This window comes from Ictidomys tridecemlineatus, chromosome 3 (assembly GCF_052094955.1).
Source record: "Ictidomys tridecemlineatus isolate mIctTri1 chromosome 3, mIctTri1.hap1, whole genome shotgun sequence".
Taxonomy (NCBI): Eukaryota; Metazoa; Chordata; class Mammalia; order Rodentia; family Sciuridae; genus Ictidomys; species Ictidomys tridecemlineatus.
The window spans coordinates 25290024-25431547 of record NC_135479.1 but is presented as its reverse complement, the minus strand read 5'-3'; the positions used below and the strand labels follow the sequence as shown (position 1 = coordinate 25431547).

The window sequence follows — 141524 nt, the reverse complement described above, 5'->3', positions numbered from 1 at the left end:
CCCACCCTTCCATCTACTCTTCCTTTCTTATGCCCATCCATCCACCCTCCCTCCACCTGTCAATCTATTCATTCACCCATTCAATCACGTATCCACCCATCCATCCGTGGACCACACACTCCCCGTCCACACACCCCACCCGCTTACTTACCCATCCATCCACTCACCAACCCACCCCAGGAGCTTGCTCCCCCCGCTCACCTACCTGTCCAGCACCTGCTTCTACATTTTTACCCACCTATTCACCCCTGTCTATTTTTATCTCTTTTATCCCAGACACTGACCCAGATCCTAACCCCCGTGGCCTCTCAGTTATTAGGAAATCCCAGCCTCCTCGGCAGCACACTCCCCTAAAGGACTAAGGCTGGCACCTCACCACCTCCACAGAAGGCCAAACAGACCTCGTCTGCAGCATGCGTGTGTGTGTGTGTGTGTGTGTGTGCACAAACACACATGAGTGTGCGTTTATCATGCACTGACATTTTGATAGAAGAGAAGAATATGGAGGGGTCTAAAGAACAAAAGAGACTCCAACCCACTAGGCAGGAAGAAGATTTCCATCAATATCCCCAAAGCATGAACGGGTGGCAAGAACTGTCCACAGAATGGGCCCCTGATTGCTTAAGGATCGGGTGTGACTCAGGGATGGGCCAGCCATCTCACCCAGCTCCCACTGGCCTGTTTCCATTCCAGTTTCTCAAAACAGCAGACTCAGGGGTGGAAGGAACAGGGCACGGAGCAGGCAAAGGCCAGGCAACAAGAATTAGGAGCGTCTTCTTGACACTTCAGAGAGCAAGACCCTGGGCTCCAGCACGCCTCTGTTGCTCACCAGTTGTGGGACTGGGAATAAATCTTGAGCTCCTCGAGGCCTTGGTTTAAACCCCCGTGAAATGGGAAAAGCAGCAATCCCTGCCTGATCTTGCAGAATCTGATGAGTGCCTATGAAAGGACTTGGAGAACCATTTCTAGTTTTGCACAATACAAAGAAAGTGCTCGACGTAAGGTCTCCAAGTCAGGGGGCAGTTACTCTAAACCATTCTAGTCACCCTCCAGATACAGGTGAAGCCACATGGAGCTCTCCAGAAACACAACGAAAAACCCAGACTCAATGTCATTGCCAATTCCCCTCATGGAACGCCATCCCTCCAGAACCCAAGTTGACACAGCCTTGTCTCTCTGGGATGCAGAGCCCTCCCTAGAGGGGAGCCCACTCCCTTCTCTCTCTGCTCAGAGCTTTCTGGCAGGATTATGACCTCCCTCAAGAATGCAGAGGAAAGAACGGGAGGTCTGAGCTATGGCCACAGGAGGGGGGGCTTGGGTAGACTCAGACATCAGGGTGCCACCAAGGCATTGGCCTGCACCCCTGCTTCCACAGCAGTGCTGGGCAGGGGACACACACAGACTCCCTGCTGGAGAGGCTGCGGTGAGGGGTGAGGGCACCGCCCAGGGCTCCAGGTGTTGGTGCCAGCCGGGTGGGCTGGCACGAGGTGGGGAGAGGGCGGCGCAGGGAGCTAATCCCCCCAGCGTCTCCCAGACGCCCACAGAGACCAGGGTGAGCTCTTTGTCTGCATGCGGAGACGACAGAGGGCGGCGGGCAGGCGGGCAGGCAGCCGGCTCCTCTTTCTCTCCCCTGCCTCCGCCCCGGGGCAGGTAGGAGCCTGCCTTCAGTGGGGACGGGTCGGAGGGAGTGGGGGTGAAAGGATTAGGGGAGAGACAGGCGCTTGCAACTCCTAGGGTTCCCTCCCTTAGGCCCAGGGGCCCTGTGGCTTTGGGGTGGGGGGTCCCCGGAAGGGCAACGGGGCATGAACCTCAGCGGGGAACAGGCCTTGTTTGCAGTGGGAAGCCGAGATGCAGCCGCACATCCACAGGCCCAGTCACACTCAGAATCACACACACACAGTCCCAAAATGCTTCCATACATGTGTTTACTAACAGTCTCACACACAGAGGCCAGCCTCCAGGGGATAATTACACAGCCCCACAAGATCACAGCGGTGCAGTTTAAAACAGCCCTCATCCTCCTCTGCTCCTCTGCTCACCGGCTGCCCCCCAGGAACACCAGGATGGAGTCCCTGCTATCCTAGCTGCCATCAGCGGGCAATGCCACAGTCACTGTGGGCCGCCTCATACCCACACAGCACCAGAACCCAGCAATGCAACCCCCACTTCCCCAGGGCCCCCGTGTCCCAGCTCCCTGCCGCCATGTTCAGATCCACAAGGCCACAGTGCAGGGTGCAGATCAAATGCTGTGGCCTTTCACAGACACCAACACACTTGATGTGTCATGGCTGCGCTGGGTGACTTCTTTTCCCCTGCACCCATATGCCTGCCCCCAACCCTCTAACATTCGCCAAACATAAATGCCCAAGGTCAGTCAGTCTTTCTTCTTGGAAAGCAAAAAAAACCCACTCCCTTCCTGTTGTCTGAACTCTGCCCTCTGCCCACCTCACCTAAGGAAGAACCCTGGATTCTCCGGTTGAAGCTAAACGCCAGAGAATATGTCCCAAGTCAGGGATGTGCTAGGTCTAGGCTGGGTCTGGGTACAGGAAGCAGGTGCTGGCATTGTCTCTGATACCTGCAGGACCTTGGAGCTTTGAGGACATATTTTTACCATGGCCATGAAGACGTCGTTGCCCCGACTGGCGTCAACTTGCCAACCCGCAACCCAGCTCCAGGGGTGGGCAGGATCACTTGTGCCCTTCTTCCTCCCTGACCCTGCTCCCTGCCTGCAGCCTGGCTGCCCTGCAGCCCAGGAGCCTGGCGTTGGCAAGCTGAGGCCCACTGTGGCCGGCGCCTCCAAGGATGAAAGACCTCTGGCTCCTCCAGAAACCAGGGCTAAATATACCCCTCGCCTGCTTTCTTGTGCCTAACTGGAACCAGCTGGGCAAGACCCACCCTTCCGCCTGCAGGACAGGCCCTGGACCAGCACTTGATGGACAGGCAGGCCATCTGCAGACGGCTGCCTGAAAGCCATGCCTGACAGCGCCGGACCCAAGAAACAGCTCAGAAACCGACCAGAGAAGCCCACATCTCAGCACCCCTTTCCTCCAAGACCCCTTTAAGGACCAGGGTGCTCCTTCAAAGCAGGTCACCTGAGACCAAGCCTGGCATGTGACAATGAAGTACCTCTGAGCCTCAGTTTTCCTAAACTATACAATAGGAATAAAATAACCCAGACCTCAGAGTGCCTTAAACGTGAGTGAATACAGGCACCTGGCACACAGTGAGCACATGCTGGTCATTGCTGTAAGATTCTGAGAATCTCTCCTGGGGCTGACACTGTCCTGAAGCTGCTGGTTGCCCAATCTTAGACACCCAGAGATGCGGGTCCAGGGCTCACATCAGCAGGAGTGTCCCCACCACACACACACACACACACACACACACAGGCACACACAAACACAGGGATGGGCCAGGGTAGAGCACACCAGTGAGAGACCCAGGGAGGGGTCCATGAGCCAAGACACACCCCCACCCCCAGCCCTGGCCTGGCCACGTCCTGGCTCCCCTCCCCCGCTAGGACTCCTCCCCGGCCTGTGGTCTGTCCTGTGGCTGCAGCTCCCACGCCTCGGCCCAGTTTAGCGGCTCCAGCCCTCGGCCCCAGGACAGCCCACTCTCTGGCCCAGTCCAGAGGCCTGAAATAGGAAGGAAGAGGGGCCTAAAAATAGTCCTAATTACAGAGGGGCCCAAGGGGGTGGGGGGTGGCGGCTCCTCTCTGGCTCCTGGGCACTGCCACAGCCTGCTCGGGATCCTGCTCAGGCCCTAGGGAAGGGACCCCACCCTGGTGCCCCTGGCCCCAGTCCACAGCCAGCCTCCCAGTGGAACAGGAGCAAGGGGGAGGAGATGGGACAGTAGGGGAGCTTAGCCCACGTTAGGGCCCACGCAGTGCCCTGCCCTGACTCCAGGACTGTGACAGCCCCACCCCTTTTGCCCCCCATACATGAGGGTCATTGAGCAACTCCTGGCCTCAGAGGGCCACTGAGGGTGCGCCCTCACTACCACCTTCCCCTCCTCCCTCCAGTCCCCGGGCTCCTCCAGTACTCTCCCTAGCTCACGCTGGCACCGACAGGGGGCCCTCCCAGAAGGCTGCACCTCCGTCCTCACCATCCAGCTGGCCTGCCAGCCTGGGGTTCCCTGACAAAGCACAGGGGCTGCCCCCTCTACTTTTCAGCCTCATTAGCATCAGGGTACATAGAGAGACCAAAGAGCACAAGAAAAGCTGGTTCGTGGAGAGATGTCTACATCCTGGAAGATTTAAGGTCTAAGGATCTAAGGTCCCTGGACTCAGGAGCATCGTGGGACAGGTTTAAAGAAAACAACCCCAGAGACAGAAAGATGGTGTCAGGGACTGAGCGTGGTGGACTGTGACCTGCTCTGGAGACCTTTGCACTCCCCGACCCCTATCCAGGAATCCCCAGGGTTTGGCACCTGCAAATCCTGGACTTGAGGTCCCTCCTGCTATACAGTTGCTGTCCCACCTTCAGCAAGTGACTCCATCTCTGTTTGATTCCCTTTGTATGCAAGTGGGGACAAGAACCATACCTCACAGGGCTGTGAGGAGTTAAATGCTGTGACACTGTTGGCAGGTGTCACCTGAAGGGGACAGGGGGCTCTTGTCTCCACCCTTGACTTGCAGGAACTCTGCTGTTTGTCCTCCTCTATGTGTTGAGTCCCGGTGGGGGTGGGCACTGGCAAGGTGCAGACGTGGAGAGGGGAAAGGATGGATGGATCGTGGGCATGGGTGTGTGTGGTTGGGTGAGCACCCCCAGCAAGGAGGGGACACATGGTGCGCTGGTGCCATCTGGTGGCTATAAATAGCATTGAGCACTCCCTGGGGAGAGTGGGAGGAGGAAGAAATGGAGGAGAGGGTGTGAAAGGAAAGGAGGAAGACAGAGAAAGCCCTGAAGGAGAGAAGGAGGGGGGACAGGGAAGGAGGGAGGTCCAGAGGCCTCGGCATGAGGGGAGATGAAGAAGGCTGAGCCCTCAGAATTTGCCGTGGGCCAGGCAGGCGACAGCCATGTACCAGAATGTTTCTCTGTGGTGTTTCAGGGGCTCCCAGAGGCCATGGGGGACCTGTAGCATGTGGCTGTGAGCCAGGAGGCATTAAGGGCAGGATGGGGGGACGCAGCAGGTAAAATCAGGTGTCGCTCCATGGGGACCTCAGACTCATGACCCCCAGACAGCAGGGATGGGGTAAAATCATTCCCATGGCCCAGGCCATCCCCATGAGCTTAGTCCCTGGAGAGACTGGCTAAAGGCTCCGGCATGGAGCACATTCTATGCATTTCACCCACAAGCAGGAGCCCACAGCACATGCCACCAGCCCCCGGGGAACCCAAGATATGCACCTGTGTTGTGCAGATGGCCGGGAAGTGCTCATGGGATCCACCTCACCCTGTGCTCTGCTCCCTCACAGGGGTGGGAAGCGCAGGGTGAACTTGTTTACCACTTCTGCTCCGGGCAGTGGTGATGAGCTCAGACTGGCCCCATGCCCTCCACGGGCAGGGCCAGGCCTGAGTCATGGGGGTCAGATGACTGCAGAGGTTAAATAGGTCCCATCCTGCAGCCCCCCAGGAGCTGCTGGACACCCCACCCTTACCCCAAGAGTGGGCCACCCTTCCAAAGGGGTCAGGCACTCCTAGGCCAAAGAGAGGGTGGAGAGGGTTCAAAGTTCAGGCCACCACTGCTGGCCCCTCCCCTGACCAGAGGACGACTGGGCTGATCCCCAACCAGGCCCGCTCCCCTGAGCACCCATCCCAGGGCCATTCACTGCCCTCTGGGACATCCTAGCTCAGGTCACCACCCTCTTAGAATGTCACACACTCCTTTAGTCACATGCAAGTCTCGAAACACATGTCAGAAATAAATGAAATGTTGACATTATGTGACTTCTCCCTGGGCCTCAGTCTGCTCTGTGGTAATACAAGGAGGGGGCCTGACCTTCTCCAGGGTCATGACCAGGGTGACTTCTGCCCTTGACCAGTAGTGCTATGGTTGATGAAAGCCAAAAGGAGGTCTTCACCTGTCCCCCAACAGACCGAGGCCCTCCGGGTTATTTGCTGGTTATAGAGCGAGACCCTGGCTCTCTTCAGACAGCCTGAGTAATCAAGGTCAGCCTTAGACACAGCCACAATCTCTCCTTTGTAATATATCTTTGTCTTCTGAAGTTTTTCTGGTATAGTACTGAGGGAGTTTGATTTCCATTGGAAAGTGCCTCTTAGTGCAGTTGTAAGGCCACTGTTGCTGCAGCCCCTGGGGACCCCAGGTTCTAGCTCACAGGCTCTGCCCCAGGACATCTCCCAGTGCTGCTCCTGACTGCGGCCTGGGTTGGGGTGTGGGGGGTCCTCACCTCCCTCCCCAACAGGACTCGTGGCTCCTGGTGGTCAAGGCCAGAGCCCTCACTCTGGACCTGCCTCACCCTGCCCCAGCCCTCCAACAGCCAGGTGTGGGTATAGACCTGGTGGCTCGGTGGGTCCAGTGCAGCCCCTGTCACTAGGCTCGCTGGTTGGCTTTGCACGACTCAGTCCCCACCTCTGGGCATGACTGCCCCATGTGTACAGAGGCGACTGGAAAACTGGACCCCCAGGGCCCCCTAAGTCAAGGGACTCTAGAATTTTACAGTTGGCAGCAGAGGCAGCTGTGCATGTTCCAAAACAGCTACAGAGGAGACCTGGGGAGAAAGCAAGTGCCAGGCCTCCTTCCTCCTGCCCCCTGCCCCCAGCCCCGAGCTGGCACTGACTCTTTCTCACTGCTCCTCTGGCAACGCCTGCTTCCTCCAGCACCCCCCGCCCCCCACTTCACTGATCCCCCACACTCCACCCCAGGCAGCCTCCTGCTTCAAGCCCCAACAGTGCCCTGCCCCCATCCGCTCCTCTGATCTCCTGCCCTGGCGGCCCTCTCCCCAGCTTGGCACTGCATCTTTCAGCCTGCTGTCTGCCAAGCCTGGCCATCACCCACTCTCCATGCCAGGGCACCGGGGTTTGGCTTTGGCCTCCCCAAATCTTCAAGCCTCAACACTGTCCTCGCCCACCCATCCCCGGGCTCTGGAGACTCACTGGCTCCTGCAAAAGTCGGACCGGTCATCTGCCTGCCTACACCCACCTCTGGCAGCCGTGGCTGGGAGGGCCACTGTCATGCCCTCAGGTCCCTAGGGAGTCTCTCATAGGGTGACAACAGGGTGGAGACAGAGGAGGACAACTCGTCTGCATCTCTGTCAACAACTTCCAGCTTGGTTCCAGCTTGGTGCTTCCCAGCACTGGGAAACCCCCAAGGTTGGCTAATGGTGGCATTTCAGGGCCCCCTAGTCAGGAGGAAGACTTCAAGTATATCTCCGCCTGAGGCCCAGTCCCCTGGTAGCCCTGCTACTCCAGGGTAGCCCAGAGCCTGCCCACCCCACTAGCTCACTGAGAGACCTTCTTCCTCATTCCACACTGCTGACCTCCTTCATTTTGGGGGGTAGGGGTGGGGAGTGTACCAGGGATTGAACTCAGTGGCACTCAGCTACTGAGCCACATCCCCAGCCCTATTTTGTATTTTGTTTAGAGACAGGGTCTCACTGAATTGCTTAGCACATGACTTTTGCCTAAGGCTGGCTTTGAACTTGTGATCCTCCTGCCTTAGCCTCCCAAACTGCTGGGATTATAAGCACATGCCATCTCACCCGGCCTACCTTCATTCTTAAAACCCTCTGCTCATGGTTTCCCATAGATCTCTTCTAGTCTTCTTTTTCCAAGTGGGTAAGGCACATCAAAAAGTATAGATAACAAACTGGGCGTGGTGGCAGATACCTGGAATCACATTTACTCCGGAGGCTGAGGCAGGAGGATTCCAAGTTGGAGGCAAGCCTCAGCGACTAAGAGAGATCTCAAAATAAAATAATAAAAAGGGTTGGGGATGTAGCTCAGTGGTAAAGCACCCCTGGGTTCAATCCCCATTACTGCAAATGATGACAACAACAATAATAAATAAATTGTTACGGAGAAAATGGAAAACCCCTGTGTCTCCTCCATCTTCCTTCCCTCTTTCCTTCCCCAGAAGTAAGATCCTTCTTGAATTTATCCACTATTCCCAGGAGTTTTTTATACTTTTGTGACATATGTATGTATCCATTTTAAATACATATAATGTTTTTTCATATTTTCAAATTCTACCTAGAATTTCAAATTGAACCCAGTACTTCAAGCATGCTAGGCCAGTGCTCCACCACTGCACTGTACCCCCAACTGCAGTTCCTTGTATTGTTTGCTCAACATCTTGTGAGTTGTATCCATGTTGGTTGCAAGTACTCTAACTCATTCGTTTTCACGATAGTACTCCACGGTCACAATGACCTACCTGTTCCCCTATTAATGGACATCTTAATGGACAGCTTTCTCCTCCTCCTCTTCCTCCTTCTTCTTTTTTTCCTTGTGTGTGTATGTGTGTGCGTGTGTGTGTGTGGTGCTTGATCCTGAATGCAGGGTGCTTGCTAAGCCACATTTCGTTGACTTCTCTTTGGTTTTAATTGTGCTGGTAACACATGCTAATATTCTCATTGTAAAATATTCAAATAAGGGCTGGGGTGGAGCTCAGCAGCAGAAGTCTTGCCTACTGAGTGCGAGGCTCTGGGTTCGATCCTCAGCACCTCATAAAAATAAATAAAATAAAGGTATTGTGTCCATCTACAATGAAAAAAATTTTAAAATATATTCAAATAATACAGGATGTAGAGTAGATGATGGACGCTTCCCTGGACCTACCGCTCATCTCGGAAGGAACCACAGTGAACTGCTCTAGAGCCTCCTTCCAGTCCTCATTCCAGAGCTTCCCTATATATGTCTGTTCTCACATTTATGCACCCTCCACCACGTCTCTCTCTCTGATCGCTGCACCCCACCGCTCTCCTGATGCACCCTCTTTCTCACGTCTCCTTCTCAGTCTTCCTCAGTCCACCCCTATCCATAGCCTGCCTAGGTCTCCAGATTCAGCCTGTTGAGTCTCAATTTCCTTTGGTTTTCTTGGTCTCCCCAGAATTCACCAGCCTGGTACCCTGATCTCCTTAAACTCCACAGCCTTGCCACCCATGGTCCCCTGATGGCACCCGAAGCCTCGCCATCTTCCCTGCACAGGGCCCAGTAGCCTCCCTGAATCAGCTCCCCTGTGAACAGAGCCCTGTCTCCAGCCTCTGTGCCTCTGTTTGTGCCATCCCCACCGCCTAGGCCACCCACCCCGTCCGTGCTGCTCTGTGTCCACTAGTCCACATCTCCTCTGAGGACTCTTCCTGACCCTCCCAGCAAAATCCCCCCCTCTGTGCATCCACCATGCACAGTACAAAGTTCTACTGAAGACCAAAGGGCTCAGGTTGACCAGAAACCTCTCATGACAAAGGTCCCTTTTTATGAGCCCCAATGCCTCTTATACTGCCACATGCTGTGTTCTGACAGACGGTCAAAGTGCTTCATCTCAGCCACATGCTTCTCTCCCCAGACTCATGGGAGTTTCCGAGGGAGTGTGACACATCTTATTTTTACCTGACATTCTGTGCCTGGCACAGGCACTTCAATGCCTTCTTGGGGACAAGGAGTGCTCTGAGGTATATATTTCACCATCCTCTTTGGTTTTACCCAGGCATGTGTTAGCGCATAGGCATCTCTGTGAGAACTAGAGAAAGCTTTTCCAGGGGTGCAGTCAAGCCCAAGTGGTTGGTTTGGTGCCTGAGCAGGGACCAAATTTCAGCTACTATCTTCGGCCTCAGCAAAGTATCCTTGTGCACAGAGACACAAAGTATCCTTGTACTCAACCTGCACCACTGCATAGGGCAGCCCTGCCTCTGATGGTTTACTTCACCATCAAGGCAGAACTCAGCCGACTCCTCTCATGCCCTAACTGCATGCATCCTCACTCACCATCCCACACTGCCCATACTCCAATGGCATCTCCATCCACCTCACTTAGAATCTCAGATCTTTCCATTCAACAAACTTGTCTGTTTTCCAGGTGATCCCAGAGCAAAGGCTCTTCCCCAGGGTCACTCAGAGCAGAAGGAGAAACAGACATCAGAGAGTGGACAGGGAGGAGTCTGGAGACAGAGGAGGGTGCTTGCTGAGATGGAGAGATGGGACAGTTCCTAATGGCAAGTTCCTTAATTGCCACCTCTAGTGCCAAGCATAGATCACGAGTGCCCTAACACCTTGCTCTTTTGTCTGCAGGATCAGAGTGCAGGAACAGGGAGCAGGCCCAGCCAGGAGGAGCAGAGCCGAGGGCCCCGGCTCCAGTCCTGGGCTCTTCCTGGGATCACACTGGCCCAGAGGACTCAGAATATTTTTTGGGGGGAGCAGGTACCAGGGTACTCAGGGGCACTCAACCACTGAGCCCCATCCCCAGCCCTATTTTGTATTTTATTGGAGACAGGGTCTCACTGAGTTGCTTAGCACCTCTATTTTGCTGAAGCTGGCTTTGAACACATGATCCTCCTGCCTCAGCCTCCTGAGCCACTGGAATTACAGGCGTGGGCCACTGCACCTGACAGAACTCAGAATCTTTACCTTGCCCTCTATATGCATCTCTACTCCCTGTTCCAGGGCTCATACATCAGACCAAAAGGGGACTGAAGTTCTTCCTTCCCTATCCCTAGACCGACCCCTATACTACCCAGACTACAGGTGAGCTTGGGTACCTCCAGGGAGGGGAAAGAAGGGCATGGGCAGCACCTCATCCTCCACAGTTGCCCTCCCCGGCCAGTTCTGTCAGATCAGGTATTCCAGACAGTGGTCAGAAGAGCAGAGCAGAGGATCAACCCCGAATGGGCAGCTCAAGCCCCTCACGCGCCGCCAACCAGCCCAGTTCCCCGCCCACCGGCACTGTCTCCACGTGGCTGTCTCAGGAGTCCTCCCCGACAGGAGAAACAAACTGTTCTGCAGACAGTGGGGTCTGGAGGCTCCACTTGGTAGACAAAAGACAGTGCATTATAATTATATTTTCAATTAGCCCTTCACTTTTCTCCTGCACTCACTAACCAAGATCCAGGAAGAAAAGGCTGATTTTAATCATGAGTTTCTCTGCATTCATTAATGGGGTCAGAGTCAGGTGCCATTATTGCATGCAGACTCGGGGAGAAGAAAGCACCCCGGCCCCAGGGAGACTTCTTCAGCGCCACATTCGAGGCAAGGGGCAGGACTGGGACCCACTCCCAAAAGGGGGCTGCACCAGCCTCCCTCAGCCTCAGCCCAAGGCTTCTAAATCCACTGCTAAGGTCTGGTACATCAGACCTTGTCTACAGAAAAGACCAGCCACAGGGAGCTCCTAATCTGATGGGAGACACCTAGTTCCTGTCCTTAGGAAACTTGGCCTGATGGCAAAATATCAGGGAATACCTAAAACGACTTTCCTCAATCTGGGCTTTCCCATGGAACACGGATGGATATTATCATTTAATTATATTATTAACAGCAATAATAATTATGTCATTTATTAAGTGCTTATAATGTGCCAGATGCTGCATGAAGTTCTTTTATACATTATCTTATTTAATCCCCAACAACCCTTTGACATGAGCACTGTATATTTATTAATTTTTTTCAACGAAAATGTATTGTTTTGGTGGGGGGTATTGGGGATTAAATTCAGGGACACTCAGCCACCGAGCCACATCCCCAGCCCTAGTTTTTATTTTATTTAGAGACAGGGTCTCACTGAGTCTTAGTACCTTGCCATTGCTAAGGCTGGCTTTGAACTTGAGATTCTTCTGTTTCAGCCTCCGAAGCCCCTGGGATTACAGGCACAAACCACCATCCCGGAAAAAAATGTACTTTTTGATGACATTTTAAGTTTATATGTAAAATAAGATTTTATGTTTTCTTTTAAAATATTCTACTTTTGGGCTGGGGATGTGGCTCAAGCAGTAGCGCACTCGCCTGGCATGCGTGCTGCCCGGGTTCGATCCTCAGCACCACATACAAAAAAAAAAAAAAAAGATGTTGTGTCCGCTGAAAACTAAAAAAAAAGAATAAATAAAAATTCTCTCTCTCTCTCTCTCTCTCTCTCTCTTTCTCTCTCTCCCCCTCCCTCTCTCTCTTAAAAAAATTCTACTTTTACTATTTTCAATCTGACAACTTTATGAAATGAACAATAAGAATTAAAACTTAATATATGCCCTTACCCTGTCATTTTTTAATTTTTTCATTTACTTTTTGGTATATAATAGTGGGTTTCGTTATGCCATATTCATCCACGCACATAATTTCATCAGCCTCTTTCCCTGTACCTCCCCTTCCTCTCTTCCTCCTCTGATCCACTTGCTCTGATCTGTATATAATTTTTCCCTTTGTATGAATAAGGTGAAGGAGCTTAGGGAGTTCATAATGGTTAAATAACTTGCCCAAGGTCAAGGATGGTGAGTGGTGGGGGCAGAATTCCAATCTAATCCCCCCCCACACCGCCCCAGTGTTAGGGATTGAACTCTGGGCCTCCCGCCTGCTAGGTAAGTGCTGTATCACTGAGCTACAATCTCCAGCCTCCAATCCAGAATATTCTTAACCACTCTGCTCTGCTTCACTTCTCTTGACTTAAAACCTTCGTGTGGACAAGTAATTCCACTGGTCATGTTTGTTTTTCCTTATGGAACCTGATTGCTAAAGATGTGGGTGAGTGTGGGCCTTTCAGAGGAAGTCGATAGAGAAAGAAGGAGCCAGGGTGAGCAACCCCAGGTCCCTGCACTCCTGGGCCAGCTGTGCATGTGATGGCAGGGCAGGGCCTGGTAATAAGATAGGGATAAGGACTGTTAACTCTGATCAGCTAGCAGTGACAATCTATTTCTGAAATTGGGTGATGCCTTCAGACCCTTCCTATGGGCATAGCTGAGGAGCTAGAAATGCCCAGAAGCAAGGCAGGCTGGCCACCAATGTGGGCAGAGAAGTCTGCCCCCACAATCTCTGGGCCTAAGGGACAAGGGTTAGATCCATCTATGCGATGGGCTTACAGTTCTACTTCTAAACCCCAAGTGGGTTTAGAAGGACCAGCGGGCACGTGTCCTGCATCAGGAATGCATTAAAGTCTCCTGGGGATTCTTGCTCCTCCCTGGAGCTGTCTGCGTGGCACTCTCCACACTGTGTTAAAACTGTCTTGTGTGTCCCCTTCCTTCATCTCAGTTCTCTGACAACTCTCATCTTACCTGTGCTCAATAAATCCATAATCAAGGACTGGGAGCCCCAATGTAACCCCAAAGAGATCCCCAAAAGCCATGACAGCTGAAAAGGCCCAAGCACAGGGTACAGAGTATTCTCCCAGCCCTGGGCTCTGGTGTGTTTACCCACTACCTGGCTAATAGTAGGACTGCATGTCCCGCCCCAGGGGACCCTCCCAAGGCCTGTCTCTGGCAGCCCAATCCCTCATTTACCTCCTGTCCCTCTATACAAGGGACAGGCCATGGGAGGGAGCCCAGGACCCAGCTCTTGCACCTCCAGGAGTTCTAGGAAAGCGGAAGAGGCAGCCAGACAGAACCTTCCACACGGGGGTGCTGGAAGAGCGCAGGAGAGAGGAAAGCAGCGCTCAGAGGCTCAGTCACCCGGGTGGCAGAACCAGATTGTTAGCTAACAGCTCCCTGTCCCCTGAGGGTCCCCAAGAGGCAGCCAAGACCCCCTCACCCTTCTGCTTCTCCTCTATTGCTCTTTGGGGCTCCCAGTCAACGTGGAAAAGCACGCAAGCGGCAGATGATCAGGATTGGAATCCCGCCTCTGCTAGTCAACAGGTGGGGACCTTACTCACGGCTCTCCACCTCCCCAAGTGACCTGTAAAATGGGCCAATGACCCCACCTCCTCTGGCTGGGGCGGGCGCTTGGATGTGGGTCTCCCGCGCATCCCGCCCTCAGCTCGTGTTTCCTTCTCCGTCCCCCTCCGCTCCTTTTTCTTCTTCTTTTTTTTTTCTTTTTTCTGTCCCTCCCTCCTGCGCCCTTTTTCTTCTCAGCTCTGCAGTCCTAGCCAAACCGCAGCCTTTAGCAATCCTGCGCGCCCACCCGGCGCCCAGGGAGCCTCCGGGCGGCCGCCACCCGCCCGCGGCCACACCGCCCCCCACCCCGCCCTCGCGCCACCCCAGGCGGGTCCCCGGGACGCAGCCTGCCAGACTGCCCGCTGGCCGGGTCGCCCGAACCCGAACCTGCCCCGGCCCGCCTTACCGGAGGTCGCGCCCCACCTCAACCTACCCTGTCCACCCGGGGTCACACCCAAACCCGACATCCCGCGTCCTGCCCTCCTCCCTGTCCTCGTCCTCCCGGCTGGCAGCGGCGCCCAGTCCCAGCTGCCGCCCGGGCCGCGAGGACGAGGCGAAGCGGGACGCAGCGGCCAAGGCCGTGCCCGGGTGGCCGAGGGCACCGGGCGGGGCGGCGGGCTCGGCCGCCAGGACTGAAAGCCCCAGCCTGACCGCAGCCCGAGGGCGACGCTGCAAATAGCCGCGGTTTCCAGCCGGTGCCCTGCCTGCCTCCCGGCCTTCCGGACCTTTGGGGTTTTCTCTCCCTGCTTTCCGCCGCCCTCTCGGCTCGGCCAGATGCCTCTTGCCTCGTCCCCGCTGGGCGCCCACCACATCCTGCCCCCCGCGGGTTGGTTCCTGCGCCCCGCGAGGACAGGAGCTGGCACCGGAGCCAGGAGACCTGCATCAAGGTCCAGAGCTCCTGAGGTCTAATAGTCACAATTAAGTTAGAGTTTATTAAATACGGTGCAGAGCACTTTCTTAGCAGGACTTCATGAAATGTTTACCTTGCCCTATGAGGGGCAGCTTCAAATATTTTGCAAATGGTGAAATGAGACTACCTTATTCTTTAGGGGCTAAGGTCACCCCCTTTACATCTGCAAATGGAAGGCCATCTCTTCTGTCCAAAGGCCCATGCTGGGTCTGCCTGCACCCTTCTTCCCAATCAGGCCCCAGGGAAGATGGGAAGTCACTGACTGGGAAGCTGGTCTGCCACTACTTCTCAGTGTCATCTAGAGCAAGCCCAGACTGCCTCAGTTTCCGTATCTGTAATAAAATGAAGAGGATGAAAAGCAAAACTCCATCAGTTTTTTTAATTGTGGTACTGGGGATTGAACCCAGGGCCTTGTGCGTGCAAGGAAAGTACTCTACCAACTGAGCTATATCCCCAGCCCAGTAAAACCCCATTTGTATGAAAGAACTTGATAACAACAGTGGAAAGCCCAAAAGAGAATGTGAGGCATTAAGCATCCTGCCCTTAGACTTAAGAGTCAACAAGATACCTCTCTGGAGTGCTGAGAAGGACCACAGGCCAGCCCAGGCTTGGGAGAAATAGGCTGAACCAGAGAACTGTAGCAAATTCTGGGATTCTGAAGCCATCCTGGCTGGGACCCACCAAAGAGATTCCTGGATGAGGGGAGTCCCCTCCAAATACTCGATGCTAGCCCTTATTTAGCTCTGTCTTAGCTGGCCTGGACTCAGAGTGAATGCACAGTTATTAAGGACCATTTGCATGCCAAGTACTGTCTTTCACAGCCCCCTTCTCAAAGAGCTCACAGCACAATCAACTACCACATAGCCAACTAGCAGGGCTGCCCTGTGCCCAGCTGGCCCATTTGGGAGAACTGGAGCCAACCTCCTTCTTCCAGGGTGTGCAGCCTCCCTCAAGGATCTGTTGCTTAGTGATCAAAACAGGCTGAGGGGCTGGGGATGTGGCTCAAGTGGTAGCACGCTCGCCTGGCATGCGTGCGGCCCGGGTTCGATCCTCAGCACCACATACAAAGATGCTGTGTCCGCCAAATACTGAAAAATAAATATTAAAGTTCTCTCTCTCCCCCTCTCTTTCTCACTCTTTCTTTAAAAAAAATAATAAATAAATTGATTAAAAAAAAAAAACAGGCTGAGTTCCACTCTCCCCTCAAGCGCTACCCTTGTTCAGTACACAACCTGCACAGCCTCTCACAGCAGTCTTTGGAGAACCATAAGAGATGTATTGGAAAAGAGGCCAATTAATTCTTGCTAGAGACAGGATTAGAGTCAGAAAAACCCTAATAAGGGGGTGCACAGCAAGTGGGACCAAACTTGAAGGATGATTGGGAGTTTACCAGTGGAAAGGAACATCCAGGCAGAGGCAATGACAGGCTAAACCATGAGGGTGGGAAGTCTCATCCTGTCCTGGGAGCAGGTGGTGGGTTGGAGTCTCAGGCAGGGCAAGAGAGGCTGGCACATGCCAAACAGAATTTAGCCTATCTGCCACCAATAATAGTAAACAGGCATTACATATTTACCATCAAGCACTGTGCTAAGTGTTCCGCATGCGTTATCTCATTACACCAAATTTTGGAAAGAGTGCTATCTTTAATTCTGTTTTACATGAGGGTTATAAGGTCTCACAGTCATTCAGAGAGGAAGCTAGAATTGGAATTCAGGTCTCTGAACAAGTCCTGGTTCTAGACTTCTGATGGGTGGACAGACAGATAGATGAATGGATGCCTCGGTGAAAGAGGGAGGAACTGAACAGGGAAGGTTTGTGATATAGCTCAGTTGGTAGAGTGCTTGCCTTGCATGAACAAGACCCCTGGGTTCAATCCTCATCAGAAGGGGAGCTAGATGATGGGGTACTAAGTTCTGGGAGGAAGACTCTCTGTACAGGGGAGCAGGCATCAAAGGAGGAGGAGCCATAGGGAGGAGCCACCTGCCTGTTTCTTCCTCTTTCCAACATGAGGTCCCCTGGGGGTTGTGGGCCTGGAGCTGGACGCTGCACTCCCAACACACTATGCCATTGTGCACTGCCCCTGGAGGGAGACAGTCAGAGGTGAGGCTGATGTTGCATCAGAGTGCTAAGCCCTGGATCAAATGTTGGGGGCACAGCAGGGAGAGGTCTGATCCCTCCTCCTGAGCAGCTCGGCCCATCATTGGCCTTCCCAGACCAGAGGCGGCACAGGAAATGTTTCGGGGTCAAATAAGCTGAGAAAGGAAAGCAGAACAGCTGGAAGGACCAGAGGACAGGGGAATTTCCCCCTCCTACACTCAAGCAGCCAAAAGGCAGCCACTGGAGACGGTATCTTCAGGCTGAGAAGGGCTCCCAGAGGGTCCTCAGTCAGAGCACGCGCACCATGCTGCCCTGCCTCACCCTGCTTCTCCTGATAGGGCCGTCCGCATGCAACACAACAGGTGACAGTGGAGAGGAACTGGCACTCAGCGCCGAAGCAGGGCCCTGGGTGACTCTGATCCTAGAGGTAACTTTGGGGAGAGGCTCTGTGCAGGGCAGAGGGTGACCCATGGTGGAGGGGCGGAAGATCCTTTCCACACCTGCTTGGAGAGCTGGCAGTACACTGCAAGGCAGGTCAGCTGACTCCCCTCTGTGACTAGCTTCAAGGCCATGACCAAAGAGGTCACGGCTCACACGACTGAGAGCATTAGCTGTGTGTGTGTGTGTGTGTAATGTATGTGTGTAAACACTTATTTAACACATATTGTATTCCTAGTACTGACTAAATGCGTTATAAACACTAAACACATTTAATCTGTATTTCAACCTCATGGGGAGAGTACCATTATCATCCCTATTTCACAGATAAGGAAGCAGAGACAGCGAGGTCAAGTAGTTTGTCCAAAGTTGCATAGCTTCAAAAGCACAACTGCGCACTTTGTCCAAGACCTTATTTTGTGTATCTCTGTATCAGAAATTTTCTAGAATATCCTTTTGAGGGGATCAACTTTGGGCAAGGTCACTGTTTTGTCACACATGTAGAAACACTTTTATTTCCTGACCAGTACTGATATGATAGCAGTCTTGTCTACTCCCCTGAGCACGGTCACTAGGGAGAAATCTAAAAAATGGAGACCCAACATTGCTACCACCCCAACCACAACCAAAATCTGATCTGATCTGATTCAGAAGACAAAGACCTTTGATCTTGGAGCTCCCAATTCAACCAGGGAGAGGGGCTAATAGACCAGAGACAAACAGGTAAATAAGAGACTAGTGCTTAGAGCTAGGTATGGTGAAGCACAGCATGGTCCGGGGCCATGCTGAGGTCCTTGGAAGCTCTTAGAAAATGGGGCCAAAGGAAGAAAGACTTGTGACATGGCAATCATAGTGATGGTTTCCTTTCTGGTTTAAACATGGAACTGTGGATAGCAAGAGGGCAGCGGGCCTGGGAGACGTGGGCTCAAGTCAGCTTCTCCACCGGCGCCTGCTTCTCTCTAGACCTGTTTCTTTACTTGCAAAGTGGGGAGTAGGCATGATACCCAAGATCTTCCTTGAGCTTTGACCGCTTTAGGGAATCTATGCCAAATGGTGGGGAACCCGACGATATGGGAAGCCCGGCTATGTGAGGGGGCACTCTGGATGGAGCCATGTGGGGACAGTTGTCAAAAACTCCAGCAAGTTCTGCGGGCTTTCTGCCCACCCACAACTCATCCTGCAGCCGTTCTCATCCTTAGTCTCCTTTCACTTTCCTCTGCCTCCCAAGATGCAGGACTTGGAGTACAGGTGGAGAGACCCAGTTAAAAAGCTAGAGAAACTTCCAAACACTGTGGGTTGCTAAGCATTACTAAAGGAGGCTGGCGCTTGGAGACACCTTCCCAATGATCTGCTCACTTCCCAGTTCAGGGCTCCCTGCCTGCTGTCTTCTCTGGAGCTGGGGATTTGGGTTAAACAGTATGGAGGGCTCCTCTGAGGGAAAGATCTTCCTGAGTGAGAAGGAATGGATGCCTTCTAATGTCCCTCCAGAAACCCAGCGGCTAGGAAAAGGGTCAGTCCTATTTAAACTTTAAAGGGCCATTCTCTCCCACTTGCATTTGAAGGCTGCCTTTTACCAAGGCAAAGTGGTTTTCATGAGCTTCTCAGAAATGGGTCCAAATCTCCAAAGAGACTTCTCTGGTTTCTGGCCAGGCTGGGCGACTCCAGCCTGAGACAGCTGCTCCAGCCACTGACGACCCAGGGAGGAGACAGATGGGAAGTGAATGAATTAGTCTACAGCTTAGAAAACAATCCACTCTTGATCCCAAAAGTTGGGACAAAAAAGACTGTGAAAGGCCTGTGGGTTCCCATTGCCCCCAGACAGGTCCATGCTGGTCCTGCTAGAGTGGGGGCTCCAGCACTGCCCTGAAGGAAAAAAAGGATGGAAGAAAGAGCCCCTGATCTGACCTCAGCTCCCAGTCTCTGGGAAGGTGCCTGCATTACTCTGGGCCCTTTCTGCCTGTCTTCCTGGAAAAGGAGGTCCCATCCCTTTCCCTGTTCCCAGAAGGATCCTATTCTGGGTTATAGAAAGGACCACCACTTCTGAGGCTCAGGCTAAGGGAGAGAGAAAGTGCTTTAGCCAAGGTCACGGAGGTAAAAAAGGAGGGAGAACTTAAATCCACAGACTTGGGTCAAGATGTTTGTCCTGTCAGCTCAAGGATTAAAATGACTGCCCAGGGTAACAGCCTCCGCCCCTGACCACATGCTGCTGAAGGCACAGACCCCAGGGTAGGTAAAACTGGGACAATAGGGGAAGTGCCCAGGGCAAGGAAGAGAGCCAGAATTAGAGTAGAAGCAGTCCCACCCTGTCTCCTTGGTGCCAATGGGGGTCCCTTCCTTGCCTATGTTGGGGATGTTTTCCAGAGCAGAATTCTGGGAGTCAGACTTTTGAATTCTGATTCAGCCACTTGTGTGACCTTGGACAAGTCACTTACTCACCTTACATCTTAGATGGCCTGGGTTCATCTCTCACTTTCTAGCTGGGTGATTTTGGACATATTTAATCTCTCTCTACCTCTGTGTTTCCATTTGTAAAATGATAACAGTAGAAGTACTGGGTAGTGTTTTCATAGGGGTTTGGTGAGCATTAAATTAGTTGGTACATTAAAACCCTCAGAACAGTGTCAGTAACTTAGTAGGTAACATGTTAGCTGGTAAATATTATAATGCACAATAGGATGGAAATATGCAAATGAGCTCAGTGCCAGCACACAGCAAGTATCCTGTGACTGAGCTGCTGTTATTGAGATTGTTACTGCTGAGGATTTCCTCCTCGACAGCACCCCCACCCTACTGTTAACTCTGCTTCTTCAGGAGGTTGCTGTCCCCAGCATTCAGCTCCAGCTGCAGGAGGGGAAGAGGAGCAAGGCAAACCAGTTCTTTGGGCTGATGGGGAAGCAGGTGGAAGGTGAGTGACAGTCGCATGCAGGAGCCCAGCAAAGTGTGGTTCTGAGTAGGTCTGAGAAGGGGCCCTAGGTTAAAGCAGTGAAGCTTGGATCAGTTACTCCAGTCCAGAAGGGGTCACTCCTGAGATGAGGTGGGGTAGACCATTCATGTAAATTACCATCCTTGGGGAGTGTTAACAATGACAACAGGCAACAGATGTAAATAGAGACTTTCCTGGCATATGGGGAGCACAGACACCTTAATGGTGGGGCAAACACCTTGCACTCTATCTGGTGTCCCTGGCTTCCATTCCTGGGTGACTTTGGGGAGTAGCAGTAAAGCTAGAGGCCAAAGTCAATACACGAGCAAAGCAACCAGCCAAGCTTTTTAGTTGTTTCTTTGGCTCAAATAGAATTACTAAAATAAACCTCTGTCTCCCAAGGGCACTGCCAACGTGGGAGTCCTGCCTAGGGGGGAAAGGAGGTTGCAAGCGGTTTTCTCCTTGCTTATTGTCAACATCCTATTGGGGGGAATGAGGGGGTACCAGAGATTAAACTCAGGGGCACTCGACCACTGAGCACCATCCCCAGCCCTTTTTATATTTTATTTAGAGACAGGATCTCACTGAGTTGCTTAGTGCCTTGCTGTTGCTGAAGCTGGCTTTGAACTTGCAATCCTCCTGCCTCAGCCTCTGTAGTTGATGGATTACAGGTGTGCATCCTGTTTCTTAAGTGGTCATGCTCAGTGTTGGTGAGGACATGAGGAAACTGGCATTTTTATTCACTGTCTATATCCATCAAAATAGAAAATGTGCATGCCACTGATCAAAGTATTCTTTTTAACTCTTTTGTAATAGGGAGAATTTGGAAATAACATAAAGACCATCATGGGGGAAAGACTGAAATATATTAGGCACATACGTAACCTCAAAGACATTTAAAAAGATGAAGCAGCCGAGCACAATAGTGCATGCCTGTAATCCCAGGATCTTGGGAGGCTGAGGAAGGAGGATTGCAAGTTCAAAGCCAGCCTCAGCAACTTAGCAAAGTCCTGAGCAACTTAGTGAGAACCTGTCTCTAAATTAAAAAACATAAAAAGGGCTGGTGATGTGTCTCAGTGTCCCCTGGGTTCAATCTCCAGTTCAAAAAAAAAGAGGCAGATTTGTGGGCAGATATGGAAAGAGCTCTAAGATATATGGTTAAAAGGAAAAAGCAAGTTACAGAACAAATATACATGATAAAAGCCTACTTGTTTAAAAAAATTACATACTTACACATATATGCAAACTCAGGAAAAGTTCTAGAAGGATGAACATCAAACTGTAAGTAGTGGTTGTATCAAGGACAGGAAGTAGAGAATGAGGGGGATAGAATGAAGAGGAACTTCAATTTTTACTGTACAAACCTTTACATGGCTTGGGTTTTAAAACAGTGGGCGAGTATTCAAGGACTACTTCTGCAGTTAAAAAAAAAAGTATGCATATAAAAATAGAGAAAACCAACTTGTGACCACTTTTGGCCTTAGTTTCCTCTTTTACAAAATGAGTTTGGGAATAGGCCATTTCAAAGTTCTCTTCCCAATCCAACAGCCCAGGAAGAGCAGGGGATGGAAAAGAAAGATTTCCTGAGTATGACAGTTTAATCTCCTTATCACCAGTGGGGACTCAGCTTCCAGTGGGGGAAGTCCCTTCCCCAAGGATGCCCACCCAGCAGGTGCCAGGCACCAATGAGGCCAAAGTGTGTATATCACATTACTCCTCACTGCCTCCTGCCCGGAACACTCCTGCTGTCACTTGAGGACACCAGGGGAATGACTATAGCTCCAGTGAAGACCCCCCCGCCCTACCTCCCCAAGCCCCCAAAAGGGGTGGCACAGTCTTCATTCCTTCTTTTTCCTTCCCCCAGGAATACCTCCCATCCAGCCAGAGAGAGCAGGTAAGTGTTGCCTAGACCTTCTCTCCGCATGCTGTCTGGGGATGGGCAGGCTGTCCCAGCCACTAGCAAATCAGAAATGCAAGGCTGGCATTGCAGTGTAGAGGGTGGGGCCAGTGTGGTTTGGCCAAGTGCTGGGCTTTCTGGTTGTTTCCATAGAGGGTGGTCCATGCATGCCTCGGGAATGCTTGCAGGGCTGGGAGGAGACAGGGGTGTCTAGTTCTGCCAAATTTCAAAATCACTTTGGATCTAAATCCTAGAGTTGGAAAAGTGAATCAAAGATCAGAAGTGCTCAAAGCTTCAATCCCCTGCATACTGCAGGATCTTAAAAGTGAAAATCTGATTAGCCATTACCCTGCTAAAACCTTTCAGCTGAAAGGGAAAAACAAAATCAAAAGAAAGCAAACCAGCATGTACCCATGACCCCTGAGTGCTCTTGGGATCAAGCCCAACCCCAGCATACTTTTTGGGCCTCACTAACTTGACTCTGGCCCATCCCTGGCTGCTGTCCTCCCTGACCACCTGCCCTGCCCAGCCAGTGTGGTCTCCTCAGCCTGGGCACTAGATTCTCCTTGGCATAGTACGCTGTGCTGTCCTGCCAGGTCACACAGCTGGTGTTCCCAGCCCTCCAGTGCACAGGCTCCAGATCTGCCATCCCTCGGTATCCCAGATACACAGTCTGGTTTCTTCCAAAAGAAGCACCCACTATTGGGCTGGGGATATAACTCAGTTGGTAGAGCACTTGCCTTGTATGCACAAGGCACTGGGTTTGATCCCCAACATCCCCCCCGACACACCCCACACTAGGTGCTAGGAAAAACAGATGGGAGAATGGAAGAAAAAGAAGAAATCAGGGTTGAGGCTGTAGCTTAGTGGCAGAGCTGCTTGCCTAGCATGCATGAGGCACTGGGTTCAATCCTCAGCACCACATAAAAATAAATAAATAAAATAAAGGCATGCTGTCCATCTAAAACTACAAAAAAATAAAATAAAAAAAGAAGAAATCATGAATGAAGACATGAAAGAATGAAACAATCCAGGGTATCCCTCAACTCCAAGATGATTGAGAAATTACTCCATTTTCAAGGTCCCAGCTTTGGCTCCGGTCCTGCCCTTCACTGGTATCCACGACAGTGGTTCTCTGTTGCCTCTCTCTTCTCTCCCTCATCTTTCTCCCTCACCAGGGTATAAGCTGGGACAAATGGTCCAGGCCCTCCTGGGCAGGAGGGGATCATCCATGGAAGGTAAGCAAAAGCCCCTGGTGGGCCACAGGGACATCATAAGAAAGTGGCCTTGCATTTTGCTGCCAATCAGACAGAACAGGCTTCCACAAGCCACTAGCAGTAGCCCCTTGGGAGAGGGTAGGGGTGTAGGGAGGTGACCCCTGATGATTCAGAACAGAAATAACATGGCTCTGAAACTGTGCCCTCCCCACCCCAACATGCCCCAGCACACTCTGCTCTGTCCCCTGGGGCCAGCTGAACCCACAGTGATGTGTAGTTCTCCATCCTGAAACATGCCCTTACTCCCTCACTGTCCATAAAGTCCTAGTCCTTCCTATTGAGAGGGTGGTGTCTTTCAGTCTTAAGAGATTCACTGCCTTCATCAAATGTCATTAAGTGCACATCATTCTGAGATGGGTACTATCCTAAACAGTTACTAGTTTATACCTCTGGCAGGCGTCGGGCATGGAGGCTGGTAAGTGAATTGGGCAGGGAAGTCACAGGTCTGGAGAGCCCACACAAGAAGTGAGTCAATGGGTGCCCCAGAAGTCAAAGATACTTATGAACCTGAGCTCTAGGCTGCCTTCCCTAGTGCCTAACCTCTTCCTCTGAGCTGCAGACTTTGGGGTCCCTCCCTTACTCCCCAAATAGAACATCTGCTTGGGAAAGGTCTCTATTTTCTCCTGAGATTTTCTTGACATGTTTGAACCACTCCATTTAAAAGACCCTGGAAGTCACCCCAACACCAAATAGAAACGAGGGCCACAGGCATGCTGTGCACAGGAAGCTCAGAAGCTGTTGTTTTTTGGAGATGGAAAGCAATTTGTTCCAAGTCACAAGTAAGCTAATAACAGAGCCAGGACTAAAAGCTATGTCTCCAGTTTCCTGATCCATGGCACCTCCCATGTCCCCAGGCAGGCCTTTGGGACTTTTGAATGCCGCTTCCTCTTCTTTAGAGTAAATAACTAAGGATTGGCTCCATCCCTGTTCTGGAGGCACTTATGATTGAATAATGGAAGATATGGCAGCAGGTCTGTAATTCTGCCACCCTAGATAGCTACGGACAGAAGAAACATGAGAGGGAAATGGAGGGCCCTGGGCAGTGACTAGGGAAGGCCTTTCAAAGTAGGGGAGACGTAAGAGTCCCCTAACCACCATCTGTGTACAAAACTCTCCCCAGGCACAGAGGATGAGGACCCAGGTTCAGAGTGAGAGCCCCCAGAGGATGCAAGACCTCTTCCCTGGATCTCACTGCTGACTCTCTCCTCCCGGGTCTTCAGTCCTGCATGCTGGCAATCTACACCAGCCCTGCACTGAACTCACTGGGCTTCTTCCAGGACTCTCAGTGACAAGCTGTGGTACACAGATGCACTGTGGTCACCCTGATGAGCAGGAGTGGCCCTGCCCTCCCCCACATGTTGTGCATCACCAGAGCTAGCTTCACAGCACACAAGCAGGGACTCAATAAATAAATGAATGACCACTGAATGGCTTCCTCTGTGGTGTGTGTTGGGGTCGGGGGTGGGGGTAGAGGGCAGGATGTCAGCAGGCCACCAGGCTTTTATCAGAATTGCAAAGGAAGCCTACTCAGCCCAGGTCCTGTTCTCAGATGGGAAAACAGGCTTGGGACACAGGTAATGAGGTCCTACATAGAGAAACAGGGAAGAGACCTCAGGGTGAGGAGATGGCAGCAGGTATTTTGGAGTGGGAGGGACTGAGGGCAAGGGAGACTTTTCCCTTTAGGCTTCTCATCTTCTCTACCCCAACCATGACCTCAAGGGTTCAAACCCACACATCTCCTGATTTGGAGAACTGGGTCCCAGGTCACTCATCAATTCCTTTGTATAAGGTGGCCCCTTTGCCTTTAAGACACAGTGATCCCATTTCTGAGTCTTGGAAAGAGCACTAGGGGAACAGAACAGCTTCCAGCCTCAGGAGGTCCCCAGTGTGTTGGGGGGACCCTTGTCCCTGCCCTTGTAGTTTGAGGCAAGTGGGACACAGAGGAACCCAGAATGCCTAGAAAGAAGCCTATTAGCCAGAACGAAGCCCCAGGGGAAACCTAAGCAACGAGAGGTTCTGAACCAGAAGTGAGTTGGGAATTATGTGGGGAGGTTCAGCTGTAAAGGAGATCCATTCATTCACCAGGCCACAAGACGTTAAGCTTCTGTCACTCAAAAAAAAAAAAAAAAAAAAAAAAGTTTTTCTGGACATTTGAGTCTTGTCAGGGAATGTGGGTGGGAGTAGGTTATATTTAAAAGGAGGGGAAAGCAGGCCTTGATGGAGGGCAGGACCTTCATCTAGGTGCCAGGGAAGTGACAGGAAGGCTGATAAGGGGAAGCCAAATGGTGCCAGCATACCCTGTGGCTCCTTCCATCTGACCTGTAGTGACTCTGTCCTAAGACTGCCTGCTCATTGTAAACCCAGAACACACCCTGAGCCTTTTTTTTTTTTTTTTTGCAGGAGCTGGTACAGGGGCACTCCACCACTGAGCCACACCCCCAGCCCTATTTTGTATTTTATTTAGACAAGGTCACATAGTCACTTAGTACCTCGATAAGTTGCTGAGGCTGGCTTTGAACTCAAGATCCTCCTGTCTCAGTCTCCCAAACTGCTGGGATTACAGGTGTGCATCACCATGCCCGGCTCCTGAACCTCTGTTTTATCTCATACCTGTCATGTCCAATGATGCATATGGGAGCAGGGGACAGTGCAGGCGTCCTAGGAGTCTTACACTGCCGAACTCCCCCGTCAAGGAGTTTCCTAGCCTCCCCAATGCCCATTTCGCCCTAGCCCCCCTATCCAATGGTTGGTCCCAAGGGATGGGTTGCTTCAATAACCCAACTGAAGAAGCAGCAAAGGGGTTTATGACTTTATCCATGTGTTTGAAGTTTGGGAGGTTTAGAAAAAACCTCAATACGCTAGCCCTTCCCTGGAACCTCAGATAGGACTGGGAATATGAAAGAAGTGAGATAGGAATTTGCTCTAATGACCTAGGGTCCTTATAAGAGAACCAAGATGCACTCACTCTGGAAAGCCCACAGCCTTCTTGCCAATCATCTCTTTGGAACCCACCATGTTCCCTCAAGCTCCAGTTCCAGCACATGCCATTCCCTTTCCATTTTGTGGGTTCTTATTCACAGGTCAATTTCTCCATAAAGCTTAACCCTTGGGAAACTACCCATTTATTGCCTGCTCAGTGTTCCCAAAGCACTTTACACACTTTCTTCCATTCACACTCAATAGAAAATGTGTTGCTCTAATTAGTTTGCCTCAAGGTCAGGAACCTCACCTTAATTATCTTTATACCCTCAGCTCAAACAGAAGTGCTTGATGCATAAGTGGTCCTCGGGGAGTGGGTTGGAGGGCTCACGTTTCCTGTCCACAAGGAGTCTGTCTCGAGGGAGCCAAAGTTAATGCAAGTAACTGAAGTAAATAAATAACAGCAGCCACTGCTTAGTGAACACGGTGGGTAGTCCTTGAACTCTGCATGTCCGACAATGAACTTCTGATCTGCATCGCTACACATTAGTATACCCAGATGCCAAAGAAAGCTGGGAGTTACTCTTCACCTCTGATGCATCCTCTAGCTGTGGAGGATGTCAAATTCTTCCACTTCTGGCCTATCTCCGCTAGCTCTATTAACATAAGTCACCCTTGGCCCTTCTTGAAAGGGAGTGGCCTCCCAACAGTCTCTGCTTTCATCTTGCTGCCATCCACTACATTTTTGGGTGTGTATGTGGTGCTGGGGATTGAACCCAGGGTCTTACGCATGCAAGGCAAGCGCTCTACCAACTGAGCTATATCCCCATTCTTCCCCATGCCTTTTAAAAAAGGAAAATGGATTGTATCCATCCCTGACCAGTTCAGTGCTGCCCTGAGATAAGCACAACAATCTTGTCAACGCCTCCAAGGTCCTGTGCTCTCTGTTCTCTCTCTCAATCCTCAAGCTCATTACCAGGTTCTCAGGCTTCCCCAACGGCATACTGCCCCAGTTACTCTACTTCTCTCCTGGGTTATCTTTCAGGTTCTAGGATAAAGGCCCTTTTAAAGACAGGGCTTCTTAGTTCAAGTTCAACCAATTCTCTTTTGCTATGCTTTTTTTTTTTTTTTTTTTTGGTCCCATTCCTGTTACACTGATCACAATTGAAAATAATTTGCCTCATCCAGGAGATTGCTAGTCACTCATGTAGCACTAAATCTCCTGTCCCAAGGCCTAATGACACTTATAAATATTTGGGAACTTAATAAATGTCAGGCACTTTGCAAGACAATTCACCTTCACAACCATGATTCCTGGTCTGCAGATGAGTATAAGCCACTTTCTTGAAGTTACACAGGAAATGGCAGAGCCGAGATTTGAGTCAAGGCAGCTTCACTCCACATGCTCAAACCTGACGCTTATAAGCCTCAGGTGAAATTATAAGTGGGGCCTCAAAGGAATCCCTTTTTAACTGGACCTATTTGGGTAGGGGAAAAAAAAATTCCCAATATGTCTGACCCCAGCATACCAGAATCTCAAGAAGCTCCATCCAGATCAAATCATTTCAGAAATGTTACGTTCTCCCTCCTCTTTGGAAAATTCTAGTATGCATTAGCTTACTGGAGGTTTTGAGAAGTCCAGAAGTCAAGACATATACTGGTACTTAGTGTTTTACCACAGCACTCTTTGTTCATACTTTTGTATTTAATGGAAGACTTCTGGGGAATGTTGAAGTGGAGGCTTTCCCAGTAAACACAGTGAAGGGGATAATGGGCTAATTCAACTGCATGCTGAGGCTACGTGGAAGGGAATGATGAAGGCTATGAGGGCTGAGTCAGCTTATGGAAAAACTTGAAAGCCAGGATAAATACGAACTTAATCCAAGGAGCACAGGAGGTCACATGAATTCTTGAACAGGGAAGTGACAGGCTGTGTGTCAGTTGTAGAAGCACATTAATCCACTTCTAAGGAAGTGGGTGAGAATTCTAAAGCCAGTCAGGGGCCTCAGAAACAATTTGAGAGTTGGGATGTGCTAAATGACCACACTGGGGCTGAACTGACTGAGGGTGCCATTCACATAAGAGTTGCCCAAGATGGGGATCCTCCCCTGTGCACCTTCCAATTACAAGAAGGAAATAAATGGAAACTATAGGATCAAACTGAATTCTAGCCCTTCAGAAATCCTTTTTTTTATTCTGCTCCCAATACTGGGAATGGAACCAAGAGCCTTACACATGCTAGGCAAGTGCTTTTACCACTAAGCTATACCCCCAGCCCTCATTAAGTCCTGTCTCGCTTACCCTTCACTGTGTCAAACAATTCCAAAACATGGCTTAGAAGAATATTTCTCTGGGGTGGTGGGACTTAAAGCTGGATGTTTCGTTAGCTTCCTATGGTGACAGCAGGGACCATTCACAAAGCTGCAGTGAGGAGTTTGTCTGAAATTGAAACTTTCAAGAAATCCAAGTGTGGACTTGTGTAGCTACCAGCTAAAGTAACCCAGTTGTCCTACACATGGTCTCTTACTTGGTCTCCCTTTCCCTGGTAGTTTAGCCCAAGCTTCTAGCTTGAAAACATGTCAGCACATGTCCAACAGCAAAGGTGGAAGCTACCAGAAGCACTTCCATATCATTTTACCAGTCAGTCAAAATGAGTCATAGGTAAAAGTGGACCACTGATAGGAAGGAGCAGCACATACTTACGGGGATGGGAGCAATTGTTGGTAGCCATCTTTGAAGATATCCAAGAGTATAAGTTTCTGGTAACTTTGGAATAAATTTTTATAAAGCAAGATGTTTCCAGAAACAAATACCAATTAAGAACAAAGACTGGCTTCTTAGAATGAACGTGACTTGGTTAAGAAAAAAGGTGTTTCTCTCTACATGGAACACTTGGCAGGTACCATGAAGCTAGAGTTGTACAACAGCACAGGTTATTCTCTCCACTCTTGGGCACAAGTAAACAAACTTCTAAGCCCCTAAATGGCGATGGCAGGACCTGTGTCTAAAGGTATTGCACAAGAGTGAAGAGGCAGTCTGATATTTTGGCACCAGGGGCATTTTTCACCACCAGGCAATCCTTTTGTTTCTTTCTTAGTGACATTTATTGGCATTGTTGAAGACATCACAAAGGAAGTGAGCAATTACACTGCCCCCATCAGCAGGAGATAGTCTGGAAGAAGCAGTCTTACATGTCTGTGGCAAAAAGTGCTGGAGCAAAACCAGTTGAGGTCCAATTCTAGAATTTCATGATCCTGATGAACAGCAAAGGGTCATTTCTGAATTCAACACGTGCTATTACTTAACAAAGAGGTTTTCATATTTTATTCTTATGACATGTGCAATTCTATACATTTTGTACGTATACATACCTGTGAGTCTCACAGGGAAGAGGGAAGCCAATGTTGAGAGAAAGTAAGGCATGCCTTTGCCATCCCATTTCGCTACACTAGATGGAATTAGTTGTGGAGTCCACTCACACTCAAGAACCAGCTTAGGGCCTTGGGCTAAGAGTGAAGGCAGGCCGAGAGCAAGACTCCTATTCTCACTGAGGCTTCTCAAACCAGGCTTTCTTAACCCCAAGTCCAGATATGGCCTTCAAGGTGATTTCCTGAGCTGTAGATAAGTGTGTACAGATCTGTACAGGTGCATTAAGAAAAAAAAAAAATTAAATCCAGTGCTTTGATCAGATTTCGAAAGGTCAGAAGAAAACAAAGGGGAGTAAAGATGCAGCTAAGAACTCTGCTGCTTGATCCTCCACCTCATGAAACCACTGTTTTAGTGCCATTTGACACTGATTGCTCATCAAAGGAGGAAAAGGCAGGGAGGTCAAGGACTGCCCTTGGAAAGTTACTAATACACATCCAGAAAAGACTGGTTTTCATTTGCTTCATGCTCCAGAAGGAATGTGTACTGTAAGCAAGCTGTGGCTTTTTATATACTCGTTTTAGATGTTAGGTAGCCCCCACCTTTATCTCAACTAACTGGCTTGACATGGTCAACTAGATTCCAGGCCCCTCCTAACCTGTCCAGAACTATAGGGAAACAGGGCTGGGGTTGTGGCTCAGTGGTAGAGTGCTCACCTAGCATGTGTGAGGCACTGGGTTCGATCCTCAGCACCACATAAAAATAAACAAACAAATTAAAGACATTGTGTCAACCTAAAAAAAAAAAAAAAAAAGAAAGAAAGAAAAAAATGGGAAAACAATAGAGGCATCAGGTCACCAGACCGCAGGACAGCATTATCAAAATATAAGATTTGGAACTAGAGGAGCAAGGCTCTCATTCTGTTGCTATTAGCTGCCAAGAACTCTCTGAACATCAAAACTTCTCTTCTGGAAAAAGCATCTAAAACCCATCTTCCAGTGCTGTAAGGGCACTGTGCAGGCAAAGGGGCAGTTTGTCCCTATTTCATCAGCAGTCCCAAGTGAGGCATATCTTCTGCTTCCCTGGTTTCCCACTCTGGCCCAACTTGCTACCTCTACAATCAACCAAAATCAACTCTTGTCTCAAAGTATTTACTAGCTTCCTTAATATTCTTGTAATGGAAGCTTTAGAAACATGGGTGCCTGTAGCCAGGGCATCTAGCTAGCAGGGAGAGGATGATTAATCATTAAGGAATCAAAAAAGCTAGAAGAAAGGTGTGGGACTTCACTGCTTCTGGTGTCACCATGGGTTCCAGGTTTCCCTGCAAAACCAATGTGAACATCAGCTGCATGGGGCTATTGCGAGGCAGCAATGCCACCAAGCATATGGGAAGTACATGCTAGAGGTTACTTCCTCCCAAAATGTTGTAGGTGACTCCACTGGATGTCAGGAGTTAGATCCAGGACTGTCAACTTCTAATGAAGGAGCAGCTGAGCTTCTTTTATGCACAGGGGTTAGAGAACTTCAAAGGGGATAGCAAGTCCCACTCAATGTTGTGCAGGAAAATAAACACTCTATTCCCATAGTTGTAAAAGGTTCAAACCAGAAAAGTCTTCCTTTTACTAAAAGGGGTAGAAACCAGTTTAGAGGACTAGGACCAGGACTGTGCACAAAACTCCAAGCACAATTTCCTCTGAGCATTTCATTCCCATAGTTTATATTACCTAATTCAATTCTTTTTTCAAAATGTGAAGAAAAGCAAAATTTCCCTTTGAGGCAAATATTTACAACAGGGAGACTCTAGCATGCATCATTCTAAGAAAAGATGAGATAAGTCTTTTTATAAAAAACTTCAGCTTCTCTTCACCCCACGCTTACCCTAATAAGTGGCACCCAAGGACTCTAGCCTTGCAAAGGACTCTTGGTGTGCCCAGAGGTATAGGGTCTCAACACTCCCAGCCACAGTAAACAAAACCATCTCAGCAACACAACAATTCCCACCCTCCTCCCTTTCTACCAGACAGATGGAAAGTGCCCAGCTTCCTTTCCTGCCACTGGATAAAAGCTGCAGACAATCTGGAAGAGAAGGAATGATTAGAGGTGACACAATGCACTACTGGCAAATGTGCTTAGAGATAGATGAGACATCTGTTTCTGATCCCAGTGGATCCAGAGGCTAAGACAGGAGGATCGTGAGTTCAAAGCCAGCCTCAGCAACAATGAGGCACTAAGCAACTCAGTTGACACCTTGTCTTTAAATAAAATAGAAAATGGAGCTGGGGATGTGGCTCAGTGGTCGAGTGCCCCTGAATTCAATCCCTGGTTACCACCTGCCGCCCCACAAAAAGGTATCCATCATATGCTACCTATACTCACTTCCCACTGATTCCTTTGCCCCTAAAACCAGACAAAAATGAACTCAATAAAAAAGTATGTGTAATACCAAGTAGCCACTGCTGGCACCAAAAAGAAGGCAGTTTGAATTCATCCCAACTACACAAGTTCAGACTCAGCACTCCCTCTATGGCTAGCACCACAGGGAAAAACATTCCATAGCCACAAACCACATCCCTCAACAGTCTACTGCTAGAAAAAACAAGTCCCCACGCACTTACTATTAGAGCAGGTCAGCTTCGTCATTTTCATACACAAATGAAAGCCCCAGATAAAACGGACTTGAGCAGAGAACATGCTTTATTGAGGAGTAGATATAGAAGAGCACATTCTACCACATGTGGGGAAGGGTTTAGCATCTGTAAAAGGCCTTTACCCCTTAAGAAAACCCCCAGTGAAGTTGCTTTTGGATAAATTTTAACAGTGACACTGAAACTGGAGGGGAGCCGCCACTGAACATGCTTAAAATCAGCTCCCCCCAACCCACAGTGAATATAAGTAGTGTACAGAGATGACAAGAGAAAGGCACAAATGACCAGAGTCGGGAGTGTGGTAAGGGTGCCACATGAAGACAGCAGTGTTGTAGGAGACCAAGTTGGGAAGGGTGACATGTCAGACATCAAAAGCTGCCCCAAGATAGCAGGTTATAACGGGCTAGGGAGAAATTAGAGGGAACAACTCTTCCTTCACTTGAACAACACCAAAAATAGGAGACCAGAGGATATAGGATGGTGTCAAATCCCAAAAAGGAAATGGAGGAGGAGTTCTTGGAAGGGCAGAAGCACTTTAGTCCTAGAAGAGGGTGAGTAACTGTTGAAGAGAGAAGCAAACCTTGGCAGGTGGCCACTCTGCCTTGCTGAAAGCCATGGGCTGAGACAGAAAGTCATTTTCAATCACTTTCAACTTCTCCCAAGATGCTCTGGACAAAATCAGTGTAACTTATGTGGAAGTACAGGGGTCCTATTAAAACTGGTATGAGGGAAAAGGTTTTGCAGTACTATTAAACTAGTTAACATGAAGCATGAAAGGGAGAACTGGAAATTATTTTGGCACCTGTGAATGTAAAAGGGGCAGGGAGTAAAGAGAGAAGAAAACATTTACTGCTGGGCACTTTGTGGTGAGGCAAAAGAATTATCCATTCCCTTCCACAATGCCCACTGCCCACTGCCCACAGGTGAACTCAAACCAAAATACAAAATCACCACGTCTTATTGCTCTCGCCATATCATTTGGATGGATTATTGTACTGTTACCAAAACTAATCTCTGGGAAACTCTTAAGAAGTATTTGGATCTGGGCAGCCCAATACTGAACAAAAACAAGTCTTCCAATAAAAATGGAGGAAGAAAGGTTAAATAAAGCAAGATGAAATCTCATGTGAATGGACCCCTCCCAGTACACATACACACCCTCAAAAGTGCTGCCTCTTCCCTGCCCCTCCACAAAAACACTTGTAAAGAGTAACTGGAAAGGTCTCGGTAGTGGCAACCATATTTGGAGGTCTGGTGACCAGGCGGCAAGAAGCACTAGTACAAAGTTCAGAGGACAAGACACACCTCATGGGGCAAGAGAACATGAGGAGGGAACCAGTGACTGGACAGGTACAGTACCATAACAGAACTCCTTGGGTCAGTGCTATGAGGGATCTGCACTTGAGTCTAATACAGATCTCATCCAGGCAACCTCACTGAGGCCGAAACAACAGTTCCTCAGAACCAGCGTCTGCAGTGTAAATGAAGGTCGGAGCCAGGACAGTCCTGAGGGGGATGGCCTTCCCAAAGGATACTGTACTTGCCAATCACAAGAGCAACAGAAATGACAGACAGATCCCTAGGGTACGGATTCCTACTGCTGGGGTTCGCTGGCTCGGAATGACAGGTCACTTTAAGTGCCCTTGGGAGGGGTCCATTTTAAGCAGCTTGGATCCATGGTTTTATTGGAGTTGGACCTTTTGGCCTCTTTGGCTATCCACTCATCAATCAGGTCCTGGGAAGAACAATGGGAACAACTGTTAGACTCGTTCAATCAGCATGCCTTGACATACAGATTTTAAAATAACTATTAGCCAAGAAGAAATCACCAAAAGGTTAACAATTTATTAAGGTTTAAGAAAATATCCTTTGATTTGCAAACGGCTTTCCTACCTAATAAATTACTTCCAATTTTGCCCATAGTAAGAACGGGAATCATTATTCACCTATCTTTATTATACATATGAGTCAACTAAAAAAATTAAAAGTGGGCATTAGTTGAGATGGCATTTAAAACCATTCTGAAAGCCCTGGAGTCTGTGAAGATTCCCCTCTACAGCTGGGCCATTCTTCCTAATCTAAGAAAATCATTAAATGATAAAAGTGCTATGCAACATAAAGCTGCTTAACTGGTGTCATCCAACTTTGAGATAGGAGTTTAACAAAAGCTCCAATAAGGACAAGGTAGGAAATAAGCTTAATACCAAAGATCACTCGGGCTTCACACTGCCAGTTAAAGAAATGAAGGCATAATATTTGAGCTCCTCTGTGAAAGGATGGGTGGTAAGACCCCTACTGGGCTCTGCTCAAGAGGCAGTCAGCAAGGAGCAAGCAGCTGATTAAAAACCTCACCTGTCTCTTTAAAACTAGGTGTTTGCCTTTCCAATACTTGAGCATCTGAAGGGCTTGCAGAGTGCTGACAATGTCCACGGGATTCACAGCGGTCTCCTGACTAATTTCTGAAACAGAAGAGTCACTGAGAACCTGGTCAAAGCACAGACCCCCACCCTTTTTGAGGTTTCCTTTCTCTTAGGAGAAATTCAAAGGGCTAGAATCTCTGATTCAACCCTACCTGTTCGGAAAATGTATACAAAGAATTTGACCAGTCCATATAAGAGTGAAAAAGGATATTATAGTAAGAAGCTACTCTTGGTTAATTAGAGATATCAAGGTCAAACAGATCAAAATGAATCCTACCTTTGCATAAAAGGGATATCTTAAAAGCTCAAAATATTTGTTTTTCTTCTTCATTTTTAAGAAACCAGTTCATAGCCATTCCCAGGGGTCAACCGCTCTAGAATCCCTAGGCACTCTAGTGAGGCTCTCTGTAATGGTCCATATCAGTGGTCTTCATATTTAGAAGAAAGACAGAATGAGGCACAGCTTTGCAGGTGACAAAAAGCATGAACAGGGGTCAAGTGGAAAAGGTAGGACATCTAGTGGAACTAACAATGAAACATTAAAGAATTAAAAACCAACCTTTGATAGAAATCTCTTTGCCTTGAAAATTATGCAGGTAACGGAGAAGCACTTCTTTCCAGTAACTACGATAGCTTATGAGCCCCAGATCTGAGAGTGGACGTTCTGGAGAGCCAACTTTTTCTTCCACTTTGGAAAGTAAATAACCTGCCAGGGAACAAATACAGACTTTTTCTTTTTTTTAATTTTTAAGTAGCTGGTAGACCTTTATCTATCTATTTATTAATTGTGCCAATATTTACTTATTTATGTGTGGTGCTGAGAATTTAATCCAGTACCTCACACATGCCAGGCAAGTGTGCTACTGCTGAGCCACAGCCACAGCCACAGCCCCAGCCCCAGCCCAAATACAGACTTTTTCTACCAACACTATATTTCATCCTAATAGCAAAGAATAGTGCTAAGGAAGAAAGTTTAAGAAGTACAATTTGCTCTGCAGTATCAATTAGGGATCAGCCATTCAATGGAATATGTACGGTGTAGCTGTTAAATATAACATGCTGCCTTTGTATAAACAAAAGGGGAAGAAGGTGTATTTACAGTTACTTATAATGACACCAAAAACAAACAAACAAACAAACAAACAAAACCTCTGGAAGCCTTTACTAGAATTTTAAAAACAATGACTCTATGTTGTGATATGTTCCAAACAGGTTAAGAACACAGAGGAGAAGCCATTTCATTATATGGCTTTTTATATTTTTCAAAATTTTGAACAGATTATCTCAGTACCACCCATGTAGTAGTAGAGAGTGGGAAAGTGCAAATGAAGATACCTCCAGTTTTAACGTCTAACATTCAATTTATACAAAATATACATGAGAATGTGGACTGCAAAATACATAATATGGGAAACTCTACTAGACAACTAATCTTTTGTCACCAAAAGAAACAGCAGGGAGCAAAAAAAAAGACATGGAGCAAGCACTTTTAGATTCAAAGTGAATTACAGGCCAGGCCAGGCGGCACATGCCTATAATCTCAGTGACTCAGAATATTGAGGCAGCTGGATCACAAATTCAAGGCCAGTCTGAGCAGCTCAATGAGACCTCAGCACAGAGAGACCCTGTCTCAAAATAAAAATAAAATTAGAACACCCCTGGGTTCAATCCCCAGTACCACATTTTTTAAAAAGGTAAATACCCTGTTTAATATATGCTGTTGAATCAAAGACATTTTGTCCCAACCAACAGCACTGTAACTCATCTCATCCCTGCAGATCCATCAGTCTTCCTGTATTTAGTAACAGCACTGAGCACACTTCGCGGCCATTAAAAATTATCAACAAAAAGCACAAAAATGTGGAAAAGTGGCACTAACAGACCGACAATGACACTTGTTCACGGTATGAGAGCTAAACAGGGCGACTTATTTGAATGTGGCTAAGTATGTGGGTATCCAATGACCCTTAATTTTTCCTGCACTGGGCATGTCCATGGATGACCACAAAGGTGCCAAGATGTTAGGGTTTCAAGTAAATTTTAGTGAGCAGACAATTCCATAAAGGTAGAATCCAAGATTAATGAGAACAGAGTGTAATACTCAAAGTCTGTATCAGGTATAAGGATTACCTCTAGACAAGTCCTTGAAAAATGAAATCCCAAACATCAAAGAAACAGATTTTAAGCCTTATGCATGTGTGTGTTCTGTTTAAGTCTCAAACTAGGATAATCCTGAAGAGCTTAATTTTTTATTCTCCTAATTAAGTACCAACTCAAGAGTCCTGTATTCATTGAGTGTTAACTGAGTTATCAGTAGACTGACAGCGTTTAGGATTTCTCCACTTGTTCATTCATTCACTAAGAAGCAGTATACTTCTACTACATCCCAGGAATTGCAGAGACCACAGGACAGATAGAGACGATAGTCACAGGGTCCCTGCCTTGTGAAGCTGACAACTTTAGCAGTCCTACTTACTGAAATCAATAAGCATCTTGCCATAGCCCTGTCTCATGTACTGAGGCATGGTAAGGATACAGGATACGTTGTAGTTCAGGAATGAATTCTTTTCCTAAAAAGAGCAAACAAATGAGGAGGTCATTAAGAGTTTGAGACCAAGGTTTTCACACTCCTACAGATATAAAATAAAGCTGCCTACAAAATATGACTAACTAGTCCTGGGAGTGGCTATCAGGCTCAGTTATTATACCCATAACCTTTATGATGCCCAAAGTCATTAATCCCAGGGTTTTAAGCTGAGACCTCCAGTTCATTTTAAGGGGGCTAACTCTGGGTTCTTTACAGCCAGAGTATAGGTCAAGAAGGTTAAGACTCCTGAGTGGCTCTACAGCATTCTCCCTTAAAAAATATTTTTTTTAAATTTATTTCTGTGTGGTGCTGAGAATCGAATCCAGTACCTCACATATGCTTGGCGAGTGTTCTACCACTGAGCCATAGCCCCAGCCCTATAGCACCCTCTTTAAAAGCAATTTTTTCAAATGGAGACTATATACTGGAAGAGAAGAAAAGAAAATTAACATAAATACTCATTCTGGAAGGGGATCAATAAACGATCAAATCGCATATAATACAGTTTCCATTAGGCAAGCACTCTACCCCATTCCTGAATTGTACACTTCAAGTGGGTTAACTGCTTGGCTTGTGAATGTATATAAATTTTATTTCAATTTTAGTTGCTATACTAAAAAGTCATAAGCCAAATCCAGCCTTTGTCAGTGAAGACCCAGAGGCATTAATAGGACTATGCTAGAAGGAGCCCAGCTAACCCCAGGCAACTGGAATATATTCCTGGTTTTAAGCTAATAACACTGAGGAGCGCGAAGCCAAAGAGTCGGCTTGGCTGCAAAATGCGTGCTCTTGGATTACTAGGGAGGCCAAGGCCACTAATTAATAGGCAGCTCCAGCCTGCAAGTTCAGAAATGAATAAACCAGAACTTTTAATAAACAATTGTATATTTTCATTAAACTACCTTTGATACATGCATTTGTCTTTAATTTTCTTAAAGGAAGGACTTTCATCATTGCCAGGGGTATGGTCTCTTCCCCATCAGGGATTTGAGCCCCAAGATGCCAACATCCATCACCCCTGCTCTGACCGTTAGCTGCTGCTTTTTTTTTTTTTTTTTTTTTTTTTTTTGGTGCTGGGAACTAAACCCAGGGCCTTGTACATGCAAGGCAAGCACTCTATCAACTGAGCTATATTCCCAGCCTCAGCCATTAGCTTCTTAATCCCCAGATCCCACTGACCTTGGAAAAATATCCAATTAGGTGACAGCCAGTGTTGTCTGCTTCAGTCATAACATAGAACAGGAAGGGTTCCACATCATAATATAATGTCTTGTGGTCCAGAAAAAGCTTGGCCAGCAGGCACAGATTTTGGCAGTAAATCTGGAAGAGAGGAAGAGATTCCATGAAAGGGCCAGTGAATTCAAAACTTATCAGATAAAGGTCTAAAAATATGATCATATCATTAATGTGCATGCAAAATGTTGATCTTCTTTACAAGGTGTGGTTAAAAAAAAAAAAACTCCTTCAGAAATCTATGAACACATATTCCCACCACTCTATCTTACTTGCCACTTTTTACCTTATTTTTCTTGCCATCTACTTCAAACACAGAGATTGAGCCTTTGCGATATATCTCATCACCAGGGGGGTGTTTCCACACACACTTGGCCTGCAAGAGAATGAATTCCCATCAGGGATAAAGAGCTCCCTATGGAAAAGGGTCCCCAAAGGGAAAAAAGCATCACGGATCAAATCTGGTTAACTGAACTGAGGGAAAGTTGGATACACATATTACAGATTTTTTTTTTTTCCAGTAAAACAAATAAAGTCTTCTAAAGTCATTGTAGTACATTTGTGGAATTTTTATAACCATTTGGAACAAGTTTTTTTAGATTGTATTCTGGCAGTGTCTTGGTCCAGGAGATTAAAATCTTCTACTACGTAAAAGCCAGATAAATAAGAATATCCTTGCTTAGTATAAAATGCCTCATGCTAACAGGAAACTCTTAAGCAGCTTATTTGCAGGAGATTAGAGTTGCTAAGTACTTCACTCTCACCTTTACCAGTAACTTCTCATTACCACTTAACCATTACCATCTTTTCCCAGATTAGAAAAATGACCCACAGTGATCAAAACCAAATGAACCACTATCTGCACCAGCTCCAGGCAAATGCATTCTCTTTGTTATGTAAGGATATAAGAGAAAGTCTTTCTGTGGCTTAAAAAACAGGAAAGGCACCATGGCTGAGTTGCAGGATACTGGGGGGCACTTGGCCACAAGAGGGCACAAGGCATTTTCTTTTCTCACTCTCAATTGCCAGTATATTTGTTGCTGTTTTTCTTTTGAGGTGCTAGGGATGGAATCCAGGGCCTTGGGCATGCGAGGCAAGTGTTTTACAACTGAGCTACACCTCAGCCCTGCCAATAGCTTTAATGTAACCCATCACTCGTCTAAACAGGTTAATTCTGGAAAGGTTTCTGGTAAAAACATTTTTAAATGTTGTTTTAAAAAACTGTACATATGTGGAATATTTTTTGTGTTTTTTTAAGTTTTTAGTTGTAGTTGGACACAATATCTTTATTTTATTTATTCATTTTTTAATGTGGTGCTGAGGATCAAACCCAGGGCCCTGCACATGCTAGGCAAGTGCTCCACCACTGAGCCACAACTCCAACCCCTATGTGTTTTGTTTTTGTAGTGCCAGGGATTGAACCCAGGGCCTTAAACATGCTAAGTGAGGGCTCTACCATGGAGGCACATCCCCAGCCTAGGAACATTTTATATTAAACAATTTTATTTTGGCTTCCTGTCAACTCAAGAATCCTGTTCCTCTCAGCAGCTTGGGAGGTTGACACAGGAAGATGTAGCTCAGTGGTTGAGCGCCCCTGGGTTCAATTCCCTAGTACCAAAAAAAAAAAAAAAAAGAATCATGTTTTGTTACATGTAAATCCAAATATTATTAACTGGAATTGCTTCAGAGCTCCACCTATAGTTTGCTCCCATCTCCACCCTTTTGCTCAAGCCAACAATAACTAACACAACAATAATTTCTTTTACAACAAAAGCCAAGTCAAAGAAAGACCACTTCAGTTTACATGGTATTCAGAATAGTCATGGAGTAAAACACGTTTATAATTCCTCAAATTTGATTTTTATAACTCATACAGTAGGCCCCAAAATATGCAGAATATTTATTTGATCCCTGAATTTATTTAGACCCTTTGTTTCCTCTATTTCTTGTCTTGTCCTTTTGGCTACCTTTTTTGGTGAATGTTACTAAATAACCAGGAAGAAAAAGGTAGAAATGTAAATAGTTCATATCATTAAAAATACCAGTTTTACTTACCTCCATGATCTACAATCTGTGTCAGTATTCAGTCCCCTGACACCATTACTGTCTATGCCAGTCTTTACCCATTACCAGCCCTCCATTATTATATACCCACCTCAGGCAAAGCAAGGGTGATAAGAGTCTGGAGGGTTTAATTCATCACTGCAGGACTGGACCACAAAGCTACATGTGCTCCAGAGCTGGGAACACAAAACAGTACCACCAAACTAGGGAGCAGTACATGACAGGAATCACAGTAATCCTGGATTGTAGATGATGGGGAAGAAAAGAGTTTTACCCAAAGGCTTTAGAGCCAAAGTATGTTGTGACTATAGAAACAAAAATATTTCATAACTCTCTACCCCTTCCCCTTTCTCTATTCTTGCTCCATGGCAGAAATTCCCTTTAAGACCAGGCTTTTTGTTCCATAACTAGGGAAGGAAAAATGGCTTAAAGCTGAAGAAAATCTAGTAAGCACATTTGTTAACAACAAAACCAGATTCAAGTTCTTATTCCCATTTTAAAATGAAGAATGTTCAGAAGCCAGAAAATACTAAAACAACTTGAGGATGAGGCACCCAGGACACAGTCTGTTAATTGAAATTATCTGTCAGTCTTGCCTTCTTTATATATATTTTCATTCAACATACATTTCCTGAATACTCACTGCCCAAAAGGTGAGCTACTCTATCTCTACTCTGTCTAATGAAGTCCATGCATTTTCATCTAGTTTAAGACACACAAAAAAACCCTGGGCAGAGGTAATTCATATTCTGAGGAACAAGTAGAGAAGAGTAGGAAGCAAGAAAAATAGACAAAGCAAGGCCTATGACAGAATGTGGTTAAGGGCCTTCAGCAGTTCTGAGTAGAACCAGCATCAGCTAGGCCACAGGCTATATGCCTCACCCTGAAACGTGACTTTCGATTCCCTATGCCTTTGTACCATTAAGATTGCTAGGACTGATGTCATCTCTAGGGCAAAAATCTTGTAACACTGTTATGATAGTCAAGGCAGAGGAACCCAAGACAACTCACCATGTGGCGGCGGAGTATAGTTTGGCTCTTCATATATTTTAAACAGAATTCACACATGTAGAGACGTCCCAGCCGTGCATATTCTTCAGGATAGGGAGAATGGTACCAAGTGTCAAGCTCATAGCGACCAAATGCAATTGTTTTAATCATGTTGCTCCCTTCTGTGATTTGGCCTTGCAGCCTTAATTTCTCCTATTGCCAAGAAGAAATCAAAAGTCAAAAGAAGATTAGAATTTACTGTCTTTGTTTTCAAAACCTGTAGTAGTAAGCTTGTGTGCAGGCCACCATGCTAGGCTATGGAAAAAAAAAAAAAAGACTTTACTTCTATGTATGAGATACTCATACTAGAAAGGGCCACATGGGCATGGAAAAATCAGGCAGATGATTATTTACTGTGTGGGGCTAGAGATGTAGTTCAGTAGAAGAGCACTTGCCTGGCATGCATGAGGCCCTAAGTTTGATCCCTGATACTGCCAAAAAAAGAGAAAAAAAAAAAAAAAAGAAGAAGAAGAAGAAGAAGAAGAAACAAGACCCATATACCTATATTGCTCAGAGCACAGGTTTTAATAAAACTGCTTCGCTACTCCCTGCAACATTCTGGGTCTCATCAGAATGAGTCCTTGGAGAGGATGGGACTGTGGGTCAGGGTCTGTAGAGCGCTTTCCTAGCATGCATGGGGCACTGGATTCAATCCTTAGCACCACATAAAAATTAAAAAAAAAAAAAAAAAAAAAGAGTCCTTGGATACGTTTTTATCAGTCAAAACCAAACAGAGGGCTGGGGATGTGGCTCAAGCGGTAACGTGCTCACTTGTCATGTGCGAAGCACTGGGTTCGATCCTCAGCACCACATAAAAATAAAATAAAGATGTTGTGTCCACCGAAAACTAAAAAATAAATATTAAAAAAATTCTCTTTAAAAAACAAAAACAAAAAACAGAATTATAATCTACCACAATTCAAACTCCCTACTCTTCCAAAGTATTCTAAACCTAAATAAATAAGAAACTAAACAAGTAAGATTATTTAGACTATCTCCTTTATTATGCAAAAGTTGTTTTTTTACAAAACCATATAAATCTCAGTGATATATATTCACAATATTCAATTTTAAAAATAATAGCCCTTAAAAATTTTTTTTCTTTGGGCTGGGGATGTGGCTCAAGCAGTAGCACGCTCGCCTAGCATGCGTGCGGCCCGGGTTCGATCCTCAGCACCACATACAAACTAAGATGTTGTGTCCGCCAAATACTAAAAAAATAAATATTAAAATTCTCTCTCCCTCTCTCTCACTTTCTTAAAAAAAAAAAAATTTTTTTTCTTGGGGGGAGCACTAGGGATTGAATCCAGGGGTGCTTTACCACTGACCTATATCTCTAGTACTTCATATCTTTTATTTTGAGACAGGTCTAAATGCTCTGGCTGGCCTGGAACTTGTAATCCTCCTGCCTCGGCTTCCTGAGTCCTGGGACTACAGGTGTATGCCAATGTGCACAGCCTTAAAAAGTATGTGGACAACAATTTAATTCTGCAGTCTAAGCAAGTAGAAAATAGTTCTGGATCCCTAGCTTCCTTCAGTGCCGTGAACTAACTACAGAAGTAGTCTGTTGGGCTGGGGCTGTAGCTCAGTGGTAGAACGCTTGCCTAGCACATGTGAGGCACTGGGTTCGATCCCCAGCACCACATAAAAATAAACAAATAAAATAAAGGCATTCTGTCTACCTTACAACTTCAATAACCAGATGGAAAGCTGTGAAAGGTAGGACTAGGTAATGCTTTTCCAGAACAGGAAAGAATAGCAGCAACACTGATGGCAGCCTATCGCAGCACAGAGTCTTTAAACTTCCTTCAAGTTTTCTATCAATCTAATTTTTAAAATATCTTTATTTTGTTTACTTATTTTTATGTGGTGCTGAGTATCAAACCTGGATCTCACACGTGAGGCGAGTGCTCTACCGCTGAGCCACAACCCAAGCCCCCTCTAATTTTGATATAATAAGAGTCAAGAGTGGAGATGAGATTCCTTTTACAAGCTTTTCCTGAACATACTTATCTGTTAAATCAATTCCCAAAATTTTTTGATCTATATTTGTTTAAAATTCTGCTACAGGCATCAAACCTAACTATAAACTAATTGTACATATAAATCAAAAGGAAACCATCTTATATATAAAACTTGGCTGTGTCAAAGCTTAATTCTAAAACATCTGACAAAAGTGGTGGGTGAAGGGCATGCACCTGTAGTTCCAGCACTGGGAAAGCTGAGGTGAGGAGGATCATTTGAACCCAGAGTTTAAGACCAGCCTGAGCAACATAATAAGACTTCTGTCTCAAAAAAATAAATAAATAAATAAAAAGGGTTGGGGTTGTGGCTCAGTGGTAGAGCGGTTGCCTAGCATGTGTGAGGCATTGGGTTTGAGTAAATAAATAAATAAAGGTCCATCAACAACTAATAAAAATATTTTAAAAATAAATAAATAATTTGACAGCAGCCCTCCCCCTTAACTTCCCTTTCACTTTTATTTCCTTGCTTTCAGAATAACTATACAAGTGCAGTGAAGAAACCTTTCAAATGGACAGGTCCCTGCTAGAGCTAGAGATGGGCATGGGCTAGTATGCACACTGTCTCTAGGTTCTCAGAATTGCAAATTATCCAACTGAGACAAAGGAACACCTACTCAAAGTGCCTCACCACCTCAAGTCAAACTAGAACTTGGTGGGGTGGGGGGTGGAAAGTAGGGAAATAATATAAGGAATAGGGAAGAGAGGAGGAGAAGTGGTTTATTTATTTATTTTTAATACCTTTATTTAATTTATTTCTATGTGGTACTGAGGATTGAACCCAGGGTCTCGCACATGCTAGGCAAGGAGCACATGCTAGGCAAGCGGTGAGTGCTCTACTGGATGGTTTGTTTTAAATAAGAATGGGAAGGGCAGTCACAAAAGAAGGACAGCTACGGGAGGAGAAGAGACTTGAGCAGCAAAGCAGTATCATGGCCATCAGACTGAGGCTAATCATTTTTCCTGGCAGTTCTAAATGCCTTTCACAAGGGTCCTCAGCTTGGAGGTTTTAACTCTCACCAAATCCTCTGAAGCCCGGGCTTGTGCTCTTCGGAAAAGATCTAAGTCATACTCGCTTGTCAGGTTTTCCAAGAGAGGTTCCCGAGTGTTCCCATAGGTCTGTCTGTGTTCCTAAGAAAAGAAACAGAATGGAATACTCTCTGCTGCTAAGAAGTTAGTTCACTTCATTCCAATAGATGTCGACCACAGCCATAAACTGTCTACTCAGCACCTACATACTAGGTGCTAGGGACTAAGCACAGACTCCTTAGTAGGAGCACACTCACTACCCATTCTAAAGAATCTGGAGATGCTTCTACAGCTCCAGGATGGAGTGCTGTTTATCTATACATGAGCAACCCCAAGATTGGAACTCTGCCTCCATTTCTTCATGAGAAAACATGTAGCACAGTGCAAAATATGAAGTACAGCAAACACAGAGGCACTACAAATCCTGGAGCCCTGAGATCCAAAAGATTTTCCCTGATTTAAAAACAAACAAAAAGATTCTCCAAGCCCTAGTGTTTTATGTTTTAACACATTAGACTAAAAGAAACTCTGCAAGTAAAGAGGGTGGCCAGGTTACTAAGCAGTCCTTTATAAATTCTTGGCCTTGAATTGCTGTAGCCACCATTGCCATTGTCCACCGACAATGTAAGCTCCCACTTTAAAACTTCAGCCCAAAAATGCAAGGAAAAAAAACAGGCTAGCCTCTTTAAAAAGTCTCATTAAAATTAAGAAAGATTAAAAGAAAAATCACACAGAATTAAAAGCACACAATTTGGTTCTAGACAACTTTCGTATCTTACCATGGTTCTTGCTACAAATACGTTTCTCTGGAGAGAAATCAGACAATGGAAATGTCTCTTTTAAATCTCTGATTTAGTCCTTCCCTCTGGGCTCTAGATTCCACCTCTCCCCCCACAGGAGAGGAGACAATGGTAGTTAAATTAAGTGGATGGCTCATCCCAGGAAGAACATTCCTGATTTTCCACATACATTAGCATCTGAAGAAACCATTCACCTGTACCTTTACCCCTTTAAAATTTTCTTCTGGAAGCTGGGGATGTAGCTCAGTAGCAAAATGCTGAGGCCCTGGAATCCAAGCTCCTGCATGCACTCACAAGGGGATACAAATACTGAACAGGACAGAGGCAGGCATGCAATCTGGTACCCTACAGCCCACTATTAAAGCTTTCCCTAGGCTACAAACCCAACAATCTGGTACATCAGGTGTTCAGCTACAACTTCACCTAACAACCCACCATCCATCAACACTCCAGATGTTTGGGGGCCTATAGTAAGTTTTGAGTGCCAGAGAGGAGTCACTTAGTATTCACTCAGCCTTCACTGGGTATTAAATTGACAGAATATCAAAGAGCAAACCTGACAAAGCTTAGAAAGCAAAAGGAAATCAAATGCCACAACAGGAGTTCATGCTAATTAAGTACTGAACTTTTCCTTACCATGTATTTCTCTTTCTGTTCCTTGCTCAGTCCAGAATTTCTTTTCTTCCTGAGTTCGGCCACCTTTTCCTTGTATCGCAGCTGCCTTTCTGATGGTGCCTAAAAGGAAGAAGGAGAAAACTGAGAAGCTAGCTAGAAAATTCATCATGAAGTAAATCTTCAAAGCATCGTATTTTTAAAAAAATTAAAGAAAAATACTGCTAGAAACAATTATAACCACACTAAATAATATGACAATTTTGTAATTCCAAATTAGGTTTTTTTCCATTACCCAAACCACTACCATAACTGCCAGTTAAATATGGATTCAGGGATGCAAATTTATTTTAATAAAAATTAAAAATGGAAGTCTCCATCAAAGCAACAGAAATAAGATAAAGATCATTTCAACTCAGTATTTATTGAATACTTACTGTTTTGTTTTTGTTTTCCTTTTGATACTAGCAATTGATACCCAGGGCCTTGCACATGCTAAACATGTACCACTAATCTATATCCCAAGGTTGCTTACAATTTTTGAAGTAATGCTTACTGATCTGATCGAAAGTGATATAAAAATAAATAAAAACAATAACTGAGTAAAACTAGAACCTAAGACAGATGATGACAAAGAATGTGGCTACCATTTACGAGTGCCTTCACCTGCCAAGCACTGGGGATAGGTACTTTATATACATAATTTAGCTCTACTCTGACAGGTGGGCATTGTTTACTCCTTTTATTAAAAGAGAAATAAAGTTTAGGGAGATTGGCTGAACTTCCTAAGACAACACAATTAAACAATCACAGTATTCAGATTCAGATCTGTTTGGCAAAGCGAAATTTCTTCCTCACCACACCATGTCTCCTTTGCTATCCACCTACAATGTAACTACAAAAACAAACCCAGATGATGACCTATGTATAATGTGAGACAAAGGCTGACATTTTGAGAACATAACATGGAAATACATAAGGAAGAGAGTCACTACTGGTCAGAAGGATTTGAAAAGAATTCCTACAACAGCTAAGAGCTACACAAAGCCTTGAAGGAAAATATCAACTCCTCTTCTTGGTACACATAGAGTTTCAAGCAGGAAACCAGCAAGAGTAAAGATCAAAGACATTTAGGAAGAACAAGGAATTTAGGGCAATCAATGTGGCTTCAATGTTCACAGAGGCAGGAGGACTAGGACAAAGCCAGGATGCTTCCTGGATATCATAGGAAGAGGAAAATGACTTGGTCAACAAGTGGCAAATGCTGAGGAAAAGTGGATGATGATCTTGCAAATGTTCTAGCAAAGTGGAGGGGATCTGAAGAAAAACTATAATGAGATAAAAAAAAAAAAAGGAATGCAAAATAAGGAACTGGAACACCAAGTATAATCTTTTCAAATAATCAGAATACCTGTTAATATTAACTACTATTATTATAAAGTACTTGATTACTCCTTATGAGGTAAAAGTTTTGCTTGATGAAAATTTACTATTTGAGAAAGAAACACGATTCTCAGTTTAATACCTGAAAGAGCAGTTATTTAGACATATCATGGGAAACAAGAGGCATGGATATGACTATAAAGACAGTTATGGGGCAAAGGAGATCCAAGACATGGATCTCAAGCTGTGAACGGCCAGAGCTTTTACAAGGCCCGTACCTGGTGCCTGGTTGCATGCCTGTTGTTGTCATCTTGCCTGTGGGACAGCATCCTTTCTTCTATCTGCTTATCCCGGCTCTGTGCTCTCACCTGCAACCATCAACAACGTCAATAAGTCCACCTGATTCTAAGACTACGTTCACTTAAAGTATAAAAATACAATAATAATCCCTTGAATTTATGTTGTACTTTGAAAGTAAAGTACAACTTATTATCACAATCTCTGTAAGAAAGAGATAAGGCAAGCTTCATATTTTGCTTTCTCAGCCATTAACTGAGAACCAGAGAAGTGAAATGATTGCAGCTAAATGATGATAAAACTAAGATTTTAATTAAGTCTGATGACTCAAGAGCTTGGACTCTTTCCACTGTGCCATGAATAAGAAACTGTGAGAAGTGCAAGAGACTGAGGAAGGACAAAGAAAGTTGGGTTCAAGTCCACAGGAAAACTGAACTCTGTAGTTATGTGATCTCAAGCAAATTATATCAGCTCTCAATAGTTTCAGTTTCATCACTTGGGAACTGAGACCTCATTTCCAACTGCCTATCTCAAATTCACCATTAAAACTTAGCAAAGTCAAAAGAGAAAAACTAGCATTCCTCACAATCTACTCCATCCCAAATGTTCCCAATAAATGGCAACACCATCTCAATAACTGATCAGACCAAAAGTCGGATGTCCTTAATTCTTCTTTCTCACAACTCACATTGAACCCATCAGTAAATCTAGTAGCTTGCTTCCCTCCAAAATACAACCTGAATCCAACCTATTAAGAAGACTCTCCACTGATGCCACACTAGGATAGGCATCTAGTATCATTAATGCCAGGAATTCTAAGCAGTCTTTCAATTGCTCTATCCTCTGTGAACTCTCCCCTAACAGTCCATTCTCCACATTACCAAGTTGTCATTTAAACAAAACATCCATGAAATTGTATCAAATGTTTGTTCAGATCCTTCAAATGCTTCCTGCTGCCATCAGAATAAAAACATAACTCCTTGTGCCAAGACCCACAAGGCCTTCAAGATACGAATCCTGCTTTCTCATTTCCCTTGATGGTCCAGCCACACTGCCTATTTTCAATTCCTCAAAACCAACGATTTATCCCCACGTCCTGGTCTTTGTGCTTGTTATTCCTTCTACTTAACTATTTCTATTACTATTTCTTCTCCTAAAGCTTCACACAATTGTCTCTGTGCCATCATCCCTGTCCAAGATCAAATGCCAACTTCTCAGGAATGTATTCCTTGATGCCCCCACCTTGCAAAAGCAATACATTATCCTTACCCCCCAAATAGTCACTCTCTTTAGTCCTTGTTCCTCATAGTACTTATCTCTACGTGAAATTTTTACTTACTTATCAATTTATAGGTTTGTATTGCCTCCTCCCATGACAGTGTATCCTCCTTGAACGCAATTATTCACTGAATCCTATAATATCTGTAACAGTGTTTACCACATGCAGCCACAGAAACATGACTGAATCAAAATGGTAATATTGCTGACTACAAAGGTTTACTGAGAAACTCCTGAGTCATGATGTATATGCAGGCAATTTTTAAACTCTAGAACTTGTGCTGGGCTGGTGTGTAGACCTGTAGTGGAGTGCTTGCCTAGCATTCCCAAGGTCCTGAGTTTGATCACCAGTTCTGAACAAAACAAAACAAAACCTCACACAAAAACAACATAAAAGATTCTATCATTTCTTGAAAATGTTCATGAAGTACCAGTTTAAACTCTCCACTTGGTATTCCAAGAGGAATAAAGATTTTTTTTTTTAGAAATTCTCTTGATCTTCTAAGCAACATGGTCCAGAAGTAAAGATGGATTATGTATGCTAAGCCTCCTTCTCCTTATAAAGGACAGGAGACAAAGATGAAAAAATCAGAACATAAATGTTTTCTTTTTTTTCAGAATTTTATTCCCCAGAATGAATTTTTTCTTTTCCTAAAAGAGGTTGCTTAAGGTAACATGCAGATACTGCTATGAACCAACATTTTTTAAAGTTATGCCTTAAAAAGATTTTGATGTAAAACCAACCACATTATCAGATCATTATATTTAAAGGCAAGCAGTAGACAATTCACATAACACCGAGATCAGATGTTTTCAGAGCAAGAAGTACCCAATGACTTGTCATCTTCTGATTAGAAGTTGGAAGAGCTATTCAGCCAAAGATGTGTCAGCCCAAGAGAATGGGATGACAGCAGGAAGAACCTATGCAAGAGAAGAAGCAGCCTTGCTTACAAAAAGATTCGGAACGAGGGCTGGGGTTGTGGCTCAGTGGTAAAGCACTTGCCTAGCAAGTGTGAGGCAATTCAGTTTGATCCTCAGCACCACATAAAACTAAATAAATAGGATCAACGTATTGTGTATATCTACCAAAAAAAAAAAAAAAAAAGATTTAGAACAAAGAAAAATAAAATAAGAGCAGGGTTCTTGACCTTAAAAATCCATACAAGCATTGGAAGTATACTACTTTGCTGAAAGACAAAACACACCAAGAAACTTTTGCCTGTATGGCTTACTGGTAAATAAGAAAACAAATTCCTGAATCAAGGAGAACTAATGTTGGTTAGGAAACCTAATTTTTCTAAAAAAGAAACCTGTTCAAGCAAGCATAAACCTGATTCAGGTCTTGACAGCAAATAACAAAACAAACAAACAAACAAACAAAAACTAACACTTTGATTTAACTGAGTATTTAGTTTAAAAAACTTGTCCAATGATATTTGAACGATCTATTTAACTTGCTTCTTTTTTATTAATTCTATCCATGGTAGCAGCAATCTATGCAGGAACATACAGAGTAGGACCTTAGGTTCTACTCTCAAATATTTTCTCAAAATTCCAAAGGTCATTTAGAAGCTATATTTTTTCAAAAAATTTAAAAGACGAATTAGCCAAAAGTAGGTGTTATTGAGAGTAACAAAAAGGAAAGTATTCTGCAGAAATAAAGAAAGGACAAGAATTGTGAAAAAAACTTTAAAAGCAAGACAATGTCATAGATTCATAAGAGAATCTCATGCATAAACAGAGATCACAAATTTTTGCAAATTATGCCATAGAAGAGATATGTCCCTAACAGTTTTTGAAGTGAGTTCACAATGGAAAATATCAAGGCATTCTATTACTATCCTATAGGCAATTTCCTTGCTAATTACTTCCAAAGCACTCACTACATATTGAAATTCTTTTATCTGTTTAAGTGGTACTTTATTTTATTTTGTGGTACTGGGGATAGAACACAGGGGAACTTTAACCTGGGCTATATCCCCAGATTTTTTTTTTTTAAAGCTAAGTTGCTGAGGCTGGCCTCAAACTTGGAATCCTCCTGCCTCAACCTCCCAAGTAGCTGGGATTACAGGCTTGCCCAACCATACCTGGCATAAATACTTTTTTTTTTTTAAAAGAATTGTTTTTACTGTTTCTTCCACTAGAAAGAACAGGACCTTGCCCATCATGTTCACAGACATATCCCCAGTGTTTAGCAAAGTGCCACACAAACAGCAAGCACTCAATAAGTTTATGCTGAATAAATGAGAATACAATTACCTTGCATTCATCGGCTGAGAGGTTATGATAGAGCGGGCATCCTGAGATGGAGAAATGTCTCTCGTGTTTTCCTGTAAGGTGCCCTGTTAAAGGATGGAAAACTTTATCTCCAGAAAGAAGACTTAAGCTTAGAAAGTGAGACTATTCTCCACAACAAAGCTGTTTTCTTGGTAAATATAAAACATATATTTTTATCAAATATATGTCACTCAGATGGAATCCACCAAAGGTAAGTGATGTTGGGGTTATAGCTTACACCCACCATAAACTTTTTCCTACAGAATGCATCTGTCAACCTTTGAACATACTTGTTCTGTTTAATATAAACTACAGCTCCTTTTGTTCTGATACAAATATTATTAAATCCCCAAATGTCATAAAGTCAAACATTTATAATAAGACACAAAATTAGAAACAAGAACACTTTCCTTTGGTGGAATTTAACTCACGTTAAATTAATGAAGTCATATAAATGAATAAGTGTATTATTCTTTCTTTCTATAATGCAATGCTATCCAATCTGAATTTAACTCCCTTCAATAATCAAAAGAATCTTAAAAACAAAGAAAATGCCCTTTTCTAACATATAAATAAACATTTTGATAATTTTGAATAGGATTAAGTATACCACTGCTTGGAGGAATGACTGGTTTTGTTTGAAGATTTAAGCTTCTATAATTAAATCTTGAAATTGGCAGTACAATGCCTTCTTTAAGAGCTTAAACATTGGGAATAGTAACACGGAAAGTTTGTTTTTATCTAAAAGAGTGACTCTTATTCTTCTATTTTTCATGTGGTTTTTTGAAAACACACAGAGAAACTGAACATTATTTCCTTGTTATACATCTCTTTAATAAGAAGCTTATAAAACACCAGAGAGTGAAAGAACTGAAACATTGTTAATGAAGTAAAAAGATAAGTTACCTAAGCTGAATTTCTACAAAAATCTCCACCTTTCATGGAAAAAAAATTTTTTTTAGTTATTGATAGACCTTCATTTTATTATTTGTATGTGGTGCTGAGAATTGAACCCAGTGCCTCACACATGCCAGGCAAGTGCACTACCACTGAGCCACAAGCCCCAGCCCCAGAGAGTACATTTCAAAGGACAAAAGTAGTTCAAAATGGTGGGAGTGGTATTCTATGACATTTGGACTACCAGATCCTTGGAACTGTATTATTAAAAATGTAATTGTGGAGAGCCAGACACTTAGGTCATACACTGCAAAACAATTTTTCAGTCAACAATGGACCATATATATGATAGTAATCCCATAATATTATAATGGAGCCAAAAAATTCCTATCACCTAGTGACATCATAGTATTGTCACATGGTAGTAAGACCCATTACTCATGTGTTTCTGATAATGCTGATGCAAATAAACCTACTGCATTGCCAGTCATAGAAAAAGCATTGCCCATAAAATTATGTAGAGTACATAATACTTGAAAATGATAAAATAAACAACTGTTACTGGTTTGTGAATTTACTATAATATGGCTTTCATGTTAAGAATGTAGTCCTTCTATTTATTTAAAAATGTTTATTGAAGCTCCATGTGGTGACTTAGGAGACTGAGACGGAAGAATAACAAGTTCAAACCTTCAAGGCCACCCTTAGCAACTCAGCAAGACTCTGTCTCAAATTAAAAATAAAAAGGGTTGGGAATACAGCTCAGTAGTCTAGTGCCCCTGGGTTCAATCCCCAATACTGAAGGGGGAGAAAAAGTTTTCTGTAAAACAGTGTGCCATATGACATGGGCAACAGCCTCACACACCTTGAGTTTATCACATCTCTCCACAGCACCATTTTCACTTATGTTTGATTTAATCTCGTTTTGTTCATCAGTGCCCTAGGAGCAACTGGCTGTTTTTTAAACACACACACCCCATATAGATTGGAAGTATAGTAAACTATACCCTCTACATTTGTATAAACATACTCTCTCAGAATGCACCCCCGACATTAAGCAACTTATGACTATTTCCTGGACACACAAAAGACTACCTTCAAGTGGTCAAACACCATATATAAAAATGTATCATCACTGCTACACAAGCATGCTTTCAGATACAGGCATTATTTCATTTTACTGTGCTTGGCAGATACTGGCTTGTGGCAACTCTGCATCAAATAAGACTACTGGCATCATTTTTTTTTTTTCAATAATGCATAGGAACATTAGCTTTCTTTTAACAATACAGTATTCTTCTTTTTTTTTGGCCGTATCTGGGACTAAACCCAGAGCCTTGTACATATTAGGCAAGCACTCTTTTTAACTAAGGTATGTACTTTTTTAAACCCTAATGCTACTGTACTAGGTAGCTATACCTAGATTCTATGACATAACTGTTATATGCACTGGGAAGTCTCAAAAAATTTGTTGTGAAAGGCACCTTATCTCCCAAGTGATGTGTTCCAACTTTACACAAAAGCTTAACCCACAATATTTGTACCTCAGCTCACCTGAGTAGCATAAATGGGCTTCAAATCATTTAAGAATCTAAGAATCCCTAGTTATAGAATAAGAATTAAGTCTTAAGAAAAAATGAGATTTATGTGAAAAGAAATACTTTATCATGTTTATATATATTAAGTACACAAGCCACAAGATTTAAAACTACTGAAGTCACAAAAGGCCAGGGTCTCACATGTATTTATTAATTTCACAGCCTATTCGTAAGAAATCTGTTTTTCTCATTTCCTTAACAACCACAGCCATGCAACCAATATTCTCCACTAGCTTATGATCTATCAGTCCTCCTCAATGTGAACTGTGTGCTATATAATAAGAAAATTGGAGATAGCTGGTTATCATTTTTTGTTTATTTATTGTTTTGGTACCAGGGATTAAACTCAGGGGCACTTGACCACTGAGCCACATCCCACCCTATTTTGTATTTTATTTAGAGACAGGGTCTCCCTAAGTTGCTTAGCACTTCACTTTTGCTAAGGCTGGCTTTGAACTTGTGATCATCCTTCCTCAGCCTCTGGAGTCGCTGGGATTATAGACGTACACCACCACGCCCAGCTCTGTTTTATTTGTGATGTGAAAAGAAGGGAATTTTTCACTTGGAAAAGTTCTTGATAAAGTAAGTAGTTCATCATAGTTAATTTCCTTGCATTAGATCTGCTGTTATGGACAGCAGGCTAAGAAGCAGAAATGCTTTCATTCAAGTGAGCAACACACTGTTACTCTCAACATCTAACCACTGAAAAATCTAAGAAGCTAGATCACAACAGAACACAATATATTTCTGGCTGATCCTAATTCCTCAGAAAGACAAAACCAAAGAACAAAGAAGTAGTGAAGCCAGGGCACACCAACCTAGAGAGTTACAGCCTGGTGTAGGACACTTCATATTGAAATTATAGCTTTCATGGAAGCGACGGCGCTTGGGGCGATGAGAGAGATCGCTGCCAGAGTCCTTCAGGGACATGTCCTTGGCAATGCTCTCATCATGAGACACGTTGGGGCTGGAGATGTCTATGTCAGACTCAGAAGAAGGTGCATTTCCAGTTGGAGTTCGAGGTGGTGATTCATCATGATCAGCTGCATTTTTAGTTTCTAAAGCAAAAGTAATTGGTAGAACTTATGAATGGGATTCATTCATTTAGAAGTTTACTATTCAGAAGAATTTATGGGCTTCTCATAAAGTCTCTATGACTTTACCAGTAACTCTTAGTTATGTATTTGCTATAAGATATTGACAAAATTCCTTTTGTGAAACTTTAAATTCTGATTAAAATTAAACTTGGGCTTTACCTAATACATTTCACTTCTCTTATGTTTCTCCTAAGTTGACAGTCATGGGTAATCAAAACTCGACGGAAATAATTTTTTAAAAAATAACGATCACACTTTCTTTCTAGAAGAAACACAAAATGAAAATGGTTCTTTCTGGATGACATTGAATAATGTGGTATGAATATGACAAGACTTAAAACTCTTTGAGTTAGCTTACAGACAGTCTAGCAATCTAATCTTGAAATTCCAGACTCAAAATCAGGAATTGTAAATCAAATGCTTACAGGGGAAAGGCAAGATCACACAGAGAGATCACTGAAAAGGAGAAAGCTACCATTCAGCTCCAGCCAATTATTACTATGGGTAAATGGCTATCAGTGTTCCCAGATCTTCCTATTTTCTTAATGAACTAATAATCTAGGTTTTTATAGGAAATCTTTATATTTCAAAATACTAGCAACAGATTTTTAAAAATTTAAACACAGTGCAAGCAAACCAGCCAACCATGTTGATAAGCTACCAGAAGCTCAGCATCTTCCAAGCTCTACTCTCAGGCCTCTTGTTCTAAAGCCTTTGGGCTGGTGAATCATAACCTCAAAAGTCCTATGAAGGTCAATACTACTCAGAAATTCAGAGATAAACAGACTGGCAGGCAAGCATAATTACAGGAAAATCTGTGTCAGGCCATCTTCATCTATGGTTGAGAAGGCCCGACTCCCTGGTTCCTATTACAGGTTCTAATATGTACTCCAGCTACTCTGGACCAAGGAGATTTGAGGTACCAAACTGTTCTCAGCAAGATAAAAGAAAAGAATCAAGTAAGCAGAGTTCATTTGGCTGATTTTTTTTCAGTGTTAGGTATCTATCTACAATGCCCAAGCCCTCCTTAAAAGCCAACTGCCCAGATTCTGTGTAATATGTACAAGTGACATCATACCTACTCACCTCTATCTGAAAAATCAACCACTTGCTCAGTTTCTGAGCCAGATGAACGAGTCTGCCGAAGTGGATACTTTTTTGGAGTCACTGGGGTGGGTTGCTGCTGACTACGGGTCACTCTCCTGGTAGAATAGGCAGGCTCCTCAGTGCCAAAAGACTGCAAATTTCGAACAGGGCTGGAATCTGATCCCAATTTTAAAAGACCATAAAATAAAGAAAAAAGAAGGGAACAAATAATTTATTAAAATGTTAGTTTCCTTTTCTTCCTATTTTACAAAATTCAACAAAACTTTAAAAATACCCATTTTACTAAAAAACTTAAGCAAAACAGTTTAGCTCAGATATATATATACAACATAGTATAATATTAATTGCTTAGGTTCTGGAATCAAGACTGAACTTGATTCAATTCCACTCTACTATGGCAACTAGCTATGGCATTTTGGTCAAGCTAATCCCTCCAAACCTGTTTACTGACCTATAAAAAAAGAAAATACTGGTAACACATTCCTCATAGCTTGTGGTAAGGAGTAAGTGAAAAAATGCATAGAGAGCACTTAATGTAGTGCCTGGTATGAAGAAAGTGCTCTACATATATTGGTCTCATCCTCTCTTTCCTTCCATACTCTAACCTACCATAAAATAGACATTCTACTACTAATTATAATATTATTATATATTATAGTATCCTATACTACTGTTATAGTACCATTCTATTACTAAGTATATTTTCCCCTTCAATAGGAGGGGCTTGTTTTTTTCTTTCTAATTACCCATACTTTTTTTTTTGTATAGGGGACTAAACACACTGAGCTATCCACAGTTCACAATGCTTTTAATTTTTTTAATTTTGAGACAGGGCCTCACCAAGTTGCTGAGGCTGACCTTGAACTTGTGATCCTCCTGCCTCAGCCTCCTGAGTCAATGGAATCACAAGCATGCCTCACCACTGGCATGCCAGTTACTCTCAGACTCTTATGCAACATCATATTAGACCCGAAAGACAAAAACACAAAGAAAAATAGCTTCTTAAGTTCTTTTGGATGGCAAAACCTATTCTGAAGCACTCAGCAGCCCTTTTACATCTCTAACCTGATGATACTTATGGGAAATAAAAGAAATTCAAAGCTGAAATTAAATCATATTCTAAACAACAAAATAAATCCTAGAATAATGTATAAATTGTAAAGATTCCTCAAGGACAACTGGGCACAGTGGCCCGAAACTTTAATCCCAGTGTTTCAGAAGGCTGAGGCAGGAGGATCACGAATTCAAAGTTAGTCTCAGCAACTTGAGAGGTCCTGAGCAACTCAGAGAGACCCTGTCTCTAAATACAACACAAAAATGCACTGAGGATGTGACTCCTCTGCTCACAAGGTAGTCTACATTTCACTTTAAAGAGAATGGGCTCACATACAGTACAATGTGAATGATGCTCCCAGGAGTTGTGCAATCTTTTTTGGTGCTGGGGATTGAACCCAGGGCCTCACAGATGCTAAACAAGCCCTCTTCAACCTAGCTACATCCGCAGCCCAAACTGTGGAACTTTGTGGTCATGAAGTAAAATAACTAGAAAAAGATCCAGAGCTCATGCATTTCCTGTTTTTTTTTTTTTTTTTAGTTGTAGATGTACATGATATCTTTATTTATTTATTTTTATGTGGTGCTGAGGATCAAACCCAGTGCCTAACACATTCGAGGCAAGTAATCTACCACCAAGCTACTGCTCCAGCCCCTCCAAGCTTTTCTGAATATTTACAATCTTCAAGTATCTGAGGCATGGCAAATTATGCTTCTTAAAAGCATATGCCCTGTTCTTTGCATATACTGTTCCCTCTTCCTATAATAACATTTTACCATCTTTCAACTTATAAATTCCTACAGATCCCATGAGAAGTCATTCTGAAAGACCTGTCTTCAGTTGGCTGCCTCACATCTGGGCTTCTATAATATGGGCAAATCTCGGGGTTGGGACTTATTTGCTTAGTGGCAAAGTGCTTCTTAGCATGTGTGAGGCACTGAGTTCAATCCTCAGCACCACATAAAAATAAACAAATACAAGCATTCTGTCCACTTACAACTAAAAAAAAAATTAAAAAACAAAAACAAAAAACACCTTTCTCACAGCCCTGTCCATATTATATTATTACCATTACATTTCAGCTATCTATATCTCACAATAAACTAAGCCCCTTGAAGGCAGGGACTGTGATTCTTCTATTACAGTATCCCAGTATACTGGTTTGTAGCCCAGTATATAACAGAGTGCCTAAATTAAGAATCATTTATCAAAAGCCCCGCTGTTGTTTAAAAAAAAGAAAAAAGCTTGCCTTACAAGCACAAGGCCCTGGGTTCAACCCCCAGCACCACAAAAAAAAAAAAAAGATTGAGGAATTTCAGGGCCAGTAAAGCACACCTATAATCTCAGCTGAGGCAGGAGAATTTAAAATTCAAGGCCAGTCTAGGGCAACTTAGCAAGACCCTGCCTCAAAAAAATAAAAGGACTGGTATGTAGCTGAGTGGGAGGGCATCCTAGAATTAACAATAGTGGGAACAGTTCTTGAGAGAATATTCCTACCTTTTTACTTAAAAAACTCATGGTTTTTTTTCTCATTTTGTAACATGCTCATGTAGCAGCAATCAAATCAACACTAGTCAAGTACTCAAGGCAGATTGATCAGAAGCTTTCTGTATTAACTATAACTTGCTTTCATTTCTAGGCAATCTCTGAGCAGAATCATGAGGGGTTAGGCATATCTTCCAAACCTAAGCCCAGATGGGTAAATATACTAGAGAACCTTCAAACTATCTTCCAACTTTGAGATTCTTGTTTTTTTACTACTAAAGCAATATTCTGAGTATTTAAACAATATTTGGGTACAACTAGTTATATCCATCAAATGTGTATCTAACTACATTCCAGAATTAAACATGCTTTTAGAAGCACTGGACCTCATACAATAACAACTTCAAGAGACTCTTTTAAGCCCCTAAGCTCTTCTAACAGAGTGAAGAGACAACATTCCCACTTAATTGATGCTAATGCCATAGTCTAAAAAAAAAAAAAATGACTCAAAGCAAACATATTGCATCCATGATACCTGCTTTGGGCACTAAGCCCAACAGAAGCATTTTTTAGTTGTAGTTGGACACAATACCTTTATTTTATTTATTTTTAGGTGGTGCTGAGGATCGAACCCAGGGCCTTGCACATGCTAGGCAAGCACTCTACTGCTGAGCCACAACCCCAGCCCCAACAGAAGCATTTTTAAAGGCCTAATACTTCTGTATTTGTCTTACATTTTACCAGATTCTGTCATCTACAAGCCATGAGTCTAGTTTCCACATTAACTAGCACAATAATATGATGACCAGTGAGTCCACTGGTCAGGAAGAACAAAGATTTTTACCTTGAGAACTCTGGCTTAGCCTGGCTGAGGAGCGGGTGACTCGGGCAGATCGGCGGGATGTGCCATCACTCTCTGAACTGTCTGTGTGCTCGAGATCTGTAGAAAAATCGGAATCTTCGGTTCCATCTGAACTACTGCCTGCATTCCTCTGTAATACCATAGATCCAGACATTAGCACAGAAGCATTTACTCTGTGGGTTTGTATAAGTACTGGAAATAAAATGAACCACGATGCTGGAAATACAAAGTTCAGACCAAGAAAGGACTCCACAAGTATTTCTCCTCCCTGCCCCAGAGCCAGCTTCCCTTTGTTTAGGACATTTAAATGGAGCAACTTACAAATAAGATACCTTTGCTGAATAAGTAAAAGAATTCTAACTGAATTATCACTAATTCTGAACCAAGTCCATTTGGAGATGAGTATCACAAACTGAAAATAAAAGTACCCACTCATAATGGTCTGGCTGACATACCACACCAAAACAAACAAATCGTAGTAGTGTGAAAAATGTTGCTGCTATGTTCCACTTAACTTTCGGGTAATTTTGTTTGTTTGTTTGTTTATTTATTTATTTATTTATGTGGTGCTGAGGATTGAACCCAGGGGCTCACAGTGCTAGGCGAGCCCTCTACCATTGAGCCACAACCCCAGCCCCTTAGTATCGCATTTTTAAAAAGCCATACATCATTTCAAAATATCATAGCCTATAACTCTGATCCCAATAGAACTTAAGCAGAAAGAGAGAAAACTTCTTCTATCTTATGCCATGTGTCACTGAAGTTTCTCTACATGACTACAAAAGTGCTGAAAAAGATATCCTTGTACTGAAAATTCAAAGATATTCAGAACCAGGATTTAAAAAATAAAATAAAATCACATTTCAGTTAAGAATTATTTGTCATTTGTCAGTTAGCCTCCTAAAGGGTAATTAGGGATAAAGATTTCATTTATCAATTGTGCATTATCCCTATCCATTTTACTAAGCCAGAAAGAGAAGAATATTTGCCAAAAGTGCCATCTAGCTTCAAACTATAATTCCCAGTGTTTGGGTTGGGTTTTTTTTTTTGTTTGTTTGTTTCTTTTTTTTTCCTTTGGTGCTGGGAATTAAACCAGAGCTTCAAGCATGCTAAGCACTCACTCACATTGAAATGTACCCCAAATCCTAATGCTCTATTCAAAGAATAAGCCCCTTGGGACCAAGTATTTGGAATTCATAATTTCTCACACATTTAGAAAAGAAATACTTCACATATACCTTGGGGAAAAAAAAACATAATCAAACACATTAGCATTCCTACAGAAAAATATGTAAACAGTCACATCAAAGGGTATACACACAAAAACCATAAGTAGCCTCAGGACAATTTAGGACAGATTTGCCAAACTAGTTACTCAAAAAAAAAAAATAATAATAATTGCATTTTAGAGAACTCATCGCATTGGGGCATTGCAGAAAGACTGTGGATTTATTCCAAAGTACTGACAGTATTCCTGCATAAATACCATCTACCAACTTAGATCATTTTAGGAGACATTAAATGTGTAAACATTTAACCTGGTAAGCCTCTGTGGGAAGAGAGATTTCTCCAGAAATAAGCAGAATACCACCCACCCAGCTTTCCAAATATTTCATGGGTAACCTGCCCAGATATCAACAAAGGCATCAGAATGGGTCACAGAAAATCACTAGGATGAAAGGAAATCTTAAAGGTCACCTAGTTCAATGACCCAGATATGTGAATCCCTGACCTCTGACTTGCTCCTCCTGGCTTGACCGTAGATAGAACTCAACTCTTCTTTTTGGTTTTCACCAATTTACTTTCCAACTAACTCCAGAGCAGACTTAATTGCTCCTCATTTCCCTTCTCTTAACACTGTGTTTATATTCCCAAGTAAATAACTTACTACATCTTTCTATGTTTACTTGTATGTCTGTTTTACCCATCAGATTTATATCTTTAAGTCAGGGATTAAGTCTTATTGAATTTTTCACTCCCCAGCAACCAGTCAATGAAAATCTGTTGAACTGCACTGCATTTGTTTTGTAGTTGTGGCTCTGCTAATGCCTGATGAGTAGCTTTGAGACATTCCAGTAAGCTTCTGTGTGCTCAGTTGAAAAGAGAGAAGCGGGTGTTCCTGTGTGATCTCATAAGACCATTCCAATTACAGCCAAGTTTTTATTCAACCTACGAACAGCATTTGTGTCAAACTAAGCAAATACAGGAAGATGATAGCTTAGACGCTACAAGCCTGAAAGGGATCCCTCGGGAGTGGGCGCTGGTTTTCCACCACCTTGGTCCTCGGCTTTGTTGTGCCCCCCACCTGGGAAGGAGAACCTCACAACAAACCACGCCTCCGCAACTACCAGCTTCCACACCCGGAAGGGCGGGGACTCGGGTCACCCAATCCAGGCCCTACTAAACCGCGCCCCCACGGAACAGACTGCCAAGCTTATCCAATCGAGAGAGGAGGGATCGTTCACCACAACCAGTGGCAGAACGCTGGGGCCTGGCCCAGACACCGCCCCCGCACGCGGGGAGGTGACCGTTGGGCCCAAATAGGCGGCGTCACCAGCCAATCAATGTGCTCCGAGACGTTTCAGAGACCAATTAACAATAAGAACGCCTCGGATCCGGGCAAGTAGAGGGCGGGAATAGTTGCAAGCATAGGCCGAGGCCAGGGTCGGGCCCACATTTTTCTGTTGGGTACCGACTGAAGAGAGGGTGGCTGAGCTAGGTTTGGGGGAGCGGGAAGTTGGAACCCGACCACTTCAAGGCGTGGCCAACTGCGTCACGTTGCTTCATCGACTGTCCTTAAAAACCCGCCATCCCTCCTCTCCCATTTCTCACCTTCCTTCGTGGCATTGCCGGCGGCTGCGGCCCGACGGTTCCGATTCGGGCAGCGGCGGCAGCAGCAGCAGGAACGGTGGCTCCGGCGGGCTCCGTGGCGGCCTCTGTAGCAGTCCCAATCCAGCGGACGATCCCAAGTGCCTCCTGCCTCTCAGCGTCTAGAGCTTTCTGCGCAGGCGCGGCGGGCTGAAGCGCTTTTTCCTTCACTTCCGGCTGGAGCTCGCGTCACCTGACGTTATGAGCAGAGAGGGTGCTGGGAGGTTCTCTTCTTTTGGTGAGGCTAGTGATCGCCATTTTGGATTTGGGCTGGAAGTGGTACCGGTAGTGGACCTTTCGGCCAGCCATTTTTAGTTAGGGAAGTGGCATCCTTCGTGGTCGTGGGCAGCCATTCTTCTTTGGGGCAGAAGCCTGACGTTTGAAGTTAACAGTTTTCATCTTTACCTTGGGCAAAATTTCTCTTCCCGGTCGTTTTAATTTCTGGACTCGAAAAAGGAAATCCCCAGAATCCATCAGGTTGTCGAAATTTAACCCATTCGTTGCCTAACTGCGTAAAAGACGATTCCATTTATCACATAAACTCAAGTTGGGAAGGGATAATTTTGCACAAGAAACTTGTGTTTTTTAGGAGTCAATTTGTGTCCCAAAAGGGTGGGAATAGGGATTCAAAAAAGGAACCAAAGAGTGGCGTCTGTCCTGAGGAAGTTTCACCGTGTGGTAGAGGAGACATTGTCCTTGCCCTAAGCGAACAGCAATAAGTTTGTCGTTCACGTTACAGGAGAAGGCAAAGCTATTCTCCAAAAGCTGTAGCTCCAAAGAATTCTCAGTTTAGCTCTGTGGTGAGCACCCACCTCCTTCCCCCACTGTTTGGGTCTGAGAGCAGTGTGGCCAGGATGGGAAACATTTCTTGAGTGTAGGAGAAACGTTGAACCCCATTTAACCCAAATGGACTTTGGAATCCCGATGTATTGAGTCAAGAGTGCTTGTGGGGGAAGGAGGAAGAGGAAGGAATATTTTTAATAAAGCTGGAGTCCAAAAAAGAATGGGTATTTAATAATGAGAAATATCCTTGACCATTTTCTTCTTCTAGGAAGAAAATGGTCAAGGATATTAGGTTGAAAGAAGAGCTATAAGGTTAGAAAGTGGAGATCAGGCTTCAAGATTTAACCTCCCTGAAGGAATGAGAGGAATGAGGTTTGGCTGAGAGTGGCTTGGTGGAATCCAAGCAAGCTCAGGCACTAAGTTAGGGTATTGGACCCCAGTTTCAACCAGCTGAGATAACTTACCCCAGGCACAGAACTTAGAACAAAGCAACCTGTCTGAAATGCTAAACAGAGGACTCTGAAGAGTTAAAATGCCAGACATTTAGCCCACAGGCACTATTCTTGAGGATATACTGGGCTATTATTGACACAGGCAGATTTACTGTTTAGTATTTAGCTTTTATTGCTTAGTATAAGTATATTAGAATAACTACCTGGGTTGAACTTATTTGAAGATGTCTCATATTTCTTTTTTATGCCCCTTCTTTCTGTCCCTTTATGCATTTAATTTTACATTATCACTCTGTTATTTTATATTAACTGCTGTTCTCCTGAGGTCACTCATGGATGTTCTGGATCCCTGATTAGTGGTAAGAACCTCATATTAAGAACATATCTCAGTTTATACCATACTTTCTAATAGTGCCCAATCGTGTTTTTACCTGCAGTATATGCTTGCTAGTCAATCAGAATATCATTATCGTTTTTAGCATTACAGATATTCAACATTAGGTACCAATCTCTTATACTGGGTTCTCTAACATTGCAGCTGACACTGAAGAGTTTACAATTTCATTTAGACATGTTTCTTACTTTAGAAAGTACATGCTCTGTTGGAAAGATGAAAAAGATAATACCACCAGGATAGAAATATGATTATAAGGAAAACAACAGTAGATCAGCTAGGTGTATTTAGAACAGAGAGAGGGGAACCTTTTTTTTTTTTTTTTTTTTTTTGGTGGGTGCTGGGGATTGAACCCAGGGCCTTGTGCATGCTAGGCAAGAACTCTACAAACTGAGCTACATCCCTAGCCCCTCAGAGAGAGGGGAATCTTAAAAACTGTTTTATTTAATTTATTTTATTTTTATTTTTCTCCTTAACTGCATGTAATCTTTTAGAGTCATTTTTATCATGACACAGTTATAAGCAGGAGCTATTGATTTCAAAGCCCCTGCCATCCTCACCCACCAAACTTCACATAGGCACTTTCCACATTTCTCCCTGCCTTTATGCTTCTTCACAGGCTCTTCTTACCACCTGGATGTATCTCCCAACACTCTTGAAATTTTTCTTTCTTCCGAGAGACTTTCCTCATTTATTCTTTATGTGTGTGTGTGTGTGTGTGTGTTTAGTTGTAGATGGACACAATATCTTTATTTTTATTTAATTATTTTTTTATGTGGTGCTGAGGATCGAACCCAGGGCCTCACGCGTGCAAGGCAAGCGCTCTGCCACTGAGCTACAATCCCAGCCCTCCTCGTTTATTCAAGTATTAGAGCTTAGTGATATATTATTTTTCATTGACTGCTATATTTATAATTGTACAATTGGTAGATGATATTCCCCACCCCATTTCTCAAATAGACAGAAGTAACACAAATCTTGTTTTATTCATCAGCTCTACCAATGTCCAGTGTGGGGCCTTGATGTGAGCTCTAGCTCTGCCACTTTCTATCTGCTCTTGGACATGTTTTAAAGTTTATCTGTGCCTTAGTTCCCTCATCTGTGAAATAGGAACACTAATGGCCACTTCTCAAGTTATTGTAAGGAATGAAGGAAATGAGTCTTGTAAAGCACTCATCACAGTTGCTGAAATAGAGCAAGTGCTCAATAAATGGCTGTTGTTATTTATATTTCCAGCCACCCTAGTCATGGCTATAACATCCTAATGTTTGTGACTGTATCTTTACATAGTCTCAATGATTGATGCTTTTGTCTGTTCAACCTCACTTCAACTCAAGAAACACAGAGTGATTACCCAGGTGTTATAAGGCAGACACTGAGTCACACCAAGATGGACAAAGCACTATCTTTCTACTGAAGGAGCTTTGAGTCCAGTAAGGAAGACAGACCAGTGCCTTACTTTTCAGTAAGCTCAGAGTTTCAAAATGCTGTGGAGTATTACATGGCAAAACAAAAGGATAAACAAGGTCCAGAAGTGGAACAGAGGAAAGAGCGAAGTGTTTGATTTGTAGGTTTACACAGAAGAAGTGAAGCCAGTGGAATTTGATGAATGAGGTGCAAAGGAAACAGCATTTGCAGAAATAGATGTGTGGAACAGCATTTGCAGAAATAGATGTGTGGAACAGCATTGTGTCTGGGGGTGACTGCCTTGGCATGGTAGGGATGAGGTGTTTGCCAAAAAAGCAGGACTGATGTTGAGAACCAGTTCATGCAGGACCTTCAGGGCCCTGCTAAGGAGACTGGACTGGAGGTGGTGGACAGTTTCTAAAGAACTTTAAGCTAAGGAGTCCTGTGATCAGACTTGCATTTTAGAGACTTCATTCTGGCAGCTGTTAGGAGAATGATCAGAGTGTCAGGGAGACCAAGGCAGGAAATCATACTTCTGAGTCTTGTCTAGTAAACTCCCTTAAAGATCCTTCAATTTCCTTTGAGATGATCCCTTACCAGGGAATTGATAGGTATCATATTTCAAATTCAAGTGTAGTTGTTTATTGTTTCCTCAAAGGCCTAGGAGCTCCTAAAGATTGGAATCCTTGCCTGGCTGGTCACAATGTCTCCAGCTTCTCCCTTGCTTCCTGACTCCTAAAAAGGCTCAGTCATTAGGGTGGCACTATATTGAATAGTCCTGACACCACTGCCAGGTGTTGACAGTTAGGAAAGACTTGCCTGGACTAGCTATCCTCTCTCCTCTACGCCTCTCTGTGACCATTTTTGTGCTCAGCGGGGTCAGGGATTGGCATTTCCTCTGTGCAAATGACTGTCTTATAAGGTGGGAGAACCATGCTGGGGCCTTTTTAAGATGACGCTAGGTAGGGGAGCCAGGTTCAGCTTTTAACTTTTGAATAAAAGTATTGGCTTACTCTACCCCTTTGGGAGAATCTCAAAGGTTGCTGATATGATCATAACTCATATTAAAATCTTTTCATTTACAGATGCCTTAAAAATAGAGTCAGCATAGTCCTAATGCACCCTTCTTTCCTTCTCTTGCTGGAGGTGGCCTGGAGCTCCTCATGTCTTCTGGCCACTTGTTAATTTGGTTCTTGTATCACTCTTAGCATTCCCCCCAGCCCACCCTGGGGGAACTTATTGGATAGATCCCAGCAGGCTCAGACACAGCTCCCCGCCTCTGCAGCTGGGGTTATAAATAACTACCAAAGCTAAACACTCAAATAACCACATTTTGAAAATTGCTTTAAAAAACCCACTCTATTCTGTTTCAATAGGAATTCTTCTCCCGTCCCTACCCTTCATCTCCCCCTTCCTCCACTTATCTACCTCCCTTCCATGATCCAAGCCCCCTAGGGAAGTCAGTCTGAACACAAAGCTGTCTTATGATAAAGACATCTTTTTCCATATTTGACGGGGCCAAAGCCCTTCAGGGCTGTAGTTATAGTTACATGATGTTGTTATGGCAGCAGAGGCCTCAGGGCAACATATGTTCCTCGGTATAATTGGGTTTGCTTTAACAGAAGGTCTCTCCCTGGGTTTTCCATGCCCAAATTCACTTACCAAGAAGACCAGGGAATTGCGATTATGGATGGGCCTTTGTTTTTTGATTCCACCAAAACCAAATACCTCGTTATTCCCCAGGATGCAATGTACCCTGTAACCATGGATTGAGACTTTTTAGATTATAGTCATTTTCATTATTTATTTGAACAAATATTTACTGAGCATCTGATATGTGTTAGGCATTGGGCCGGCAGCTGAGTGTGCACCATGAATAAGCCAACACCTTCCTTTCCCTGTCAAGTTGAGACAAGTGTGTATAGAAGGGATAAGACTTTCACCTGCCCTCAGCGCCCTCCAACTTTTCAAAAATTATCAGTCCATTGTAATAATAGTAAATTTTTTAGGAGAATAAGACATCCTTAATCTTACTGCTACCACAAAGCTCTTTTTATTGTTTTACATAGCTGCCCAATTTTACTCCACCTGCACATATTTTATTATTTATGCACATTTTTATGTATTGTTTACATGAGATTTCATATTTTTGGCATACTCTTAACATTTTCTACTGTAATCTTCACGATTGTAACTGTAATAGCTTTGTGACTTTGGCCATAGTACTGTGATATAAAGTGCTCTCATTCCCGTTGTGGGCTTGTGGGTCTTTCATGTCAGATAATGCTGCAGTCAGTATCTGCAGGCATCTATAGCTCTCTTCTATCTTTATTTCTGCCCTTGATCTATTGCTTTATTTCTCCCCCCCCAAAAAAAAAAAAAACCTTGAACAAATTTACATCATCACTAGTGCAAAACTGCTAACTTAAGACATTGTTTCCAGAACTAAATATTAGCTACTTTTGAAATTTCTGCAGTTTTTATTGAAAATGAAAACTGCCCTCACTTGTGCTTCTGGTTTTATTTCTAGTGAGGATATACCCCAGTCTTCTGTGTGTGTATTTTCTTTTCTTTTCTGTGAACATCTACACATTACTAATTTCTCTGATGGAGTCTTGATGATTTTCTTTTAAGTTTGAGAAAGAGAGATGCTTTATCTGAGCCATATTCAGTTACAGAGTCAGTTATTAAGAACTCAGAAGCCTATCAAGGTGGTGCACATCTGTAATCCCAGCAACTCAGGAGGCTGAGGCCGGAGAACCATGAGTTGGGGGCCAGCCACAGCAAATTAGTGAGGCCCTATCTCAAAATAAAAAATAAATAAAGGGCTGGGGATGTGGCTTAGTGGTAAAGCGCCCCTAGGTTCAATCCATGGTATCAAAAAATAAATAAGTAAATAAAAAGTACTTGGGCTGTAGCTTAGTGGCAGAGCACTTGCCTAGCCTGTGCAAGGCCTTGGTACTGTATGGGTGAGAAAACATGCTATTGAAGAAGAGTGAAATTTTGAACATACTGTATAGATGACATTGATAAAAACAGGAGGCAGTTTATGCCCTACCCCAGAAAGTATTGAGGGACCACTTTAAAAGCCATAGTCACTCTTAACCACCATAAGAACCATGAAGATGGTTCTATAGACACCATTTTTCTGTAAGAAACTAAAAAATTTCCCAAACTAATCAACTTCAGGAGGATGAAAAGTGACCTTGCATTCTGCCATTTGTAAAATATGAGTTTTTTTAATTGTTGAAAGATGCTTTCCTAGGAATGGGTTTCCCTGAGTCATTTATACATGTTTACCCAAACTCTCTTGTGACTAACTATACCCAAATGTGAATCAACTGGCCAACATGAGAGGTGCAAGCTACAACCAGGAAAAAACATTTTCTCTGCTCAGTGCAGACTAGCTCATACATGGTTGATATCCACAATCTTGGATTCCTCAGCCTTTCTCTAACTGAAGTTGCTGAGCCCAACTCAATCTCAGGGGTTAACAAAGATATTTTTGTTGGTCTGGAAAAAACATGAGAATGAGTAGGCATCTGGTCATTTTATCACCTGCCCAGTCTTGCCAGCAGATGTCACTGCACCAAGCCACATTCTCCAAATAATATCTGGGATGAAAGGAAGGGCTTCAGAAAGGCCTGGTCTGACCATTCCAGCCCTCTTTTCCCATGGTTTCCATTAATACCTCTGGAAAACTATTAAGGCTATGTATGCATACATGCTTCCCAATAGTACTGAGGCTTCAACTTACCAGGTCAAGATCCAAGCCTCGGCAGAGTCAGAGTTCTTATCCAAAAACCTTCTCCAGATTGGGTGGAGAGCACAGCTACTGTAGGAGGGGAGGTAGGGCAAGCAGACCATGTAAGAGGGGGGTGCATATGATAGAGTTATCTAGGAACAAGGCCTATAGTGTTGGGGTTGTTCCAAACATCACTGTGGAGCTGATACAGAGAACTCCACCCTGCCCCTATGTCCACATTGGCAGAGCACATACCTTGCCTGAAGACTGTAGGCTGGTTTTTATCCATCAGTTTGGGGGCCTCCTCAGTGCCAATCAGGCATAGCAACACCATGCAGGACACTGGGAAAGTTCCTAGCAGTTCAGACCATCAGTATTGTTCCTTCAATACAAGTGTGAACTACATTAGTAATCTGGGGAAAAGTCATCATGGGCTGACTTTCTTTTTATATGCCTATCCACGGTGGGATAAAGACTGAAGACCTTCTTGGTCAATCTTCTGACTAACCTTCCAGGCGGGCCTGACTCATGTGACCCTCTGCCTCATTCTCTATGATGCAGTCTCACTTTACCTCCTGCAGTTCTTAGGGATGCTCTGGTTTCTTCTATCTCAGGACCTTTGCACATACCCTTTACTCTGCCTTAAGTGTTTTTCCCCATACTCATCTTTACCTATTTCAACAATTCTTTCAGATCTCGGCTTAAATGCCATTTCCTTGGAAACCCTTCCCTGAGCCTCCCAGATTAGATAGGAGTTCCCTTTTGCACACTCTTATAGCACTCTGTACTTTTCTTCTTAGCACTTGTCCCAGTTTATAGTTTTATATTTATTTGTGGTATATGGATTCTTTGCCTTCTGTTTCCTCCCATATGTACCCCAGACTGTAGGCTCAAGGAGAGCAGTGTCCATTTTACCTATATTGCATTCCTAAACCCTAGTAGAGTGCATGACACTTAGTAGGCATGTAATAACTATTGGGTGTATGAATGAATGGCAAGTGGATAAAGAAAGCTAACACAGTGGTACACACATTCATATGATACTTGCATATGAAATATAGTGTCTAATTCTTGTTATTATACCTAAGGAAGACACATCAGAGTCCAGGAAAAGTCAATCCAAAATAATCAAAGTGCATATTACCACATGAGCACATTTTAAAGGAATGTGAAAGATGGAGCCTGAGGTCATGATCCAGGTGTATAACATAGAAAGGAGATAGGCCCCGATTTGTTTTCCAAAGGTCATTGCTAAGGAAATTTTTTTGAAAACCAGACTGTATGCTGTCCAGAGAGGGGACCATGTGCCATTCATCTGCATATCCCCGAAACCTAGCATGATGTCTGGCATATAGTAGGAACTTAAGAAATATGTGTTGGATTTTTTGTTGTTGAATCTTAAAGAAGATAGTCTTAGATCTAGGGATAAGGTAGTATGCAATTATTTGCTTGAGAAACCCCAGAGGCAAAAAGAGAGAGAGAGAGAGAGAAAAGAAAGTATGAATAGGGTCAAGAAGAGTTCCTTTACATGTATAGACAATAGCTACACAATGGACTGTTTCAGGGACATTAGGGCTATTCAAGGCCCATCCCTTGACCTTTTGAGATCATCCTCATGAGGGGCAATTACCAGAGGTTCTCACAAAATGCATCTTCTTTCCACCAGCAGGGACCAAATTCTAAACAGTATAAATCACTAACTGGTCTCACCCTACCCCAATGTCTCAGTGTTCTCTCCTTCCCTGCCCTCTGCACTCTTGGGCACAGAATCTGTTGGACCCTTGGGTATATTCTACTGTTTCCCACAACAGAAGGGAAAATCCCAGAAGGTGGTGCCCTTCAATCAGAAGTAAAAATGGCTGCATCTCTCAGGGCAACCAGTGCCTGGGCCTGGTATTCCTGAGCCCACAGCAGGGAGGCCATTAGCCTCGGTCCCAAGCATCCCTGCAACCAGCATCCCTGGCATTTAGCCTTCCATCCCTGGCACTTAACCCCCTGGCCCCATAAGAAAGGACATTTCAAACAGTTTTTCTTGGAGCCATGGAGGGTTCAAAAGAATTCTTGTGTACAAGAATTTTTTTAATGCATTAAAAAAAATAAATCCTCCAAAAACAGTAGCTATGGAACTGCTCAACCTCACTTATTTCTTCCCTCTCCTAGTAATCTGGAGCTTAAAGAAAAGGTTAAGGATTTGGACATGTGTTCATTAACCTTATTCCAGCCAGTTCCACTGGTCTGATACAAAATAGTACCAGAATCTTGGGCCCTGGGAACGGTGAAGTCTGTACTCAGTCTGAAAGCTGAGGCACAGGCATCAAGGAAATAGGTACCTCAACTCTTGTCAATGAGGTGCTGGTGCTTCATGGAAACTAGTCTTGGGCCTTCCTCTTTCTGGCTTTCCACTCTGCCCTTTCCAGCACCCATAAATCACTGAGTATTAAATACCATCTGGAGGACTCTGCTCCCCAACCCGCTACTCTGAGGCTCCCTGCCAGGTAGAGGCTGCAAACTAAAAGCAGGGAGAAAAGAGAATGGGTAGCAGACAGGGGTGCCCATGACTTATCAACCAAGCATTGTGGCCAGGCACTCTTCCCAACAGCATTCTGGTGGGCTGGGCAAGTGATACAGCCAGTATCCTGGCGCTGAGGCAAAGTCCGGCAGAGCTCCCCTGGCTTGGCTGCCCCACTCCAGTGGGAGGGGAGACTGTCAAGGATGAGTCTTTTGTTTGTTTGTTTGTAGCTTCAGAATTAAAACACACCTCCAGTCCTTGATAGATTCTTACCTCTTCTCCCACCCTTTTCTGTCAGGTTTCCCCTAGGGCCTCCTCTAGTGGCTTTTCTTTTACCCTACAAAGAACTTTCTCATTTGCCCTGGCACACTACTACTGGCTATTTCTTAAGAATCCTGGCTTCCTAGCTCTTGCAGGCTTTTTCAAAGGGCAGCACCACCTCTTTTTGTCTTTTTTCTGATTTCTCCCCATTCCCCTGCACCCCTCCCCCATCCTTCTCTTATTCCACAAGGTTGGAAGCTCAAGGTAGGTGTGTATTTGGTCCTAGGCTAGCCATGGGAGGCAGACACAATAATGTTTCCACAGATTTCAACTCCTATGCCAGAGGCAGCTAGATGCCCCCAACCCACCTCCATAATTTGAGCAGTATAAACAAAATCAGAGTTTTAGGAAGTTTAAGGCTGAGGGAGATAGGGGAAATGGGGTTATGGTGTGACTGGTCTGGTCTGTATTCCTAACTCTGACCTTCAACCTTTGGATTCAGAAAGGGACCTCTAGGTCTGGATCCCTCTGACCCAGGACCTGAGACCTCTAGTAGCAATTATGTACATATCCTTTACAAAAAAAAAAATAGAGAACTCTTCACAAATTGGCATGTCATCCTTGCATAGGGACCATGCTAATCTTCTCTTATAAGTCTAATTTTAGGATATGTACTGCCAAAGTGAGTGTTGCACATAGGCTTTGAAAGCAGGCGGACCTGTCACTTCCAGCTGTCACTTTCAACACATTTCCTAACTTCTTTTGTGTCTCAGGTTCCTCACCTGTATAAAGTAGTCATGAAAATAGGAGGGTAGTTAAATGAGATAATGTATGCAAATTGCTTAGCCTATAGTAAGAGCCCAGTAAGTGGAAGCTTTCTAATAAGCTATGCAGTATGGGCACATGGCCTGTAATATTGTGGTTAGGTTGCTTTTTTCTTGGAATCCTGGTGTTACTTACTATCTCCACAGGTGATGAAGGCCTCTTGGGCTTTCTGAGGAATGCAGACACACCACCGGTTAAGGAATCCCAGGATTTCTCATCTCTTTGGGAAGAATTCTGAACTGGGTGTTTAAGGTCAAGAAACTGCCATTTGGTATGGCAGCCCTGACTCGACATTCTACACCAACTCTCAGGAGGCCAGAGAGCTGGATGGAGCTTTTGAGTGGGACTTCCAGGGAAGGTGCCTACTTGTATGATATTATCAGAGTAGCATAGAAGAAGCAAGGCCATGCTGTTTCCTATCCCAGCAGAATACCAGCTACTCTGTAGACTATGCCGCTTTTGCCAAAACTGAATGGAAACAGGAGCCACAGAGGTCACTGGTAGAATGTACTGGAACATTCCAAGCCCTTTTGTGGCACAACACAACCTTTAGGCATTGAGCCATTAGGGGCTTCCAGAATTGGGTACAATTTCCTCACCCTGCACCGTGAGCAGCAAGAGAACCCACCTGCTCTAAAAGGAGCACTATTCTAAGGGCCACCAAGTTTCTAAGTGGGAGGAATGTCAATCCAGCCCTTTGGGACTTTTTCCTTAGATAGAGAGACTTGGTTGTCAAGGCCATTTTGTTAAACCAGAGCCATCTTGTGGAATAGATGTGTTGGATACAGGAAATTCACAGGAAAAGCCAGGAATAGACACCTAATTCAGTAAGGGCTGGAGAGTTGGCCAGGATATAACCAGGCTTCACTGTCTCAGCCAGAAGCTGATTTAAAAGAAGCTAATGAAATGCAGAGTCAGAACCCCTCACCTTCACAGACCTCTTCCAGGGTCCTGTATCTAATTGTATGTTTATAATTTGCTTACTCTTTTACTCAAAGAGGAACTCCAAGATGATTGATTGATTATTTATTTATTTAATTAATTATTTTTAAAGAAGAAAGGCAGGAGGTGTAGCCCAAAGGCAGAGCACTTGCCTAGCATGAGCAACACCCTGGGTTCAGTTCCCAGCAACACACACACATGAAAAAAGGAAGAGGAAAAAGCAGCAGCATCAGGCCTCACAAAACCTGGAGCCTTTCCTCCTTTCAGTTTACAAGGTTTTTAGCCTCAAATTCCAAGAGTGATCAGAAATACTAATCAGAGAAACCATCAAATACTTAACCAAATGACATCAAGTCAGCCTTGCTGGATTCAGTGCTTATACTAGTTGCTGACAAGTGATACCAGAACTTATAGGTCCTGAGCTGGAGAGAAAGGACAAACATATATAAAATGGTTTAGGAGGGGGCTGGGGATGTGGCTCAAGTGGTAGTGTGCTCGCCTGGTATGCGTGAGGCACTGGGTTCTATTCTTAGCACCACATAAAAATAAAGATATTGTGTCCTCCTAAAACTAAAAAAATAAATATTTTAAAAAATGGTTTAGGAGGAATTATAAATGTCTTTACAAGTTAATATAAAACAATGGGCTATGAGTCTTGAGAGAGTCATCTAGTATCTTACTGGGTGGTTGGGGAACTTTGGAGAAAGCAAAACACAACTTAAAGCTACTAGGGTGAAGAAGATGGAGTTATAGGGAGGGGGAAAATTTCTTTACCAAGGCACACATGCACACAATTGAATAAGAAATCTGTAGTGGCACTTTGTAGGTATCTATTTAAAAAAAAAAACCTTTACATAGATAATATAAATATAAGCTGAATATAAGCTCTGGAATATAAGCTCTGGAGCCTTGTGTCCTGTGTCTAAAGCAAATCAGAGGGCAGGCCAACTTTCAAATTACTTGTCCTTCTGTTATAACATCTTTGAATTAGATTTCCATGATACTTGATGCCTGGCTTGGTGCATGGTGTGGGGAAGAGAGGGGGACTGGATGTGAACTTAGATGGAGAATGTCAAAGGTATTGTAGCTGATTTTCCCCAGGGGCAAATATTTTTAAGGCAGATGTAAAGGAGTTAAGAGGGAACAATAGGGACTGGGGCTGTGGCTCATCGGCAGAGCGCTCTCCTTGCATGTGTGAGGCCCTGGGTTCCATCCTCAGCACCACATAAAAATAAGTAAATAAAATAAAAGTATTTTAAATTAAAAAAAAGAGAACAATAGTAGAGAAGTGAGAAATCTAAAGAGGGAATGAAGCAAACAGGTCTTTTGGTTTGTATGCAGTCTGATGGGAATGTGGTAAATCAATATCTCTCCAAAGACTTTCATCTCTGGAGTAGAGGAGGGTACCTGGTAAAATCAGATGTAGGGGGTACAGAGTGTTTCCCCAAAGGCACTGCTCTAGAAACCAGCTGGCTCCCCAAGGTACACAGACAACATGGCACAATGGACTCGAGTGTATTTTAATTCATTTTTCTGTGAAACACCATCTGTATGCTAGTTACAGTACTAGCTTGTGGAGTGATGACCCGGACACACCTTCTCTTTAGGAAGCTTATCTATTTTTAAAAATGAGAACTGCTAACTTAGGTATTCCATAGTCCAAAAAGCCACATCTTCCATCTCTCACAGTGACCTTTTAGCAATATCAAAGGGGCAGGTGTACTTGTTTCCTGGAATTCCTGGGATATTTCCCTAAAAAGATTAGCAAGGTCTCCCACATATGGATCTCTCATCCATAATTTTTTTTTTCAGTACCAGGGCAACATTCTACCACTGAGCTACATCTCTAGCCCTATTTTTTTTTTTTTTTTGAGACAGGGTTTTGCTGTATTGCCCAGACTGGCCTCAAACTTGAAATCCTCCTGCCTTAGCCTCCCAAGTAGCTGGGGTTATAGGTGTGCCCCACTGCACACAGCTTTTCATCCACAAGTTTATATAAATCCTTTTTTAAAAACAGTTTGGTGGAAGTATAACTCACATATCATAAAATTCACACATTATACTTATGTGATTCTATTTTTGTTTGTTTTGAAATTAACAGAATTGTTCACAATTCACCATTTTGCAAATTAAGACCATTTCACCACCCCAGAAATTTCCATTTGGTCTATTTGCAGGTAATTCCTGTTTCCATCCCCAACCCTAGACAATCACTGATCTGCTTTCTGTCTCTGTAAATATGCCTTTTCTGGACATTGTCTATATACAGAATGGTACAATATGTGGTCTTTTGTGAATGGCTTCTTTTACTTAGCATAATGTTTTCAAGTTCCCTCCATGTTGTAGCATGTTTCAGTAATCTATCCAGCTTATTGATAATAGTATTCCATTTAAATTCTTTTAGAAGTTATTTATGTTTTGAAGCAACACTGAATGGAATGCAGGAGTTCTGGTCCCTTATCCTGCCTCTGACTTGCTAAATGACCCATAAGTCCTTCCCATGTCTCAGCATCTCAACTGAATGGGAGAGGCTGAATCAGATATAGTCTCTACCAATTTTTTTTTAAATCTACTTTGTATTTTTCATGGAGTGCCACTAGGCCCAATATTCTAAAATTTCAGTGTATTGGATCCCCACATTTACTTTTTGCCCATTTGAAAATTTCCATCCATCCTATGATTTACTGTTACGAATGAGGGGCTCAGTGGTAGAGCGCTTACCTCAAGTGTGCGAGGCACTGGGTTTGAGTCTCAGCTCTGCATATGAATAAATTAAAGATCCATCAACAACTAAAATAATTTTTTTAAAAAATATTTTTAAAAAAGAATGAGGAGTCTTCAGTTTTAAAAGGCTGCAGTTTAATAAGAAAGTTAGATTCTTACTGAGAGCAAAAGGAGAGTTAAGGAGTGAATCTCCTCCAATCCAAATGAAGAACTAATGAAAGAACTAAAGAAAAAAAATGTTGTGGGCTACAGCAAGGGACAAAATGTGTCACAGAAAGCATGGAAGGTCAAAATTCAGGCCATCTGGTCACCCTGGGAGTAAAAGTGAAGGGGTACCCGAAGAGGGAGGCTACTAGAATGGGAAAAAGTGCTGAAGGATAGGACCCCTCCCTACTCTGTTCCTGTGACCTCATTCGTTCCCTCAGCCCTCCTTCCCAATCCCTCTCTGGCTGCTCTGCTCCTTCAGTTCTGACCCCATTTCCTCAGGATTTTGTTCCCTGAGGAGCTGGGCCTGACATTTCAGACAGAGGCTGAGTAAAGGAGGTAGGTCAGAAAGAGACACTGTGTCTGCGTCATCTTAATTTCTGTTTGATTATTTTGGTACTAGGGGGCTAAAGACGTAAGCATGTAGAAATTTACCAGGAAGTTCAGAAAGAGTCCCCCCAGGGACCAAGGAATATCAAAATTTCTCAAGTCTCCTCTGAGCAACTGCTTCTGGTTGTCATATTTCAAAGGGTAAAAAATTAGAGCTTTCATTCTTGTGGGTTATTGTGGCATAAAAGATGCACAGGGCAGATTCAAGGTGCCCCAGTGTAAGGGCTAGAGAGCCTTCAGAACTGAAAACTTCTCTCAGCTATGACAACCCTGGCCTTTCTGGATTCAGTGGCCAGAAGGAGAAGAAGGCCTTCCTGCTGACTGAACTACCTCAATTCCCTGAGACTTTTGACCTTGTTAGTCCCTCAGGGTCCTGCAAGTTAAAAAAAGAATTTTTTTTTTATTTGTAGACGGACACAATCTTTGTCTTATTTATTTATTTTTGTATGTGGTGCTGAGGATCGAACCCAGTGCCTCACGAATGTGAGGTGAGCAGGTCAGCCACTGAGTTATAGCCCCAGCCCGGGTCCTGCAATTTTTAAGGCACCAAGCCTTATAGGGACTGCTGGGGGAGTGGCTGTACTTCTGACCCACACTTATAGGGAAAATCATTCCTTGAGTCCTCGTTTATTTGTGATGGTTATAGACATCCCAGGAGCAGACAGGGACCAAGGGTCTAGCACATTTGCTATTGGAACCCCATAAATCAAATAAGGGTTCTGTAGATAAAAAAAAACATTGATATATTTGGTGTATGAAATCCTCCACTTTTGATGTTTTTGAGGGCCTTCCTCTGACCCAAAGTCTCTGAAAGCAGAAACCAGGTCACATCGCTTAATTGGATAGCATCTAGCCCAGTTCCACTTCCACATACAAGCTTCTAGACCTACCGGGCTGTTAACTTCAAGTTGAGGAGCATGTCTGGAACATTATTATCATTCCTTAGTGCTTAGCTCAATGTCTGGCACATAGTGGTCATTTCAGTAAATTTGTCATAAGGGAATTAAAAAATGACAATCATGTTGATAAGAATGATAGTGGGGATGGTAAGAAAGATTTTCTTGAAAGCAAGAAGATGCTTTGTAACGTATGACATCTCCCCTCAGCCGCACGCAGTTTCCTGAAAGTCATGGCTATGCCTTCTTTCATTAAAGGAGAATGGAAGCTGATCTTTAGATGAGGTCCTTATCCTTCTCCTTCCATCATGCCCACACCAGAAGCTATCAGGAATAAAGAAGGGAACAAGAGACATCTGGTTGGGCATGATACCTAGTGAAGAGATACAGAGTTCTCTGCATGCCTGCCTTCAACTGTTGCAGCTAGGGTCAACTTCAATGTCTTTTGCCAACAACTTATCAGGAAAGACCATGACTTTCTGGACTCAGAAGATTCAATTTTTCAGCTGTGCCACCACCAATGGCTCTTGTCCACTGTCCAGGTCCTCAACTCCTGGTACAGAGGCTTTGGAATAAAGTTTAACCCCTATATCCTCAGTACCAACCATATTTCTCCTCTCTCCAAAGCAAGAATACATCTGTACAATAACGTGTCATTTTATCTGTAGAACAAGTCTATGAGATTGATGGAGAAGGATTGATTCTGGCACAGAGAAAGGAAACCACCTGCCCAAAATATTTCAAGATTCCTCATCCCAGGGCTTTCCCCTCTGACACACATCATAAGGCTCATCCAATAAAAAGCACTCTTCATCTCCTAAGATCATCTAAAATTCTACAAGTTGAGAGATCCTAAAATGGTAAAAGCTGTCAAGTAAGAACAGATTTCAATAGACCATCAAATTCACCCTTTTGTTTTCAGAAGTTCTAATGTCTAGAAATTGAGTGTTTACTGGGAAAGAACTTGAATCTGGAGTAAAAAGACCTAGACAGTAAGTCCTAAATCTACCACTAAGTGGACAATCTTGGGTAAGTCATCTAACCTCTGTGATTTAATCTATAGAATGAAGACAAGAATATTTATAATATTTACATTTTTCTACTTTACACATTTATTGTGAGGATTCAATGAGATGCTGTACATGAAAACTGTAAAATACTAGACAAATGTTAATTTTAACATAGCCAGATTTGCATCTTTGGAGGCTGTTTATATAATATAAATAGTAATCCTTCTGTTTCATGAGAAAGTTTTACAAGCATAGAGATTAGGAACTCAGTTCTAGAGTTAGGCTGCCTAGGTAGCCTTGGGCATGCTACTTCTCTCTGAAGTCTCAGTGAAGAGGAACTAGTAACCCATCTTATAGGTCTGGCATTATTAAATTAGATAATGTATAGACAGTCCTTAAGATGTACCTAGTATGGAGAAAGGAATTCAGTGAATCTTAGTTACTATCATTACTGATTTTATTAATGAAGATGTGAGGCAGGGTGGTTCAATAAGACCAGTGAGTGATACTAGAGATTTGAGATAGGAATCAAAAGGACCTGTTTCCCTACTTACACTACAGTAAGAATTTTTTTTCTCTTCCAGATCATCATGAGGATTTTTTAAGTGTATAAAAACTTTGAACTAGATTATTGAGAAACAATATGAATGCAGGCTATTTTTAAAACTGAGCTAAGTTTATGAAGACAGAGTTCTTGTAAGTTCAGCAGTTTTTGCACATAAAATCTTTGATAAGTCTGTCCTCTTTATAGAAGTACAGAATTTCTTCAGTCACTGAAAAATGAATTTGTATGTCAGATCTTGAAGCAAATCCTTCAAACCCATGAGATTACTGACTTTGCAAAGAAAGCCTTTCTACAGAATGTTTTATTGCTTGATTTGTTCTGTGTATGTAGGCTGATTTTAATATTCAACCAACTCTTGAATTTCCACTTTGAGTATTATCTGCTTTCAGTATTTAATCCCAAAATGACCTCTCCTTTCTCACAGCATACTACCAGTTTACCTCCTTTTCTCTGATTAGTTCATGTGGCTTCAGGGAATACCTTCCTTTTAACATTAAACTAGGCAAAAACAGAAATAGAAAGATAAATCTGAAGTAAGATCAAAAATAGAATTCATAGCTAAATATAAATCTAGAGGGAATTATCCAATTATTTGAATGGTCCCTTATCACAGACAACCCAGGTTGACTGACTTTTGCTTCTTCCATATATAGAACAAAATGGTTAACAAATACCAAGAGTAATATATGTATAAATATGTGTGTGTGTATTATTTTTTCTTTTTAAGAGTAATGATTTTTAATAGTATCTTAAATGCTGTTTTCTTTACCAAATACTTTCACATATATATTATAGCCTGTGCTTTTCATAACCGCATGCATTCTCTTTGGAGACCATCCAATCTCATTTTGACTTGTAGGTTAGAGAACATTGAACTGGGAAAAGTGGAGTTATTGTGCAAACTTGAGCACATTTCTCAGTCACTTTGCTCCTTCCACTCTGCTGAGGTAGACTTAGAATGTACGACAGAAGGGAAATTCCCAGCTCCCTTTTGGAGTCCCATTTTAATTTGCAGGCTAACAGCTGTTTTGTTTTTTTTTTTGTTTTTTTTTTAAGGTTGGATAAACCCCAAGTAGGAACTTGGAAACATGGAGAAAGACAAATGATGTGTTTGTCACTCGAGGCAAGGTAGCTATTAAGTGCACGAATTCAATGCAAATGGCAGGCAAACGGTATGCAAACTTTGCATTAATTTATAGAGTCTTAGTGTGGACTTTGCAAGCTGCACTGAACTTCTATGAGGTTTCTAGATTAAACTAAATGTAATACCTTTACAAATCATTGTTTTCTCTGTGTTACGGGGAGTCAACTGCTTAAAGTTTGACACTCTGGCCCCCACAAAGATTTCACTAGTGATTCATTCCGCCCTACACCCGGCCCCGCCCCCAGTACCATTTGACGTCACGTGACACCGTATTTGCATACTACCTGGGACTGGGTGTGACGCTCCCCCTTTCTGAGCCTTCTCATTGGTGGCATTGGAGAACCAGCCTTCTTTCTGATGGACCAATCACGGCCTCTCGGACAGAGGAAAGCAGGAGAGGGTGGGGTGAGGGTGGGGTCTTGGTTTGGATCGCTAGGCACAGCGACTAATCAGCCTTGTCAAAGGAAGAGGCCGCTGTGGATTGGTTGAGAGGGGAGGTCTGGGGTTCTGAACGCCAATTAGAGCTCCGAGCTCTGGGGGCCGGTCTCCGCCCCGTAGGGCAGATAAGCAGCGGCCGCGGGGGTTGGGGGGCTGTGCGGGGCTCGCTCTGGGGCCGAGGCAGGCGGGCGGCTGGGCGGGCTATGGCAGGGGCCGCAGCGGGCGGCAGAGGCGGAGGTGCCTGGGGACCTGGGCGCGGAGGGGCCGGGGGGCTCCGGCGGGGCTGCTCTCCACCAGTCCCCGCCGGCTCCCCCCGGGCCGGGCTGCAGCCGCTCAGGGCCACAGTCCCCTTCCAGCTGCAGCAGCCGCATCAGCGCCGGGACGGGGGTGGCCGCGCAGGTGAGCTGGGCCTGGAGCGGGTGCTGGGGAGGCGCCGTTGGGGGAGGGGGCGCACGGTGGGGGGAGGGGCACGGGGAGAAGTGTGAGGGGGAAGTGGAAGAGGAGTAGGGAAGAGAAACGGGAGCACACAAAGTCTGCGAGGGAGAAGGGAGAGAGAACAAGGAGCTGTGAACCTGGGGTGCAGCGCCGTGACCGTGTGTGCAGGGAGTCTGGCCCGAGAGGTGAGGGGAGGGACCTGGCAGATAGGGGCTGGTTTGGGGGCGTAACCGAAAAGTGGGCAGAGGTGTCGTATGGGGGTGAGTGGAAGATGCAGGGAGTGGGAGCGAGGTGTGAGGAGTGACGAGTGATGGGGGCGCCCTGTGCGGAGGGCTGCGCTGGGAGCTAGGAGCCAGGAGCCGGTGGGCGCTGGACGGCTGCACGGGGAGGGGGAGGGGCGTACTGGAGAGCCCGGTGGAGCCATGTGTTACTTCTCCAGCTTGAGTTTGGCCCCAGCATCCCTCTCTACAGCTCTGAATCTTTTCTCCACGCATTCACGTGCGCTTCCCTTTTTGCCACCTCCGGGAGCTGATTTAGTTTCAATCCTTTGGAATAAGTTAGTTTAACGGCTTTTACTGCAGTGCAATCACTCAGTTCACCCTACATTCCTCTCAGTGTGGTCTGGAAGTTGTTCCCAGATCATTGACCTGCTTGATATGGCTGTCTCATTCCAACCATCCTGTGTAGTGTGTGCATGTGTGTAGAACCCCGGGGAGTTTGCCCATCCCCCCAACCAGGTGGTTTTGTCCTGAGCATTGCCGGCCAACGTGGCAGTGGGGTGAGGGCTACATTCAAGTACGCTGTGGCGAATACCCCACTTGCTGAACTTCACCGAAACAGTTTCTTAATAGCAGCTTGATGTGGGTGTGGGGAAACTAGGGAGGAGCAAGTTTAACTTTGCTTTCACACTCAAAGCTGTGACGGGACCCACAAATGCAGGCACTTAGGAACGGAAAAGGAACCTACTTGCATGAGGAGGTTGGCAATAAGTTGAAAGTGAGGCTTGCATTTGATTCACACCAGATGTGAAAAGATCATTCATTGCACACTTCCAAAGCCTGAGTCTGTACCAAATGTATGAAAGTCATGGTTCCTGCCATCTTAACAGTTAATGACATGCTCTAAACCAGAATCTCTTGAGCTTTTGGTGATTACAAAGCTTAGTTGCTGCACATTCCCATCAATAAAGTATAGCTGTTACCATGCCTTACTTGGTAGAAAAGGAGATTAATCAAGTCTGTGAGGTAGAAAATCCCCAAATCTATTTGGACCTCACTGTGTTAGCATCACATCTCAGAACATAGAAACGTGGTCAAATCTGGTAGCAAGATGGTGACCAAGTAATAAAAATAATTGTAGAATCTGGTGGTGTAAAAGAAGGCAATGCCCAGACAAACTCATGCCTATCATGAGCTATAAAGCAAACCACAAGACTACAAACCTGTTGGTTTTGTTTGGACTTCCTTAAAACCAAGGGAAGTTAGTGGAACAACAAGCACCAGAACCTTAGTCACTTTTAATAGAAATCAACAGATAGCTTGCCTGTGCTGTAGAAATTGATTAGCAATCATATTTTGAGAGCAGTTATTTTGTGACTCCAATTAGAGCTAACATTAAAAGGAAAAACAGTGGTGGATGATCTGCAGAGGGGAAGAGTGTAGGTTTGGATGCCTAAATTCTTTACATGGCTTGCTCCTTTTGTAACATCAGGGGTCCTAAGGTACTAATAAAACACAGGAAGCTAGAACTCAGCATAGCTTGTCAGGTACCTTAGGGCAAATCGAAAGATCTCTTGTTATGTATTGGGCTGATGGTTTCTCCACCTGCTAATGTCCCAGAGGTACTAATAAGACATTTACCTAGTGGGTGGTGGGATTATCTGCAGTAAGGTAGGAGAAAGAAAAAAGTAGAGGGAAAGACTAGCCTGAGCCTGTGGACTTCTTTGTGGCCAGGCATTAGAGGAATGTACCTGGCACATCAGATCTTCTGCATGTTAACTTGAGCCTCCGTGTTGAAGGTTGTTTTCATTCCATTGCTTTGGGAAGTGGCAGGGGTGGTTCCCTCTAGGCCAGTAAGAGATACATGATGGAGGAAAATCCCTTGCTATCCAAACTCTTTAAGAGAATGGTGTTGAGAATCAGAATGCCTGGGTTTTGAATCCAGGTTTTGCCATTTATTTACTAGCTGTGGCTAGAAAAAGTTGGTTAATTTCTGTGCCTCAGTTTCCTTATCTGTGGGTAATAATATCTACATCCTAAGAATCAAATGAGTTCATAAAGTACTTAGAACAGTGACTGACACACAGAAGGTTCTATTAAGAAATGTTTGCTGCTGCTTATTCCCTTGGCAGAGCCAAGGTGAGAGCACTGTTGGCCAGAGCCCATTGCCTTTTCAGGCTTCAAAGAGCAAACCTAGGTTGGTCTGAAACCAGTACTGCAGGTTTCAGAATTTCAGGGCTCCTTGTGTGTTTTTATTCCCTCATCTTTTAAAATGAGCTTTCTAAACAGGGCTCCGAAACCCAACTGTTTAAAAAGGCATATGAGCATGGACTAGGTTTCAGGAACAATCAAGTGTCGTCACTGTTTCTGTTGCTCATCCCAAAATGATGTAATATTCAGGCTGTGCAGTTATCTCCACACTGCACACCCTACTGTGTTCTTGACAAGATATATTAGATCTTGTAAAAAGGGTTGTGGCGTGAAGAGTGGAATTTACCTTCTGCAACCATTTATCCACAAGAGACATCTTCATAAAGCGAGGAATGACTTCATTTTTATGAGTCTGGGCTATGAGAGAGGAAGGCTAAGAAAGTGAAAAGAAAAATGAGGGTCAAACCTAAGAAACCACTAGTGGGTAATAGAAACCCAAAATAAATTTCTTACTGTACTTGCCCCTTAAATTCTCTTTTGTGTCTTAGGTCAGTTAGAGGCTGCTGACTTTTATGTTCTTCCAGGACCACTGATGATCAGGGCTGAGAGGTGGATTTTTCTGGGTTTCAGTCTTACCTATTCTATTTGGTATTTCTGTCTCTATAGCCCTAGAATGAAGATAATGGGTTTCTGTTTTGTTTATGTAGTCCTGGGGATGGAAACAAGAGCCTAGGTGCATGCTAGGCAAGCACTGTACCCCTGAGCTACAGCTGCAACCCCATGAAGATAATGTTTAATCAAACTTTGCTAATTATTTCTTTTCTGGGGCTAACTGGCTGAAGCCAAATGTTGCCTTGGAACCTTCTCTATCCACCAGAACCTTCTTAAAACCAGTAGCTTGTTACAGCCTGTAGGCTACATGCTACATATCTCTGCCTGTTTTTGTAAATAAAGTTTTATTAGAACACAACCACACTCTTCCTTTAGGTATGATCTGTGGCTGTTTTCATGTTGTCAGTGGCAGCATTGAGTAGTTGTGATAGAAACTGCCCTCAAAGCCTAAAATACTCACTGTGTGGCAGTTTACAGGTTTGCCTACCCTTGTCCTAAGTAATATACCTGACCATTATTCTTACATAAAGAGCGGTTTAAATGTGTGTAATATATACCTCCTCAGAAAACCCTGAGGTTAAAGAAAGTAACTAATAAGCCTATATCCCTGCTAGTATTTTAGAGGAAAGGGGACCATCTCCCCACATCCCACTGGTGCTGGGGATCCAACCCAGGGCCTGGCATGTGCTAGGCAAGCACTCTACCACTGAGCTACATCCCCATCCTGGGAAAGGGGACCATCTGCTTCCAGTCAGTTCTCAGTCTTTGTGGAAGATCAGCACATATAATCCAGACTGCCCACTCCCACTGCTGTCAGGTGACATGTGTTCAGTAGACATAGCTAATTTGAATATACATAAAAGCTTAACTGTTAGGCAAATTTGTTCCCCCTCCTCCCTATGTCCCCCTCTTCTCAATCTAACAACTCAAATTGCAGTGAACACATTTTAAAATCAGATGGAAATTACTTTAGGCATATCTCCTGTTTTGAATTTTTCTCATTACCTTTCAGTTTTCTGAACAGATCATTGAGAGCTGGCAGTAGTCATGGTTGCCCTAAAATACTGGCTTCCCTACAGGGACATAGGTAGGGTAGTTTTTGTCAAATGTTGATTATGGCTGTTTCATGAATATAAGGCAGCATTGTTATTAGCAATGCTATCGGTAATTATTAAGCCCTTTTTCTTGCAGTGCTTTGAAAGGTTATTCCTTTGGGGGAATGGGTGTTTAGCTAGGTATGGAGCCGTATCAAAGAGGTTGCAAATTAGAGATCTGGAGAGAAAGCCCTCATCAAACTGTGGTCTTTCCAGCCTCTGGTGTCAGAAACAGTCTGGAGATTATAATAGAGTTGGAACTTTCTACGCCAAGGAGCCATCTTGCTATAATGAGGCTTAGGGGTACAGTTAAAGTCCTTTAGGAATACAATTGTCCTATAACCTGTGATTGAGCAGCTTCTATTGGGGCATCATTAAAACCCCAGGCTCTTCCTAGCCTGACACTGCTAACTGCTGCTTTTGATAGCTTTGCCAGAGCCAGGAACATGGTCAGCAAAATGCACTGCTAAAGCATCTGACTCTTAAATGTTATCTTAAATTTGTTGTCTAACTGTCTCTTTGGTACCTAAAGGAGCGTGGGTCTACTGTTTTGAATAGCATGGGATTAGATGGTATGGGAAGTTCTCCACTTACATAACATAGAACTAAAAGATCTTAAACTCTTTGAGGTCAGTTGAAGAGGGGTGAAAACCTCAGTGGGGTATAGTGGTAAAATGACATCCAGATATGGGTCTCTAGGAAATTTGAGGCAGGATTGCAAACTTTCATGGTGTTGGGGTTAATTGGAATGTTGCCAAAGTGGTTGGTGGGCTTCAGTGGCCAAGAGAACACTGCCTGCATTCTCTGCTAAATTCAGTTTAAAATGAATGGCACGATGGGCTCCATGGCCCCATTATTCCTTGACCTTGGTGGAATTGTTAGATATGCAATATCCTCTTCTAGGTAAGACCTTAGAAGTGGAGGGGCCTTCTCTAGGTCCTTAGAAGTCTCAAGTAGAGCCTTTCTGCCAAAGGATTCAAACTTCATAGTCTTCATATTCTGGGGACAGATCTGCTTTTTGGAGCTCTTAGAGAAACTGTCACATATATAAAATGCTATTTGATACTAGTTCAAGTGCTCTGACTGGCTTACCTGGGCTTACTCTTATTCCAGGAGCAGTGTAAAGTTCTTTGAAGGGCTGGAGGGGAAATACTGGTGTTTCCTTTCCAGTTCAGAGCACAGGTGAATGCCTATTAGCAAGTTAATTTAGAGAGTGGACAGTCTCTTTAAGGGTTAATAAGTTTTCCTCTCTTCCAAGACGGAAGTTGCCTTTTTCTGTCCTAAAAGTGGGAGCAGGGAAGAGAAAGTAGAAGCTAAGAAAGGCTGAGTGGGAAATCTGGTCAGTTTTCTCCTCTGCTGAGTTGCATCTTCATAGAGAATTCCATTATTTGGTTTGCAGGGTATGAATTAACCAAACATTAGCCAAATCTATTCACATGGTTAGGTCAAAAACAAATCCTGATGTCAGAGAGGAAAGTTTGGGATGCTATTTGAAGTTTATAAATTATCTGTGCTCCATTTCCTCCACAGCCATGTGGAGCTCATGAAAGGGCCATGGTTCCTGGGCACAGCTGTGTGGTGGGAAGCTCTGGTACAGCTGACTGTGAACAGCAGACTCAAGCTCCTGGTGCCCTTCAGACCTCCTGGTTTTCTGGCACTGTGTTCTCCCTCTAGGGTCACGACAAAGCTGAATGCCTAGCTTTGGAGTCTTTTAAATGTTTATCCTCAGGCCCAAATAAGCCTCAATTGACTTTTCTGTGTGGGAGCACCACAGCTAATCAAGGGTGGCTTTAATAAACTTAAAAGAATGCTATCAAAATATTTCATAATAGGAAAATTTCAAGTCCAGCCCTGGGGGACCTGGAACTGAAGTTCAGGCCATGTACAGACATTTACTCTGCCCTGTTCAGGCACCCAGGTCTTTGGGTTTGCTCAGGAGCCCCAGACAGCTGGCCTTGGGGGTGGGTGGAGTGCCTTCGCCTCAGCCCTACCCGCACCTTAGAAGTTTGTATTTCTAGCTGCCTCATCAAACAGGGAGAGGTGGGGAGCACTTGGCTGCTCTGAAGCAATCGGCCTGTGTTAGGAGTTGAGGACTGTGTTCTTTCCTTGGGGTTGCCCTAGCATGGCTTCTCAGGATAGGTAGGGTTTGGCACAGTGGAGTTATGCCTTGGGGTGCCTCCTTTCTGACCTTGAGCTCTTTCCTGCACATGGTGGGTAACTTTTCCAGGGGAGCCATGCTTGTTAGGGAGCAGTCTGCCTAGTCTACCACCAGCTCTGCCACTTGGATTCCTTTATTATCTGATCCTAAATGAAGACCTGCGAGAGTACTAAGGTCCTGTGTCCTTAGGGGCCAAAAGTAGGATTCAACACACAACTCTAAAACAGATTCAGTACATCTACAAGTGAATAAAATATAAATTCAAGCTGGAGGAGGTATAGAATTAGTGTATATTCACTGTGTGGTAAGGCTAGGGAACGACCGGAATGTTTTTGTATGTTTGTTTTTTGGTTTTTGGTAGTGGGGATTAAATTCAGGGATACTCAACCCTTGAGCCACATCCCCAGCCCTATTTTTGTATTTTATTTAGACACAGGGTCTCACTGAGTTGCTTAGCGCCTTGCAGTTGCTGAGGCTGGCTTTGAACTCACAATTCTCCTGTCTCAGCCTCCCAAGCCACTGGGATAACAGGCATGCGCCACTGTGCCCCGGCACTACTGGAATGTTTTGAGCAGGCTTTTGTTTGTTTGTTTCTATTTTGATTGGCCAATGTTGTTATTCTCTCTAAAGTTAAATTGAGTTCTTAACTTTCTTCTTTCCCTTTCAAAGTGACATTGTTGGGACTGGGGTGTAGCTTAGTGGTAGAGCAGGTGCCAAGCCCTAGGTTTGAGGCCCCCCACCCCCCCAAAAAAAAAGGAAAGAAAATGAAACATTGAAGTAGTGTTTTCTGGTCAGCTGTGTTTCTTAACTTTTTTAAACCTCTATAGTTCCTTCTGCCCCATTTTGGAAATTGTGTGCTGCCTTTTTAAGAAGTTGGCACCTTATGTTTCAAGTTCAAGTGCAATGGAACTCACCATGCAGCTTGAACAGATTTGAGTGTTTTTGCAGAGGGAGGGCCAGGGCAGATGGGGAGTGTCATGCTCAATAAATACTTGTTGGATTGAGTTGCTGGAAAGGGGATGGGGTGAGGAGAGGGAGCCACACATCCCCCAGGCTCGATTGTCTTCCCACTTCTGGTCTCCACACACCACTTCCCCTCTGTAACACCTCTGTTTGGCAACTTACAAAGCACCCCCCCCCAATGCATTAGTGTTCTCTCTTTAAATCACTGGTCTCCTATTCATCTCAGTCATCGGGCTTAAAGCCCAGCTGGTGGCAAAGACGTGGCATTTCCATGGATGTCGTTGTTGGGTTGTAGGTTCTCTTCCCAACACATTTTAAAGCCAGAGGGTGAGTTTGGGCAGTTACCACATTAATCTTTGGAAATAGCCAATTTGTAGGGTTTGGTTATGCTTTTGTTAAAAAGCCAGATCACCTGTCTTTAGCCTTAGAAGTAGATATGGGTGATGGGCTTTGTAGACAAATGCTGGATATCCTTTCACTCCTAGTATATTGTACCAAGCACTACTAAGAATAGACGTGCAATACCACATAGTAAGGAAAAGCAGGACAACAAAATTGAAATCTTTGACCTCCTAGGCCAGGGAGCAGAATGACCTGTGGGCCCTAGGATGGCTTCTGAAGTGTGAATAGACCAGAAGCCCCTTCTCCCAAGCCAGGCATCATTCTATGATACCAGAGACTGCTGTTTCTCTTCCCTGTCCGCACCCACCTATAGGAAAAAGCATGAAAGAGGTGCTCATTATCATTCCCCAAATAACTGTCCTTCCCAGTCTGTGTTCCCTTGCCTTTGAGGTTGCCAGCCATGGGTCTGGTGAATTAGTCAAAATGACTTTATAAACTTGCCCAGCTGAATGTAACTTGAAAAGAATAAAATGCGATTATGAGGATAGGCAGCTTCTCTTCCCATCTCTTCCCTCCTCCTCCCTCCTCCACACTCCCTTCCTTTTAAGAGTTTTTTGTGCTCCATGCCTGTTTGATCGCCCACGCGGCTTTGAGGCTTTGAGAGAACCACTGCTGATAACACGTGCATTCCCTGCCCCACAGCTGCAGGCTGGCAGAAACCTGCTGCACAGCCCCCGTTTGGGGATTGTCTGTCTGACTCGTGCCCATCAGATATGACGTACAAACTGGGGGTGGGGCAGGTGTGGATAGCATGTGGCATGATAGAGGGGATGCCACCCAGGGCTTTCACAGTAAATATTGCCTAGTCTGGATTGAGAGAGTGGGGAGGGGAGGGCAGTGGAACTACATCCACAGAGGGATGTACACATCTTAAAGCCGAAAGCAGCACCTGGATGGTTTCTCAGTGGAACCTTGATCCTGGGTACTTTTGTGTTCACAGCAGAAAACTAAAATGGCTCCTTCTGTAGGAGTCTGTGAATCCCAACTCTGGAAGGCCCTAAAATTTACCTATATTCTTCAGACTATGGATAGTTTTAGGTTTTTTTTTTTTTTTTTTTTTTTCCTTGCAGTACTGGGGATTGAATGCAGGGTAGATAGCTTTAGTTTTGACAGTGTATTCCATGTGTTTCATTCTTGGTACTTAAAAATCAGCACTCAGATATTTTATCATTTATCCTCACAACTGTCCTATTGATACAGGTAATGAGTCCTTGTTGCAGATAAGGAAACTGAAGCCCAAGACCATGTGACTGATAAAATCCTTTTGCTTTATTAAGCAAAGGGCTCTTCCCACATATGTATGGGGAATCTGTTGTAAATTTCACTCCAATTGGGCATCCCGCTGCCTGCCTGGCACTTCTCCAGCCTTTGTTTCCCTGCTGATTGTTTTCCTGTATTCCAGGAGCAAAGACTGATTTGTTAGACAACCCAAAAAAGAATTGGAAATTGGGCTTCAAAGTTGTCTGTTTCTAAAGCACCCCAGAGTGACCATCCACCCTCCGGCTTTCCACATTCCTCCTTTCCCTGTGAGGTATAGACAGATGTAGATAATTGGAAGGTGATGGTGACTGCATAACTACATATGTGATGTGGTGTGGCTTTTGAGGGTTTCTAGTTGGTTTGAGGATGCAATTTCCACGTGGAATGTGCCACTACCGTAAAGAGGGCACCAGAGGCAGATGGGGTGTCCTGCCTCTGTGGGGTCATGATCATGGTTACAGAGCTGGGAACTTGTCAGGGGGATATGCTGAGATGGAGCTAGTAGGAGAGGCTATCTCTCTAATGTGTGACAATCTGAAACCAAAAGAGCATCTGGGAAAAATGTGGGTGGTACATTCTCATGGTGGGATATAGGTGCAAGTGTGTGGCAATGTGCCATGTAAGGGAATCCCTGGTGTACCCACTCCCCTTTGGTGGTTAGGGAGCCTGGGGGAACGTCTGACATGCCTGAGCATGTCTCCCTCTCCTCACTTAAGGTTAGCTGGGAGTAGGTGATGTATACGCAATATAGCCCAGTGAGGGTGACAACAGGGACGGAACTCTGGGAGAAACCTCTGGCTGGGGACTTGGCATTAGGGAGAATTGCCTGGCCTGCTTCTTAGAGGTATCTAACCCTCCCTAAAGGGTTATGGGCAACTCTAATTCTCCAAACCAGATTTTGTATAGACTTTAATGTTCTAATACCCACATGCTTGTGTGGAGTTTTTCTTTCCCTGTTACTTTCCAGCCTCATAAGATAATAAATATTACAAAACCATTTCTGTATATATAATAAAGATTTTTCCATGGTTCATATAAATTGCTTTGTTGTATTTTTTTTTTTTTGTGGATTTTGTTGTTAAAAAAAAAAAAAAGAGTAACCAACAACCTTATTTAACTTTTTTGACCTCTTTTGGTCCCCTTCCATGTACTAGTTCGCCTCTACTACAAAATACTTGAGTGCTTGCTGTGTGCATTGCGGGGGGTGGGGGGGTGGGAGCAGAACTGTGGAACCATCACCAAGCAGCGATGCCTCCAGTGCTGTCTCTTCAGCTCCGACCTCCCACCCTCTGATAGCTCCCATTTTTTTTTTTTTAAAAGGAACACCACACAAAAACCCAGGAAGGACAGTGCTTGTGTGTGTGTGTTTGTGTGTGAATGAGTGGTGACAGGCATGAATGTGTGTGTGAGCACATGTGTAGAGAAAAGTGCATGTGAAAGAAAGCCAGCAGTAAAACAAATGGAGCAAATGTTGATAGGCAAATCTAGGTAAAGATTGTATGGGTGCTGTGTCTGCTATTCTTATCTTTGCATCTATAAATTTGAAATGATTTCCAAATAAAATGTTTAACAAATGACTGTGCTAGGCTGATTTGACTATCAGAAGATCTTTAGAATGGAAGTTTTCTTCTACATCCTTATAACATCTCTTATTCTTCCCCATTTAACAGACGGACCAACTGACACCCAGAGAAGTTAGGTGACTCATCTGAGTTCACGAAGCACATTGAGGTAGAGGCAGGGTTTGGGTCCAGGTGTGGACCTTGTAGTAGGCCACCTCTCAGGAGACTGCAGCTGGGCCTTACCTCTCACACTGGACAGGGTTGGCATCAGATTCTGACAGCTGACGGGGTGCCTGCTGCCCTGTGAGTGCCCAGCCCCTGCTACACGTGGACCCAGCAGCGGAGTCAGCAGGGTTGCAGCAGTGTGCTGAAATACGGAGCATGTTCAGGATGTCCAGGTACCTTTAGGGAGAACCGCCTCCTTACTCTAAGGTTACACATTCTCACCGTGATCTTCCTCAACTCTTCATTTCTTGAATTACATGAAATTGGAAGGCTCTTCTGCACCAGAGCCATGGAGTAATATAATACCACTTCACATTTACCCAGTAGAGTTCTAAGTGGGGAAGCAGTGAATTTGGTTTAGAAAGCGATGCCAGGTTATGGGCCTAAGCCAGGCAGCTTTCCTCCACTATGTTGCCATTAGTTGGTATACCCACTGCCTTGTAAATGTCATGGACTTCAGGGGAGGATGTTTGTGTGGTTCAGTGCTGTGTATCTTACCAAATGGGATGGGAACTACGACTTTGTACAATAAGGAATGGCTCACTTTTAGTGAGAACCTTCCCTATATCGCGGGGCAAAGGGGAGCTGGATCATTGCTAGGCAGGCAGAGTTAGGGAATTAGACCCTGCATGGTGTCTTCTTTCACGTTCAACCACACGTTAGGTATCTGTGCTCCTTGAAGGCCCTTAAATCATGGATTTTTTTTTTTTTTTTTTTGGTGGTGCTAGAGATGAGACCCAGGACCTCATGAATGCTTGGCAAGTGTTCTACCACTGAGCTACACCCTCAGCTCTTCTTATTTGGCCTTGAATTTATGATCTTCCTGCCTCAGGTCCTGAGTAGCTGGGATTATAAGTATACCCCACTACCTGACCCTACCTTACTACTACTTTTTTCTTTTAATATATATATTTTTTAGTTGTAGGTAAACACAGTACTTTTTTTGTTGTGGTGGTGGTATTGGGGATTGAACCCAGGGCCTTGTGCATGCAAGGCAAGCACTCTACCAACTAAGCTATATCCCCAGCTCCTGACACAATACTTTTTAATTTTTTTTTAATGTCACGCTGAGGATTGAACTCAGTGCCTCATGCGTGCTAGGTGAGCGCTCTACCTTGGAGCCACAACCCCAGCTCCCTATCTTACTTCTTAACAGGGAAAAAAAAAAAAAGGCTTTCTGAAAATTGTTTAGTGAGCATACTTTTTTTTCTCTTTTTTTTTTTTAAGAGAGTGTGAGAGAGAGAGAGATAATTTTTTAATATTTATTTTTTAGTTCTCGGTGGACACAACATCTTTGTTGGTATGTGGTGCTGAGGATTGAACCCGGGCCGCACGCATGCCAGGCGAGTGTGCTACCGCTTGAGCCACATCCCCAGCCCTTTTTTTTTTTTTTTTTAAAGAGAGTGAGGGGGGAGAGAGAGAGAGAGAGATTTTTAATATTTATTTTTTAGTTATCAGCGGACACAATATCTTTGTTTGTATGTGGTGCTGAGGATCGAACCCAGGCCGCGCGCATGCCAGACGGGCGTGCTACCACTTGAGCCACATCCCCAGCCCTAGTGAGCATATTTTTAAAAAATATTTTATTATTTATTAATGGACCTTTATTTATTTATTTGTTTATATGCGGTGCTGAGAATTGAACTCAGTGCCTCACGCATGCGAGGCAAGTGCTCTACCACTGAACTACAACCCCAGCCCCTTAGTGTGCATCCTTTATGTGAAATTCTTACCTGCTGCTTCCCTAGACTTGATTAATCTAGCTGTGGTTAAGTTGTCCTCAGGATGGTTTTCAAGGGCCCAGGCAGTTACATGAAGTTTATCAGTGAGAATTTGCTATTATTATCACCCCAGCTGATACATTCAGGTTGTTTGTCCTCAGGCAGTTGTCAAGTTATATAGACTATCCCCTACAATTCTTTGACATCCTCTCTCTAAACCCTGACTGTTCTACCCCAGAGTATGTGCCAGGTGGATGACAACCAGAATCAGGGTGAGATGGAGGAGGGCGACAAAAGGCTGCTCCCAAATTCCTGTGAGGTTGTCTGAAGCTTAGATGTCTGTTGGAGCTGCTGTGCAAGTGAAAGGACTGTGACAAGTGAGTTTTTGTTTAGGTTTTTTTTTTTTTTTGTACTGGAATTGAACCCAGGGGTGCTCTACTACTGAGCCACATCCTCAACCCTTTTTATTTTTTTATTTTAAGTTAGCTAAGATTCTTAGGCTGGCCTTGAACTTGTGATCCCCCTTCTTCAGCCTCCCAAGTTACTGGTGTGTGTGTTATAGGTGTGTGTGCCACCACACTCAGCTGACAACTGAGCTTTTATGTTCTAGTTCTTAAGAGGCTTGGATTGGACATTCTGTTTTGGGTTTTGTTTTGTTTTTGCAGTGCTGGGAATTGAGTGCAGGACCTTTGCATGCTAAGCAAGTGTTCTACCACTGAGTTATATCTCCAACTCAGACATATTGGTAATTAACATCCCGTATTATTTCCCTGGATCCAATTCTCCCTTTTGCATCCGGAGAAAAAAGTCATTTCTTTACCTAAATTATAAAAGATGATATTATCATGAAGCAGCTCCTGATTTTAGATCAGACCCAAAGCCTATCATATGCAGGGAAAGATGGCATAACTATCTTCCAGTGCCTTCTCTGCCTCTGGAAGAGCATGTGGGGAGGTAACCCAGGTTGGGACCCTCTGTTGAAGTCATCAGAAGTCAGGCATCTGTTGGGTAGGAAAAAAAAAATCTTTCTAATGTAATACCTTCAAGATTCTTTCCGGAGGGGCCACCTAATCTTGTTTTTCAAACTAGTTTACCCTGGAGGCACCGCATAACCTTTGTGCCTCTCTTAGGAAATCTGAACAACTGCAAGACCAGGGCTTCAGAGCAGGGGCTGTCCTGGAATGTTGCCCAGCACACTTTGGGGTTTTTCCACAGCTAGGGCATAGCATGAGAATTTGCCACTGATTTAAGGTCAGTTTCTGAAGGTCAGGGCCTGGGGAGGGAATCGCCCCGTGGGATATGGTGATCTCTTCTCCTCTTTATAGCTGGAGATGTAGAGCAGAACTTGAGTGAGGCTGTAGATACTCAGAGCAGTGAAAGTGAACAAGATGGTTCATACAGGTTTTCAAGGATGTGATGGTTGAGGAGAGTAACCCTAATAGGATCTTAGACCCTAAAGGCAGAGCAGGCTTTGTGACCTTTCTGGTCCTGAGGCATCTATTGAACCTTATGTATCCCTTCCCCCCACAAGCCCAGAGCAGATCAAATCAGAGTCAAGGATAAGAGCAGAGGATCCTGATAGTCCAAGCCAGTGCTGGGTAGCAAGCTGGCCAACCTGCCCTCCGAGCTCTGAGGCCTGCTTGGTGGTTAACTCCTAACTTGACGAGTCACATGACCAAATCTTCTGCTTGTGGCTAGCCACACGTAAATTGAGCACTATTTATATTCTCCTGCTCAGGGGAGGAGCTCGGAGAGATCATCTGGTAGTTCATAACACAGCTGATGGAGCAGCCCTAGGTAAGGCAAGCCTTCCTTTAACTTCGTGCCTTTTTTTTTTTTTTTCTTAACTTGTCCCTGGAATAGCATGAGCTCTGAGATTTCTCTTTAGCTGCATTGGTCAGTAGCCATCTTTACTTATCCTTTAATAGTTAGGGAATTGTAACATTAGAGGAGGCTCAGGCTTATCTAGTGTGACCTCCTGGCTTCATTGGGTGAATGTTGAGACAGCCGAGGACTTTTATTTTATCTCTTCCTGATGCTTTTCAGGAGCAGACTCTAAATCTCCCTCATTCAGTTTTCATGAGCAAGTTCTTTCTTTGTTTAGCCAGAATCTCACCTGTTCCAGCTAAAACCTTTTTATGGTTCATTTTTCACAAACACAGAAGGCTATTGATAAATTTTAATTCATTTTACCTTCCTCCTGGGGTCTAGCTACCGTCTCTCTAGCCATTTTTACCCCTCTCTCTCGGTGTCTTTCTCAGTCTTGCAAGTTTCCTTTTGAAGGGCAGTAAAGACAAATGGATGCATATGGGTCACTTGACTGGCTCTATCTGAGGTTGTATCCAACTCCATCCATGTTTCTGGACTCCTAGGAACCCCTTAATTCTGCCTGAAGTCTTAGTTTTGTCCTTGGGATGACATGGCCCTTCTTAATTTAGTTTGATGCCTCCCTTCATTTAGTATCTTTATTCTAGCTTGATTGGACTTGCATCTTCTTGTGAGTTTTCATTCCTTGCCTCAGATTGTTTCCTTCATGGTTTTATTTCTTCTTGTTCATCTTCTTTTTTCCCCAATTAGACATCCAGAGCAGTGACCATTGAATTTGGCTACAACCTGCCAAGATTGGGATGCTAAAGATTGTAGGTTTTGCTGCAGAGTGAATTGAATTTCTATCTTGTTAAGCCAGTTTTTTGTTTTTTTCCCTCAGGACTTTATTTTGGAGATTTTTCAAACTATTTATTCTTCATCTAGATTTATTGGTAACTTTCTGCCACAGTTTTTACCTGTCTTCTCTCCTGTGCTTGTAGTAGACATATCCATATATGTGCATCCATATACACTCTTTTGGGTGAACTTTCTGAGAGTAAGTTGCAAATATCATGACATTTTACTCTTCAGTAGCATATTCTAGGAGTAAGGGCATTCCTCTACATAATCATAATAATATTATTATGTCTAAGGAGATTAACTATGATTCATATCATATAACATAGAGTTTGTTTTCACACTTCCACTTTAGTGGCTTTGTGATCTAGAACCCAGTTAAGATCTATCTCATTTAAAAAGTCTTTAATCTAGCTGGACACAATGGCACATGCCTATAATCCCAGCAACTCAGGAGGCTGAGGGAGGAGAATCACAAGTTTGAGGTTTACCTAAGCAAAATAGCAAGACCCTCAACAATGTATTGAAACCCTGTCTCAAAATAAAAATAAATAAAAGGGACCTGGGATGTGCTTAGTGGTGAAGCACCCCTAAGTCAATCCCCAGTACGAAAAAAAAAAAAATCTATAATTACCCCCTGACCAACATTGTTTTTTATGACTGACATTTTAAAAAGTAGTATTCCAGGTGTTCACACTCTCCATTTTTCTGTTTCTTCATGATGGCATTTATCTTGTTCCTCTATCCCCTGTGTTTCCTATAAATGGGAAGTTAGGTCTGAGACCTTAGTGATTTAGGTTAAACTCCTAACAAGGACATTTCATGGGTAAAGTTGTGCACTTACTAATATTTAGGAGGTATATAATGACATAATGTCCATAAGTAGTCTTGCTAAATTTATGTGTGTGTGTGTGGTTTTTGTGTTTTTGTTTGTTTGGTGCTAGAGATTGAACCCAAGGTCTTGTACCTGCTAAGCACAGGCTCTGCCACTGAGCTGCATTCCTAGCCTCACCATGCTCAATTTGTTAATGAGAGGTGGTGACCAACCTCCCATGGCAAAAGCACATTATTCTCTATCATGTGGATTAGGGGGTGGTCCTTTGATATTATATAAATATTCTGTTCCCCTCAATCTTTCACCCAGTGATTCTGGCATCTGTTGACTTCCTGATTGAGATATTACCTTGGGAGCTGCACAAAGCCAGTTCTGAATTAACACTAATGAACATGGGTATTGACGTGAGCAATTCAAATAAGGAATACCAACATTTTTTTTCTTTTGACTTTTGAAATCATTGAGGAAGGCAACAAAATGCTGTCATCAAAATTTTATCAACAATTATAGGCATTTTAGGCTAACATTAAATTGACTACTACTTAATTAAACATATTGCTGTCTGTCTGGCAGTTTGCTGGAAGTCAGAGAGAAGGCAGGTTGGATGAGGCTAGAAGTAAGTCATGGTTTGTTCACAAAGCAAAAATTATTTTGATTATTTGAAAGTTATCTGTATGATTTCCTTTTTTTTTTTTTAACTCACTTTCTACCTTCCTCACTAGAAAAGGAATCCCTCGTATTTTTTTTTGCTACTCTTTTTTTTTTTTTTTTTTTTTTTTTAAAGAGAGAGTGAGAGAGAGAGGGGGACAGAGAGAGAGAATTTTAACATTTATTTATTTTTTCTTAGTTCTCGGCGGACACAACATCTTTGTTGGTATGTGGTGCTGCTGAGGATCGAACCCGGGCTGCACGCAAGCTAGGCGAGCGCGCTACCGCTTGAGCCACATCCCCAGCCCCCTCGTATTTTTTTTAATTGTCTTCTTCCTTCCTTGGCTGACCTAACATGCCTAGTAGATAAAACAGTGTTCCCCAGACCCAGGAACAAACATCCTCACTTCTAGCAAAGGAAGGGAATGCAAACTTCTAGTCCATGGAGCAGTTCCTGAACCAAGGCAGCCAGGAGGTCGTGACGTAGCTGAGTCTGACAGTGAAATACAAAACTGGGAAATGTACTTTGAAAAGTCTTCTGTGTGGGGAATAAAGGGCCTCACTTTGCTCTTTGACCTTGGAGAAATCAGTTCACCCCCACAGGGTGGGTGTAACACTTAGGAAGCCCCGCCCTGTAGATTTCATGACTGTGTGGGGTGCACATATTCAGAACAGAAATCAGGATGCAGTTTTAATCACTGTTGTCGTCTTGCAAGATCTCTCATGGGTGAACCTCCTCAATCTCTGGTTCTTCCTGTGCCTCACTATCTTAAAAGACAAGAGCAGACTGGGCATTATGATTCCTTTTCTACTTGATAGAAATCGGATTGCTATAAGAAGTAAAGATATGAACGGTGTCTACCTATCCTTTGAGTGTATAGGCCACCCCCAAATCTATCACTCCCAACTAGCAGTGGGGTAAGGATTTGTTCAGAGGGAGGGTACTAGGCTGCCCACTGTGTGCTGTTAATTTGTTAATTGCAAAGGCCCTGTAGACCCTAAAGGAACTGCTCCAATCAGTAACTGCTGGCGGTTCTGTTTTGTCTTGAGAATGTTGAAATCCTACAGAGCTCCTCTTTAGAGAATTTAGATAAAAGGTGAAAAGTTCACACCACTTCCTTTTCTTGTAACTGTAGTTTCTTGAAAATTGAACAAATGTCAGTGACTGCTATCTAGATACTCTCTCTCTCTCTCTCTCTCTCTCTCTCTCTCTCTCTCTCTCTCTCTCTCTCTCTCTCTCGCTAACCTTTGCCTCCTTACTGATACAAAGAGTTAGCGTATTCCTTATTTTTTCCCACAGTAACATCTCCAGAAGGGTTTCTCTTGGCCCATCTCTCCAGCTGCCTCCAGCTTGGGAAGTCAGACTTGCAGCCAGAAATGCTTTCATTGGCTCTCGCTTGATCTGTAGACTTAAATATGGAGTCCGTGATTGATGGAGGGCCTGGTTGAGAAGTTCATGTATACACAAACACCATCACTCTTATTTTGGGTAATAAGCCTTCTTAATAAGGGAAACGATGTTACTCCTGTTTTGCCTTTCTTTTGAATCTAGTTTCTTCTCCCTGATGAGGTTGAAGTTAGCTGTAACTTGATGTTGAAGAAGGTGTTCAAAGCTCCAGGTTTAATTTCCCCAGCTGGGATGAATGGGGTCTTCAAGGGCTTTCCATAGAGGGCTTTCTGACTCTTTTATAGTCATATTGGGGATTTCCGTTTCATCACAACCTCCCTCCCAAACCCACACGTTCCTGAATTAAGCAGTTAAGCAGCACTGGACCACAGGGAACTCGGGAGAGGCTTGCCCTGTTTAATCCCAGTACATGTACTGAAACAGAAAAGTAATGCCTATGAGGCTGGTTAGAAGAACTTCCCCTAGTACTTCAAATCTGTTCCTGGGGAAATGTTTGGAAATTCTGAATCCCTATTTGTCTTTGTTCCTTTCAAGAATAATAATTCTCCCCAACAAAAGGGCAACATCACAAGGAACAGAACAGGGGAGAACCTGTTCCCTTAATGTCTAGCCATACTACCCTGGCCCTGCCTGCTTCACCTCTCTAAGTGAAGATTATTGACAAAGAAACAAACAAACAAACAAACAAAAAAAAACGGTGGTAGAAAATTATAACATGACCTCTTTTTATTGAAAATGTATATGCATACCTATGTGCACAAAGAAAGGTCAGGACAAATGTGCACCATGGTGATCTATAGATGGTGGTTGGATAGTTTTTTATTTTTTATTTCTTGCTCATCTGCATTTTCTTATTTCCTGTAATTTGTGCAGCTTCTGTTATGATTAAGAGTTATTTATTTGCTTTTTAAAGGGGGAAGTGAGGGCTGAGGATGTAATGCAGTGGTAGAGTGCTTGCCTAGCATGTACAAGGCTGGGTTCGATCCCCAGCACTGCAAAAAGAAAAAAAAGGTAGGGTTATGTGTGAGAAGGCTAGTGCTAGTACTGAAGCACGAAGAACGAGAAAATGACTCATAGTTTGTTTGTTGAACCAGCTAGTTGTTGAGTTTTTGCCCTGCGCAAGATCTCATTGGCTGTCTCTTCCTTCTGCAGTCCTCCTTGGGTATTCTGGGATGACTAGACCTCATGCTGATGGAGGAGTAGATGGTAGCCTTGTCTTTATGCCCCAGGCTTCTCTCTTCCACATTGCCCCTTCTACAGAGAACAGTCCCCGTAGATGCCCAGTTAGAACCTATCGTTCAGGGGTTGATTTCACCTTGTAAGAGTCTCTTTGCCCAAGCTAAGCAGAGCAGCCAGAAGCACCTCACTCCCTGCATCATCTGCTTTCTTCCTCCTCCTCCTGAATCCATTCCTGCCTTTCTTCTAAGAGCTGTTACCCTTCTCCATCAGGTTCCTCTGATAGGGATGTGCTGGTATGGTCAGGATGGAACTGATTTCCAGCAAGGGGTATTGGGAGCAGCAGAGACAAATGGGTGTGGTTCTTCTCAAGGATCGTGCCTGGTGGTAGCTGGCACTTAGGGATAAGTTGCATTACTTCCCCACTTTGACCTTGACTGCAGCTTCTTGTCTTGCTCCTTTAGCATCACCAGTGTTTATCACAGAGCTGATGTAGTGGGTACTCAACGTGCTTCTTCAAGGAATGTGTTGGGTGCTGTGGTGTGCCGGGCCCTCTTCCGCTGTTGGTTCAGTATCTTGTCTGCCTTGTGTGCTGTCTGCCCTGTTGGCTGACCCCCACAGGCAGACACCTGACCTCTAATCCCCACCACAGACAGCCCCTCTCCCTAAAGCCATACACCTATAGCAGTTGGGAGACAGGGCCAAGTGGTTCTGGAAGATAGCACCTAAGGCTTCTTATCTCCAGCATGTGCTGTTGTGTTTTGTTTTTTCCATTTGCTGTTGCCCAAGAACCAACACATCCGCCACTGCTCAGCTACATGGCGAAATGGCCTGGCCTGGTGCCAGGGTGCTTCACCAGGTGGTTGGGCTGGGGAGGCTGCTGCATGCGATGGGCCGATAATACCCCACAGTGCTGTAAACAGGACACTCCACCCTCCCGCAGCCACTCAGCCAATGCCCCAGCTCCTGCTGCTTTGTCATGACCTGTCATGATACAGACTTCTCTGATACCAGAGCCAATTATGGCCATTTCCCAAATCTGAGAGGGTGCATTTCAGAAATGAAACTAATTCATCTTCCAACCACAAGCAGCCGTTGTGACTTTCCAATGCTTCCTTTGGTCACAATCACGTAAGCGCAGGGCAGGACCCACTGCCCAGATCTTTCCGGTATGCCCATGAATGATTAGCCCAAGAACCCCTGTTGCATTTACACTCATGAGATTCCTAGGGGGCTGTTTGCAATTGAGGTCAGTCTCATTGTGCAGCAGAACTTAAGTGTTGACCTGCAGCTGATGATGCCCAAATCTGCGAGCTGTGTTATTTCCCACCCTGTCACCATTTATCTCAGGTGGCATCCATGACTTTGTTAGATTGTCACTACTAAAGGAAAGAGCTTTGACACAAAAGACATGCACACATCTTTCCAGGGAGCAGGAGAGCACAGGCCTATGGACATGGTGGCTACAACTTGGTCACGTTTTTTCTGGGTAGTCTCCTTTTTCTTGACTCACTCATGATATTTTCATCTCTGCTTTTCTTCCCAGCATCCCTAAGGGGTAACGCAGGCCAGCTGGGGACCCTGTTTGTGGAGGGAGAGCAGGCCTGGTGAAGTAGGTCATATTGACTGCATTTGTATCCTTGTGAGGACAGAGCTGCAGTCAGACCTGTGTTGCTCGCATCTCAGCCCCTGCCAGATATCAAGGGACCACATTGCCCTTGTCAGCCTGTAGTCCCTTTAAGGAAGGCATGGGAACACACCAGTGCCTGATTTGGGCTTTGATTTATATTCCATTTGGGGGAAATTGACATCTTGGTTTAGCTCTTAATTAGTTTTGTTGTCCAAAGAAGCTGGTGCTTATCAAATCATGTGGAGGTTTATAAAAGAAGGAGTAGATTATTTTTCCCTATCAAAATCTAATCTTTTTAAAAGTGCCCCCTCTGTTTCCTAGGCACATAAGAAACATGGCATTTTACCCTCCTCTAAGGGGCTGGACATGCCAAGAATTTGGGGATTTGGGAGGGACAATGGAGCCGTGCTGAGGGTTCTGAGACAGTAGAAATTCTGTCTTGTGGCCAGCCTGGAGTGGAGCCAGGGTACTGTGCTTGGGTGTGGCTGAGGTCTAGCTGACTCCTCATTTAAGGAAGAGAAACTGAGGCAAGGCTTCCAATTGGGCCAGATACAGTGAGAGCTTTGCAGGTCTGCGATGGAGAGTGAGGCAGTACTTGTTCTCTCATTTCTTTCTCTCCTATCTTCCTTCCTTCCTTTTTCTTTTCTTTCGTTTTTTTTTCTTTCTTTCTTTTTACTATTTGTGTAAGTTTTTTATATGGAGGAGCAAGTCAGGACCCCTGAAGTCTGCAGAATCGTTGCAGATAACTTTGGTTGGAAAAAATGAGGAATTGAGCAAAATGGGTGGTTGGATTCTCACACCAAATTCCAGGATTCTGGGTGCACCCTATCCTAGCCCAGCCAGTACTGGGGCAAAGTACCACTATGATTATTGTTCTTGAGGTTGGACCCCAACAAAAATTCATGGAATGGGGTGGAACATGAGGGTGATGAGAATTCATGCAAAATGAGTGTCGTTAAAATTGTCCCAAGGAGATAGAATCCTTTATACTAGGTTTTAAAGACTTCTTCAAGAAACAATCAAATACACAAAATAAAAAATAAAAACAGGTCACCAGAAAACCCCAAGTCAGGCCTGCCATCTCCTCTTTGTTTTCCATTCCTGAACAGAAGCTAAAAAGAAAAATGCAATCCAGCATCCAGGTATCCAGGCGGGTGTCCCAGCAGGTTCCCAATGCTAGAGGATGTGAGATTTGGGAACAGATGAGAGAGCACTGACTTTATAGGAAGGAGGCTTGGATTTAAATCTCGGTTTCTGCGACTCCTTGGGTGGTAGAGTCCCATCTGAGCTGCTCTGTGCCTGTCTTCCTTATCAGCCTCTCCTCAGCCACTTCTAGAACTGACAGGAGAATAAAAGATTATATCACACAAAGGACTTTTTGTGGATGGGGCAAAGCTTAAGAGTACCATATGAACACGAGATAGTACTTTATATTTTTAATTATGGAAAAAAAAAATAAACACCTAAAGGAGATTCTTGCAGGGACTCATTTGAGAGGATGGGACAGGTAGCTTCAAGAGCTTTCCCCCATTCCTGTCTTTCAGCTCTGGAGTCATAGTCCCCTTCCTTTTGGCCTCTGGATCAGAACATTCTATCCTTCATCTTATTTACTCACTCGCCTACCTCCTACCTGCCTCTTTGGTTATTTGTCATGTAATTTTGCATATCTGCTTTCCAGAGGCCCTCCCTCATCACTGGGCTCTTGTAGGTGCTTTTGGAGGCCCACAGGACAGCATTTCAGTTGTGAGCCAGCTGCTGATGTGGGCCAGAAGCTCCCAGAAATATTCGGATTGCCAGCCCAGGAAAATGAATAGTTGAAATGCTGTATAGGAGGTAAAGTTGGGGCTTGAACCAGCAGACCTGTCACTAACTTACTGGGCTATGAGATTTCAGGGAAGGCAAGAAAGAGTTTGGGTCTTCCAGACTTGAGAGAGAAAGTCAAGTAGCTCATGGGGTCTGGGTTTGGGCTGGGTTTGGATGTGTATGACAGGCAAACTCAGGATCTATGGTATTAATTAGTATCCCTACTAGTATCAATTGTTCAAGTTTTTGGAGAGGGGGGGTACCAAGGATTGAACCCAGGGGTACTTAACCACTGAGCTATATCCCCAGCCCTATTTTGTATTTTATTTAGAGACAGGGTCTCACTGAGTTGCTTAGCACCTTGCCATTGCTGAGACTGGCTTTGAACTCTCGATCCTTATGCCTCAGTCTCCCAAGCCACTGGGATTACAGGCATGTGCCGCTGTGCCTGGCTCAATTGTTCAATTTTATTCAAATTCTTGAGTACCTACCAATTGCTGGCCCTATGCTGTAGACACTGTGGGGGATATAAACATGAATCAAAGCCAGTCCTCTGGCCACAGGTTGTTTATTATCTAGGAGTCACAGATACCTGCAACCCAAGAGAAAGAATGATAAGTACTGAAAGAGTACAAAGTATACTGAGGAAACTCAGAATGTCCTGAGACTCTCCTTGCAGGGGATTCCCATGATCCGGAAGGCGCACTGGAGGTGGAAGCAGTTAGGCAGGCCCTGGCAGGTGGCTCATATTTAAACGTTGGGCAAAACCTCAGGAGGGAGGGCCCTGACAGTGGTGGGAAGTGGTGTGTAATGTACTTGGTCCAAGACCTAGAAAGGAGTGAGATGTAAAGAGGTAGTGAGACCAGAACAAGAAGCTTTTGACTTCCATCTTTGAAACAGTTTGTGAAGGGTTTTAACATGGAAATGTTAACATCATTTAAAATGATATGTTGTAGTCAGTATGTATTCACTTAAAGTTGATGATATAAAGTGAAAGTAGTGAAATAGTATATACAGTATGATACCATTTTTTTATTCTAAAGCATACACACATGCGTGCACACACACAGAAGGTAAGGAGTACAAGGATAAATATCTCACAGTGGTGACAGTGGTTATCTCTGGGTGTTGAGATTTGTTCTTTTTGTTTATATGTTTCCTGACACTTTCACAATTCATACTTATTGCCTTTGTATTTAGAAGTCATTTATAAATTCTTTTTTTTTAAAGAGAGAGAAAATTTTTTTAATATTTATTTTTTAGTTTTTGGTGGATACAAACAACATCTTTATTTTATTTTATTTTTTTATGTGGTATTGATGATCGAACCCAGCGCCCCTGCACATGCCAGGCGAGCACGCTACCACTTGAGCCACATCCCTAGCCCTATAAATTCTTTTAACTGAGCACATATTGTATGACGGTTGAGGGAGATGATCTAGAAATATGCCAGGGAATAGATAAAAATTGAGAGTGAAAGTTGGCTTTACAATCACATTGATAATATATCCAAATTGGAGGGGAATTCCACAAATGTTCACTAATGTGGGAATGGCTGAGCAAATTACCATACGTCAACCTGGTGATATATAAATCACATATAGTCTTTAAAAATGACAAATATGTAGATTGTTGATACTTGGAAATGGAGTTGTAAAAAGAGTGGAATGGGATAGAACAAAATGTAGTACCTTTTATATTGATTACAAATATGTCAAGATTTTCATAAATACCTACTTAAATGAATTTGGAGAAGGTGATGCTATGTCTTTTTTGTTGTGGTAAAAATATAAATAATATAAAATTTGCCATACATTGACACGGTTGTGTAACCATAACTACTGTGCATTTCAAGAACTTTTGGGGGTTTAGTTTTGTTTGTTGATGTGGGGTCTCCTTTTGTTGCCCAGGCTGGTCTTGAAATCCTGGGCTCCAGTGATTCTCCCATCTCCACCTCTGGGGCAGCTAGGACTGTGGGCCTGGCCACCACTGCCAATTGCAGAACTTTTTTTTATCATCCCAAACAGAAACTTCATATCCATTAAAAAACTCCCATTCTCCCTCCTCCTAAATCCCTGGTAACCTCTATTCTCCTTTCTGTCCCTGTGAATTGGTTTCTAGGCACCTTGAATAAATGGACTCATGATTTCTGCCTGTATGTCTGGCTCATTTCACCTGCCATCATCTGTGTTGTAGCATAGGCTGCATCTGTTGTTTGGCTCTTGTGATTCGTGATGCTGTGATCATGGGTACACAGACACCTTTTCAAGCCCTGCTTTTATTTTGGGGGGAGGGGGGTGTATGTACCTACAGGCAGAATTGCTGGATCATAAGGGTATTCTATGTTTAGCATTTTGAGGAATTGCCAACTTTTTAGTGTCTTTTTAATATAAAACTCTTCAAGTCTATTTATACCTACAGTTCCTAGTTCTTTTTGCTGTGCTTAATATACACATAAATTATCAAGGGATTACTACAGATGTAAAAGCATTTTATTCTGTTTAAAGGAGAGAGTCTTTATAGATCTTAAGATAGTGGAGTGTTTTTAATGTGGCCATGGAAAACAGGGTCAGTTCAGACCATTGAAACTTCCAGATGATTCCAGAACCCTTGCATTTTATCAACAGTTTCAACTTTTGCCCTCTCCCAGAAATCTTTAACCAAGGTAGATTAAAATAAATGGATTTATAATTGCTCATTTTATCCTATTGAGACAGAGGAGAGAACCAAATGACTTGGATATTTTCTTAAACTGGACTCCTCAGTCCTAGAGAGTTGAAAGTAGTTATGTCATTTTCCTCTTCAGTCACTAGGTTCCCTGGAGCTTACTGTTCTAAAGGGAGTATGAAGAATCCTTCAGTTAATTGAGCTGACTTTGAGCAGTGTGCAGGAGCCCTGCAATGTGTGCTGGAGGAGGAAGGGGAAACAGACACCAAAGATGGGAGAAAACTTGGTTTTTGTACACTTAGAATTCCCTCTAATGATGGAAAACACTGCTAGTTTCAGGAAACTGTGTTCATGGTTCATGTGCATTAGGAACAGGAAAAAGACAGAGGACAGGTATAAAGGAACTCTGAAGTCCATAACAAAATGTCTAAATTGCTTCCAATGATAAAGCCTAGGCGGTTAAGTCAGGAAACCCCTTGACAGACTGTGCTTTTGTAGGCTGCTTCACATTCCTCTAGGAGGGAAGTGAAGGCATGGCAACCAGGCAAGGCTTCCTAGAAGAGAGAAGGCTGGTTGCCATGTCTCCTTCCTTAATGCTGATGACAAGGTGTGTGGGCTGTGCTCTCTTCCAGCCAGTGTCCCATGTTCGGTGGCCCCAGAAAAGTCAGTGTGTAGGCCTCAGCCACCCCAGGTCCGACGTACCTTCTCCCTGGACACCATCCTCAGCTCCTACCTTCTGGGCCAGTGGCCACGAGATGCTGATGGGGCCTTCACCTGCTGTACCAATGACAAGGCCACCCAGGTAATGCAACTCGCTCCTAATGGGATCAGGATGGGGTGGGAGGGCTGGCTGAGGAGACCTCTGGTTTCATACCCTTCTCAGTCAATGAGATGATTTGTCCTTGGTTTTGGTTATACATGTAAGTAGCTTTTCATCTTCTGCTGTTTACCAGCTTGTTTTTTTTTTGTAAACTTACATGAAAATGAGTTTGCATTCCATCTGACTGGTGGAAGGGAGACGTCAATCTGGGTTTTCGGTTTGACTTTCAGTACTTATGTGGGTAATCAACAGTTGACTTTGGAATTTAGACTGGGTTTTAAAAAATGAGATTTACCTTGCTAAAATTAAACTAAGGCCAACATTCAATTGAGTTTGCATTCCCCAGATAGCCAGAGGAAGTGGCCAAAAAATATGCTGAGCCAGAATCAATCCCACTGGAGAATTAGGAGTGGAAAGTTCTCAGATAATGGAGTTATTCCTTGCCTGTAGCCCAGACTGGGATTTTGAGTCCTGTGGAGCCCAGGTTCCTCTCCTTTAGTATGTTTATTCTTCTCATTAAGAATCCTAAGCTTGGGCTGGGATTGTGGCTCAGCAGTAGAGCACTTGCCTAGCACATGTGAGGTACTGGGTTTGATCCTCAACACCATATAAAAATAAATAAATAAAATGTATTGTGTCCATCTACAACTAAAATAATAATAACAATAACAACAACAACTTAAGCTTAACTACCTGGGAAGTTGAGGTAGAAGGACCACAAGTTTGAGGCCACCTTGGCAACTTGGTGAGACCCTGTCTCAAAATAAAAATTAAAAAGGGCTGGGGATGTGGCGTAGTGGTTAAGTGCCTCTGGTTCAATCTCTGGTGCTAAAAAAAAAAAAAAAAAAAGCGGGGCTAGGGTTGTGGCTCAGCGGTAGAGCACTCACCTAGTACATTCGAGGCCCTGTGTTCAATCCTCAGCACCACATAAAAATAAATAAATAAAATGAAGATATTGTGCTCATCTAGAGTATTAAAAATAAATAAATAAATAAAGCCCTAAGCTTGGAAGAGGTCTCATAGACCATCCAGTCCGTTTGTCAAATTTTGAGTAAAATCGTATTAGCCTAAGCAAGAAATCATCTCATACAAAAATATTTCTTAATCTGATTCAGGACTTCAACATTCTTAGCAGTTGAGTTGGTAGGAAGCAAGTCTCTCTTCTGATGCAGTTTAAAGCAATTCACCTTTAAAACAAATGGATGTTCCCTGACAGGTGTAAGCAGGGAGGAAAGGACACTCGGCTCAAGGTCAGCCCTCTCTTCTGGATGCTGTTGGACAAGTCAGCTCTTTCTTTGCATGTTAGGTGAAGTTGCCTGCTCTGCCTATTTGTAGGCATCCTGACGGCCAGGTGACATGCCAACGTACCTACCCTTGCAGCTCACTCTACATCCTCTCCTGAGCACATCATGTTGGTTCTTTTACTTATTTTTTATGAGATTCATTTTCAGATGTCACTAGTGAATGTTTGAATGCCCAGTCCTGTTCTTGGCATGTTGGAATGGAGAATAAGGAAATGAAGACAAGATTTGGCCTCTCTGAGCCTGGATTCCAGTTCCATGAAGGCCAGTAGCAGCCAGCCAAGGGCGGAGATGGGGCCAAATGTCTAGCAAAGTTTAGAGGAGGAGAATTCTTCTGGGGATACTCCCTTGAACCAATAAGAATTTAAAACAAAAGAAGTTAAAATTGATGGCCCTCCTTGGAGCTTCAGGTAGAAGATGAAGAGAATACACTCTAGGTAGCACAGAAAGTGGGTCTACTTCCTGGGAGCCCAATGTCCTTTAACCTTTGACAAGGGCAAGCCAACTAGGTTATGCTCCTCCCTAATGGGCCTGGGAACACATGTCCCTTTCTCTTTTTAGAGAAATCTCAGGCCAAATAATGTAGTCAGGGAAGGCTTGCTGGAGGAACAGGACATGAGTACATGGACTCACCATGGCTCCCGCTTTGCCAGATGGCAGGTTTCTGTGTAGCCCACCCATCTCTGCCTCTGTCATTTCCTGCTGCCAGCCTTCTAGGAAGTCACCATCCTACCCCTTAGATAACTTTCTCTTTGTCAGTGCAAGAAGGGTTGGCCTCAGATGTTCCCTGGCTGGGTGGAGAGGCGTGGGTTCCAGGCTGTGTGTTTTTGCTCAGGCTCCAGCTGTAGGCCAGATCTTTTATATAACAAGTCTGGGCTTCTTGCCACAGCAAGACAGAGGTCAGCGATGCGCCTCCATGGGTCTGGCAAGGCCCAGCCATACAGCTTTCCTCTTTTCCTGGGATGGGCTCCAGCCCTCGAGGAACTCTTAGCAACCTGTCAATATTGTGGCTGCAGGCAAGAGTTGGGAGAATTCTGATCAGCATACGCATCCAAACCAAAATATGCACTCTGCCCATTTTCATTCCTGGTCTTCTGGGAATTTTCTGCTTCTAGGTTTTGGGCTCCCTTCAAATTCCTGCTTGAGGCCCCTGGCCTGGCATGAGCTACCTTCTGCAATTCTAGTATTGCACTCTGAAAGCCTAAGGTTCTCCTGACAGCTCCTTCAATAGCATGTTCCTTTCCTACTGAGCACAGGGAGATCACCCAGAACGGTCGGAGATGAAGAGAGGTTTTATTGGTAGGTACACAGAGACCGAGACTACTAAAGTCCTTGATAGCTTTATTATTTATTTATTTTGCAGTGCTGGAGATGGAACCCAGGGCCTCAGGCATGCTGGGCAAGCATCCTACCACTGAACTTCAGTATCCCCCAACCCATAGAAAGCTTTTTTAAACTGTTAAAAATGGATGGATACCAGACTTCCCCCAATTACTTTGAGCTAGGAAGTGCTATGCCCAACCCTACTCCCACTTCCTGCCCTTTTCTCTTAGCACTAGCAGTGTAGAAGTTTATTATCCGCTTTATCTACCATAACTGGCAGTACTTGCTGCTGCTCTCTTACTTGCCAAACTTCCCCAACACAGAGGCAGTGCCAGATTGTATGTTTAGAGACCACTTCAGCCCTAGCATTCCTAGGAGGAGGAGCCATAGTTATATTTAAGGCTAAGCAGCTCCTCTTCTTCTGAATCCCCTAAAGGGAACAAGGTCCCTGCACTTTCCAACCAAGTTTTCAGACCAAGGCAGCAAGGACAGAACTCCTGCCATTAGATAGCTGGCTTGCTCTGTACTCAAGGCCTCTTTGGAAGGCAGAAGATGGAGTTAAAAGCTCCTAGTTCTTGAGTCTATTCCAGTGTTGCCAACAGCGCCAGTGTTCACTTCCTGGCTGTTTTAAGCTCTTAGGCAGATACAAAGGATTGTCCTCAGGCAATTCACAGTCTGACATGCGGAGCTGGTTACCCGAGTACTTGGCAACAGGACTGGGAGAAGTATGGATGGATCTTATTTGGGAAATTGATTTTTTTAGGAAGGAGGAAGAGGTGTGAATGTGATCACTGGGGAGGAAGTGCTTTGGAGAGGCAACATGTTTTGAGCCAGGAGGAATAATGGGGGAGGGAATGACCAGGTGTCCCAGAGATCAGCCTAGTGAGTACAAGGAAGATGGGCCCAGCAGGAGCTGGATGCACAGTGACTGGCCAGAAAAGGCTAGGAAGCCTCTTATATGGTATCACCCTTGTCTGTAGGAAGTTTCTTTGTATCTGGAAGCACTTTTTCAGAATTCTCCAGGTTTGTCTGAATACGTTTTCCTCTCTGGCCCATATTCCCCCAGGTCAGTTGGTAACACAGAGGTGGCCACCAAGTGCTTTGAATTGCCCCTTCTAGTGACTGTGTCTAGACCAGGGCCAGTAATGGCAGAACATGCCAGTGGTTGTGGTCACCCCTCTTCCTTCTTGCTGTGCAAAACATTTGAGTCTTCTTGCACTCTTCTGGAGGGAGGAAGTGGTCTCACCACAGCTGGGATGACTGTTTGAGACAAGTTCCCCTACTGGTCTCATCCTGCCCACAGACGGGACCTTGCCTGCTCCTGCCCCATTCCACTCCTCTGCAGCCCTACTTCCTCTGCATTCTCCAGGTGAGATAGGGAAGCTTTGATGATGTTCCTTTTTTCGTCACCCCTGACTTCCTTTTGGGAAAAAACATAGCCTAAGTCCTTGAAAAACCTCATAGAATGTCTTGAGGGTGCAGGTGAGCATGCGGTTTGCAGGGGGACTCCCTGTTGTGTGTTTTCCCTACCTGCATGCCATCCTCCCATTTTCCCAGGCCAGTGCTTCAGTGTTCAGTGATGACACATAATTCAGTGTGACCATTACAGGCCTTTAAAAAATGTTTTTCTTTGTGGGTGTGGGGGCCTGGGCACAGCGCCTGTTTTCCAAATTGGTGACCAGGACCAGTTGTTCAGTATATGGTTTGACAACAGCAGCAAATATTTGAACATGGGGCCATGATGGAAAAATCTGAGGGCTGCCTAATCATGGTAGGGCCAGAGATGGTGGCCTTGGCCACTTACAGCCAGGGTTCTCAGTGCTGGCCAGTGGGCCACCCTCAGAACCTTTTCCTGCCTTTTTGATTAGGCAGAGCCCAAAGGGACTTGAGTCCCTGCTGAGTATCAGCTCACTGCATAGTTAGTTCCTGAGCATCTCTTCCAGGCCAGCCATTGTTTTTTCTGCATCTCCAATAGGTACAGTGGGCTTTGTTCCCAGAGCCCAGCCCAGCTCTACATAAACCTACTCGGGTACCAGGCTCTTTGGAGATGGTGAGGCCAGGATTCTCCCTGCATTTGGACATGGAGTCCTGGTAGAAACTTAGTGAGGTTGGAGGCCAAGAAAGGCATTCCTATGTGGAGGGTTTCCTGCTCCATCCTGCCCCTTCTTCTTGCTATATTAGGCAGCTCTTTGGGAAGCTGTCCTCCATCCCCAGGCCCAGTTATCCTCCCACATGTTATGCTGGCACCTCAGAATTCTAGGCAAGGCTTTGGTCTGACCATATCCAGTTTTGTGCAATCTAAGCACCAGCTGCAGAGCTTGTCGCTGCCACTCATGGTTAGTGAACAGCCCTGTTTCTCTCTCAGCTGTGCCCCAGGCCAGGCTGTGAAATAAGTCTGTTCCGGTGCATGAGTCCCCTGGACAAATGACTTTTTGGTCTCTGTGCTCAAGCTATGGTTGTTTCCAAAGGGTCATCTAGAATGAGTACTCAGAGTGCTGCCATGTAGCATGGCTACCTCTTTGAAGGGTGGCTGCCTTTCACAGTGACTTTTCTTCTATGCCCTAAGGAGATCTTGATCAAGACTTCTGTGGCGACATCCACAAGAAGAGAGTCCTGTCCTTTCAGGGGTGCTGGAAATAAGTGGCCATGATTCCCACTCTTTATTTTTTTGCAGTGCTGGGGATGGAACTCAAGGCCTTGTGTACACTAGCTCTGTTTGCAGCCCCTGGCCCTCACTTTTTAAAAAAATATATTTATTTTATTTATTTATTTTTAATGTGGTGTTGAGGATCGAACCCAGTGCCTCACATGCACCAGGCAAGCACTCTACCATTGAGCCACAACCCCAGCCCCGCTTTGATGCACCCACTTCTGTTGGAGGGGTTAAAGCCCCACTTACATATACATCTGCCCTAATAATACTCAATGCCAGCATGCCAACAGCTTCAAGCAGGAGCACCTTCATGCCAGGTTTCTGGGACTGCTTTTGCAAATCCCTTCAAATTTAGTGGCTTAAGACAACAGAAACTCATTCTCTCATAATTCTGGAGGCCAGAGTCCAAATTCAGTGTTGGTGGGCCAAGGTCAAGTGTTGGCAAGGCCACACGCCCCGAGGAGGCTCTTGGAAAGTCTGTTCTTTGCCTCATCCAGCTTCCAGTGGCTGTTGGCATCCCTTGGTTTGTAGCCAATCTCTCCTCTGGTTATCGCTTTGTCCTCCTCTGTGTGTGTAGAGTCTTCCTCTGCTCCTCTTACAAGGATACTTATAATAGCATTTAGGGCCCACCCAGATGATTCCAGAATAATCCTCCCATCTCAAGATCCTTAACTTAATCACATTTGCAAAAACTTTGCCATATAAGGTAACATTTGTAGGTTTCTAAATCTTTGGGATTTTTTTTTCTTTTTCTCCCTCCATCAGTTATTCTGGGCGATTCAACAGAATATGGTTGGAGGAAATATTGGAAAAAATAAAACCATTTTATGATCTTACATACCCCACTGAGGTGACACCAAAATACACCAGAGACACTTACTTTTTTAAAAAAATATTTTTAGTTGTAGATGGACACAATTCCTTTATTTTATTTATTTTTATGTGATGCTAAAGATAAAATCCAGTGCTTCACATGTGATAGGCTTTGTCTTTCATCGGTGCTCTACCACTGAGCAACAACCCCAGCCCCCCAGATACACTTAGGTTTGCCTCAAAAGTTTTTGATATCCTACAATGGACATACATCATTTTATAATTAGAAGAACCAATACTGTTAGAGATCAGGAAGCACTAGAGAATGCTTACAAAATCTTGAAAAGCCTAAAATAGAAAATAAAAATCCCCCTTTGACACTGAAGATTTTCCACCCTGTCACACTGACCTCTATTCCTGTTACTCTGCCCTTACCTCACTCTGTTCCCACCACCCTGGCCACCTAATGATTCTGAAACACTGGCCTTGCTCTGCCTCTGGGTCTTTCCATTTGCTCTTCCCTCTGTCACTCCTATCTCACATACCCACGTGGTTTGCTCCCTTACCTTCTTCTTGTTTTTATTTAGATGTTACCTATTCACTGAGGACCTCCCTGGCATTTCAAATCCTGTCCCTCTGCCCAGTGTTCCTATCCATTTTGTTTGCCTTATTTCTCTTTTTAGCACAAATCACTTTTTAAACTCTGCCCTCAATTAGAATATAAACTCAGGGGTCCAAGATATTTGTTGTTTTGTACACTGTTGTGTCCCTAGCACCTAGAACAGTACCTGGCACGTTGTATGCATTCAGTAACTATTGAATGCATGAATGATGTACACTGTGCCCACGTGCCCAGGGAGACATGAAGCAGAGGAGCACCTAGTACGAGGCAGACGAGTGAGGACAGGCCCCCTGATAACAAGACTGGGAATGGCTGTCAGGTGGACCTCTTAGTGGGCAGACCAGGCTTAGAGGCCAAGGGGTGAGTATGAAGAAGGAGCTGGAGATGGGTTTGCCTGGGCAAGACACAGAACCCCTGGGATGCAAGGTGAGATGGTGGTATCTATGGCCATGGAGTGGTGTTGAGACCAAGCGAGGCCTTAGCAGGAAGCTCCAGAGTAGACAACAGTGGTGTTCCTGAGCAGAGGTGGGGAGGAGCTGATGCCAGCGGTCACATTATCATATCCTCTCTAAATCCTGTGCTGGCCCACATGTCCTCCTTCCACCCCTCACACATCCCAGAAGAAGGAAGATAGATAAAGAGTCTGAGAAGAGTTTAGTTAGTAGCCAGGTCAGGCTGTACATGGCTATTTTTTCTCCTTCTCACCGCCCTTCTGTGAGCACAGTGTCTTCCTGGAGGAAGGGATGGGCACCATCTCCTTAGCTGTTGTCATCCCTCTTCTGTGGCCCCTGCCACCTTTCAAGGGATGACAGGTTTGTATGGGACTCAGCTTTGACAGAACTAGTCATTTTCAGGCTTGGTTTTGGCACCCTAGGAAGGGAGGTCATGTGTGTCTGCTGGGTCCAGGTGGCTGAGGGAGACATGGGCTTCCTTCTCCCTTTTCAGCACTCCTGTAGCCATTTCAGAGGAGCTGATGTAGGGGGTGGGGGGCGCATGTGGAATAATTCCAGCTGCTTGGTTTCCAGAAACTGTCAGAGCCGGTGTCATCCCGAGAGCCTACACCATGGGCCTATAGGATATGCTGTCTGCCCTTGTCCTAAAGGAGGAATGGTGGGAATGGATCTCTGGATGTCCTCCCTTGTGACACTAGTATCAGGATAAGGAAGTTAGGATGGTTGTCTCACCCTGGTCGTGTTGCACAGCCTAAGAGAGGTCCTGGTCAGTGGGTAGCTGGGGGCAGGAAGAGTTAGGAGGCTCAGTCCCCAGTGGCCCCCTCCACACAGCTGTCACACCCGGCAGTCTGCTCTCACAATCTGGCTCAGACTGCCTGCTGAGCTTCCCCTTAGCAGCTGTTGGGTGGTGAGTGGTGGTGTTTTCCCCTCTCCTCCCCCTCTCTGTTTGCAGCAACCTCTTGGGGGAGGCCAGCAGATCTCTTGGAGGAGACAGTTCCCAGACTGTCATGTTTTTCACGGTGCATGCACACAAGTCAGAGAAGAGCTGGGCCGCTGGAGTGTTCCCTTCAGGCCTCTCCCTTGGAATTGAAGTAGGGATGTTGCTGGTAGGGAGGGATCTGGATCCCTCAGCTTCCTTCCTTAGTTGGGGGGGTGGTCAGGAAGTGGCTCTACAAATCCCCCAAACCTTCCTCCATCTTGGGCCCCTGTCTTCATGCAGCAGGGGAAGGAAGATAGGGGATGAAGAGGCCTTCTTTGTGAAGGGCAAGAGGGCCTAAGACCAGAAATGATAAGGCCAAGAGGGGTCAGAAATCAGGGCTGGGCTAAGAATTCTGGCTCCCTCCTTTCTGAAAAGGACTCATGGCTCATTTATTCAGGAGGTCTGTGGGGCCCCATTCTGTGTGCTGGAATAGATCAAGGAGCAAACTTGAGGTGCTGCTCTATACAGGAGCCTCCTGCTTCAGTGGTGGTGGGGGTAGGAGGGTGTTGGCCTTTTTCCTATTTTACCAAGTACTGACTCCTCCCTGGATCTGTTTACTGTTTTCCCCAGGCTCCCAGGTCTGTGCTAGGCACAAGGAGAACAAAGATTGTAGAGGTTCCCTGAGCGTGTGCCCTTTGAGAGCTGGTTAGGAAAGGAGGAACAGTACTTGTCCTTACCATTGAGAGCACCTGCAATAACTGTGGGTACAAAACCTATTTGAAAGCCAGAACAGAGTAGAGAGGCTGGCCCTGTCGGGGCATCAGGAGGGTTTCCTGGAGGATGTACACCAGGAAGGAGGCAGTGCCCCTGGTGGTCCTGCCTGGAAGAACACAACAGGAGGTTGATGAGCAGATACAGAAGGCGTCACAAGCCACCACCCCTACCCAGGAAACTCTCTGCTTCCTGGGCCTGCCTTTGAAACTGCTCAGTCTCATTGTGTTTCTCCCCTACAGACACCCCTGTCCTGGCAAGAGCCAGAAGGTGAGCGGGCCAGCTCCTGCACACATAAGCGCTCAGCGTCCTGGGGCAGCACAGACCACCGAAAAGAGGTAATTGCCCTCTTGGACTCTCTGAATGAGCCAGCTACCTCTGCTCCAAAGGGCAGCCACACTTTACCTCCAGTGTCACCTGCCTCCACCCAGCATTTTCTTGAGGAGATGGCCCTCAGTGCCTACTCTCAGCAGCCCAGATCCTCCTGCTAGGGAAAGATCAGGCCAGGGGCTGCTAGTGTCTTTTGGCAGCCAGGCACAGGGCCGTAGATGCTGTTGTTCTCACTTTACATTTGAGGTTGGAGCCACATAAGTGGTTCAGAAACTGAAGGAAGATAGGGAACAAGTTCCAGGGAATTAGGAACTCCCAACCTCAATTACCACTTAACTATTCACTCATTTTGTGTTCCTAAATGCTTTGTTCTGGCCTTCCCTCTGTTTCAGGAGGGCTCAGGACACCAAAGTTGAGTCTAGAGTCATAGGCTGGAATTCAGAGCTCTCAATCCAGCTCCTCGACATGTCATGAGGATCAATTTGCCAGGACTCACTCTCGACCCCTTAACAAAGAAAGTTGCTCCTGTCCTCCTCATTGCTGAGAACAATGAGAAAGTATGACGTGAATGTCCTGGAAGTTTAAAGCTAAGAGAGTTTATTTATTTTTTTATTATTTATTATTTTTTTTTAAAGAGAGAGTGAGAGAGGAGAGAGAGAGAGAGAGAATTTTTAATATTTATTTTTTAGTTCTTGGCAGACACAACATCTTTGTTGGTATGTGGTGCTGAGGATCGAACCCGGGCCGCACGCATGCCAGGCGAGCTCGATACCGCTTGAGCCACATCCCCAGCCCCAACTAAGAGAGTTTAAGGCTAAGTTTAAGGCTAAATTAAAAAATACTTAAAAGTCTTTAACGATCAGAGTTACGCAAGTTACTCACATGAAGTGGGGAGTCATGTTATGAGTGATCCACAATGGCAAATCCACTTTTCTTCACAAGTTTGCTGGCTGTGGACAGCAGATCTCTCTGAATTCCCTTTAGGCTCACATTTCTACAACTCTGTATCCCGTGAGCATTTGCCAGCTGGGGGCAAGAAGGTCCAGCATTACAAATGTGACAAGAATAATATCCAAACTTGTTGATGATACTCTGTAATTGTGACAGGGCATGGAGTCAAGATGAAATGTGGTATGACTTCTAGAGAACCTATCTTTGCATGGTATAGTTTTAAATGGGGGGAAATCTTTCCATCCTTCCCATCTCAGGACTGCTGGTGTTATTGAAAATGTATGGCCATTGACATTCAAAACAGTTTTCTGCTATTAGTGGAGTAGTATGCCATGCTTTTGCAATCTATAAGAGACAAAAAGTTCCAGTGTTGCATATTTTCAAATTGTTAAAGACTGATCTGTTTATGAAATACATAGTACTGTTTTAAGAATGCTAGAGTCTGGTTCATGAGACATCCACCTTGTTGGAGGAACTGATCTTCTCAGGTTTTAATCACTGCTGAGCTATTTTGAGATGGAAGATTAAATTCCATGTCCCTTTTATGTGTCTTTGGGCCTGTGACAGAGGACATACCTGGGAGGAGGGACCCAGTACATTTTTGTTTGGCTTCACTCACTTCTGCTCTTCTTCTTTCTGGCCTCTAGATTACCAAGTTGAAGCAACAACTGCAGAGGACAAAGCTGAGCCGCAGTGGGAAGGAAAAAGAGCGGAGCTCCCCGCTCCAAGGGGACCATGCTGTGCGGGGAGCACTGAGGGTATGTGTTTCCTCCCCAGACACAGTCCCCTCTGTTTCCCTCCAGAGTGGACTCTCCTGGTGGGCAGAGTTCTCTTGGATCTTACGGCCCACCACATTGCATGCTTTGTGCCCACATGGGGGACAGGTGAAGTTTTAGTCCAAACTTGGATTTATCTGAGTGACACTGGAAAGGCTTCTTGCTGTTCTCTACCCCATCCCTGAGCAGTTGAAGCAATGACTCTAAAATCACACTCTAGACCTCAAAGTCCCAACTCCCAGAGCAAACATCACCAAATGGGCCAATAACAATCTGTAACTGACACCAAATTGTCCTTTATTCATTGGGTCCTGCTGTGTGGACACCATTACCCTCTGGTCAGAACTGATAGATGGATAGGTCTCGGTGGAGCTCCACCTAATTGTTTCATTTGTCACCGCCTAAGGCGTCGCCTCCCAGCTTCCCCTCAGGGTCTCCTGTCCTGCGACTCAGCCCCTGCCTGCACAGGAGCCTGGAAGGGCTCAACCAAGAGCTGGAGGAGGTGTTTGTGAAGGAGCAGGGCGAAGAGGAACTGCTGAGAGTAAGTGGCAGCTGCTCCTTATATGCACCAACAGGTGGACAGGTGGTGTCAGGGGAGATGGGCGTGCCCCGTCTAGGCCTCTCAGGCTCTAGCTGTGTAAACAAGAATGGACAAACACCTGCCTGCCAGAGCAACACCGGGAGCTCATTAGTCTCAAGTGGACTTAAACACAAGGTGGCAGAGGGGGTGGCTGTACCTGGGGAAGGCTTTGTGAAGGTGAATAGAGGAAAGGAGCAAGGATTGGTAGAGGAGAGGGTCCCCAGCAGGAAGCAGCAGGCAGGGCATCATTCTTCAGCCACATTGCCAGCTCACTATTCCTTGAATCTTTGGCAACTTTACCCACTTGTACCTCAGTTCATGCCACTGCCCTGTCGCCACTTTCCTCCTTCCAGCTTAACCTGGTAACACGCATCCATCCTCGTGCCCAGTTGCCCCTGTGCAGCTTTCTCCCTGCTCCACTCCCAGGCAGAATTCTGTGCTACCTTTTCTGCAGTCTCAGGCACATTTTTATACTGACACAGTACAATTGGGGAATGCCAGTTGGACAGTATTAATATAATTCTAATGGGCACACTCCTCGGTTTATGATTTACCTCCTGGTTTATTTTTAATTTGGATATATGCAGGATTGCATATACACCAAAACACATGTGTACAATTTAGTGAGCTGTGGGTACAAGTACTGTTGATGTTTAATAAGGAGGGAGCAAATAGGTATTTATACATGATAATCGTCTGCATACTCACCCTGCGATGGCTTACAGCACATCTTGGTGCCCTGTCTCTTGTGAAGGAGCAGGGTGAAGAGGAACTGCTGAGGGTGAATGACACACTCATAGACCACTAAATGTCAGTGCTATATGTGTCCCCCTGCATGTAGCACTCACCATTGTGTTCCCGGAGCCCTGCCCATGAAGGTCCTTACCCTCATAAGGCTTATACACTAGTGGGGGGACACATTGATCCACTGCACAAATGAATATGTGATGATACACTGGACTGCCAGTGCTAGGAGGGAAAAGAACAAAGTGCCATGGGAGGAGAAATGGGGTTTCTTTAGACTGAGGGGAAATGGAGTTGAGGTCAGGGAAATCAAGATCTCGAGCCCATGGTGTTCAATTGTGTGCGTGTTCTGAATAGAGGCTGAAAGGAAGGATGCGGGGAGTACCCTTGGGGTCATTGCAGTGCTGTAGGCCTGAGAAGACCCTACATTGAGAGTCTCGCCTTCTTTCTCTGTCAGATCCTTGAAGTCCCTGATGGACACCGTGCTCCTGCTCCTCCCCAGAATGGCAGCTGTGATCACTCCCTCCTACTGCTGGAGCCAGGCAACCTTGCCAGCTCTCCTTCCGTGCCCCTGGCATCCCCCCAGCCTTCTGGCAGGGCCAGCCATGAGGAGCACCGGGGTGCCATTGAGCTGGCATCTGTCCCCAGTGACAAAGGTAAGCCACGGAGCCCAGGCAGCAGGACTGACATTGGACTGCGAGAAGGGTATCTCTCCCTTTTCCCACCCAGCAGTTTTAGGCCCAGCACGATTTGTGAGCCAAACGTTAGTCTTTCATTCTGTACACCATACCAACAATAATGTCCTTTTCATGACATTCTGATTTGTAATTTATAAATTCTATACCTATACTTTACTGAATCTTCAGTGGAGTCCAGAAGAGCAATCCTTCCTGTCCCTACTTTTGACTGAGGGTTAGAGTGCTATAGTAGGAGGCCAGCACATCTCCGTTCTGGTGTCCACACTACTTGTTACCAGCATAAGCCTTCAGGGTGACTGGAAATGACAAAAAATAAGAGAATGTGGTCCAGGGCCCAGTTTGACCAGACTGATATGTGAACTTTCTGATTCCAAAGCCTGACTTTCTCCTGTGCCCTGACTTCTCATGGGGAAGAAGAGATAGGATTCCTGCCTCCTACTAATGATCCATATGTTATAGAGCACTGTGCCTGCATCCCCTGATTTGATTCTCCCAGCCACTTCATGAGGCAGGCTGGTCAAGGGCACATGATGTAGGCTGGATTTCTCAGGGACAGAATGATCTAACAATATACATAGGTAAATAGAGCCAGGAGTAACAAGGAATAAATGAGGTAAATGCAGATAAAGTGAATATTTGTAACCTAGGCAAAGTACAGTCTCTAGGTAGAAAATAAGAAGAATTTTATCCTCTGATAAAATTTTATCCTGTGTAAAGTTGGTTCCTCAAAGTTAGTACAAGAGTGCTCCCTGCAAGGAGGGATGTATGTTCCAGACTGCAGCAAGAAGTCCTGACATGCTGGCAGGTAGGGACAGTCAGGGGCATCACAGTCTCAGGAGAAGGCAAAGAGGGATGCCATATAGGATTCCTTTAAGTCTGAGGTCTAGAGGTCCAGACTTCTTCTACCTCCCAAGAGTGCAGTATTATAAGACATTCTTTTCCCATCAACTCCACTGTTCTTGTATTCTGTCATATGTTATATATGTTTTAAGCTACCTCAAAGGCTTTTTAAGGTGAATATGAAACAGAGCAGCCTGGTTAGCATAACCACTACCACCTACTTTATCACATACCTCCCAGCCTCACCCCTTTACACCCAAGGTCTGAGCTGAGGAATGCAGAGGCCTTCTGGGACTCAGCCTTACTTTGTTTGCAGCCTATTCTCCAGGTCACCCAGCCTTCCTTGAAGATGGCAGCCCATCTCCAGTCCTTGCCTTTGCCGCCTCCCCTCGGCCCAATCACAGCTATGTCTTCAAACGGGAGCCCCCAGAAGGCTGTGAGAGAGTGCGCGTGTTTGAAGAGGCCACGTGAGTACATCAAGTGGACAGGGTGTGGGAGGGAGGGACAAAGATGGAGGTCAAGCCCTGTGTTATCCCACCTGCCAGGCTCTTTTCACTCTTGCACTCTGTCTTGTCTAGAGGTGTTGGCAACATCAGATTTTCAGTATTGCAGTTTTCTCATGATCAAACTTGTTGACATTACCTACTCTGAGCACTTAAATCTTTGCTTATCATTATCTCCATAGAAACCTGTTCTCTGCCCACCTGCCAGCCATAAGCACAGCAGGAGCTGAAAAGGAAAGATATCAGAAACTTCAGCCCTTTGTTTCTTCCATTTTTATTTTTTTATCCCTAGGGAAAGTGTGAGAATTTGCTAAACCATGATCAGAGAGAGGGAGAGAGAGAACATACTAATAGTTCTTTACCCTGTGGCTGTAATGGATCAAGTATCATGAACTTGCAGACAGAAAGTTCCAGACCTTGCAAGTAAGGACTGTGGAATATTCCCAAACCAGACTGGATAGTTCAGAGGCCATTCTTTTGTGACTTCTTTACAGTTCCTCCTGTTAGCAGAAGATTAAGAGGTCACTTTCCAAAGGTACACACAGAACCCCTTAGCAGGCCCCATAGAGGGCCTCTGGTTTCTCCTGCAGCTTCATATCCATCAGGGCAGATTCACATTGGAAGTCGTGGTTTCAGTGGCAGTCAGGGAGTTCAGTCATGGTGTGTGAGTGAAGCTTTAGCTAGGACTGGGTTCTGGGCATTGAGGGCACCATTTGTATCTCAAACAATAGAGAAGACAACCCATGAGGGTAGGAGATTGTTCCTGCTATTGCTGTTGCCTGGTGTCCTTTAAGAACAAGGTGTTGTGGAAGCAAAAGGCCAGCACTTACAGCTTAAGCAGATCTCAGGCTCTTGTGTCCTCCCTCACTCCATGTTATAGGTTAATAGTCACATCCTGGAAATCCTGGTAGAAATTAGGCTATTGCATGTCCTGATTCTTTCACAGACTTATAATGCTGGAAGTAGTCTTCAAGTCATCTCATCTAGCTTTCTGCCTCTGCATTACCCCTGTAAGAGAGTGTGACTGATTTGTTGTTTTCTAAGACATCCTGGGTCTGAAATTCTGTAGCTCATGAGGTCTCTTCATTTCACCATCTTTCCTTTGGGGAGTTCTCGTGTACAGTGTTTTTTTGGCGACATTTTCCTCTTCTTAGCTGCTGTCTCCTCTGAGATCGCTTAGATTTCTCAGGGAGGGTATCTGGCTGCTCAGGGTCATGCTGGTTGCACTCATGTTCTTTGTTGCTTGGACTCCTCTAGTCACACACCAAAAACATTCCCTCTTCTGCCCATTCCCACTCCTCCATAAAGAGGGGTTCTTTTAAAGCCTTCTCTGGTGGGAACACCTTGCCACTGAAGTCTCTGGGCCCACAGGCCTTCCCCTGGCACAGTGGCCTATCACACCTGCCACCTCTTCCCACTTTGTGCCAGAACTCTGCTCTTCTTCTCCCACCTCACTCTTCTTCTCAGGCCTTGGAATTATTAGGATTCTAGGATTAAAATGGAAAATAATGTATCAATTTTTACTCTAAGTGTGTTTTTCTTTTTTCTTTCTTTCTTACTTTCTTTTTTTTTTTTTTTTTTGCTGTGCTGGGGATTGAACTGAGGGCCTTATGCATGGGAGGCAAGTACTCTACCAACTGAGCTAGATCCCCAGCCCCCTAAGTGGGTTTTTCCATGTATATTTTCCTTCAATAAAAAGTACCGGAAAAGGGAACCACTAGTTCTCTAGATGCTAGAGCTCTATCATCTTTCCACACCTTTGTCTTCTCACTGGAAGCCTCACAGCCAGCAGCTTCTCAGGGCTGCTTCACTCCAGACACTTTTTATCATAAGGATTCCTTACTCAGGAGCTCACTGAACTCACCTCTTTTCATCCTTCCATTTCTTCCAGTGGTCAGAAGGGAAGGGATGATTCTTCCCACTTTAAAGGTGAGACATGTGGAGTCAGAATCCAGACCTTCTGAGAAAGTCTAATAGCCTTTCTCGTAGTTGTTGCTATCCTTTCCTCCCAGTGAAACTTTTTGATAATCCTACCTTCCAAACCTGCTCAAGAATTAGAATCTTCAGGAGACATATTTGCCCTGAGGTAGATATTTGACAATGTTAAGAGACATTTTTAGTTGTCACAAGTGTGTATGAAGGGGGAAGAACATAGTACTGTGGGTATTGTTACTTTCCTGGGCAGAGGCCAGGAATGCTGTTAAACATCCTGCGATCTCAGGTCAGTGTTTTCCTACTCTCGCCTCTGCAAAAAATTATGCAGCTAAAATGTCAGTAGCACTAAGGCCAAGAACCCTGCTTTAGGCTATAAAGTCTTAGAATGTCACTGTGCCTAGATCTCTGCCTTCAGGCATGTGGTCTGCCCCTCAAACACTACTCCCTGGAGAAAATTTTCCAATGAAAAGATCCCTTGGTCTCCTAGAATCACATTACTGGGAACTGTTCCTCCTATTTCTAGCTAAATTGTGTTTCATCTATTTAGCCATATTTTTAAAAAATAGAGAGCTGAGGAGCCTAAAGACTGTAGGCTTTCATTTTTTGATCGATCAAGTTACTCCTGTTTGAGCTGGGTGCAGTGACATCCCTGCAACTTGGGAGACTGAGGCAAGAGGATCACAAGTTCAAGGCCAGTCTGGGCAATTTAGAGCCTCTCAAAATTAAAAAGGGTTGGGAATGTAGCCTTGTGGTAAAGCACCCTTGGGTTCAATCCCCAGTGCCATTTAAAATAAAAAAGCTGGGGCTGGGGATGTGGCTCAAGTGGTCGCACATGCCAGGCACTGGGTTTGATCGTCAGCACCACATAAAAATAAAATAAAGATATTGTGTCTACCTAAAACTAAAAAATAAATATTAAAAAAAATAAAAATAAAAAAGCTACCATCCTGTTTGAGCAGAGACCCAGTTCTCTGGCTGCTGGCAACATCTCTCACCCTCTCTCACTGGCCACTTTTCTGTGTGTTTGTATGTGTTTGTCTCTCTCCATCCTCCAGGTCCCCAGGTCCTGACCTGGCCTTCCTGACTTCCTGTCCTGACAAGAACAAAGTCCATTTCAACCCAACCGGCTCAGCCTTCTGCCCTGTCAGCTTGATGAAGCCACTCTTCCCTGGCATGGGCTTCATCTTCCGTAACTGCCCCTCAAGCCCGGGGTCTCCCCTTCCCCCTGCCAGCCCCAGGGCACCGTCTCGGAAGGATCCAGAGGCCTCCAAGGCCTCCCCACTGCCATTCGAGCCATGGCAGCGCACCCCACCATCAGAAGAGTCTGTGCTTTTCCAGAGCTCCCTGGTGGTTTGAGGGGACCCCCCTCAACTTTACTATGGAGACCAGTGCCTTGGTGGCAGGCCCCTCTCTAGCTCCCCAAGCATGGGGATGGAGGAGCCCTTCCCTCTCGGCCTTTGAGCACTTTCACTTATTGTGTCAAAGCCCCAGGTCCTCTTTCTGATGGACACCAGCCCCTCCAAATGTGAGGGGACTTGCCTTCTCCTTTAGCAGCTGGGCAGCTGACAACTCACACCTGTGTACCTGCTGCTTCCCTCACTCAGTGGAAACTCACCCAAGAAGGTCTTGAGTCTCCCACCCCAGGATGCAAGTCCAAATGACTTATAGGAGGCTCCTGTTGTGGTGGAGTAAGCTGGCTGTGATTGAAGGAGAGGGGAAGGCCAGACTCCCTTCCCTCTCCACCTCCAGAAACACGGAAGAGAAGTCCAGAAGCCAGACACCCCAGCTCCGTGCCTCCCTCTTTTTGGAGGAGCTGACCAAAGCGGCCCTAGAGGGCCACAACACTTGACCAATTCAGCTGCTGGCAGAGGGAGGAACCAAGTGTTTCCCAAGTGGCATTTTCATCTCACTTTCACCCTGACTAAAGATTGTCTTAAGCAGCAGCCCAGCCCCAGGTGGGTGGCGGGGGAGAGGGAGGGCTGGCATTGCTCCAGGTGGCAAGTGGTGACTCTACACCCTCCACCTGCCCCAGGGCTGGGCTGGATTAGAAAAATGCCTATTTTTCTTGTATCAATGTAGAAACTCTATTTTCTCCCAAAGACACTATTTTTGCAGCTGTTTGAAGTTTGTATATTTTCCGTACTGCAGAGCTTACACAAAATTGAAGAAGAATGTTAATGTTCCAAGTTTTCTTATCTTGTGTTTAGAGATTTTTTTTTTTCAGATCTTGGTGTTAATAGACCAAATAAATCAATAAGTATTCCGGGCAGCTTGAAGTTCTGTTTAAATACCTGGGGTAGGAGGAGTGGGGCCGAGATACAGGGTACCATATTCATCACTTGCAAGGAGCCCTTACTTAATACATAACTAGTGGGCTTGGGTGCTGTATGAACTCTTACCAAGAATAACAACAACAACAACAAAAAAAACAGGTCCAAGAAAAATCTTTCCAGAATGGTGTGTCCTGGAGGTGGGGTGCAGGAATCATTAGGGAAATTACCTGTTTCTCTATGAGTCTAAGCAGAATGGATTTCATAGAGGAAAGAAGGTGACCAAGGAAAGACAGTATGCCCTTGCACTGGCAAGGGGGACAAGACCAGGGAAGACTACTCAGGTGGACTCGCATGGCACAGTAAAGAAGGCTTTGCTCCCATTGGGTATTCTCAGTGAGTACCCCCCCAGCACAGTGTGCAACCTTAGAGAATACAAAGAAACCGTCCTTGCCCTTTTGCAGTCTCTCGGTCCAGTGCTGCACCTGTTAGAGTTCTGAGGCTTTTGGTGAAAATTTGAATAATCACCAAACATTCTGACAGTGCTTTGGAATTCACAAAGCATTCTCACAAAGGACATCCCCACTGCATAGATGAAAAGTTGACAACCGGAAGAAGAGTCACAATAATGATATAAATAACTCTACCTATCTCAGGCCATTGTAACTACCATTCATGGGCTTGGTAAAGCAGCAGATACCGTGTTAGGTGCTTCATACCGTGTTAGGTGAAATGCCATCAAAATATGACAACCACCCAAAGAGAGAAATGTCATAAGTCCCATTGTACTGATGTGGGAAGGTCAAAAAGATTGAATAACTTTTCCCAAAAGACACATAGTGGGGGAGCTAGGATTGGAAACCTGATCATTTGAATACATTGTCCATGCTTCTAATGACAGTGCTCTCCTGCTTGTTATTATATTCCCATTAATTTTACATTAGGAAACTTGACTCAGAGGTCAGGTGAATTGTTTGAGGTCCCAGCTGGCAAAGAAGCAGAGCTGGAACTAGAACTCAGGTCTGGTCCCAGCTCCTGTTTGGTTCCCAGGAAGTGCCACCTGATTCAGTGGAGTAAGCTAAGAAGCAAGAGAGCTGTCTCCCACCCATAAAAAGAGCTGGGGACAGAGCCTGTATTCTATCTACTACTCCTCCCGCTCCATGAAAGATATCTGGCTTGCCCCCAAAGCCTTAGTGAGTCAGGCCCCAGGCGATGGGTGTGGTGCTGCCCAGCGTTTCCTTCCTTTGCCTGAGGTGGTGCCAAAGGAATAAGCTGCTAGAGAGAAGCTCAGAGTCCAAGGGGCCACCTGAGAATTGGGCCAGTTATTAAGTGGAGGGTTGGGGGTGGCAGTGGAAAGACCTAGTGTCAGTCTTACCCTGGCAATTCTGTTCAGCGGGTGGAGATCTAACCCTTGGATGCGGGGGAGGGGGGCGGGGGGGCGGGATCCCAAGAGGGCTTAATAATGGTGGGAAAGAAGCTGGGGGGCAGCCAAAATATTTGCTCCATTGTTGGTGAGCTGGAAGGCCTTTAAGAAAATTCACTTCAATAAGCTTGCATTTCCACCTCCAGGATGTGATGAAATAAGATCGGAGTTGAGAAACAGTAATGACCAATAATATCTTAAATTTCCACATCACAATTTACAGTTTATAAAACACTTTCATAAACCTCAGCTCATTTGATCCTCAGAACAGTCAAGGGGCGACAACGCGGCTATTACTAATTATCTCTATAGTTTTCTGAACGTGGCTCAGAATTTAGGCTACAAGTGTAGGATGCCCGGATCTAAAGTGACAAGAGCCCTGACCCACCGCTTTGTAAAGAGCCCTGCTCCTCTAAGCCAGGCCTTGAACGCTCCGGAGGAGCCCGCTCGAGTTGCTGACGCTACGTAGCAGCTAGAGGGCGCCAAGACTCCACCTGCTTCTTGGTGTTAGGACCCAGCAGAAGCCGGGCTGCCGACCCGTAGAAAGACTATTTGATCGGCTCCGCCGGCGCCCCTCCTCCTTCCCCGCCCACCTGTCTATCTTCACGCAGTGCAGCCAATTGGTGACCTCCACATCCTTATACGTCATCATTACACGCCCGGGTATCTCCCAAGCCACTCCGGTGAGCTCCGGGTTGCAGTTGTCTTCGGAATTGCCTGGTCAAAAGAATCTCTTTAGCGAGGCGTTAACCTTGCGAATTCCTATTCTCCTGACCACTAGGAATGGAGCCAAGGTCTCAGCGTCGCTATTCTTTCCTAGAAGGCAATTGCTGGGTTCTAAGGAATTTCCCTCTCGGCGGCCCTGAGCTGGCAATTCTGGAGGTGACTTCTGGGGCCTAGTGAGAGGCGGTCGCATGCAGCTCCTATGAGGCCCCTGCCGCCGGTCGGCGATGTCCGCCTGGAGTTGTCGCCTCCGCCGCCGGTGCCGTTACCGGCTGTGAGCGGGTCTGTGGTCGGCTCGTCCGGGCGTCTCATGGCCGCTAGCAAATCTCTGGTGCCCGACCGGCTGCGCCTGCCGCTCTGCTTCCTTGGTGTCTTTGTCTGCTATTTCTACTATGGGATCCTGCAGGAAAAGATGTGAGCGGACCCCCGGGGAGGGAACGCAGACATTCCCCCTCATCCAGTCCCCTCTGCCCAGCCTGCGTCCCAGTTCATAAGAATTTTATTTTCTGGCCCTGGGTTTTCCTCTTGTTCTTTCGCCTGGCTCTGGCCCTCCTAGTATTCCGCTACATTTGTATCCGCAGTTGAGCCACCCGCTAATTCCAAAACACCAGAGTTGGCCTCTGGATTTTCGGTACCTGGTTAATTTTCTTCCTTTAGTGTTTTTGCTTTTGCTGGTTTCAAGAACCTTTGAACTGCTGGGCGTGGTGGTGCACTCCTGTAAGCCCAGCGGCTGGGGAGGCTAAGGCTGGAAAATCCCAAGTTCAAAGCCAGTCTCAGCAACTTAGCGAGACCTTGTCTCAAAATAAAATAACAACAGCAATAACAAAAACCTGGAACTTCTACCCCAGAGCAGGTTTCCTTGACCTGAACCAGCTGCTCTTTGAAACTCCCAGATGCTTGCACCCAGCCTGTTCTTTTGCTCTCGGCTTTGCTGTCTAGTGCAAATACTTCTGCCTGGGGTACTTCGTTTCACTGTCACATTTTACTTGTGTCCTTTGTCTCTGTCCTTTATGGATATTATTTCCTTCGACTGTGGGATACACAGGCTGAGATGCCTATGTCCCTTTTGTAAATGAGCCCAGTGATCCTTACAGACACTCTCTCCCTACATCCAAAGAGGAAAGGTAACTCCAAAGCCTTCAGTGGCTCTGGGCACACTAGATGAAATTGAGTGAAATATACTAGTTTCCCCCCTTTTTTTCTCATGCATTTTATTTTTAGAACAAGAGGAAAATATGGGGAGGGAGCCAAACAGGAGACGTTCACCTTTGCCTTAACCCTGGTCTTCATCCAGTGTGTGATCAATGCTGTGTTTGCCAAGATCTGTGAGTACCTAAATAGTAAATTGTTGAGTGTCCCCCACCTCCTGCCACCCTGGACATTCACCTTAAAGTTTTACTTTTTCAAACTCCACCCACTTTAGTAATCACACAACCTCTCTGCAGTCTGTAAAACTAATAATTTTGAAATGAGATTAAATATTATTTCCTTACATTAGCCCAACTATTGAGTTAGAAATATGCAGAAAGTGGATCTTTTGTGTTCTAAATCCCTATTGAGAATACTTAAAACTTTTTTTCCTTTGGCCCTTTGACTTTCCTTTGTGTTTCATCTTCAAACATGTTTTGAACTTTGTTTGTTTCCAGGAGACTAGCAGCAGGGTTAAGTCCTCTCTTGAATGGAATGAGACCTCCATCTCCACCCAACATGTCATCTTGTGTTAGCTTAGGTGGAATTGGGGAGTTGGAATGATTTTCAGCAATTCCTCAGTCTAAGAAGATAGAATTAGTTTGGCAAATTCCTTTCATGCAGCTTCAACTTTTGCTTAGTGGTCCATCCTAGCCCCACCAGGTTTCTCTTGTATGTTTTTTTTTTCTTCTTCTTCTCCCAGTGATCCAGTTTTTTGACACTGCCAGGGTGGATCGTACTCGGAGCTGGCTCTATGCTGCCTGTTCTTTGTCCTATTTGGGTGCTATGGTCTCCAGCAACTCAGCACTACAGTTTGTCAACTACCCAACTCAGGTGAAACTTCAGGGTGGGATGAGTGTTGGCTCAGAATTGTTTGAAAAGGACTGAGGGGGCTTCTGTCATGTCTGTGACTTAAATAAAAAGAAACAGCCCTGGGAAATAGTATTTGAGAAATTCAGAGTATAAAACCTGGAGCTAGGGTATAGTGGTGGGTTGGGCCATGACAGGGCTGCTTTCTGAGGCTAATGTGCCCCATGTAGGCCTTTTGCTTACTTAATGTGACATGTAATATGGTTCCTGGCATGTCACAAATGTTCAGAAATTATTTGCTGAATTTAATTTCAGGTCCTTGGTAAATCCTGCAAGCCAATCCCAGGTAAGCAGAAGAAGATGGTCTCCATCTTTTGTCCTCACTTTTCTTGGAATAAACTCACTTTTCCTCTGCCAGAGAGATCTGTGTCTCTCTGGATTTCATCATAGCTTTCTCCAAAGAGTTTCCTTCAGTCCTTCTCCCTGCCCATCTAGGCATCTTTGCCATTTCCTGTGGTGTGTATTGGCTGGTAAACCTCAGTGCAAGCTGGAGACTAGCTTAGTCAGCTTCACGTGGTCAGTCACTTTGGTGTCCATGTGTTTACATTATTATTACATATCCTAATATCCTAAGTCCCATTTTGCTCATCAGTTTCTTTTTCTCAACCCCTCGTCTTTCCCCACTGTTTCCCACTCATGCTGCATTTCTTCCCGTAACTTTCACCTTTGTCCTCTACCTTTTCCCCGCCTTATACTCTACTCAAGCTTGTTGCTCAATCATCTTTATCTAGGTGCCAGCTTGGCACCCCTCCTCTCACTTTCTTTAGGACTTCTTTCTCGGACATTCTTTTCTTCCTGAGTCTTTTCTTGGCTCCTGGGAGGAGGGTAACCGGGGTAATTGATGCCTGTGAGTACCTGAATTTTCCACTCTGTTTTTTTCCCTGTAGTCATGCTTCTTGGGGTGACCCTCTTGAAGAAGAAGTACCCATTGGCCAAGTACCTGTGTGTGTTACTAATTGTGGCTGGAGTGGCTCTTTTCATGTACAAACCCAAGAAAGTAGTTGGGATGGAAGAACACACAATCGGCTATGGAGAATTACTCCTGGTATGCAGTCCTGGGGAGGGCAGACTTTTCTGGCAAAGTTAACCAGAGGACAGCCCTGGTTAACTTTGGAGACAGAAGGCTAGTTACATATCTTGAGAAAGGTTGTGGTACTCCTTGCCCTCCATTTTTGGGCTCTGCTACAGGGCTCTGCTGAACCCATGATGGGAAGCCTGAAATATTTAACTACAGCTTCTGGGGAACAGATAACTCTGAGGTTTGTGTCTAGATCATAATGTGAGGTCATGGAGACTTGAGAAAAAAGGAATAATGTAGCTCTTACTGTGAACTTCTAAGCAGTGTGGAGGCCAGGGTTAAAAATAATACACTGGGAGCTATTGCTTATGTGTTAGGGACCATTCCAAATCTTTTTCATATTAATTGATTTTTACAACAATCTCCTAACACAGGTAATATTTTACAGATAGTGAAACTGAGGCTTGTTGTCCATGCTATTTAAATGGTGGAGTCAGGATTCCAAACCAGGCAGTCTGACCACAGAATCCATTATTTGGAGCACTGTACTCCAAGCTAGGAAACTAACCTGATGGGATTAGATTTCTCCAGCTTTAATGAAAGCTCTACTTATTATAGTTCCATTCTACAGCTCAGTTAGCCTGTCAATTCAGTGCCTGGGGGACGGACATCATCTCTGCCCACCTTCTACCCAGGACCAAATGACATCAGGTTTCTGTCCTGGGGTAGTGGCTTTTTGAGGAGCCCTGAGGATAGGAATCCTGTGTCCTGAATTAGGGAGAGGACTTGGTGGTTGCATTGCAGGTTGCTCTCTTTTTTTCCCAGCTATTGTCTCTGACCCTGGATGGACTGACAGGTGTTTCCCAGGACCACATGCGGGCTCATTACCAAACAGGCTCCAACCACATGATGTTGAACATCAACCTTTGGTCGACATTGCTGCTAGGAGCTGGTAAGGAGCAGTTCTGCTATTCTTTCCATGTATCACCAGAGGGCAGACTGCACTTGTCCAGTTGATCCTGTCTCTGCTGCCAGTTGCTTACTTTGTGCAGACCAATGCTTGGTTCCAAGATGCCCTTCTGTCTAAACCCTGAGAAACCTTCCTGGAATGACCTGCACTAGCAGGATTTGCTTACTACCTGTCACAAATGCAACAGGGGTCTCTCTCTGCAACAGATATCACGGGAAGACACACATTGTAAAACACATGGAAGTGGGGCTGGGGATGTGGCTCAAGCAGTAGCATGCTCGCCTGGCATGCGTGTGGCCCGGGTTTGATCCTCAGCACCACATACAGACAAAGATGTGTCTGCCAAATACTAAAAAATAAATATTAAAATTCTCTCTCTCCCTGTCTCTCACTCTTTAAAATAAATAAATAAATAAATAAATAAATAAATAAATAAATAAATAAAACACATGGAAGTACCTGGGAACTTTCCCTCTTAGAGGCAAACAAGATATTGGAATAGTGTTCATAGGAAACAAACAGGTATACACTGAATGCAATTCAAATGTGAGTTCATTTTTCTCCCCTGGTACTGGGATTGAACCCCAGGGGTACTCTACCACTGGACTATATCCCCAGCCCTTTTTATATTTTGAAACAGGGTCTCACTGAGTTTCCCTGGCTGGCTCCAAACATACAATCCTCCTGCCCAAGTCTCCCTAAAGCCTGGGATTATAGGCATCTGCCACTTTCCCTGGCTTATATTTTGCTTTGAAATGATTGTTTCCTAATTTTTCAAATTTGGGCACCTGTAGAAAGTATTTTTTGTGTAGCACATCAGGATAGTGGAGGAGGCTAGAGGTGGCTGGAAGTGACTAATGCAAGGAGCTTCCTTGAGTGAGAGGTATATGGGTCACTATCTCTCTCCACAGCACCCAAGGATCTTTGCTGCCTCCTGTCACTGGAGTGGAAGTAACTCCTTAACTTTCAAGCCTTTCTCACCAAATCAAGTCCTTAGTTAGTTTTTCTAATCAGAAAACAAAACAAAAACATAAGAAAGATGTGTGACAGGCAATATAAAGGCACTCCATATAGTTTTCCATACTCATCCTCCTTCATAGTACTGGAGCAGACCATGCATAGGTGTGTGTGCCACATAAGATGTGCCATTTTTCTTTTACTGTTTCTTCTTAGGAATCCTGTTCACTGGGGAGCTCTGGGAGTTCTTGAGCTTTGCTGAAAGATACCCAATCATCATCTATAATATCCTGCTTTTTGGCCTGACCAGTGCCTTGGGTCAGGTGAGTTCTTGAGAGGGGATATCCTGGCTTCCTTGTGGAAGGGCTGGTTCCTTAGGAAAGACTGGCCTGGCTGGGATAAGAAATGTCAAGATTAGCCCTGATGGGAGGGGGGATAGTAGAGGATAGGAAAGGTAGCAGAATACAACAGTTACTAATATGGCATTATGTAAAAATATGGATGTGTAACTGATGTGATTCTGCAATCTGTATTTGGGGTAAAAATGGGAGTTCATAACCCACTTGAATCCAATGTATGAAATATGATATGTCAAGAGCTTTGTAATGTTTTGAACAACCAATTAAAAAAAAAAAAAAAAAGATTAGCCCTGATGTCTGTTACTTTAGACCTAATGGTAAGATACCCAAGAATCAACCTGAGCCACCTTTCTCTCATTCTCTAGAGCTTCATCTTCATGACAGTTGTGTATTTTGGTCCCCTGACCTGCTCAATCATCACGACAACTCGGAAGTTCTTCACTATTTTGGCCTCTGTGATCCTCTTTGCCAACCCCATTAGCCCCATGCAATGGGTAGGCACTGTACTTGTGTTCCTGGGTAAGTTCCACCCAAAGAAGACACCTCTCTTGGCTACACAGAGGGGCGATGACAGAGCTCTTTATGTTTTTTCCCCTAAAATATAGTTATGTATTTGAAAATTTAGCTGTTTTAGAGAAAACTTTCTCAAAAGAGAAAAGGAAGCATTATTTCTAATGTATTCTTCTTAATGTGCTTTTCTTCAGTGGTCTCCTTCCACTGACTTGATTTACCCAGATCCTGAGCAAGACAAAATTATGCTATTCCCTACTAACTTGTGATGACATAGATGAACTGAGAAAACTGTCTTAGACATTCTGACTCAACTTTCTTTCAGACTTGCTATATGTACACACACACACACACACACAAATATGCATGTGAACATGCATGCGTGCACACACATATATTTGTCATTAACCAGTATCTTGGTCATTTTGTTTGTTTGTTTGGTGCTATTCTGTTGTCTCTGAGAAAGTTATGTAGAACCAGTGTTCTGAAATTCAGTTTATTTAAATTTCGAGAACCAAGACTAACTCCCCCAAATCATTGGTAGGTTTTGTGTCTCCCCATGAAGCTAAGTCCATTTTCTCCTTTCCATAGGTCTTGGTCTTGATGCCAAGTTTGGGAAGGGAACAAAGAAGACAACCCACTAGGAAGAGAGAGACTACCTCCACTCCAAGAATACTTAAGTTATTTCTCCAACAGTGACATCTCCTGGGAAAATGGACTTAGTAGTGATAAGGAACTGGGTTCCAGATTTTTTTGTTTTTTTTTTTTGTTTTGTTTTGTTTTGTTTTTAATCAAAGGAAGCAAAATCACATACTCTAAAAAAAGCTCTTGGATTTTCATAAGATGAGTGGGCAGTTTCTGTTCTTGATCAACTGGGGCATAGTCTAGTACAATTAAAGAGAGAAGGAAGAGGCAGGGGTCTGCTTGCATCCCACTCTGCCCCTGGCTGCTCTCTTAGGTGTGGGTGGCATGGTTGGCCAAGTGATTCCCCAAGAGTCTGAGCATGATAAGGTGGAACCTTGAGAGATTGTATGATTGTATGGCTGTGCCAGTAGTCTCTGTTCCTACGGGCGAAGCTCTAAATATGCTATGACAGGTAGCTGTCTGTTACAACTACAGATGTAGGCATCACTTCTTAAGTTTGGGTGGGCAAGCATGTCATGAAAAACCGAAGGTATGTTCTCTCCTTATGAAGTACCTCAAGGTTAGGGTTAAATGAACCCAGATTCCCAGAATTTGCTAGTTTTTCTCTTTTCCCCACTGCCTCTCTCAGCCAAAGCATGACAGAGAGACCCCATGCATGTATCAAACAGCTTTGGAAAGTCTGTGAATGTACTTTTCCTATTCCCTCCCTCCATCTCTCCGTCTGTTCTCAGTCCACCTGGTCCCCTCCAGGGAGGCTGGATTAATCCCTCCTATTCCCCTGCCCCCCTTCAGCTGCGAAAGCATTGCAGTCCTCTGCCATCCTGGCTGTGCCAAGGTGACACCATGCCAGCTTCTGCCTGTTGAAAGGGATGCTGGCGGAAGGCATGGTGGCTGAGTCCTGGCACAGAGCCGCTGTAGAGTTTTCTGGGTGGTAATGGGGGGAGAAGGCGGAGCATGGAGCAGAGCCACCTGCCCACTTCTGCCTTCAGAGTTGGAAATCATAATCCTCCAAGGACCAAACTTTACACATGAAAGTGCATTTCCACCAGCTGCAACTTTCCCTCCATCTGTTCAACAGCCCCAGCCCCTTGGCTCTCCAGATGGGAGCGCGCGGCCTCCTTCCTGAACACTGCTTTGGCACCCCCCCTCCCCCTGACTTTCAAGCCCTGCCTCACTTGCACTCATCTTGCTCCCTAGGGGCCAGGGTGTCACTGCAGCCCTGCCTCCACAGTGGCTCCTTCCCCCATTTTTAACTCCTCCTTGAGAAGTTTTAAGTACATCTGGCTGAACTAACTTCCTTTCTCCACCCTTTCCCCTCTGTTTTTTCATCCAGAAGGTTTCATCATTTGGCTTCTTGCCTGCTAGACTGATAGTTCTTCCAGTGTCTTCTGCACATTTGTTAGATGGTTAGATCGGGTTACAGGGTCAGGGCTAACAAGCAAGCATTATCCAAGCCTGCTGTTTAAAAAAGAGACATCTTCCCAGCTATCAGACTTGGCCCTTCCACCTCTTCCCTCTGCCATTCCCAACTAGCTGTCTCAAAAATGCCTAATACTAATCACCAAGAGCAAGACGGGGTGACAGCAGCTCAGCATCCTGGAGAGATGGCTCACAGGGTAAGCCTGTTCTACCAGTGGTGGCTGGTCCTGTTCTAATGTGTTCACTCAATCTCTTGTCCATTCATCCAACATTTATTTCCTTCTGGATGCCACCCACTGTGAGCATGCTGGGAGTTCAGTTAAGTAGAACTAGTATTTACCCTCTAGGGGGCTCACAGTCTAATTGGGAGATAGGAAAACCGAATCACTGCTTCTCAGAAATGCAGGGATAACAACGAAGGAAGGTGTCCAGGCAAGGTGAGGCTTGACTGGAAAGTGTAGGAAGATGAAAGTAGCAGATGGAGCTTGGCAGCATTGCCAAGCAGGAAAAGGGTTTTCAACTGCCTGACTGCTCCCCCTTTTACCCCTCTGGTCAGTTCCAATGAGAACACATGGCAGGACAATAGCTTTCATTACTCAACGTGAAGATAATCTGAAAATGTTTTGTAAGCTGCCAGCTTATCCCGGGTGACATACTTACCTGTAGCATCACAGGGACAGAGAGTGCCAGATTTGACTAAAATAGGTACCACTGTTCGCTTGTAACATTAGGGCTGATAAATGTGAAATACCAGACAAGTTCAAACAGAAGTGTTGTTGATCACTAACCCTGGGCGGCCTGATGCCTCAGGTTTCTAAAGATCAAAGGACTTTCATCTGCAGTTAATTCTCAGCTATGTGCAGAAGGGAGGGAACCAGCATGCAAATTTCTCCAAGCCCTGTGTTTTCAGTTTGGGGCAAGTTGTACTTATTTCTATTTTGGTCAAAGCATCCGGTCCACCTCCTTTGCTGTTCTTGCACAGGCTCATGGTATAGTGATTTTTCATTTCCTGTATACCTCAGTCTACAGCAAGGGGAGGGACCCACAAATGTAATTTGGGGTACCATCCTAGGATAAGCTATTCTGGAAGTAAACATTAAAAGAAATAAAAATCACATTGTTTTATAAAGGACTTCAATTGGCAGGAATTAACATTAACTGGATAATCAATGAAATGGGTATTTAGGAATAAATGATTTGTTTTTCCACTGCTCTGTAATACCCTTGTAAAGAGGACTGAGCAAATTTCTGCATTTTTTAGAGATAGAAGAACCTAAAAGAATATAAGGTGACTAGCAGTAGGTTCCTGGGTATGTCCGTGAGTTGTGTCCTCCAAGGAAGGAAAGTAAAGCTCTTCAGAAGCCCTATAGCCTCCACTGTCTGGCTCCACTTGTCAGGGAACAGTTTGCACATTTATGAGTGGAGCTGGTCATTTTCCCCAGATGCCCTGGCAGAGAAATTGTCCCAGGTCTCTGTGGGATCATTCAACCCTTCCCATCAAAAACCTACCAGCTGTCTTTAGGAACAGTAATCTCATATATTTATAGAGCTCCTGTTTTCCCAAAGCTCTTTAGTACGCGACATTTTATCCTTAGAACACTCCTGGGGGAGAAGTTAGGCCAGAAACAGGTCTCTCCATATTTGGAGTAGGAATCCTGAAACCCACCCAAGTGCATCACCTGAAGGTGGCAGGACTCCATGGGAGGATGGGAATCAGAAGTGAGCCTCCTGTCTGACTTCCCACCACTGGGGGTCAGGGAGCTCTTTAACCCTCATCTAAGCCAGTAGATCCCAGCTGTTTGGGTTCTCTGGAAATTCCCAGTTGAAATTCCAAATAATTTGGTGGTCTGATACAGGTATGCTGGCGTTTTATTTTTTCAAGGACATTTTTAAAATGTTAATTACCATTGTAGGTTAGAAAAGGACATTTTAACTAAAAAAAAAAATTAGGAAAGGCTTTCTGCCTTTCAAGGTAATTATAATTGGAAACTATATTGCTATTGTAAATTGCAAGTTAAATGCAGAAAATATTACTCTGATAATATATTGTAGGGTATATTGTTATGATTATTTGCCTGATACAACTTGGAGTTTGGCAGCTATGTTCCATGGCGCAATGCAAAGGAACTACAATATCAGATAAATGTGGAGAACGATAGAAGCAGACTGTGATGAGATTTTTCATGACTTAGAACATTCTGAGAACCCAAAAACATCCCCTGGCATTGGCTCCTGCTGCTTTCCCTCTGTGGGGCCATGAGGAGAGTAGGCTGTAGAGGCTCCAAGGGCTTTCCAGGAAGGGTTGCAAGGAGACCTGGGCAGCCCTACCAGATATATATCCCCAGCATGCTCACAGTGATCAGACTGTGGCTTTGATCACTCAGTCGAGGGTCCAGACTGTATTCTAAAGGGTAGCCATCTACTGGTGAAAGCCAGTTTCTGACAGGCAGTCCTCAGACTGGGAGCCAGTGGGCTGGGCCTGCCATTGGCATGAAGGATGGGAATGGGAACTGAGAAGGACTTGAATTGAAGAGTGATTCATATAGTACCTTCCCCTTAGCTGAGGCACGAGCCCACAAGGGCTGTTGGGTTTTCTGTCCCAATACGCCTGACTCCCTGTAATTTCTGGGAGCAGTAAAAAAAAAAAGAATTGGTTCAAGGCATTTACCAAGGGGGAGGGACAGTGCTATTTCTGGTTTTGTCACAGGGTTCAGGGGTCCAGAGCAAATAGAGGAGCACCGTGTTTTAGCTTAAGTTTGGACCAGATGCTGTTTGCTCCTATTCAGGACCTCAAACTGCCCTAGAGGGACTGTGTTACTCCTATGTAAAGGCTGGGAACTCCCTGAAATTTTATTAAATTGGGTGTATGGATGTGCGCGTGCGCGCACACACACACACACACACACACACACACACACAAGCACACGTGAGAGAAGAGAGGAGATATGTCAAGCTGGTAGGTTCACTTTTTTTTTTTTTAAATAAAAGGAATATACAGTTCTCTTCAGATTAACAAGGGGGTTAGTACATAGGCTCCACCATACTCACTGGACTCCATTAATTAAAGGTGATTTCCCAAATAGAATTGTAAAATATGAAAAGCCATCACCTGCATCTCTGCTTGCATGGAGGATTAGGGTTGAGGATACAGAAATACCTGAGGAGAGCAACCCATCCAGCTTCATTTCTAGTTTTCACCTGGCATCATCCACACACTATCTAGGGCTAACAGATTTAACAAATAAAAATACAGGATGCTTGGCTAAATTTGAATTTCAGATAAACAACACATACTTTTTTGGTTTAAGTATATCCCCAGATTCAAATTTAACTGGCATTCTGTATTTTATCTGGCAACATTATCAGTAGCATTAGTCATTATCACGAATGTTCTCATGGTCTCCTCTCTTCCTAGGAAGGCACTTTCACATACATCACAACTTGAAGTTCTGTGTGCAAGGCTTTCAGGTGCTTTTGTTCTGGGCCCGAAATTTTATAATTCCTCTCATGGACCAGGGGAGGTGCAGGTTCAGACTCGGTCAGCAGGGGGCACCATTCTCTAAAAATAGATTCCCAAGAGAGTTCCAGGGGCTTCAGGAAGGGGAAGGGGGGACACGTGAGAGTCGAAGGTTCTATTTGCTGCTCCTGTCTTTCCTCTGGAGCTCACTTCTCACCCTGCCATCCTGCCAAAGCTATTTTTGTGAATCAAGAATCTGATCCTGTCACTCCACTCTTCACTTACACGGTTCCACCGTTACCTTCTCAATGCAGCATAAAATAAGCCCTTCAGGATCCTACTGGAGTCTCTTTTCCCAGCATCATCAACTCCTGCTACTTCTAGCTTGCTTATCCCACCCACCTCACACTCCCGGCACCCCCATTCACCAGCAACTATTTGTAGTTTCCCTGTATGCTATTTACTGTCATGCCTTTGTGCCTGAAATTTCCTCTTAGAATTCCTTTTCCAATTGGTCCTTCTAGTGACTGTTCATTCAACACATTTCACCATTATGCATTCAGATGGATCACATGACAGGCACCACACTCTGCATTGCAGGTACAATGAAGCAGGCCACTGACTGGAGCCTTGATTACAATTCACATTGAGGGTGATGGGAAGAGGGACAATAAACAAACAAATAAACAAGCAGTTAGTTCAAGGGTTAACTAACATGTTTTACTCAAATAGAGTTGACTGTTCATACCTAGGGCCTCTGATGGCTTTCATGTTGAAGGTTCTAAGTCCCAACACCCACAAAATCATTGCTGAGAACATGCAGGAGTGAAGCAGTTAGGTTTAAGTCAGTAGGGAAGGGAGTGGGTAGCGGGTGAAGGGGAGTATGACCTGTGATAAATTGAGAGTGGCTGTCCCACCTACAATGTGCAGTGACTTTTCACTTCCTGATTGAGGCCAAATTTGTTATTTTAAGAAAAGCTGGGGCTTGGGATGTGGCTCAAGTGGTAGTGTGCTTGCCTGGCATGCGTGAGGCACTGGGATTTGATTCTTAGCACCATGTAAAAATAAAATAAAGATACTGTGTTCACCTAAAAAACTAAAAAAAAAATAAACATAAAAAAAAGAAAAGAAAAGCTGGAAATCCTGATTTTTCATGAACTCTCCCATTTTTTGGAATTCTTTGCCAGATTAAACATATAAGCAGGTCAGATTTGGCCCAGGGCCACCAATTTGCCACCTTCCATACTGCACCACTTGCATCATTGCTTTTTTTTTTTTTTAAAGAAGTTTTTAATTGTAGTTGAACACAATACCTTTATTTTATTTATTTATTTTTATGTGTGCTGAGGATTGAACCCAGGACCTCACATGTGCTAGGCAAGGAGTGCTCTACCACTGAGCTACAATCCCAGCCCACCTTTTATCATATTAGTGCTCATAGATGTTTTTAATCCCAAGACTATATATTTGTATCTTTAACCCCTAATGCAGTGTGACGGGCTCATCTAAGAGTTTGATAAATGTTGGTGGAAGGGAGAAAAGAAGGAGAGAGGGAGGAGACAAAGTGGGAACAACAGTTTATTGATGGAAGTTCTTATTGCCATTGCTCTGGGCAGAGGATAGATGGAACAAGAAAGCCTGATTCTGAATTTATTGCTGAGTGTGAGTGTGTACATACAAGTGTGAGTTCCCATGTTAGCAGGTGTGACAGCTGGAAAATGTGTCCAAGACCCATCAGCTCCTTTTCCTGTGGGCTCTCAAGCTACTCCTTCTTGTTCTTGGAGGATGAGGGGGAGGAGAAGAATGCAGGTCTCATGGTGGACTTATTGGCTTCCTTCCAGGACTGGCTGCCCCTGGCACAGAGATCAGAAAGAGCTTAGATAGGCTTTTGGCACCAACTGATGCATCCTCAGGGGAAGGTGTCTGGCAGCTGCTGCCACCCACTGCCTACCCACCCGAGTGCCCACTGCATAGCAAGCAGTCATGCAGATCAGAGTTAAAAGGCTTTCTCTTCTCACTTGTCCAAAACGGGATCATCAAAATGATCCTTTACCCTGCGTTGGGGGAGGACACTTATGAGCAATCAAAACTCCCAAGTAAAAGAGAAGGATGGAGGTGGCTTACACTCCTT

At 44.6% G+C, this 141524-nt stretch overlaps 4 protein-coding genes, 2 long non-coding RNA genes and 1 other non-coding gene across 16 annotated transcripts in view; 4 read left to right on the top strand and 3 right to left on the bottom strand.

Annotated features, from left to right (window-relative positions):
• The first annotated feature begins 13414 nt into the window (after positions 1 to 13414).
• On the top strand, positions 13415 to 15015 carry LOC144376065 (uncharacterized). The gene is made up of 2 exons (XR_013436107.1): positions 13415 to 13723; positions 14791 to 15015. It is a non-coding gene; the product is annotated as an uncharacterized LOC144376065 (long non-coding RNA).
• Positions 15016 to 16851: 1836 nt separating this feature from the next.
• Positions 16852 to 24711, top strand: Tac4 (tachykinin precursor 4). Of its 2 annotated transcripts, none has more exons than XR_005726360.2 (5): positions 16852 to 17175; positions 19998 to 20091; positions 21974 to 22003; positions 23088 to 23244; positions 24404 to 24711. XR_005726360.2 is itself a non-coding variant. In XM_040268910.2 (5 exons), the coding sequence occupies exons 1-5, from the start codon at positions 17053 to 17055 to the stop codon at positions 24433 to 24435; spliced, it is 339 nt and encodes a 112-aa protein (XP_040124844.1). In that variant the 5' UTR covers positions 16895 to 17052; the 3' UTR covers positions 24436 to 24711. The 2 variants fall into 2 exon arrangements, 1 of the variants encoding a protein (XP_040124844.1); XM_040268910.2 differs by having other exon boundaries at positions 16895 to 17175; positions 23185 to 23244.
• A 7533-nt stretch (positions 24712 to 32244) lies between these two features.
• Kat7 (lysine acetyltransferase 7) lies at positions 32245 to 62332 on the bottom strand. Of its 4 annotated transcripts, none has more exons than XM_040268904.2 (15): positions 62197 to 62332; positions 59347 to 59494; positions 55943 to 56119; positions 54578 to 54817; positions 51247 to 51329; positions 47691 to 47780; positions 46054 to 46152; positions 44609 to 44719; positions 41529 to 41720; positions 38740 to 38829; positions 38400 to 38540; positions 37110 to 37203; positions 35193 to 35360; positions 34566 to 34672; positions 32245 to 33948 (listed from the first exon to the last, which is right to left on the bottom strand). In XM_040268904.2, the coding sequence occupies exons 1-15, from the start codon at positions 62209 to 62211 to the stop codon at positions 33847 to 33849; spliced, it is 1857 nt and encodes a 618-aa protein (XP_040124838.1). In that variant the 5' UTR covers positions 62212 to 62332; the 3' UTR covers positions 32245 to 33846. The 4 variants fall into 4 exon arrangements, with proteins under 4 accessions (XP_040124838.1, XP_005321738.1, XP_040124839.1 ...); XM_005321681.4 differs by having other exon boundaries at positions 35193 to 35339; XM_040268905.2 differs by lacking the exon at positions 47691 to 47780.
• Positions 62333 to 62344: 12 nt separating this feature from the next.
• Fam117a (family with sequence similarity 117 member A) lies at positions 62345 to 125853 on the top strand. Of its 3 annotated transcripts, none has more exons than XM_040268907.2 (8): positions 62345 to 62470; positions 107186 to 107355; positions 116470 to 116565; positions 118156 to 118266; positions 118691 to 118825; positions 120066 to 120264; positions 121463 to 121613; positions 124640 to 125853. In XM_040268907.2, the coding sequence occupies exons 1-8, from the start codon at positions 62434 to 62436 to the stop codon at positions 124938 to 124940; spliced, it is 1200 nt and encodes a 399-aa protein (XP_040124841.1). In that variant the 5' UTR covers positions 62345 to 62433; the 3' UTR covers positions 124941 to 125853. The 3 variants fall into 3 exon arrangements, with proteins under 3 accessions (XP_040124841.1, XP_040124840.1, XP_005321746.1); XM_005321689.3 differs by lacking the exon at positions 62345 to 62470 and adding an exon at positions 81110 to 81320; XM_040268906.2 differs by lacking the exons at positions 62345 to 62470; positions 116470 to 116565 and adding an exon at positions 81070 to 81320.
• LOC120884577 (U6 spliceosomal RNA) lies at positions 72368 to 72469 on the bottom strand. The gene has a single exon (XR_005727008.1). It is a non-coding gene; the product is annotated as a U6 spliceosomal RNA (small nuclear RNA).
• Positions 125854 to 128179: 2326 nt separating the features above from the next.
• On the top strand, positions 128180 to 137068 carry Slc35b1 (solute carrier family 35 member B1). 4 transcript variants are annotated; one of them, XM_005321690.5, is made up of 9 exons: positions 128180 to 128414; positions 129222 to 129325; positions 129892 to 130022; positions 130314 to 130344; positions 130946 to 131103; positions 131902 to 132028; positions 133220 to 133326; positions 133728 to 133881; positions 134464 to 137068. In XM_005321690.5, the coding sequence occupies exons 1-9, from the start codon at positions 128203 to 128205 to the stop codon at positions 134514 to 134516; spliced, it is 1077 nt and encodes a 358-aa protein (XP_005321747.1). In that variant the 5' UTR covers positions 128180 to 128202; the 3' UTR covers positions 134517 to 137068. The 4 variants fall into 4 exon arrangements, with proteins under 4 accessions (XP_005321747.1, XP_040124842.1, XP_040124843.1 ...); XM_040268909.2 differs by having other exon boundaries at positions 128396 to 128414; positions 129917 to 130022; XM_078042200.1 differs by lacking the exon at positions 128180 to 128414 and having other exon boundaries at positions 129228 to 129325; positions 129917 to 130022.
• Positions 137069 to 140958: 3890 nt separating this feature from the next.
• LOC144376066 (uncharacterized) overlaps positions 140959 to 141524 on the bottom strand; it is a 1578-nt gene continuing 1012 nt past the window's right edge. Inside the window, exon 2 of the long non-coding RNA XR_013436108.1 lies at positions 140959 to 141246. This is a non-coding gene — a long non-coding RNA (uncharacterized LOC144376066). The remainder of the gene's footprint in view (positions 141247 to 141524) is intronic.

Coding starts and splice junctions, on each gene's coding strand:
- Tac4 (XM_040268910.2), top strand. CDS start 17,053: ATGCTGCCCTGCCTCACCCTGCTTCTCCTGATAGGGCCGTCCGCATGC. Junction 20,092..21,973: donor GATGGGGAAGCAGGTGGAAG/GTGAGTGACAGT, acceptor TCCTTCCCCCAG/GAATACCTCCCATCCAGCCA. Junction 22,004..23,184: donor CATCCAGCCAGAGAGAGCAG/GTAAGTGTTGCC, acceptor CTCCCTCACCAG/GGTATAAGCTGGGACAAATG.
- Kat7 (XM_040268904.2), bottom strand. Junction 51,330..54,577: donor ACCAGGCTGTAACTCTCTAG/GTTGGTGTGCCC, acceptor ATCCTTTAACAG/GGCACCTTACAGGAAAACAC. Junction 44,720..46,053: donor AACAGAAAGAGAAATACATG/GTAAGGAAAAGT, acceptor TTCTTTTCTTAG/GAACACAGACAGACCTATGG.
- Fam117a (XM_005321689.3), top strand. CDS start 81,125: ATGGCAGGGGCCGCAGCGGGCGGCAGAGGCGGAGGTGCCTGGGGACCT. Junction 118,267..118,690: donor CTGTGCGGGGAGCACTGAGG/GTATGTGTTTCC, acceptor TCACCGCCTAAG/GCGTCGCCTCCCAGCTTCCC. Junction 120,265..121,462: donor ATCTGTCCCCAGTGACAAAG/GTAAGCCACGGA, acceptor CTTTGTTTGCAG/CCTATTCTCCAGGTCACCCA.
- Slc35b1 (XM_005321690.5), top strand. CDS start 128,203: ATGAGGCCCCTGCCGCCGGTCGGCGATGTCCGCCTGGAGTTGTCGCCT. Junction 128,415..129,221: donor GGGATCCTGCAGGAAAAGAT/GTGAGCGGACCC, acceptor TTTTATTTTTAG/AACAAGAGGAAAATATGGGG. Junction 129,326..129,891: donor TGCTGTGTTTGCCAAGATCT/GTGAGTACCTAA, acceptor TTCTTCTCCCAG/TGATCCAGTTTTTTGACACT.